The 144,179-nt window shown below is 46.4% G+C and overlaps 1 protein-coding gene across 1 annotated transcript; it reads right to left on the bottom strand.

The window, feature by feature from the left end:
• Positions 1-52,172: 52,172 nt before the first annotated feature.
• LOC116501274 lies at positions 52,173-98,659 on the bottom strand. Its single transcript, XM_032206793.1, has 4 exons — positions 98,380-98,659; positions 54,778-54,984; positions 54,136-54,229; positions 52,173-53,046 (listed from the first exon to the last, which is right to left on the bottom strand). The coding sequence occupies exons 1-4, from the start codon at positions 98,657-98,659 to the stop codon at positions 52,188-52,190; spliced, it is 1,440 nt and encodes a 479-aa protein (XP_032062684.1). The 3' UTR covers positions 52,173-52,187.
• Positions 98,660-144,179: the final 45,520 nt, after the last annotated feature.

The raw sequence follows: 144,179 nt of genomic DNA, 5'->3' as shown, positions 1-144,179 counted from the left end.
AGATTATTAGTAGTAGTGTCGTCGTTGTTGTCGTCATCGTTATTTTTCTGTCTTAATAAACTGTCTTTATCTCAACTCACAGGCTTCACTTTCCCGTTTCTCTCCCCCATCCCAGAGAGGGAGGGGGGAGGGTGAGCAAACGGCTGTGTGGTGTTTAGCTGCCAGCCGGGTTAAACCATGACAGTCCTTTTTGGCGCCCAACGTGGGTCACAAAGGGTTGAGATAATGACAGATCTGCCCAGAGTGTGTTAAACTAAAATTGGTATAAGTATTAGACCTGCTTAATAGTTACTTGTCATAATGCTGATTGCTTTAATCTCAAGTCTGCTGTACCTGATTACCAAATTGAGTTTTATAGCATGTTACTTTCTGTATGTGCTCCCTGTCATGCTGTTTATCCTTTCCGGGCCCTGGTTTAAGATCATTATGGTACTGTGCGGTGTAACACTGGCTTATGATCAAATTTCTGCTCATGACCCTAACCTGGTATCTGTACTTGGCACTGTTGTCAACTCTTTACTTTGGAAACCATATCTCGGAAACTATTAGCAATTATACCTGTTGCCTTTTTTCATGAGGGAGTCAATCTGTGGAGGGTAAAGGGGAAGATATTTTTTCCTACTTCTTCACTCTCCCTTTCTCCTTCACCACCCTCTTATCCTCCAAGCTTGTTATGATAGTCCTCCAAATGTTGAATATCCTTGGGATACTCAGACCAGCATGTTCTTGTTGTTATGCCTCCTGAATGCGCTTCAGGTTTCGATTAAGGTTAAACAACTACTTAGGAATATCTTTCAGAGATCTGTCCTGAGGCAGGATAGTTGTGAGTAGCAGGGAGTGTGGGAGGATATGGGCAGGTTTCTAGAGCAGTGGGCACCTCCAGTGTTTTGGAAATCCACCCCTGAATAACTGCACAATCCTCAAAAAAAAAAAAAAAAAAAAAAAGTTACAATGTTTGATAAAAGGTTGTCATGACTCTGACAGGTTCTAAAGTGACACAAATCACTGTAGCGTTCTGGGGCCTGGCCCATGCCTATTGAGCTGCAATTGATGCTACTATCAACCTAGCGACAGACCCTGCGGCCCCTCCAAGTCCTGTGACAGGACCAACGGCCGCTTCAACCCCTACAATGGCTCCCGCAGCTGCTTCAACCCCTGTGAGGGGCCCAGCATGTATTCCAACCCCTGTGGCAGGCCCTGTGGCTGAGTCAGAGAAATGAGCTGTAGCAGTGCGGTGCAAGTTGCCCATGTAGAGAAGGTGAAAAAATGGTATAGAGATTGAGGTCGTTTAGAATGCAGAGAGTATTCTGCTACGTCTTGGTATAGATAAGATGAGGCTGGGCCATCAGAGGAGCAAGAGGATGAGGATGCTGAAAAAGCAACAGTAACTACACGACACCTATACCAGCGTGAGCTATGGGATGTGCGAAAACATTTTGGTCACTGCATAGGTGAGCAGCTTGTCACCTGGCTGCTCCGGTGCTGGGACGCTGGAGCCAATTGTGTAGAGTCAGAGGGCAGGGAAGCCAGGGGGCTGGAATCCCTTGCTAGAGACGCAGGCATTGACAAAGCAATTGCAGATGGAGCACAATCTCACAGCCTCTGGAGGCGTCTCCTCTCAGCTGTGAGAGAAAGGTATCCCTTCAAGGAAGAACTTTTATGTCTACCAGGCAAGTGGACCACTATGGAGAAGGGAATCCAGTACCTGAGGGAATTGGCAGTACGGGAAGTGATTTAAGAAGACCTAGACAATGGACAAACATCCAAAGATCCAGATGAAGTCAGGTGTACACGACCCATGTGGCGGAAGTTTGTACGGAGTGCACCATCATCATATGCCAGCTCATTGGCAATAATGGCCTGGAAAGAGGATGAGGAACCCACAGTGGATTAAGGGGGTAAACAACTTCAGCAGTATGAAGAAAGTCTCTCCTCTTCCTTACAGGCCTGTGTCTCGGCTGTGGAGAAACTTTCTGAAGAGTTCAACCAACCTGAAGAGAGATTATTTTCCTCCCCACCTGTACAAAGCAGTGTCTCAGCTATCAGGGATAAGCGTTCATCCACACAAGGAAGATGATATGGTGGGTACACAACCTGTGCCACCCTGTGGTTTTATTTACGAGACCATGGAGAGGACATGAGAAAATGGGATGGAAAGTCTACCGCGACCCTAGAGGCACGGGTACGTGAGTTGCAAAAGAAAACAATCCGGAAAAAGGGGTTCTCTGAAAAGTTTGCTGCTCCAACTTCCAGCAGACAGTCCTTCAAACACAGAAACGAAGAAGACTCTGACCAGAATTAGGGGGGCCCTGCCTCCAGCCAGGGGGAGGAAAGGGACAATCGAGTTTATTGGACTGTGTGGATTCGATGGCCTGGCACGTCAGATGCTGTGTTGGGTCTGTCTGAGCTGGAGTCACCTTTTCCCTACAGCAGCCTACACAGTGCTGTACTCTGCACTCGTAGCTGGAACAGCACTGATATCACTCCAGTGTTGTGTCTATTGCTGCATAGTGCTGGCACAGCATCAGGACTCCTTCCAAGCCCCCAAGAGCCAGCAGGCTGGGGGTGGGCAAGTGATGGGGAGGGGACATTGCTGGGGCAGCTGACCTAAACCAACCAAAGGGATATTCCATAACACCTGATGTCACACTCAGCAATAAAAGGGGGGGCTCTCGTGGGGGAGGGGGCTGTTCCTCCTGAACAACCACTACGCGTTTGGGGCCCTGCTTCCCAGGACGTGGCCGAACACCGCTTGCTGATGGGAAGTAGAGAATAATTTTTCCTCTCTCTGTGCTTCCGCGCGGACTGATTGCTTCTTTTGTCTCTGTTTTTTTTTCCTCCCATTCCCTTTCCCTTTAATTAAACCTTTCTTATCTCAAACCTCGAGTTCTCTGTGTTGTATTTTCTCCCCCTTCCTCTTTGAGGAGAGGGGGAGTGAGAGAGCGGTTGTGGTGGAGCTCGGCTGCCCACCTGAGTAAAACCACCACAGTCCTTTTTGGCGCCCAACGTGGGGCTTGGAAGGAGTCCTGATGCTGTGCCAGCACTATGCAGCAATAGACACAACACTGGAGTGATATCAGTGCTGTTCCAGCTACGAGTGCAGAGTACAGCACTGTGTAGGCTGCTGTAGGGAAAAGGTGACTCCAGCTCAGACAGACCCAACACAGTATGAAATAGACTTGGGTATTATTCTATTAGGTGGGTTGAGAACTGGCTGACTGGTTGACTGGCTGAGCTCAGAGGGTGGCAATTGGCAGCACAGAGTCTAGTTGGAGACCTGTGACTAGCGGTGTTCCCCAGGGGTTGGTGCTGGGTTCGGTCTTGTTCAACATCTTCATCGGTGACCTGGATGAAGGAATAGCGTCTGCCCTCAGCAAGTACACCGATGACACAAAGCTGGGAGGAGTGGCTGACACGCCAGAAGGCTGCGCTGCCATTCAGTGAGACCTGGACAGGCTGGAGAGATGGGCAGGAAGAAACCAAATGAGGTTTAATAAGAGCAAGTGTAGAGTCCTGCACCTGGGAAGGAACAACCTGAAGTATCAGTACAGGCTGGGGGATGACCTGCTGGAGAGGAGCTCTGAGGAAAAGGACCTGGGGGTCCTGGTGGACGACAGGTTGACCATGAGCCAGCAGTGTGCCCTTGTGGCCAAGAGGGCCAATGGGATCCTGGCGTGCATTAAAAGGAGTGTGGCCAGCAGGTCAAGGGAGGTGATCCTCCCCCTCTACTCTGCCCTGGTCAGGCCTCACCTGGAGTACTGTGTCCAGTTCTGGGCTCCCCAGTACAAGAAAGACAGGGATCTCCTGGAAAGAGTCCAGTGGAGGACCACAAAGATGATACGGGGCTTGAAGCATCTTCCCTATGAAGAAAGGCTGAGAGACCTGGGTCTGTTCAGCCTGGAGAAAAGAAGACTGAGAAGACTAAGATGAAAAAACATTAATGTTTACAAATATCTTAAGTGTGGAAGACAAAGGGATTTGGCCAACCTCTTTTCAGTTGTTTGTGGGGACAGGACAAGGGGCAGTGAGTGGCCACAAGATGGATCACAGGAAGTTCTGCACCAACATGCGAAAGAACTTCTTCACGGTGAGGGTGATGGAGCACTGGAACAGGCTGCCCAGGGAGGTTGTAGAGTCTCCTTCTCTGGAGATATTGAAGGCCCATCTGGATGCCTACCCAGGCAGCCTGCTCTAGGGAACCTGCTTTGGCAGGGGGGTTGGACCCAATGATCTTTTGAGGTCCCTTCCAACCCCTACAATTCTGTGATTATGGTTAGCTCGTTAGTATCCAGGTTGTGTGCTGCTCTTCTCCTTCCCATCTCCCCTATCCTTAGACACACAGTCTATCAAGTACTTGATTCAGAGCTCTTGCTGCTCTTGCCAGTGTTTACATTTTTAATACTAAAAAAAATAAAAATTGTGGAAGTCAATTTTATTAGGTTAAGTTGTATACATTTGTCTATAACTCATTTAGCTTTTATTCTACCTATGCTCAGTTGCTTTGGGTAAATGGGAGATAATCCACTGCTGATAGAAATAATTGTTTATATAAGTTTGAGCCACTGTATTATTTAGTTTCATATAAATTTAAAACCATTTAGATGAAAACATGGACATCTATGACACTGGAGCTGTATTCCGTGATTCTTCTAATAGCAAGCTGCTATGAGGCGCTTGGTTCTTCTGGAATAAGAATCTGTCATACCCACAGCTGCTGGGTGAGAACTGGTTTCATTCTTTATAATTGACTTGTGGAAATCAGACTCTATAACCTTGGAATAGTTATAAAGCAGGTATGTTTATTTGGCACTGCACACACACATCAGGCACAAGGGGGATAGCTCCACCTAACTTACACACCAACAGTTACTGGCAGCATGCTTACGTGGGACAATAACATATTAGTGGGACAAATATATATTTATTTAGTGGGATGTTAATTTAGTGGGACAAATACGTATTCATTTCATTTCCCGTAAGTCTCTTGTATATTCATCAGGTCTCCAAAGAATCATTAAGGTAGGTTCCTGCCCCTATTCGCATGCATACTGGAGTCCTTGGGTGGTCCTGCGGTGTACTTTGATGGTCTTTTGTTGAAGGCCAGAAGTCTTCCTTGCTGCTTATCTTCTGGCCTTTTCTGTCTTTGACAGACTTCAGCAGTCAAGCCAGTTCTTGCTGGTTCCATTATCTATGCATACGGTCTTTTATTCCCTTATTTTTGGGGTCATTAACATACAATTGTGCTAGCTAAGACCTACAGGAATTACCATCCTTTGTCTTGTTCCCTGTCTCAAGTCCCTCCCTCTTCTTTATCCTAAGTAAATTCTTTTGCTTATAACACGCCTTGATTCAAAGTTTTCATAAAATTTTTATTGGTTTCTAATTGGAGGCATGTTCCTGTTTGGGGTGATAGGCGAGCCCTGTCCCTGCCCCCCTTACCTTCCCATCTACCCTTATATAATAGGTATGGAGCTCTAGAACATGACAGTCAAAACAACAATGTAGACGAAAGCCTGTCCCGGTTGGAGAGGGTGCCTAAGGCAAGGCAACCTACCCCTTTATCGCTACATCTTCTGTCGAGAAAGAAACAAGGGTTATCATCATGGGGGACTCCCTTCTGAAAGGGACAGAGGGCCCAATATGCCAACCAGAACCAATCCACAGGGAAGTCTCTCTCACTGGGGCTTGGGTGAGAGACAGTGCTAGGATAGTCACTCGCCTGGTATGGCCCACTGACTACTATCTGCTACTGGTCTTTCAGGCTGGTAATGACGAGGTAGCAAGAAGTCTGAGAGCAATCAAAAGGGACTTTAGGGCGACTAGTTAAAGGTTCAGGGGCACAGGTTGTGGTTTCCTCTGTCCTTCCGATAGGGGGGATCGGCGTTAACAAGCAGACTCGTCACATTAATACGTACCTTTGGGACTGGTGCAACCAGCAGAACTTTGGGTTTGTTGATCACAGGAAGGTCTACGTGACACTGGGCCTGCTGGCACCAGATGGGGTGCGCCTCTCTGAAGGTGAAAAGGATTTTTGCTCAGGAGTTAGTGGGGCTGATAGGGCTTTAAACTAGAGTCAAAGGGGGGAAAGGGATAAAACCAGGCACGCCAGTGGTAAGTGAAGGGATGGTACGCCAGAATCAGAGGGGATTGTGTGCTAGTGAGGTCCTTCGGTCAGCTCCACAAGGTGCTGCATGTAGGGAGGTGCATTTGAAGTGCTTCTACACAAACGCATGCAGTATGAGGAATAAAATGGATGAACTAGAAGTCTTGGCCCAGTCTCACAGCTACGACATCATTGGCATAAGCGAAACCTGGTGGGATGAGTCCTGTGGCTGGTGTGCTGCAATAGATGGTTACAGGCTCTTCAGGAGGGACAGGCAGGGTAGGTGAGGTGGGGGGGTGGCGATGTATGTGAAGCATGGGCTGGACTGCGTAGAACTTCAAGTTGGCGATGGCAAAGTTGAGAGCGTCTGGGTAAGGATTAAGGGATGAACAACTAAAGGGGATGTCGTTGTGGGAGTCTATTACAGACCACACGGCTGACACGAGCAAGTCTAGGAGGTTCATAAAGCACCTAGATGATAGCACCTGCACCAAGAAGTTAAGGGAGCCAACTAGGAAAGGTGCCCTCCTTGATCTGTTGCTGGAGAACAGAGAGGGTCCTGAGGGGGATGTGGCAATTGGTGGCCGTCTCAGTCATAGTGACCATGAAGTGATTGACTTCAAAATTTTTGGTGATAGAAGGAAAACTGCCACCAAAACTTCAGCCCTGGATATGGGGAGAGCAGAATTCAGGCTGCTCAGGGAACTAGTCAGCAAGGTCCCCTGGGAAGCTGCTTTTGAAGGCATTGGTGTCCATCAGTGCTGGTCAGTCTTTAAGCACTGCCTCCTAAAAGCACAGGATCAGGCAATTCCAAATTATCAGAAGTCAAGCAGGCAGGGCAGAAGGCCAGCCTGGCTAACCAGGGATCTTCTACTGGAGCGTAGGCGGTAAAAGACAGTGTGCGGCTGCTGGAAGTAAGATCAGGTGATGAGGAAGGAATACAGGGACGCTGTTCGTGTTTGTAGGGAGAAAATTCGTGTGGCCAAAGCCCAACTAGAGTTGAAGCTGGCTATGTCTGTGAGAGACAATAAAAAGATGTTTTTAGATATGTGAACAGAAAAAGGAGAACCAAAGAAAACATATGTTTGCTACTTGGTAGGGAAGGTCTCCTGTCCTGGTTTCAGTTAGCACAGAATTAATTTTCTTCCTAGTAGCTGGTGGAATGCTGTGTTTTGGCTTAGAATGAGAAGAGTGCTGATAACACCCCGATGCTTTAATTGTTGCAGAGCAGTGCTTATACTAAGCCAAGGACATCTCAGCCTTTGCTCTGTCCTGCCAACGGGCAGGCTGGGGGGTGCAGTAAGAGCTGGGAGGGGACAGACCCAGGACAGGTGACCCAAACTAGCCAAAGGGGTATTCCATACCATCTGACGTCATGCTAAACAATATATAGGGGTGGCTAGCCGGGGGGAGGGGGCCGGACTGCTCGGGGTTAGGCTGGGCATCGGTCAGCGGGTGGTGAGCAATTGCATTGTGCATCACTTGTTTGTACATACTATTATTACTTTCGTATTATCACCATTGTATCATCATTATTATTATTATTATTATTATTATTATTTTCCTGTCTTATTAAACTGTCTTTATCTCAACTCACGGGCTTCACTTTCCATTTCTCTCCCCCGTCCCAGAGAGGGAGGGGGGAGGGTGAGCGAACGGCTGCGTGGTGTTTAGCTGCCAGCCGGGTTAAACCACGACAGTCTTTTTGGCGCCCAACGTGGGGCACGAAAGGTTGAGATAACGGCAGATCTGACCAGAGTGTGTTAAACTAAAATTGGTATAAGTATTAGACCTGCTTAATAGTCACTTGTCATAATGCTGATTGCTTTAATCTCAACTGTGCTGCGCCTGTTTTCCAAATTGAGTATTATAGCACGTTATTTTCCGTATGTGCTCTCTGTCATGTTGTTTATACTCTCCGGGCCCTGGTTTCAGACCATTATGGTACTGTGTGTTGTATCAGTGGCTTATGAGATGATGAAATATCTGGCCATGACTCTAACCTGGTATTTGTACTCAGTAACATCTTCGATTCTATACTTTGGAAACTGTATTTTGGAAACTATTAGCAATTGTATCTGTTGCCTTTTTTCATTAGGGAGTCAATCTGTGGAGGGGAAAGGGGAAGATAATTTTTCTTACTTGATCACTCTCCCTTTCTCCTTCACCACCCCTGTACCCTCCTTGATCACTCTCCCTTCCTCCTTCACCACCCTCTTATCCTCCGAGTTTATTACAATAGCTCTCCAAGATATTGAATATCCTTGGGATACTCAGACCAGCATAGTCCTGTTGTTCTGCCTCCTGAATGCACTTCAGGTTCTGCTTAAAGTTAAACAACTACTTAGGAAGCTCATCCGGAGATCTGCCCGGAGGCAGTATAGTTGTGGGTGGCAGGGAGTATGGGAGGATATGGGCAGGCATCTAGACCAGTTGGCACCCCCAGTGTTTTGGAAATTCACCCCTGAACAAGTGCAAAATCCTCAAAAACTGGCAGAATGCTTGAATAAAAGGTGTCGCGATTCGGGAAGTTCCAAAGTAACACAAATCATTGTAACATGCTGGGGCCTGGCTTACGCCTATCGAGCTGCCATGGATACTGCTATCAACTTAGTGACAGACCCTGCGGCCACTCCAAGTCCCGTGACAGATCCAACGGCCACTGTGACCCCTACGGTGGACTCTGCAGATGCTCCAGTCCCAGCTTCTGCAGATGCTCCAGTCCCAGCTCCTGCAGCCACTCCAGTCCCAGCTCCTGCAGCCGCTCCAGTCCCAGCTCCTGCAGCCACTCCAGTCCCAGTTCCTGAAGCCGCCCCAGTCCCAGCTCCTGAAGCCGCCCCAGTCCCAGTTCCTGCAGTCGCTCCAGTTCCAGCTCCGGCCGCTACTCCAGTCCCAGTTCCTGCAACTGCTCCAGTCCCAGCTCCTGAAGCTGCTCCAGCTCCAGCTCCTGAAGCCGCTCCAGCTCCAGCTCCTGCAGCTGCTCCAGTCCCAGTTCCTGCAGTCGCTCCAGTTCCAGCTCCGGCCGCTACTCCAGTCCCAGTTCCTGCAACTGCTCCAGCTCCAGCTCCTGAAGTCGCTCCAGCTCCAGCTCCTGAAGTCGCTCCAGCTCCAGCTCCTGAAGCCGCTCCAGCTCCAGCTCCTACTGCTGCTCCAGTCCCAGCTCCTGCAACTGCTCCAGCTCCAACTCCAGCTCCTGTAGCCGCTACAGCTCCGGTTCCTGCAACTGCTCCAGCTCCTGTAGCCGCTCCAGCTCCTGTGGCCGTGTCAGAGAAACGAGCTGTAGCAGTGCAAGTTGACCCTGCAGAGGGCATTCCAACCCCTGTGGCAGACCCTGTAACAAAGTCAGAGAAACGAGCAGTAGCAGTGCAAGCTGCCCCTGTAGAGAAGGTGAAAATATGGTATAGAAATTCAAGTCGTTTAGAACGCAGAGAGTCTTCTGCCAATCCAGGTAAGGCTTCTGCCAAAACTAAGTATAGAGATGACGAAGATGATGACGACGCTGGGCCGTCAAGGATTCAGGAGGAGGAAGATGAGGATGCCGAAAGAGCAACAGTAACTACCCGAAGCCTAAACGAGCGCGAGCTACGAGATGTGCGAAAAGATTTTGGTCGCTGTATAGGTGAGCAGCTTGTCACCTGGCTGCTCCGGTGCTGGGACTCTGGAGCCAATTGTGTGGAATTAGACGGCAGGGAAGCCAAGCGGCTGGGATCCCTTGCTCGAGACGCCGGCATTGACAAAGCAATTGCAGATGGAGCACGACCCACCAGCCTCTGGAGGCGTCTCCTCTCAGCTGTGAGGGAAAGGTATCCCTTCAAGGAAGATATTTTATGTCTACCAGGCAAGTGGACCACTATGGAGAAGGGAATCCAGTACCTGAGGGAATTAGCCGTACGGGAAGTGATTTATGAGGATCCAGACCTCAAACAAACATCCACAGATCCAGATGAAGTCAAGTGTACACGACCCATGTGGCGGAAGTTTGTACGGAGTGCACCATCATCATATGCCAGCTCATTGGCAATAATGGCCTGGAAAGAGGATGAGGAACCCACAGTGGGTGAAGCGGCTAAACAACTCCGGCAGTACGAAGAAAGTCTCTCCTCTTCCTTACAGGCCTGCGTCTCAGCTGTGGAGAAACTTTCTGAAAAGGTTCACCAACTTGAAGAGAATCTATTGTCCTCCCCACCTGAACCAACCAGTGCCCACCGACCAAAGGAGAACACTTGGGAGAAACTTTCTGAAAAGGTTCACCAACTTGAAGAGAGATTATTCTCCTTCGCACCTGTACAAAGCAGTGTCTCAGCTGTCAGGGGTAGGCGTTCACCCACACAAGGAAGACGATATGGTGGGTACTCACCCCGTGCCACCCTGCGGTTTTACTTACGAGACCATGGAGAGGACATGAGAAAGTGGGATGGAAAATCTACCGCGACCCTAGAGGCACGGGTACGTGAGTTGCAAAAGAAAACAATCAGGAAAAAGGGATTCTCCGAAAAGTTTGCTGCTCCAACTTCCAGCAGACAGTCCTTCAAACACAGAAACGAGGAAGATTCTGACCAGGATTAGGGGGGCCCTGCCTCCAGCCAGGGGGAGGAAAGGGACAATCGAGTTTATTGGACTGTGTGGATTCGATGGCCTGGCACATCACGCGCACAGAAGTATAAGGCTTTAGTAGACACCGGTGCACAATGTACTCTAATGCCATCGAGCTATAAAGGACCAGAGCCCATCTATATTTGTGGAGTGACAGGGGGATCTCAGCAGTTGACTGTATTGGAGGCTGAAGTGAGTCTGACTGGGAATGAGTGGGAAAAGCACCGCATTGTGACTGGTCCGGATGCTCCATGTATCCTTGGCATAGACTATCTTAGAAGAGGATACTGCAAGGACCCAAAAGGGTTCCGGTGGGCTTTTGGTATTGCTGCCTTAGAGACAGAGGGCATTAAACAATTATCTACCTTGCCTGGTCTCTCAGAGGACCCCTCTGTTGTGGGGTTGCTGAGGGTCGAAGAACAGCAAGTGCCAATTGCTACCACAACTGTGCACCGGCGGCAATATCGCACCAACCGAGACTCCCTGATTCCCATCCATAAGCTAATTCGCCAATTGGAGAGCCAAGGAGTGATCAGCAAGACTCATTCACCTTTCAATAGTCCCATATGGCCAGTGCGAAAGTCTAATGGCGAGTGGAGACTAACAGTGGACTATCGCGGCCTGAACGAAGTCACGCCACCACTGAGTGCTGCAGTGCCGGACATGCTGGAACTTCAGTATGAACTTGAATCGAAGGCAGCCAAGTGGTACGCCACAATTGATATCGCTAATGCATTTTTCTCCATCCCTCTAGCAGCAGAGTGCAGGCCACAATTTGCCTTCACTTGGAGGGGAGTCCAATATACCTGGAATAGGCTGCCCCAGGGGTGGAAACACAGCCCTACCATTTGCCATGGGCTGATCCAGTCTGCACTAGAGCAGGGGGAAGCTCCTGAACACCTGCAGTACATCGATGACATTATTGTGTGGGGTGACACAGCAGAGGAAGTTTTCGAGAAAGGGAAGAAAATAGTCCAAATCCTTCTGAAAGCCGGTTTTGCCATAAAACAAAATAAAGTCAAAGGACCTGCACGGGAGATCCAGTTTTTAGGAATAAAATGGCAAGATGGACGTCGTCAAATCCCAATGGATGTGATCAACAAAATAACAGCTATGTCTCCACCAACTAACAAAAAAGAAACACAGACTTTCCTAGGTGTTGTGGGGTTTTGGAGAATGCACATCCCAAATTACAGTCTGATTGTAAACCCACTCTACCAAGTAACTCGTAAGAAGAATGAGTTTGAATGGGGCCCTGAACAACGACAAGCCTTTGAACAAATCAAGCAGGAAATAGTCCATGCAGTAGCCCTTGGGCCAGTTCGAACAGGACCAGATGTAAAGAATGTGCTCTACACTGCAGCCGGGGAGAACGGCCCCACCTGGAGCCTCTGGCAGAAAGAACCTGGGGAAACTCGAGGTCGGCCTCTGGGGTTTTGGAGTCGGGGATACAGAGGATCTGAGGCCCGCTATACTCCAACTGAAAAGGAGATATTGGCAGCATATGAAGGAGTTCGATCTGCTTCGGAGGTGGTCGGTACTGAAGCGCAGCTCCTCCTAGCACCCCGATTACCGGTACTAGGCTGGATGTTCAAGGGAAGGGTCCCCTCTACGCATCATGCAACTGATGCTACATGGAGCAAGTGGGTTGCACTGATTACTCAGCGGGCTCGAATAGGAAACCCCAGTCGCCCAGGAATATTGGAAGTGATCATGGACTGGCCAGAAGGCAAATACTTTGGGATATCATCAGAGGAGGAGGTGGGTCGTGCTGAAGAAGCCCCACTGTACAACCAGTTGCCAGAGAATGAAAAGAAATATGCCCTGTTCACTGATGGGTCCTGTCGTATTGTGGGGAAGCATCGGAGATGGAAGGCTGCTGTATGGAGTCCTACGCGACGAGTTGCAGAAGCTGCTGAGGGAGAAGGTGAATCGAGTCAGTTTGCAGAAGTGAAAGCCATTCAGCTGGCTTTAGACATTGCTGAACGAGAAAAATGGCCAGTTCTCTATCTCTACACCGATTCATGGATGGTAGCAAATGCCCTGTGGGGATGGTTACAGCAATGGAAGCAAAACAACTGGCAGCGTAGGGGCAAACCTATCTGGGCTGCTGCATTGTGGCAAGATATTGCTGCTCGGGTAGAGAACCTGGCTGTGAAAGTACGCCACGTAGATGCTCATGTGCCCAAGAATCGGGCTACTGAAGAACATCAAAACAACCAGCAGGTGGATCAGGCTGCTAAGATTGAAGTAGCTCAGGTGGACCTGGATTGGCAGCATAAAGGTGAATTATTTATAGCCCGATGGGCCCATGACACCTCAGGCCATCAAGGTAGAGATGCAACATACAGATGGGCTCGTGATCGAGGGGTGGACTTGACCATGGACGCTATAGCACAGGTTATTCATGACTGTGAAACATGTGCTGCAATCAAGCAAGCCAAACGGTCAAAGCCTCTTTGGTATGGAGGACGATGGCTGAAATATAAATATGGAGAGGCCTGGCAGATTGATTACATCACACTCCCTCAAACTCGCAATGGCAAGCGCCACGTACTTACAATGGTGGAAGCAACCACCGGATGGCTGGAAATATATCCTGTGCCTCATGCTACCGCCCGGAACACCATCCTGGGCCTTGAAAAGCAAGTCCTATGGCGACATGGCACCCCAGAAAGAATAGAATCAGACAATGGGACTCACTTCCGAAACAACCTTATAGACACTTGGGCCAAAGAACATGGTATTGAATGGGTGTATCACATCCCCTATCATGCACCAGCCTCCGGGAAAGTTGAACGATACAATGGCCTGTTAAAGACTACCTTGAAAGCAATGGGCGCTGGGACGTTCAAAAACTGGGATACGCATTTGGCAAAGGCCACCTGGTTAGTCAATACTAGGGGATCTACCAACCGAGCTGGACCTGCCCAATCAAACCTGTTACGTACTGTAGATGGGGATAAAGTTCCTGTAGTGCATGTAAAAAATATGCTGGGTAAAACAGTCTGGGCTACTCCTGCCTCAGGAAAAGGCAAACCTATTCGTGGAATTGTTTTCGCTCAGGGACCTGGATATACTTGGTGGGTAATGCAAAAGAACGGAGAGGTCCGGTGTGTACCTCAAGGAGATTTAATACTGGGTGAGAATAGCCCATGAACTGAATTGCACCATGTTAAATAGTATATTATACTGTATATTATCACTACCATGATTACTATAGGTGACTAATTAGAATGTATGGAAAAGAGTGTAACCTGAGCATGACATAAATGGTATGGAATAAGGGGTGGATAGATGTCCTGGTTTCAGTTAGCACAGAATTAATTTTCTTCCTAGTAGCTGGTGGAATGCTGTGTTTTGGCTTAGAATGAGAAGAGTGCTGATAACACCCCGATGCTTTAATTGTTGCAGAGCAGTGCTTATACTAAGCCAAGGACATCTCAGCCTTTGCTCTGTCCTGCCAACGGGCAGGCTGGGGGGTGCAGTAAGAGCTGGGAGGGGACAGACCCAGGACAGGTGACCCAAACTAGCCAAAGGGGTATTCCATACCATCTGACGTCATGCTAAACAATATATAGGGGTGGCTAGCCGGGGGGAGGGGGCCGGACTGCTCGGGGTTAGGCTGGGCATCGGTCAGCGGGTGGTGAGCAATTGCATTGTGCATCACTTGTTTGTACATACTATTATTACTTTCGTATTATCACCATTGTATCATCATTATTATTATTATTATTATTATTATTTTCCTGTCTTATTAAACTGTCTTTATCTCAACTCACGGGCTTCACTTTCCATTTCTCTCCCCCGTCCCAGAGAGGGAGGGGGGAGGGTGAGCGAACGGCTGCGTGGTGTTTAGCTGCCAGCCGGGTTAAACCACGACATCTCCTCACAGACAATGACATAGGCAAAGCAGAGATATTTAATGCCTTCTTTGTTTCCGTCTTCAACACTGATGATGGGCTTTGGGAGCCAGGGTGCCCTGATCTGGAGGACTGTGATGGTGGGAATGACGAACTCACAACTGACCCTGAACGTGTGCAGGATTTGTTGCTCCACCTGGATCCATACTAGTACATGGGTCCGGATGGGATTCATCCCAGGGTACTCAGAGAGCTGGCTGATGTCATTGTGGGACCTCTCTCAATTATTTCTCAACGATCTTGGGAATCTGGAGAGGTCCCAGTAGACTGGAAGCTGGCAAATGTTGTGCTAGTTTTCGAGAAGGGTAAGAAAGAAGACCCTAGCAATTACAGGCCTGTCAGTCTCATGTCAGTGCCTGGTAAAATCATGGAGAATGTAATCCTTGAAGTTATTGAAGCAGACCTTGGGGGACAATGCAGTCATTGTGTTATAAATGGCTCAGGATTCAAATTAGGATTAAATAAAAAAATAGGATTTATTGAAAGAATATAAAGGAATAGAGGTAAGCAAACAGCGCTGGGTGCACCGGGAGTCTCTGCTCCACCAGGACGCACACCAGTTACATCAAGCAGCTGATTTTTATGCTCCTAGACTAATACATATTTATTACTACTTCTAAAGAAATAGATTATTATAATTAGCTTCTGGGGTCCAGTCCCTCCTACTGGAGCATGCGCAGTCTCCTCTGGGGTCTCTTCTGGGGGTCTCTAGGGGTCTTTCATGCTGAAGGCTCGTAGTCTTCCTCTCCCCCTTTGTACTTACTGGGCACCATACCAAGTTTATAGAACATCCTCTTCAAGTCTTGTCTCCCAGCCGTCCTTCAGCTTCTTTCTCCTTCCTCTTTATCTCTCGGCCCCCCTAACCAGATACCAAAGATCCACATAGTATCCCATAACAGTCACTAGTTGTTATCAGTTGTTCTGAAACTCCCAGACACACGAGTAATTAAAACATTCTTCCCCAGCCATTCACAGACACATCTATAGCAGTGTTAGAAATAGAAGTCCGGAATAACAAAAGCAAACAGGTTCATAAATTTAAGAAGTGATAAATTGACTAGAATGAGGGGGAGACTGGGACACACTGCAGCTGTGGTTCAAGAATTGAATTGCCAGTGCAGGGCCCAGAGGCAGACAGGATTCAAACAGAATTGTTCTTTATGGACACGAATTGTTAAAACATTCCTCACAATTGGTCCCAGCCAACATGGGTTCATGAGGGGTAGGTCCTGCCTAACAAATTTGATTTCCTTTTATGATAAGATTACCTGTCTAGTTGATCAAGGGAAACCAGCTGATGTGATCTTTTTGGACTTAAGTGAAGCTTTTGATACTGTTTCCCATAGGATCTTCCTGGACAAAATGTCCAGCATACAGCTAAACAAAAACATACGATGTTTCGTCTTTACTGTAGGGGTGACTGATACCATAGATGGTTGGTCCTCTGGGGTGGTCACAGTGTGTGCTATCTCATCATCAAATTCAGGAACTTCCCTATCCCCTTGAGGGTGCTGGGCAGTGTTAATTGATATTTGATAGGCGTAAGCCAGACCCCAGCAGAGTGTAGCAAGCTGGTGGAGTTCTCTAGTATTGTCAGGGTCAGGGCATACATCTTTCAAACATTCTACCAGTTTTCTTGGATTTTGCACTTGTTCAGGGGTGAAGTTAAGAATCATCAGAGGAGAAAACCGTGACAGGTATCTGCCCATATCCCCCCCAACACCTTGCCCCTCACAACTACTTTGTCTCAGGGCAGGTCCTTGGATGATATTCTTAATAAATTGTTTTACCTTAGGGAGAAAGACAAACACTAGAACTAGTAACAGGAGGATAACATCTGACCAAGGACATCCAAAGTACTCAAAGGCTGCTGCAATTAGCCTATAGGGAGAGAAGAAGAAGGTACCACCCCCAGTATTATTCACAGATTGGCTGCTACGGGAAAAAAAGAAGGCAGTGTAATTCTTAATATTTCCAAAAAAATAATCTCCTGGAGACCAGAATGATAACAGTGCCGGGCCTGAGTACCAGATTAAACTGAAGGCCAGCATGTTACAGCACAACATAAAGAAACCAAACACAGACTTCAACACGTTCTCTGATCGGATGTAGAGGAAAAAAGAGAACAAAGAACGGACTACATGCAACATAGTCACACAGAAAAATATTAACAGAAAACCGAACATTGTGACTACCAGTATGTTAGTTGTAAATACTTTAATCAATTTTACTGTTATCTCAACCCTCGAGCCTCACGTTGGGAGCCAAAAAAAAAAAAAAAAAAAAGGCTGTGATGGTTTTACTTGGGTGGGCAGCCAAGCTCCACCACAACCGCTCTCTCATTCCCCCTCTCCTCAAAGAGGAAGGGTGAAAAAACAACGAGCTCGAGGTTTGAGATGAGAATGGTTTAATTAAAGGGAAAGGGGAGGAAAAAGAAACAATAAGTCCGTGCGGAAGCACAGAGAGAATGGGGAAAAAAAAAATTCTTCCCATCAATGAGCGATGTTTGGCCATGTCCTGGGAAGCAGGGCCTCAAAACGCGTAGTGGTTGTTCAGGAGGAACAGCCCCCTCCCCCATGAGAGCCCCCCTTTTTATTGCTGAGTTTGACATCAGGTGTTATGGAGTATCCCTTTGGTTGGTTTAGGTCAGCTGCCCTGGCGATGTCCCCTCCCCATCAGTTGCCCACCCCCAGTCTGCTGGCTCTTGGGGGCTTGGAAGGAGTCCTGATGCTGTGCCAGCACTATGCAGCAATAGACACAACACTGGAGTGATATCGGTGCTGTTCCAGCTATGAGTGTAGAGCACAGCACTGTGTGGGCTGCTGCAGGGAAAAGTGACTCCATCCCAAACAGACCCAACACACCATATCTTGGGGTGCATCAAGCATGGCATTGCTAGTCAGTTGAGGGAAGTGATTGTCCCGCTCTACTCTGTGCTGTTGCGGCCTCGCCTCGAGTACTGTGTGCAGTTCTGGGCACCACAGTACAAGAGGGACATTAAACTATTGGAGAGTGTCCAGAGGAGGGCGACGAAGATGGTGAAGGGCCTAGAGGGGAAGACGTATGACGAGCAGCTGAGGTCACTTGGCCTGTTTAGCCTGGAGAAGAGACTGAGGGGAGACCTCATCGCAGTCTACAGCTTCCTCGTGAGGGGGAGTGGAGGGGCAGGTGCTGATCTATTCTCCTTAGTCACCAGTAATAGGACCTGCGGGAATGATGTCAAGCTGAGGCAGGAGAGGTTCAGGCTAGGAAGACATCAGGAAGAGGCTCTTCACCGAGAGGGTGGTCGCACACTGGAACAGGCTCCCCAGTGAAGTAGTCACTGCACCAAGCCTGTCTGAATTTAAGAAGCATTTGGAGCGTGCACTTTCCCACATGGTCTAAAATTTTGGGTAGACCTGTGTGGTGCCAGGAGTTGGACTTGATGATCCTTATGGGTCCCTTCCAACTTGGGATATTCTATTATACTATGGTTCTATTTGGTGCTTGATTCGGTTATACTTACAGGTTTCATAATTGTCTAGTCCTTTCCTACAGCAACAAAATGTACACTGTACCAATATACAGGTTAAGAATACAAGTAAAAGCAAGATCAGTATTCCTATAAACAATTGCTTAAGGCAAGAAAAGTTGGGGAGCCAAGAGGTCATTTTTTTCCATAATTCTTAAAAACCACACGAGGTGTCACCTTGAACTACATTATGTAAGATCTTGGTCTTTTCTCAAATATTTTTGACATCTGTCTCAGTTTGTCCTGCCTTATTTACATACATACAGGAACTAATATTTATTAATGTGCATACTCCCTGTTGGGAGGCTAATAAAACGTTTAGTGCCTAGAACATTCTTATTGATTTGTTCTCGTTGCTTGCCCAAAACTATAATATGTTGTTGCAAATATTCAGACAGGGAACAAGATAAAGAATGTTGATTCATAGGTCTTAGCTAGCACAATTGTATGTTAACCACCCAAAGATAAAGGAGTAAAAGACTGTATGCATAGGTAATGTAGCCAGCAAGAACTGGCTTGACTGCTGAAGTCTGTCGAAGAGAGGAAAGGCCAGAAGATAAGCAGCAAGGAAGACTTCTGGCCTTAAACAAAAGACCACCAGAATATGCCAGATGACCAACCACCCAAGGTCAGTCCTTCACCTGTAGACCCTTCACCATCTTTGTCGCCCTCCTCTGGACACTCTCCAACAGTTTAATGTCCTTTTTGTACTGTAGTGCCCAGTACTGAGGCTGATAAGAGGCCTCTCCTTTCAAATTGCCCTATGTGCATGCACCGCAACAAAGGCATATTTCAAATCTGTCTGAATATTAATTCTTTTCCCTTTTGCCAGTTGAAAAGCTCTTACGAAGGCGATGATTTCAGCCTTTTGGGCTGATGTTTTTACCATGTTGCAGGAAGAAGGGCCAAAAACACGACAGAGTTCAAAAGAATTTTTTGCATCCATTTTTTCCAGCAAGTCCCTTCCTAATAAGGGCCTTGGCAAATTGGGCAAGTATAAAAATTGATGTATTCCAATCATTTTTCCCAATTTAATTTTCAAACATTGAAAAAACAAACAAACAAAAAACCCCACACTTTTCCTGTTGGTCAGTTGCTCCTATTACATTTACAGACTCAGCAGTTTCCCAGAATCAATTTTTAGATTAACACAGGGAAGCTCCCATATCCAACCTAAAATCCATGACAACTCTCTCGGGCTCATCATGATCCCTCTGTCCCAGAGGGCTCACACCCGTGATTTTGAGGTCTCTGCCTCAACCCTGGAACTACTAACATTCCTACATCCCTGCTCATTCAATTTCAAACAGCTCTGTCAGAAACTACATGCCACACCTTTAACACCTTCAACAACCCTTTTAACGCTTCCTTTATCTTTCTCCAGCCTGTACTTTAACTAAAGGCTCAGTCAGGGGCCAGCTTAATTTCATACCTTTTTCCCTCTAGGATGCTGAAACAACATATCAGTATACAACATTTAATTCCATTTTCCTTCTCTCCTCAAAAACAACAGTAATTGCAAGATAGTGTTATAGTCGATTGATCCATAAAGTGGCCATTTAGCTCCATCCTCAAGCTTATATAGTGGCCACCACTGATTGCAATACTTAATGAGAGTCCTCTTGCTTTCTATGCCCCCAGTTCCGACAGTACCCTTCCAATGTGCCAGTATGCACCTAAGGGGGCTTTTCTTTAAAACATCTTTTTTTCTGGGTATTACCCATTTCCTTGATTTCCTATCCTCCCTCTCCTTCTCAGTCTTCTTCTGAAACGTCCAAATTCTCTGAGATTATACTTGTCTTTCCACATACAAACTTCACTATTTCAGATTCTTGATGGGCCCTGTCCCAATCATAAATCCACGGGACTTTGGGAAAACATTTGGGACACTTAGCTTTCTGTCTTCTAGACAAGCAATATCACCTTTTTTCACAAGCTTTACATTTCAACAAGACCTAACCTGAGTGCCATTTTTTTCATGTCCTTTGTTAGTAAGCCCACACACAAAACAAGGAATCACTCCTCCATTTCCACCAATATTGGGGTTTAAAAGGTATTGGGGATAGGTTGTTCCCCATCTAAGGCCGCTTTCTGTCCGCCGGGTATTAAATATGCTCCTCCTAAATAAATTCGCTCTCCTCCTCTTCTTACCAAGTTCCCCCCCTCATTCAAATATTCCCAGGACTCGAGCCTGAACCACTGAAGGAGTTACTCTCTCCGTTCTGCCAATTTGATGATCAGGCAGTGTCATGTCCCATTCCCCCCCGCCCCAATACTTGGGAAACTGACCAAACACCACAGCAAATATACCAAAACTTCTAGACTGTTACTTAGATAATGCTCCTACCTTCCTCCTTGTCACACTCAAAACATTTAGAACAAAAATAGGATTACAAGATACATCGCCGGGCCCAAGTATTGGGCACCACCAGTCAACACTTGGATAAAACAGGACTTCTTTTTGGTCTGTCATGTGCTTTGTTCATCTCTGGACGTTCCCCTCACAGAGAATACGGAACCGCAGATCGAAACTCCGCAGTCGCTTTGCAGTGATGCTGCGTCTAACACACAGCACAATCACGCAATCGCACAAAGAGGCCCTTTGCACTTCTCATTCATACCACAAGAATATATCACTTGATACAAACAAGTCTGGTTATTGTTTTATCTCTGGCCATGTTCCTCCTGGAGTAACTCACTTCACAACAATACTTTGTCTCAAATACACACAAATGCTTTCAACACGAGTGTTGTGGTTTAACGCGGCCGGCAGCTAAATACCATGCAGCCGTTCGCTCACCCTCCCCCCTCCCTCTCTGGGACGGGGGAGAGAAATGGAAAGTGAAGCCCGTGAGTTGAGATAAAGACAGTTTAATAAAACAGGAAAATAATAATAACAAAATAATAATAACAATAATAATAATAATAATACAATGGTGATAATAGGAAAGTAATAATAATATGTACAAACAAGTGATGCACAATGCAATTGCTCACCACCCGCTGACCGATGCCCAGCCTAACCCCGAGCAGTCTGGCCCCCTCCCCCCGGCTAGCCACCCCTATATATTGTTTAGCATGACGTCAGATGGTATGGAATGCCCCTTTGGCTAGTTTGGGTCACCTGTCCTGGGTCTGTCCCCTCCCAGCTCTTACTGCACCCCCAGCCTGCCTGTTGGCAGGACAGAGCGAAAGGCTGAGATGTCCTTGGCTTGGTATAAGCACTGCTCTGCAACAATTAAAACATCGGGGTGTTATCAGCACTCTTCTCATCCTAAGCCAAAACACAGCATTCCACCAGCTACTAGGAAGAAAATTAACTCTGTCCTAACAGAAACCAGGACATCTATCCACCCCTTATTCCATACCATTTATGTCATGCTCAGGTTACACTCTTTTCTATACATTCTAATTAGTCACCTATAGTAGTCATGGTAGTGATAACATACAGTATTATATAGTAATTAACATGGTACAATTCAGTTCATGGGCTATTCTCACCCAGTATTAAATCTCCTTGAGGTACACACCGGACCTCTCCGTTCTTTTGCATCACCCACCAAGTGTATCCAGGTCCCTGAGCAAAAACAATTCCACGAATGGGTTTGCCTTTTCCTGAGGCAGGAGTAGCCCAGACTGTTTCACCCAGCATATTTCTTACATGCACTACAGGAACTTTATCCCCTTCTACAGTACGTGACAGGTTTGATTGGGCAGGCCCAGCTCGGTTGGCCGATCCCCTAGTATTGACTAACCAGGTGGCCTTTGCCAAATGCATATCCCAATTTTTGAATGTCCCAGCGCCCATTGCTTTCAATGTAGTCTTTAACAGTCCATTGTATCGTTCAACTTTCCCGGAGGCTGGTGCATGATAGGGGATGTGATACACCCACTCAATACCATGTTCTTTGGCCCAAGTGTCTATAAGGTTGTTTCGGAAGTGAGTCCCATTGTCTGACTCTATTCTTTCTGGGGTGCCATGTCGCCATAGGACTTGCTTTTGGAGGCCCAGGATAGTGTTCCGGGCGGTGGCATGAGGCACAGGATATGTTTCCAGCCATCCGGTGGTTGCTTCCACCATTGTAAGTACATGGCGCTTGCCATTGCGAGTTTGAGGGAGTGTGATGTAATCAATCTGCCAGGCCTCTCCATATTTATATTTCAGCCATCGTCCTCCATACCAAAGAGGCTTTGACCGTTTGGCTTGCTTGATTGCAGCACATGTTTCACAGTCATGAATAACCTGTGCTATAGCGTCCATGGTCAGGTCCACCCCTCGATCACGAGCCCATCTGTATGTTGCATCTCTACCTTGATGGCCTGAGGTGTCATGGGCCCATCGGGCTATAAATAATTCACCTTTATGCTGCCAATCCAGGTCCACCTGAGCTACTTCAATCTTAGCAGCCTGATCCACCTGCTGGTTGTTTTGATGTTCTTCAGTAGCCCGATTCTTGGGCACATGAGCATCTACGTGACGTACTTTCACAGCCAGGTTCTCTACCCGAGCAGCAATATCTTGCCACAATGGAGCAGCCCAGATAGGTTTGCCCCTATGCTGCCAGTTGTTTTGCTTCCATTGCTGTAACCATCCCCACAGGGCATTTGCTACCATGCATGAATCGGTGTAGAGATAGAGAACTGGCCATTTTTCTCGTTCAGCAATGTCTAAAGCCAGCTGAATGGCTTTCCCTTCTGCAAACTGACTCGATTCACCTTCTCCCTCAGCAGCTTCTGCAACTCGTCGTGTAGGACTCCATACAGCAGCCTTCCATCTCCGATGCTTCCCCACAATACGACAGGACCCATCAGTGAACAGGGCATATTTCTTTTCATTTTCTGGTAACTGGTTGTACAGTGGGGCTTCTTCAGCACGACCCACCTCCTCCTCTGATGATATCCCAAAGTATTTGCCTTCTGGCCAGTCCATAATCACTTCCAAGACTCCTGGGCGACTGGGGTTTCCTATTCGAGCCCGCTGAGTAATCAGTGCAACCCACTTGCTCCATGTAGCATCAGTTGCATGATGCGTACAGGGGACCCTTCCTTTGAACATCCAGCCTAGTACCGGCAATCGGGGTGCTAGGAGGAGCTGCGCTTCAGTACCGACCACCTCCGAAGCAGATCGAACTCCTTCATATGCTGCCAATATCTCCTTTTCATTTGGAGTATAGCGGGCCTCATATCCTCTGTATCCCCGGCTCCAAAACCCCAGGGGCCGACCTCGAGTTTCCCCAGGTTCTTTCTGCCAGAGGCTCCAGGTGGGGCCTTTCTCCCCGGCTGCAGTGTAGAGCACATTCTTTACATCTGGTCCTGTTCGAACTGGTCCAAGGGCTACTGCATGGACTATTTCCTGCTTGATTTGTTCAAAGGCTTGTCGTTTTTCAGGGCCCCATTCAAACTAATTCTTCTTACGGGTTACTTGGTAGAGCGGGTTTACAATCAGACTGTAATTTGGGATGTGCATTCTCCAAAACCCCATGACACCTAGGAAAGTCTGTGTTTCTTTTTTGTTAGTTGGTGGAGACATAGCTGTTATTTTGTTGATCACATCCATTGGGATTTGACGACGTCCATCTTGCCATTTTATTCCTAAAAACTGGATCTCTCGTGCAGGTCCTTTGACTTTATTTTGTTTTATGGCAAAACCGGCTTTCAGAAGGATTTGGACTATTTTCTTCCCTTTCTCGAAAACTTCCTCTGCTGTGTCACCCCACACAATGATGTCATCGATGTACTGCAGGTGTTCAGGAGCTTCCCCCTGCTCTAGCGCAGACTGGATCAGTCTATGGCAAATGGTAGGGCTGTGTTTCCACCCCTGGGGCAGCCGATTCCAAGTATATTGGACTCCCCTCCAAGTGAAGGCAAATTGTGGCCTGCACTCTGCTGCTAGAGGGATGGAGAAAAATGCATTAGTTATATCAATTGTGGCGTACCACTTGGCTGCCTTCGATTCCAGTTCGTACTGAAGTTCCATCATGTCCGGCACTGCAGCACTCAGTGGTGGCGTGACTTCGTTCAGGCCACGATAGTCCACTGTTAGTCTCCACTCGCCATTAGACTTTCGCACTGGTCATATGGGACTATTGAAAGGTGAATGAGTCTTGCTGATCACTCCTTGGCTCTCCAATTGACGAATTAGCTTATGGATGGGAATCAGGGAGTCTCGGTTAGTGCGATATTGCCGCCGGTGCACAGTTGTGGTAGCGATTGGCACTTGCTGTTCTTCGACCCTCAGCAACCCCACAACAGAGGGGTCCTCTGAGAGACCAGGCAAGGTAGACAACTGTTTAATGTCCTCTGTCTCTAAGGCAGCTATACCAAAAGCCCACCGGAACCCTTTTGGGTCCTTGCAATATCCTTTTCTAAGATAGTCTATGCCAAGGATACATGGAGCATCCGGGCCAGTCACAATGCGGTGCTTTTGCCACTCATTCCCAGTCAGACTCACTTCAGCCTCCAATACAGTCAACTGCTGAGATCCCCCTGTCAATCCACAAATACAGATGGGCTCTAGTCCTTTATAGCTCGATGGCATTATAGTACATTGTGCACCGGTGTCTACTAAAGCCTTATACTTCTGTGCGTCTGACGTGCCAGGCCATCGAATCCACACAGTCCAATAAACTCAATTGTCCCTTTCCTCCCCCTGGCTGGAGGCAGGGCCCCCCTAATCCTGGTCATAATCTTCTTCATTTCTGTGTTTGAAGGACTGTCTTCTGGAAGTTGGAGCAGCAAACTTTTCAGAGAATCCCTTTTTCCGGATTGTTTTCTTTTGCAACTCACGTACCCGTGCCTCTAGGGTCGCGGTAGACTTTCCATCCCATTTTCTCATGTCCTCTCCATGGTCTCGTAAGTAAAACCACAGGGTGGCACGGGGTGAGTACCCACCATATCGTCTTCCTTGTGTGGATGAACGCCTACCCCTGATAGCTGAGACACTGCTTTGTACAGGTGCGGAGGAGAATAATCTCTCTTCAAGTTGGTGAACCTTTTCAGAAAGATTCTCCCAAGTGTTCTCTTTTGGTCAGTGGACACTGGTTGGTTCAGGTGGGGAGGAAGATAGATTTTCTTCAAGTTGGTGAACCTTTTCAGAAAGTTTCTCCACAGCTGAGACGCATGCCTGTAAGGAAGAGGAGAGACTTTCTTTGTACTGCCGGAGTTGTTTAGCCACTTCATCCACTGTGGGTTCCTCATCCTCTTTCCAGGCCATTATTGCCAATGAGCTGGCATATGATGAAGGTGCACTCCGTACAAACTTCCACCACATGGGTCGTGTACACCTGACTTCATCTGGATCTTTGGATGTTTGTCTGAGGTCTGGATCCTCATAAATCACTTCCCGTACGGCTAATTCCCTCAGGTACTGGATTCCCTTCTCCATAGTGGTCCACTTGCCTGGTAGACATAAAAGTTCTTCCTTGAAGAGATACCTTTCCCTCACAGCTGACAGGAGACGCCTCCAGAGGCTGTGAGATTGTGTTCCATCTGCAATTGCTTCGTCAATGCCTGCGTCTCTAGCAAGGGATCCCAGTCACTTGGCTTCCCTGCCGTCTAATTCTACACAATTGGCTCCAGTGTCCCAGCATCGGAGCAGCCAGGTGACAAGCTGCTCACCTATACAACGACCAAAATCTTTTCGCCCATCTCGTAACTCACGCTCGTTTAGGCTTCGGGTAGTTACTGTTGATTTTTCGGCATCCTCATCTTCCTCCTCCTGAATCCTTGATGGCCCAGCTTCGTCGTCGTCTCCGTCGTCTCTATACCTAGATTTGGCAGAAGACTCTCTGCGTTCTAAACGACCTGAATCTCTATACCATTTTTTCACCTTCTCCACAGGGGCAGCTTGCACTACTATTGCTCATTTCTCTGACCTTGTTACAGGGTCTGCCACAGAGGTTGGAATACCTTCTGCAGGGTCAACTTGCACTGCTACTGCTCGTTTCTCTGACCCCGTTACAGGGTCTGCCACAGAGGTTGGAATACCCTCTGCAGGGTCAACTTGCACTGCTACAGCTCGTTTCTCTGACCCAGCCACAGGAGCTGGAGCGGCTGCAGGAGCTGGAGCGGCTGCAGGAGCTGGACCAGCTGCAGGAACCGGAGCTGGAGCGGCTGCAGGAACTGGAGCTGGAGCAGTTGCAGGAGCTGGGACTGGAGTAGCGACCGCAGGAGCTGGGACTGGAGCAGCTGCAGGAGCTGGGACTGGAGCGGCTGCAGGAGCTGGAACTGGAGCGGCTGCAGGAGCTGGGACTGCAGCGGCTGCAGGAGCTGGAACTGGAGCGGCTGCAGGAGCTGGGACTGGAGCGGCTGCAGGAGCTGGAACTGGAGCGGCTGCAGGAGCTGGGACTGGAGCGGCTGCAGAGTCCACCGTAGGGGTCACAGTGGCCGTTGGATCTGTCACAGGGCTTGGAGTGGCCGCAGGGTCTGTCACTAAGTTGATAGCAGTATCAATGGCAGCTCGATAGGCATGAGCCAGGCCCCAGCATGTTACAATGATTTGTGTTACTTTGGAACTGTCAGAATCATGACACCTTTTTTTCAAGCATTCTGCCAGTTTTTGAGTATTTTGCAGTTGTTCAGGGGTGAATTTCCAAAACATTGGGGGTGCCAACTGCTCTACATGCCTGCCCATATCCTCCCATACTCCCTGCCACCCACAACTATCCTGCCTCCGGGCAGATCTCCGGATGAGCTTCCTACATAGTTGTTTAACTTTAAGCAGAATCTGAAGTGCATTCAGGAGGCAGAACAACAAGACTATGCTGGTCTGAGTATCCCAAGGATATTCAATATCTTGGAGAGCTATTGTAACAAGCTCGGAGGATAAGAGGGTGGTGAAGGAGGAAGGCAGAGTGATCCAGGAGGATACAGGGGTGGTGAAGGAGAAAGGGAGAGTAATCAAGTAAGAAAAAATATCTTCCCCTTTCCCCTCCACAGATTGACTCCCTAATGGAAAAAAACAATTGGTATAATTGCTAGTAGTTTCCAAGATCCAGTTTCCAAAATACAGAGTCGACGATGTTACTGAGTACAAATACCAAGTTAGAGTCATGACCAGATATCTCATCGTCTCATAAGCCATTGCTAAAACACTCAGTACCATAATGATCTGAAACCAGGGCCCGGAGAGTATAAACAACATGACAGAGAGCAAATACGGAAAATAATGTACTATAATACTCAATTTAGAAAACAGGCGCAGCAGAGTTGAGATTAAAGCAATCAGCATTATGACAAGTGACTATTAAGCAGGTCTAATACTTATACCAATTTTAGTTTAACACACTCTGGTCAGATCTGCCGTTATCTCAACCATTCGAGCCCCACGTTGGGCGCCAAAAAGACTGTCGTGGTTTAACCCGGCTGGCAGCTAAATATCACGCAGCCGTTCGCTCACCCTCCCCCCTCCCTCTCTGGGACGGGGGAGAGAAATGGAAAGTGAAGCCCGTGAGTTGAGATAAAGACAGTTTAATAAGACAGGAAAATAATAATAACAAAATAATAATAACAATAATAACAATAATGTTACAATGGTGATAATAGGAAAGTAATAATAATATGTACAAACAAGTGATGCACAATGCAATTGCTCACCACCCGCTGACCGATGCCCAGCCTAACCCCGAGCAGTCCAGCCCCCTCCCCCCAGCTAGCCACCCCTATATATTGTTTAGCATGACGTCAGATGGTATGGAATATCCCTTTGGCTAGTTTGGGTCAGCTGTCCTGGGTCTGTCCCCTCCCAGCTCTTACTGCACCCCCAGCCTGCCTGTTGGCAGGACAGAGCGAAAGGCTGAGATGTCCTTGGCTTGGTATAAGCACTGCTCTGCAACAATTAAAACATCGGGGTGTTATCAGCACTCTTCTCATCCTAAGCCAAAACACAGCATTCCACCAGCTACTAGGAAGAAAAATAACTCTGTTCTAACAGAAACCAGTACAACGAGATACCCAGACAGTTACAAATAAGACACAATTATTACCACTCCAGTTAATATCCCTCCAGCAGCTGCAAATATTACCCAGGTAACCTTGTCACAATTGTGAGGGGCCTGCTTACCCTTCTTCTGCTCATAGTCATTCTCCTAGTCATTAGCAGTTCTGCAGATCTGTCCTGGCTCCCAATACTGGGATGCAGTGGTAACCTCGGATTTGCTCGATCTACTCCCTTGATTGCTAGCGGCCGCTCTCTTGGTCAGCAAATCCCCTTGACTGCTCTGTCGGTCAGCCTGTGAGGTACCTTCCCCCCATACGGAAACTATGCTGTACGTCAGACATCTCTGTGCGGTTTACCAACAGCCCCGGCCAAGCTTGGGTGTCCCCTACGAGTTCCTGGCCCCCTTTGTTAAACATACCGTTTGTCCATAGCTTCAGGAGGTCGTTGTCTACTCCCACAGTGAGTGGCTGGGAGTAGAGGCTCTTCCGAGGAAAATACTTGGGGAGCGCCTGGGGGCGTCCGCTCCACAGTCAATCCCCTAGCCAAGCAGAGTGTCTCCTGCCTGGCTTGCCAAATTGACTTGTGGAAATCAGACTCTATAACTTGGGAAGGGTTATAAATCAGCATTTATTCAGCGCTGCACACACGCACACATGCCGGGCGCAAGGGGGATAGCTCCAACTAACTTGAGCACCAACGGTTACTGGCAGCGTGCTTATATTAGCAGGACAAATACATATTCATTTCATTTCCTGTAAGTCTCTTGTATATTCATCAAGACTCCGAAGATTAATTAACGTATGTTCCCTCTGCTATTTGCATGCGTACTGGAGTCCTTGAGTGGTCCTGCAGCATACTATGATGGTCTTTTGTTGAAGGCCAGAAGTCTTCCTTGCTGCTTATCTTCTGGCCTTTTCTGTCTTTGACAGACTTCAGCAGTCAAGCCAGTTCTTGCAGGTTGCGTTATCTATGCATACGGTCTTTTATTCCCTTATTTTTGGGGTCATTAACATACAATTGTGCTAGCTAAGACCTACAGGAATCACCATCCTTTGTCTTGTTCCCTGTCTCATCATGAGTAAGTTCAATAATGCCAAAAAGATCATGTACAATGAAGATGAGGCTATCATGATGTTTATTAAGTAGGTCAGGCCTTATCATTTGTTTGGGTGAAACTCATTTCCTACTGATGTGGCAGGATTTACAATTCTAAAGGACATTTGCTTTGCTAAAAGCAAAACAAAAATTGTTATGAAGGATGCTTATGTGGCCAGTTACTGATTGATAAAGAGCATGCACACTGTCTTTGATACAATTATTTGTGCAGTAAAATATATTAATAGCATAAATTCCATGATAGTTGTTCTTCAGCAACTACTAATACCTCTGTTTAAATCTCATTTTTTGCTTTTTAATCATTTTTTATCTTCAGAAGTCTCAGAGCAAACCGTGCTGTGAAGGAAACACTCAGTATTCTCTCCAGAATCACAGAATCATCTAGGTTGGAAAAGATCTCCAGTATCACCTAGTCCAACCTCTGACATACTGACATACACTAACAAGTCCTCCACTGAACCATATCACTAAGCTCTACATCTAAACGTCTTTTAAAGACCTCCAGGGTTGGTGACTCAACTACTTCCCTGGGCAGCCCATTCCAATGCCTAACAACCCTTTTGGTAAAGAAGTTCTTCCTAATATCCAACCCTGTCTCTGCTGATCTGACCTTTGGAATCCTTCTGACTTTCTTCACAAAAGTGCAGTTTTCAAAGGGAGCAAATTCTGTGCCTTTACAAATGAGTCTGTGACTTGAAAGTATTTCTCATGTGCAGGTAGATATTGAAAAGTTTCCACATACTGGTACTTTCTATGTGTGGCTGAAAAATAAAATAATTTGTTGAAAAAAAAGCTAGCCTAGAAGTTTTTATAGGATTGCTTTTTTAAATCAATATCTGTGCATCTGAAAAGAAGAATGACATTTCTGAGCAATGTCTAATTAAGTATCCATCTGTATCTGTAAGCACCACAGCTTATTTTTCAGTGCTATGTTGTTCTCATTTAAGAAGGAAACTGTTCTTTTGCTTATGTTACCTTGAAATTGGCTTTTCTAATACCGTTGCAAGAAAAGAGAGTGACAAGAAAGGATGAGAGTTTTTCAGTACAGTCTATTTCTCTTTATGACCTATACATCTCTTGAATAGAGCTAAATCATGTTTTTTTTCTTCTTTGAGGTGTGACTTTCCTTGGCATAGATATTTTACCCCCCCAGTCTGCATTTTTCCCTACAGCAAAGTCTGTTTGAATCACGACAAACCTTCTTCCCCCGAGATAAATGTACAGTTTTTTATACATACAGTAACATTAGAATTATTGTAGATGAAGCTAGGAATATCACATAAGCCAGTAAGGCAGACTTGAGTCCGTGGCATCTGGAGGTGCTGAGAAGGCTGCTAGATATCCTTGATATCATCTCTACAATCTGTGAAAACTCATGGTGTTTGGGGGAGGTTGCCGAAGACTGGAGCAAGGCAAATGCTACTCCCTTGGTCAGGAAGGGCAAGGAGGAAGATCCGGGGAGCTCCAGGCTGGTTGGCCTCACCCTGCTGCCCAGCAGCATTGTGGTGCAATCCTCCTGGAGGCCATTTGCAGGCACGTGAGGGGTGCAGATGTGGTTGGAAACAACCGTTGTGCATTTATAAAGGGCAAGTCACATCTGAGTAGCAGGTATGGTATCCCTGGACCATTGACACCTCTGACAAAGGCATGTGTACCCTTCTGGTAGTCAGCTTGGTGGGAGATGGACTGGGTAGGCAGGTGGTGAGGTGGGTGGTGGCAGTCTGCTCAGCTGCTTCAGGTTATGCTCATAGTGTGGAGTCCAACTGGCACCTGGTCGCAAACACAGGAATGGGGGTGCTGAGGGGTTGTGGGATCTGTCTGCAGACATGCCAGAAGTCTGACAGGGCCAGGCTGTGGCCAGAGCGATCTTATGGTTCCTGCTCTGAGTGGACAGGAGCTGGGAGCAGAGACCATCGGACCAGACCCTTTGTACAGAAACTGTCCTGTGGTTCCATGACTATCAGAATTTGGGTTGCTGTAGCTTGGTATTTTTATAAAGTTACTGCACCTTGAGTGAAGAGAGGTCCGGCATGGTTTGCGTAGTCAAAGCAAGATCCTGCATAATAATAAAAGGCTTCCTTTTGGATTTAGACTCTCAGCAAGGTCACAACATGTGGATGAAATATAGCTTTTTTGTCTGATAGACCAGCGAAAAGGGGTGTCAAGTACTGACGTCCTTACATTCCCTTAGGGGGCTGTGAGTAGATGATGTTCCTGGGTAGGACACATGCGAGAAAAAAATCCCTAGTTCATTTGGGTCACCCTTTACCTCTGTGTTGGGCTCCCCTAACTAAAAGGGTGAAGGGTGCAGAAGCAGTTCTGTAGTTGCTAGCTTGAATTTTAAAATGCAGTTCTTTTGGCCAGGTTAATATTCTTTCTGTATGTATTTGAGCAACCAAATTTGTTCTTGCATGATCAGAAATCACATTTCAAAGTTCCTTGGTGTCGTAGTTTAACCCGGCTGGCAGCTAAACACCACACAGCTGTTCGCTCACCCTCCCCCCTCCCTCTCTGGGACAGGGGAGAGAAATGGGAAAGTGAAGCCCATGGGTTGAGATAAAGACAGTTTAATAAGAAAGGAAAATAATAATAACAATAATAATAATAACAATAAAAATAATAGTACAATAATGATAATAGTACTACTAATAATAATGTGTACAAACAAGTGATGCACAATGCAATTGCTCACCACCCGCTGACCGATGCCCAGTCCGGCCCCCTCCCCCGGCTAGCCACCCCTATATATTGTTTAGCATGACGTCAGATGGTATGGAATACCCCTTTGGCCAGTTTCGGTCACCTGTCCTGGGTCTGTCCCCTCCCAGCTCTTGCTGCACCCCCAGCCTGCCCGTTGGCAGGACAGAGCAAGAAGCTGAAACGTCCTTGGCTTAGTATAAGCACTGCTCTGCAACAATTAAAACATTGGGGTGTTATCAGCACTCTTCTCATCCTAAGCCAAAACACAGCATTCCACCAGCTACTAGGAAGAAAATTAACTCTGTCCTAACAGAAACCAGGACATCTATCCACCCCTTATTCCATACCATTTATGTCATGCTCAGGTTACACTCTTTCCCATACATTCTAATTAGTCACCATTTTCATCTAGGGTGTATAGTAGTCATGGTAGTGATAACATACAGTATTATATAGTAATTAACATGGTACAATTCAGTTCATGGGCTATTCTCACCCAGTATTAAATCTCCTTGAGGTACACACCGGACCTCTCCGTTCTTTTGCATCACCCACCAAGTGTATCCAGGTCCCTGAGCAAAAACAATTCCACGAATGGGTTTGCCTTTTCCTGAGGCAGGAGTAGCCCAGACTGTTTCACCCAGCATATTTCTTACATGCACTACAGGAACTTTATCCCCTTCTACAGTACGTGACAGGTTTGATTGGGCAGGCCCAGCTCGGTTGGCCGATCCCCTAGTATTGACTAACCAGGTGGCCTTTGCCAAATGCATATCCCAATTTTTGAATGTCCCAGCGCCCATTGCTTTCAATGTAGTCTTTAACAGTCCATTGTATCGTTCAACTTTCCCGGAGGCTGGTGCATGATAGGGGATGTGATACACCCATTCAATACCATGTTCTTTGGCCCAAGTGTCTATAAGGTTGTTTCGGAAGTGAGTCCCATTGTCTGACTCTATTCTTTCTGGGGTGCCATGTCGCCATAGGACTTGCTTTTGGAGGCCCAGGATAGTGTTCCGGGCGGTGGCATGAGGCACAGGATATGTTTCCAGCCATCCGGTGGTTGCTTCCACCATTGTAAGTACATGGCGCTTGCCATTGCGAGTTTGAGGGAGTGTGATGTAATCAATCTGCCAGGCCTCTCCATATTTATATTTCAGCCATCGTCCTCCATACCAAAGAGGCTTTGACCGTTTGGCTTGCTTGATTGCAGCACATGTTTCACAGTCATGAATAACCTGTGCTATAGCGTCCATGGTCAGGTCCACCCCTCGATCACGAGCCCATCTGTATGTTGCATCTCTACCTTGATGGCCTGAGGTGTCATGGGCCCATCGGGCTATAAATAATTCACCTTTATGCTGCCAATCCAGGTCCACCTGAGCTACTTCAGTCTTAGCAGCCTGATCCACCTGCTGGTTGTTTTGATGTTCTTCAGTAGCCCGATTCTTGGGCACATGAGCATCTACGTGGCGTACTTTCACAGCCAGGTTCTCTACCCAAGCAGCAATATCTTGCCACAATGGAGCAGCCCAGATGGGTTTGCCCCTACGCTGCCAGTTGTTTTGCTTCCATTGCTGTAACCATCCCCACAGGGCATTTGCTACCATGCATGAATCGGTGTAGAGATAGAGAACTGGCCATTTTTCTCGTTCAGCAATATCTAAAGCCAGCTGAATGGCCTTTGTTGCAGGATGCACCATTTGTTGCAGGAAGCACGGCCGAAAGCACGACAGACACCAGCAGAGTCAGATCATGCTCCATTTTATTGCCCAAATAGCCTAACTTTTATAGTGAACTTAACAGGGGCGGACAGTGTTTCACACAAGATTATTGGTCAAAAGCACTCAGACAAACAACTACAAGAAAACAACCCCACCTGCAAGAAAACAACCCCCTTGTGATTAGCAGTCACGTAGACCTTGTCCTTGAAGCCAGCTACTGGTAACAATATTTTTCTGAATTCCTCAGTTGGACGATGTGGGAACACTGTCGTGGGAACTTCTCATAGTTGCCCTGGTAGCTTGGTTTGCTCAGCTACAGCAGGCCATGAGATTTGCTAAGGCCTACTCCTGGTTGCTTAAAGCAAGCTCAGATCGAACAACTGTTCCACGGACTCATGTCCACGCCCTTTGTGCCAATTCCCAACAATTCCCCCTTTTTCTTTTTGTACGAGCAGTACTTGGCCGAAGGTTTTTTCCATCAGATGTCGAATACATGACATAACACAACTTAAACCTAATAACACTACAATTACTGTAATCACTTAATGGTAACACAACTTAAACCTACTCACTTAATATTAACACACCTTAAACCTAATCACTTAATGGTAACCCGACAAGGTATGTAACAGAAGGTGTGCTAAGGCTGGCTAGACTTGTACAGAAGGTCGTGGTATTCAGTTCCCTAGCCAGCGATACCCAGACATTCTCCTTAGGATCGAAGGCTGTCCTTGGCAGTCCTTGAGGTGTCGCAGCCCACATCATTGTGAGAATGAGTATCAGTAACCTCTTCATGGTCGTCTTCGGCATGTGCCGAGTCTATGGCTGCTTTAGTCCACTTTGCAGGGATCCACTGGGTACCTGTTTCCAGCACCGCTTCAAAATCCCTATAACATTTTTGCAAGTAACCCTTTAACCACATTTATCACAATACCACGTGCAATGATGATTGACACCACAGCAAACAGAATCCTTAATCCCTCTTTGACTAATCCCAGTAACCATCTATGCATTGTTTCAAACAAATCAGTGAACCATTGATTGAAAGGATTGATACCATATTGAATCTTTCTCCTGTGCTCTTTCAGGAAAGTAATGAATTTGTGAATTGACTCATTATGATCACAAAGGTTTAAACAGTGCATTCCCTTAAATTTCTCCAAGTGGCTACTTCAAACTATGACTCCGTACTTGTGAAACATGCAATGACTCCGTACTTGTGAAACATGATTTTGCTCGACCGATCGCAACTAGTCCCGCTAGTTGTTTGCAGTCTACTCCCCGTTTTTCTAAAAAGCGCTGTAATAAATCTAAGGCTACTTCGTTCTCCATTTTCCTATGATTCCTGCCGGCACTAATTTCCTATGATTTCAGCCTGCACTATGGCAATATCCTGCACTATGGCAATATCCTGGGAACCTTCCTTCCTGCACTATGGCAATATCCTGCACTATGGCAATATCCCGGGAACCTTCCTTCCTGCACTATGGCAATATCCTGCACTGTGGCAACCTTCCTTCCTGCACTATGGCAATAACCTGCACTATGGCAATAACCTGCACTATGGCAATATCCTGCACTATGGCAACCTTCCTTCCTGCACTATGGCAAAAGTGCGCTCTCACTCACACAGTACACAGCACAATCGCACACACAGAGGCCTCTGGCACATCTCAATCTCAATCATACCACAATGTCAATCATACCACAAGAATATAATTTAGAATGATAAGCAACACTTTGTTTTAAAACCTTACCCTTACACAAATACTTTCAACACAAAATACCTGGACATTTAAGAATAACACATACAATTATTAACACTCCAGTTAGTATCCCTCCAGCAGCCGAAAACATACTGTTTGTCTGCAGCTTCAGGAGATCTTTGTCTGCTCCTGCGGTGAGCAGCTGAGAGTGGAGTCCCCTCCGAGCAAGACGCTCAGGGTGCACCTAGGGGTGTCCACGCCGCAGCCGATCCCCGCAGCCAAGCAGAATGTCTCCTCAAGTATCTCTGCCGTGGCATAGGCTTGCTTCTCGGCCCAGCATACCAATTTTTCTAAGTTGTTATGTGCGGCCGGAGGTGCCACTCCAGGCACTAAAATTGCCAATGCCGCTCTAGCTGCAACCCCATACAATTCAACATTATCATTGCTATCCGGTGCAAGCAATGCCCATTTATGTCTGGTGATCTCATGCAACTGTAACAAGCTAGAAGCAAATACAATGAGTTTATCTAAGTATCATGGACATCTGATAGCATTTGCAGGGATACCTTGCCAGGCCCTATCCCCACAAATCAGAGAAACATCAGGAGGTAAGGCCAAAGCTGTACAATTGTTCCAAACACTGTAGTTGTTACCCCTTGTCTCCGTGCCATAAACCCCTAAACCCTGCTTAGCAGTGTCATTGTAATCACAGGTGTTATTTGTATTTTTGTACCCGATGCCAGGTCCAGAGCACTGAATAGCGTTACAGTTTGCTTCATCAGTGTCATCCAGACAGTCTCTCACACCACTGCACTGCCTACTCCTATGGACACAGTTCCCATCTTCACATCTGAACTGGTCTGGCCTGCAGGTCCGAGAAGGGCAGTTAATTTCATCACTTCCATCCTTGCAATCAGGATCTCTGTCACAGTCTTTTTCACCATCACATTTCCAGGACAGTGGGATACACTGGGTTGACTGAGGACCACAGCTGATTTTATTTACCTGGCATGTTCTCATATGACACAGCTCAGCAGTGCACAGGCAGGTGGGGGCGAACAGCAGGCAGAGTGTGTCACTTATACCACTCCTATTACCCATGCTGTTAGTGTCAGTGGCATCCTCCTGGTACCGTTTCTGTCTTTGTCGCCCCTTACTCTCCCCCTTTTCTTTTTGCCACTGACCATTCACCACAAATGGATGAGACACATGATTACTAGTTAGGAAAGAGAGTGTAACGTCTGCTATACGGCTGCAGGCAGTGCCGGATGCAACCTTAGACGCTATTTGTGAAAGAGCCTGCCGGTGGTCATTTGGCAGTGTAATCTGCGTCTCTGCACTCCTGCCCCGCCATAAAGGTAAATCGTCATTAGTAATCCGTAGAATGTGGCAACCCCATGGAATCTTGTCCAGAAACATAGTTATAACACCGATATGGGGACGAATAGTCTTTTTTGCATTGCAAGATAAACCTCTTATAAAAGGAATGTGAATGCTAGAGTGACACAGTACAGCCAGATTACAGAAAGAATGCTGGAGTGAAGCAGCACAGCCAGCGCTGCCTCCACCTGTCGTGCTCGACAGTTACGGCGAGTCCGCAGCGGGGCTAGAGCTGCAAAGGCTTGCTGGTGTCCCCGTATAAGATCTTTCCCTAAATCGCGTACTGCTTCGGCTGCCGTTGTCCACCAACGCCCCTGGTCTCCCGCAGAAACTTGATCTCGGATGTCCCGCACTGCACCGCGGTTTCCCTTCCCCGCGTCTCACCGCGGGTCCTTTGTCCGGGTCGGTGCTCGGAGTTTCTCAATGTCTCTCAGGTGTTCCGGCCTCTGCCAGGTCCGTCCTTGTCACTCGTAGTTGGCCGTAGCCCTGCAGCGTCAGTCAGTGCTCTCTCCGTGCGGTGGTAGGCATTCCGTGTGCCTCGGGTCTCCCGGTGCCGCTCTGATGTCCCGGCGCCGCTCCGATGTCTCGGGATCACAGAATCACAGAGTCACAGAATTTCCTAGGTTGGAAGAGACCTCAAGGTCATCGAGTCCAACCTCCAACCTAACGCTAACAGCCCTCCACTAAACCATATCCCTAAGCTCTACATCTAAACGTCTTTTGAAGACTTCCAGGGATGGTGACTCCACCACTTCCCTGGGCAGCCTGTTCCAGTGCCTCACAACCCTTTCAGTGAAGAAGTTCTTCCTAACATCTAACCTAAAACTCCCCTGGCTCAACTTAAACCCATTCCCCCTCGTCCTGTCACCAGGCACGTGGGAGAACAGGCCAACCCCCACCTCGCTACAGCCTCCCTTGAGGTACCTAAAAAGAGCGATAAGGTCACCCCTGAGCCTCCTCTTCTCCAGGCTGAACAAGCCCAGCTCCCTCAGCCGCTCCTCGTAGGACTTGTTCTCCAGGCCCCTCACCAGCTTCGTCACCCTTCTCTGCACCCGCTCAAGCACCTCGATGTCCTTCTTGTAGTGAGGGGCCCAAAACTGAACACAGTACTCGAGGTGCGGCCTCACCAGAGCTGAGTACAGGGGGACGATCACCTCCCTAGCCCTGCTGGCCACACTGTTCCTAATACAAGCCAGGATGCCGTTGGCCTTCTTGGCCACCTGAGCACACTGCTGGCTCATATTCAGCCGACTATCAACCATCACTCCCAGGTCCTTCTCTGCCTGGCAGCTTTCCAACCATTCCTCTCCCAGTCTGTAGCTCTGCTTGGGGTTATTGCGCCCCAGGTGCAGGACCCGGCACTTGGCCTTGTTGAACTTCATGCAGTTGACCTCAGCCCATCGGTGCAGCCTATCCAGATCCTCCTGCAGAGCTTTCCTACCCTCAAGCAGATCGACACACGCACCTAACTTGGTGTCATCTGCGAACTTACTGAGGGTGCACTCGATGCCCTCGTCCAGATCATCGATGAAGATATTAAAGAGGACCGGCCCCAGCACCGAGCCCTGGGGGACGCCACTAGTGACTGGCCTCCAACTGGACTTGGCTCCATTCACCACGACTCTTTGGGCCCGGCTATCCAGCCAGTTTCTAACCCAACGAAGCGTGCGCCAGTCCAAGCCAAGAGCAGCCAGTTTCTTGAGGAGAATGCTGCGGGAAACAGTGTCAAAAGCCTTGCTGAAGTCAAGGTAGACCACATCCACAGCCTTTCCCTCATCCACCCAGCGCGTCACTCTGTCATAGAAGGAGATCAGGTTCGTCAGGCATGACCTGCCTTTCATAAAGCCATGCTGACTGGGCCTGATCGCCTGCTTCCCCTTCAAGTGCTGCATGATGACTCTCAGGAGGATCTGCTCCATGAGCTTTCCTGGCACTGAGGTCAAACTGACAGGCCTGTAGTTTCCCGAGTCTGCCCTCCGGCCCTTCTTGTAGATGGGCGTCACGTTTGCTAGCCGCCAGTCGATTGGGACCTCCCCCGATAGCCAGGACTGTTGATAAATGATGGACAGTGGCTTGGCCAGCTCCTCTGCCAGTTCCCTCAGTACCCTTGGGTGGATCCCATCCGGCCCCATCGACTTGTGCACATCTAAGTGCCGTAGCAGGTCACCAACCAGTTCTTCATGGATAATGAGTGCCACATCCTGTTCGCCATCCCCTTCCACCAGCTCAGGGTACTGGGTATCCAGAGAACATCCGGTATTGCCGCTAAAGACTGAGGCAAAGAAGGCATTGAGCACCTCCGCCTTTTCCTCATCTCTTGTAACTAAGTTTCCCCCCGCATCCAGTAAAGGATGGAGATTCTCCTTAGTCCTCCTTTTTGTGTTGATGTATTTATAGAAACATTTTTTGTTATCTTTAACGGCAGTAGCCAGATTGAGCTCCAGATGAGCTTTGGCCTTCCTAATTTTGTCCCTGCACAGCCTCGCTACTTCTTTAAAGTCCTCCTTAGTGGCCTGCCCACTTTTCCAAAGCTTATAAACCCTCTTTTTCCTCCTAAGATCAAGCCACAATTCTCTGTTGAGCCAGGCCGGTCTTCTTCCCCGCCAGCTCGTCTTTGGGCACGTGGGGACAGACCGTTCCTGCGCCATGAAGACTTCCCTCTTGAAGAGCGCCCAGCCTTCCTGGACCCCTCTGCCCTTCAGAACCGCCTCCCAAGGGACTCCACCAACCAGTGTCCTGAGCAGCTCAAAGTCAGCCCTCCGAAAGTCCAATACAGCGGTTTTACTGGTCCCCTTCCTGGCCTCGCCAAGAATAGTGAACTCCACCATTGCGTGGTCACTCTGCCCGAGACAGCTCCCGACGATCACGTCCTCCACCAGTCCTTCTCTGTTTGTGAAGAGAAGGTCTAGCGGGGCACCTCCCCTGGTAGGCTCACTAACCAGCTGCGTCAGGAAGCTATCTTCCACGCTCTCCAGAAACCTCCTAGACTGCTTTCTCAGGGCTGTGTTGTGCTTCCAGGATATGTCAGGGAAGTTGAAGTCCCCCACGAGTACAAGAGCTGATGATTTTGCAACCTCTGTCAGCTGCCTGTAGAATTCCTCATCTGTCTCCTCATCCTGGTTCGGCGGTCTATAGCAGACCCCGACCAGGACACTAGCCTTGTTGTCCCTGCCGATCCTAACCCAAAGGGACTCGACCTTGTCATTCCCAACCTCGAGTTCTACAACCTCGAAAGACTCTCTAATATAGAGAGCCACACCACCACCCCTTCTATGCTGCCTGTCCCTTCTATAGAGCTTATAGCCAGGCATTGCAGCACTCCAGTCATGAGACTGGTCCCACCACGTCTCCGTGATGGCAACCAAGTCGTAGCCTGCCTGCCGCACGATGGCTTCCAGCTCCTCCTGTTTGTTACCCATGCTGCGTGCATTGGTGTAGATGCACTTCAGCTGGGCCATTGCCTTATCCTCCGGCCTTGCCATTGTTCCCCCTGGCACAGCCCCAACAATCCTAGCCTCAGCCCCATCCCCCTTCCTACCTAGTTTAAAGCCCTCTCAATGAGCCCTGCCAGTTCCTGGCCCAGGATCCTTTTTCCCCTAAAAGATAGGGACCCGTCTGCGGCCATCAGGCCAGGTGCTGAGTAAAGTGCCCCATGATCAAAAAACCCAAGATTTCTGCGTTGGCACCAGCCCCGGAGCCACGTGTTTAACAGGTGGGCTTTCCGTGTCCTCTCTGAACCCCTCCCTGCCACCATAGGGATGGACGAAAACACCACCTGCACTCCCGCTCCATCCACTAACCGACCCATTCCCCTAAAGTCCCTTTTGATAGCCTTGAGGCTTCTCTCTTCGATGTTATCACTGCCCGCCTGGACTATCAAAAGGGGGTAGTAGTCAGAGGGGCGTACCAGGTTAGGAAGCTTCCTGGCAACGTCCCTGACCCTGGCCCCAGGGAGACAGCAGACTTCCCTACGGGTAGGGTCAGGCCGACAAATAGGGCCCTCTGTTCCCCTAAGAATCGAGTCACCAACAACAATAACCCTCCTGTCTTTCTTGGTGGAGGCAGTCCTGAGGCGCGGAGTCGACCTCCTCGCCCCAGGCATCCTCCTGGGAACATTTGCTACCTCTTCCTCACACACCGGCCTCTCAATCTCTAGGGCCTCAAACCTGTTGTGTAAGGGCACCTGGGAAGGTGGGGCCGGAAGGGGAGAGCATCGCCTGCGATGTCGAGCAGGGACCTGTTTCCATTCCTCCTCAGCTCCCAGATCCCCTCCCTCTGCCCGACGGGGACAGGGCAGGGGGTCCGCCCCCATTTGGGGAGTCTCACCTCGGCACCTCCCCTTGAGGCCCTGCAGGGAGTTACTCCAGAAGTCTATCTCCCGCTCACACTCCCTGATGGCCCTCAACCTCTCCACCTCCTCCTTGAGCTCCGCCACCATGCGGACCAGATCATCCACCTGCTCGCACCTCACGCACGCAGTTTCTCTGCCTCCCGCCGATGGCAGCAACAGGCTCAGACACTCCATGCATCCGGTGACCTGAACTGCGGCATTTTTTAACGGGTAGTCGGTCTGCGTGTGTACCGACTTTCTGGAGAGCGCGCCGTGCCTGGTGGCGACCATTATCGCCTAGTTACGGCTGTTGTTAACGAGGTGTTGTTTGTATGTAGGGGGAGCGCTCTGCCCTTCCTGCGCGAACTGCCGCGCCACTCCCTTCTGACGCGCCACGCCCTGTTTGCCCGCCCTGGTCGCCGCGCTCCTGGTCGCTCGCGCTCCCTAAGGGCTGCTTTTGAATGGCTGGGGAGGGGGCGCTGCTGGCTCCGCCTTCGCCTCGTCAGCCTCCCTCACGAGGGCTGCCGGGTCCTGGCGGCTCCCTCAAGTAGGCTCGATGCCGGAAAAAATTAGCCCTGCCTGGCCCGATCCCCCGCTCCGCTGCAGAACGCGTCTGCCCCGGAGCCGATCGCCTCGGCAAATGGCGGATGTCATTCGGCGGATGTCCCGGATGTCCCGGTGCCGCTGGTGTCAGCCTGTTCGGGTCTCTCCTGTTCAGGTCTCAGCCTGTTCGGGCGCCATTTGTTGCAGAACGAACCATTTGTTGCAGGAAGCACAGCCAAAAGCACGACAGACACCAGCAGAGTCAGATCATGCTCCATTTTATTGCCCAAATAGCCTAACTTTTATAGTGAACTTAACAGGGGCGGACAGTGTTTCACACAAGATTATTGGTCAAAAGCACTCAGACAAACAACTACAAGAAAACAACCCCACCTGCAAGAAAACAACCCCCTTGTGATTAGCAGTCACGTAGACCTTGTCCTTGAAGCCAGCTACTGGTAACAATATTTTTCTGAATTCCTCAGTTGGACGATGTGGGAACACTGTCGTGGGAACTTCTCATAGTTGCCCTGGTAGCTTGGTTTGCTCAGCTACAGCAGGCCATGAGATTTGCTAAGGCCTACTCCTGGTTGCTTAAAGCAAGCTCAGATCGAACAACTGTTCCACGGACTCATGTCCACGCCCTTTGTGCCAATTCCCAACAGGCCTTCACTTCTACAAACTGACTCGAGTCACCTTCTCCCTCAGCAGCTTCTGCAACTCGTCGTGTAGGACTCCATACAGCAGCCTTCCATCTCCGATGCTTCCCCACAATACGACAGGACCCATCAGTGAACAGGGCATATTTCTTCTCATTCTCTGGTAACTGGTTGTACAGTGGGGCTTCTTCAGCACGACCCACCTCCTCCTCTGATGATATCCCAAAGTATTTGCCTTCTGGCCAGTCCATAATCACTTCCAAGATTGCTGGGCGACTGGGGTTTCCTATTCGAGCCCGCTGAGTAATCAGTGCAACCCACTTGCTCCAGGTAGCATCAGTTGCATGATGCGTACAGGGGACCCTTCCTTTGAACATCCAGCCTAGTACCGGCAATCGGGGTGCTAGGAGGAGCTGTGCTTCAGTACCGACCACCTCTGAAGCAGATCGATGTTGTCGACGGAAGGAAGACACAGACGCTCAATATGAGTGAACAATGAACTTCAACTTTAATGGATAGCTCAGTCGCCTTTTATCTAGTTCGAACATAATCAACTCATACATATTGCAAAAACTAAGCTCAGGATTGGCTAACATTTCCCTGTCTTTTCAGTTTGTTCCTCCTTTTAGCTACCATCCCGCCTTAGGGACTTTCCCAATCGCTCAAGGGCATCGTGTCCTTGAGCCTGATTGGCTCTCAGCCAGCTGCGTACCTGCCAGACTCATGTGAGTTGAGTACGGTACTTCACTAGCCCATTGCCTCTTAACTGCCCAACATTCACGTGTCCTATTTCACTTAACCATTCCTCCACAATTCCCCCGTTTTTATTTTGCCCTACAAACACCCTCTCTGTGAGTTGCTCTAGTCTCTCAGCTAGGCAGCCAAAGACCACACGTGCAGCAACCACAATCAATACAATTATAAGTAGAAAGCGAAGTCCCTCTTTAACTAACAAAACCCATCCACCCATGTTCCCAAAAACAGATTTAAGCCAACCTTCAAACCAACTATTTTGTACTACAATTTTTTGCGTTTGATCCCTTAACCATTTCTACTGGTCGTGGATTGCCCAAGTGACCCACATATTGGTTTGAGGATCGATTTTGCTTAGGATGGCACTATTACATCCAATCGTCATTGTCAAAGATAACGCAACCAGAATCCCTTGCGCTGTTAGATCAGCCATGGTTGCTGTTATCCGTACTTGATGACTTTTCTTCAATGGCTGGTTTAACACATCGACTAGGCACCCAGGTTGGCCCTGTAGGGAAAGAGATACACACATAACCTCGCCCCATATAAATCACGTCAGCAGGCCCCAACCATTGTCCCGTTTTCATATCTCGGTACAGTACTCTCATAATACATTTATTATCATTTTCAGACTTAATGTAATGACGTGCCGCGGGTGGTTCCTCATCATCTCCAAATACACACAAATGATTGAGAACAAATAAAGTTTTATCCACCCTCTCTCTAACATCTGTAATGTCTTTAAACTTTTCCAAGTACTGCTTAACTGTTCCATTAGCCCTTTCTACTATAGCTTGACCAGTTGGTGAATGTGGAATACCAGTTATATGCTTAATGTCCCACAGTTCCATAAATCGCTTAAGTGGCCCACTAACATAGGCTGGACCATTATCTGTCTTTATAGTTTGTGGTACTCCCATTACTGCAAAACAACTGGCAAGATGACGTCATACATCCCGAACTTTTTCCCCAGGCTGCGGTGTAGCCCAAATCATGTGACTATAAGTGTCTATCGTTACATGCAGATATCTCAATCTGCCAAATGCTGTGACATGAGTGATGTCCATTTGCCACACTTTGTTGGTTTTAATCCCTCTCGGGTTTGTTCCGATTCCGATTCCCACTCCCGAATTGTAATGACTACACATTGGGCAAGCTTTTACTATCGCCTGCGCATCAGCTCTAGACAGTTTGTAAGCCCGCGCAAGTCCCTTAGCGTTCTGGTGAAAAATAGCATGAGCCTCTCGAGCTCTGCAAAAGGGTGACAGTGGTGCTTCAGTAGCTGTTGCGGCGACTAGTCGGTCCGCTCGAGCGTTGCCTTCTCCCAGGCCTTCTTCCCACTGATGACTCCTTATGTGTATTACTGCGTACGGTTCACTTCTTTGAGCTATGGCGATCTGTAGACTGATTATTAATTCTGACAGCTGTTCATTTTTTAAGTCTCTCAAGCCTGAGTCTTCTATACGATTTGCTATGCCTACTACATATAAGGAATCAGATACCACATTTAACAGAATATCTTTCCATTTTATAAATGCCCATACTACTGCAAGAAGTTCTAGTGTCTGTAATGAGTCTTTATCTTGGGCTTGTAAAATTTGATGTTTCCAACCATGCTCATCCTTCCAAGTCACTGCAGCAGTTCGAGAACGTTTTCCTGCGTCAGTGAAAACTGTCACTGCATTCTTAAGTGGGATAGATGATCGTTTTGGCTTAGTTATCCATCCCTGGTTTTCCATCCATGTCAGAGCAGTTGATTGTAACGTTTTTGCTACTATAGTAGCGCCATCCTGTAGTAGTGCAGCTTGTAACTCTTCAGAGTTTTGTATATACCATTCCAAATCGCCTGGCTTCATGGGTAACCAGATCATATTTGGAGGAACCCCATCCACCTGCAATATTCGATTCCTCCCCTTCTTTACTAATTCTGCTAATGTTGCAATTTTTTCTTGAATTGTTCGTCGAGGTTGTAACGGAGGAGCTATCCACTCTAATACCACAGTTTCTCCTCCCTTCTCCCCCGTTTTTATTTTTTGCTGTGTTATGGCACCCATCAGGTATTGTGAGCCACATAGAATGGTAAGATCGAGTGGCCTGTCAGATATATGTCGATGCGTGACACTCGTTGTGATCAATGATGCGATTTGTTGTAATATTTCTTGTTGTTTTTCCGATAGTGTCACTTTTGAAGCAGGATCAGTTCCTTTTAATAACGGCCGAAGGGGATTTAATAGTTCATTCGGAATCCCGACTACTGGCCTGATCCATTGTAAATCTCCCAGCAGTTTTTGAACATCATTAAGAGTTTTGATGTCTGATTGGATTGTAAGTTTTTGAGGCTGAATGGTGGAATCTGTAATTTTCCAACCCAAAAACTTCCAGGGACTTGTCTCCTGAACCTTTTCCGGTGCAAGTACGAGTCCCATTTGTTTTAAGGTCAGTGTTAAGTCATTTTTCTGTTGTAGAGAAAACGGTTCCTTCTGGGCTAACAAAATATCATCCATGTAATGATAGATTATTGTCTCTGGCCATTTTCGTCGAATCGGTTGCAGAGCTGCGTCAACATAAAACTGACATAACATAGGTGAATTACGCATTCCCTGGGGTAATACAGTCCATTCAAATCTTTGATCCGGACCTTCACGATTTATTGCCGGGAGAGTAAAGGCAAACCTCTGTTTGTCATTTTCATGGAGGGCTATTGTGAAAAAACAGTCTTTCAGATCCACAATCAATAAATGCCAACCCTCTGGTATCATAGCAGGATTAGGTAGACAAGGTTGCAGTGCTCCCATGGCACACATTTGATTATTAACCGCTCGCAGGTCGTGAAGTAAACGATATTTCCCCGATTTCTTGGGAATCACAAAAATTGGAGTGTTCCAAGGGCTTGTTGACAGTCTTAGGTGCCCTTGTTGACACTGCTCTTGTACTAGTCCGTGAGCATGTATTAGACTTTCCCGTTTTAGCGGCCACTGCTCAACCCACACAGGTTCATCAGTTTTCCATTTTAGTGGGATTGGGAAAGTCCAAGCAATGGCCATACCTATAAATGGTGGTCTGACGTAAGAACCATTCCCATCTGAGCAAGAATGTCTCTCCCTATCAGTGCTTGTACTCCATCTGGCAACGGTAAGACAGATACACTGCATTTTACAACTTTGTCACCTATTGTCCATTGCAGTACTGGTGATCGACGAGCAATAGTCATACCTCCTACTCCTGCTACAGTGGTACTGGATTCGAATGTAGGCCAATGCGGTGGCCAAGTTTGCGCACTGATTATTGTCACATCTGCGCCAGTGTCCAACAATGCCTCAATTTGCAGTTTCTCATCCTTTAAACATACTGTGATTTTCTGTCGTGGTCTCTGCTGCATGCCAAGCGTTAATAACGCTACTTTTCCTGTGGAGCCAAATGCTCTGAGTCCTCGGTCCTTATTGACCATCGGTGGTAGAGATGCCGCCAAGTGTGGCAACGGAATTAATTGAGCTATCTTTGTATCCTTTGGTACATGCATTGGAGGAAACATTGCAGAAACCATAATCTGTATTTCCCCAAAATAGTCTTTATCTATAAGTCCAACCAATATTTGTAATCCATTCAGGGTAGCAGACGATCTTCCGATCAATAAAGCTCCCACAGGATCACCATTAATAGTAACTGGTCCCATAACTCCTGTCTTTACCCTGGTGGGTTTAGAGTCCAATAGCATTACATCTACTGCTGTTGCCAAATCCAAGCCGAGGCTCCCTCTGGTGGCTGGTCGGAGGTAAAGGGATTCTTTGCAGACATTGGTGACAGAGCCGTTCCGGCTACTGTCGTAAATGCCGCTTTTTGTGTCGTCGCGGGGCGGTCCTTCCCGCTGCTCCAGCCGTTTCCCGACGCACCATGTCGACAGGTCGCTGTGTTATGCATATTGGATTGGCAGTTCTGACACCACACTGATTTCGTTTTGCACTCTCGTCTCATATGTCCCATGATCCCACAGCGAAAACAACGCGGTCGCGGTGAATACCCTCGGCCTCCAGGCATTTGCAAAGGAGCAAGGGCAGCGAGTGCTTGATTCTGCGTTTGCTGCGCAGTCTCTCTTAATACCTGTGCCTGTTCTTTCATACTATCCCCTAGCTGTTTTATTACTTCTACCAACATAGCCTGCGGACCCACGGGTACCTGAGCCATCCTTTCTAAACCCTCCTCAATTGTCCAAGTTCCCGGTAATGTAGCTAATATACTACGAGTTGAAGGGTTGCTGTTTTGAATTGCACACTGCTTTAGAATAGTGCCCTTTAGATAATCAGGTACTCCAGCCGCTTGTATTGCGTTTGCTACTCGATCAATAAACAACCCAAATGGTTCCTCCCTTCCTTGCTTGATGCCCATATAGGATGGTATCCCCCCTGGCTCTCTAATTTGGTCCAAGGCTCTCCGAGCCAATCTCATTGATTCTTTAGCTTTGTCTGGACCCAGCAACGCTTGTGCTTCTAATCTATAATATGGTCCGAGTCCCATCAATTCCTCCAACGTGACACCATGTAACGGATCTCCAGGTGCCCTTATCATAGCTACTGCCTCTTGACAAACACTTTGCCAATGTGCATTAAAAAGAAGCTGTTGATGTTGTGTTAGGATCAGCTTCATTATACTACGTATGTCCCCGGGGAGCAATATATTAGTTCCCCAAATATAATCTAATATTTGCCGAGTAGGTTCCCCCTTTAAACCAGAATCATTTACAGTAGATCGTAATTGAGTTAATAGTTTCCAGTCTAAATTTGTCATATTAACCGTCACATTCCCCTGTGCATCTGGTGGCGAGTATACTACCGGAAAAGCTTGTGTTAACTGTGTTGCCGTTTCATAATTCCCTTCACGCAGTGCCTCATTTGCTATTTGCCTCCATAGACCTTCTCTCCCCTGCTCCCCCATTGTGAAGGGATTTGTATTCGATAGAAATAGGCTAGCACTGGTCCTTCCACTTGCTCCTTCCTCACTTTCTATTGGAGCGGTTGGAGCTGCTGGTAGTGAAAGCTTCTCCTCTGCTACAGAGGACATTGTCACAGGCACCTCTGAATTTCCCGAGACTCCCTGTGTAATAGTAAAAGTTCTAACGGAAGGTGGCAACGGGCAATCTGTTCCTTCCATATTTATTTGCTGTGGATTAACCTTATTAACCCTTCCTGGTGGTCCTAACCGCTCTGTTGCAGCAGCGGCAATTCTTTGTTCAGCTTTATGTATGGCTAATGCATTAGCCACTGCTCTCCATGGCTTCATTAATTTTTTTAGCAGACTTACTATCATTAATAACATCATCAAACGATTTGTCCCCAAATTTACACCACTCTGTTTGTTCAAAAAACTGTATCGGGATTTGTAAAACAACCCTGCGCTACTGCATATGCTAATAACCCTGGTAATTCTTTTTTACAATCTATATCTAAAATGCTCCGCTTTTCTAAAAAGCATTTGAGCAAATCATACGCCGCTTGTCTTTCATACCTTTATATATACAGTTGCAGCCTTTGCAAAGACCTCGGCGGCGCTTTTCCGGCGGGACCCTTTATAGGCTCATTCCGAGTGCGGGGACTCCCTTCCACCTTCCGAGCTGCGGGTGCGGGGACTCCTGTCCCTTTCACCTTTCAGACCTTGGCGACGCGTGACCGGCGGGATCCTCTCCCGGGTGCGGGGACTCCACGTCCCTTTCACCTTCCCGACGCGGGTGCGGGGATTCTTGTCCCTTCCACCTCCTGGGCTGCGTTGCAGGACCGGATCCTCCCTTATTCCGTCGAACACGTGGCCCAGGATCACTGCCAGCAGTGTCCAAATCCCGTTCAGACCGGTCCCTGTTCGGGAGCCAATTTGTTGTCGACGGAAGGAAGACACAGACGCTCAATATGAGTGAACAATGAACTTCAATTTTAATGGATAGTTCAGTCGCCTTTTATCTAGTTCGAACATAATCAACTCATACATATTGCAAAAACTAAGCTCAGGATTGGCTAACATTTCCCTGTCTTTTCAGTTTGTTCCTCCTTTTAGCTACCATCCCGCCTTAGGGACTTTCCCAATCGCTCAAGGGCATCGTGTCCTTGAGCCTGATTGGCTCTCAGCCAGCTGCGTACCTGCCAGACTCATGTGAGTTGAGTACGGTACTTCACTAGCCCATTGCCTCTTAACTGCCCAACATTCACGTGTCCTATTTCACTTAACCATTCCTCCACAATTCCCCCGTTTTTATTTTGCCCTACAAACACCCTCTCTGTGAGTTGCTCTAGTCTCTCAGCTAGGCAGCCAAAGACCACACGTGCAGCAACCACAATCAATACAATTATAAGTAGAAAGCGAAGTCCCTCTTTAACTAACAAAACCCATCCACCCATGTTCCCAAAAACAGATTTAAGCCAACCTTCAAACCAACTATTTTGTACTACAATTTTTTGCGTTTGATCCCTTAACCATTTCTACTGGTCGTGGATTGCCCAAGTGACCCACATATTGGTTTGAGGATCGATTTTGCTTAGGATGGCACTATTACATCCAATCGTCATTGTCAAAGATAACGCAACCAGAATCCCTTGCGCTGTTAGATCAGCCATGGTTGCTGTTATCCGTACTTGATGACTTTTCTTCAATGGCTGGTTTAACACATCGACTAGGCACCCAGGTTGGCCCTGTAGGGAAAGAGATACACACATAACCTCGCCCCATATAAATCACGTCAGCAGGCCCCAACCATTGTCCCGTTTTCATATCTCGGTACAGTACTCTCATAATACATTTATTATCATTTTCAGACTTAATGTAATGACGTGCCGCGGGTGGTTCCTCATCATCTCCAAATACACACAAATGATTGAGAACAAATAAAGTTTTATCCACCCTCTCTCTAACATCTGTAATGTCTTTAAACTTTTCCAAGTACTGCTTAACTGTTCCATTAGCCCTTTCTACTATAGCTTGACCAGTTGGTGAATGTGGAATACCAGTTATATGCTTAATGTCCCACAGTTCCATAAATCGCTTAAGTGGCCCACTAACATAGGCTGGACCATTATCTGTCTTTATAGTTTGTGGTACTCCCATTACTGCAAAACAACTGGCAAGATGACGTCATACATCCCGAACTTTTTCCCCAGGCTGCGGTGTAGCCCAAATCATGTGACTATAAGTGTCTATCGTTACATGCAGATATCTCAATCTGCCAAATGCTGTGACATGAGTGATGTCCATTTGCCACACTTTGTTGGTTTTAATCCCTCTCGGGTTTGTTCCGATTCCGATTCCCACTCCCGAATTGTAATGACTACACATTGGGCAAGCTTTTACTATCGCCTGCGCATCAGCTCTAGACAGTTTGTAAGCCCGCGCAAGTCCCTTAGCGTTCTGGTGAAAAATAGCATGAGCCTCTCGAGCTCTGCAAAAGGGTGACAGTGGTGCTTCAGTAGCTGTTGCGGCGACTAGTCGGTCCGCTCGAGCGTTGCCTTCTCCCAGGCCTTCTTCCCACTGATGACTCCTTATGTGTATTACTGCGTACGGTTCACTTCTTTGAGCTATGGCGATCTGTAGACTGATTATTAATTCTGACAGCTGTTCATTTTTTAAGTCTCTCAAGCCTGAGTCTTCTATACGATTTGCTATGCCTACTACATATAAGGAATCAGATACCACATTTAACAGAATATCTTTCCATTTTATAAATGCCCATACTACTGCAAGAAGTTCTAGTGTCTGTAATGAGTCTTTATCTTGGGCTTGTAAAATTTGATGTTTCCAACCATGCTCATCCTTCCAAGTCACTGCAGCAGTTCGAGAACGTTTTCCTGCATCAGTGAAAACTGTCACTGCATTCTTAAGTGGGATAGATGATCGTTTTGGCTTAGTTATCCATCCCTGGTTTTCCATCCATGTCAGAGCAGTTGATTGTAACGTTTTTGCTACTATAGTAGCGCCATCCTGTAGTAGTGCAGCTTGTAACTCTTCAGAGTTTTGTATATACCATTCCAAATCGCCTGGCTTCATGGGTAACCAGATCATATTTGGAGGAACCCCATCCACCTGCAATATTCGATTCCTCCCCTTCTTTACTAATTCTGCTAATGTTGCAATTTTTTCTTGAATTGTTCGTCGAGGTTGTAACGGAGGAGCTATCCACTCTAATACCACAGTTTCTCCTCCCTTCTCCCCCGTTTTTATTTTTTGCTGTGTTATGGCACCCATCAGGTATTGTGAGCCACATAGAATGGTAAGATCGAGTGGCCTGTCAGATATATGTCGATGCGTGACACTCGTTGTGATCAATGATGCGATTTGTTGTAATATTTCTTGTTGTTTTTCCGATAGTGTCACTTTTGAAGCAGGATCAGTTCCTTTTAATAACGGCCGAAGGGGATTTAATAGTTCATTCGGAATCCCGACTACTGGCCTGATCCATTGTAAATCTCCCAGCAGTTTTTGAACATCATTAAGAGTTTTGATGTCTGATTGGATTGTAAGTTTTTGAGGCTGAATGGTGGAATCTGTAATTTTCCAACCCAAAAACTTCCAGGGACTTGTCTCCTGAACCTTTTCCGGTGCAAGTACGAGTCCCATTTGTTTTAAGGTCAGTGTTAAGTCATTTTTCTGTTGTAGAGAAAACGGTTCCTTCTGGGCTAACAAAATATCATCCATGTAATGATAGATTATTGTCTCTGGCCATTTTCGTCGAATCGGTTGCAGAGCTGCGTCAACATAAAACTGACATAACATAGGTGAATTACGCATTCCCTGGGGTAATACAGTCCATTCAAATCTTTGATCCGGACCTTCACGATTTATTGCCGGGAGAGTAAAGGCAAACCTCTGTTTGTCATTTTCATGGAGGGCTATTGTGAAAAAACAGTCTTTCAGATCCACAATCAATAAATGCCAACCCTCTGGTATCATAGCAGGATTAGGTAGACAAGGTTGCAGTGCTCCCATGGCACACATTTGATTATTAACCGCTCGCAGGTCGTGAAGTAAACGATATTTCCCCGATTTCTTGGGAATCACAAAAATTGGAGTGTTCCAAGGGCTTGTTGACAGTCTTAGGTGCCCTTGTTGACACTGCTCTTGTACTAGTCCGTGAGCATGTATTAGACTTTCCCGTTTTAGCGGCCACTGCTCAACCCACACAGGTTCATCAGTTTTCCATTTTAGTGGGATTGGGAAAGTCCAAGCAATGGCCATACCTATAAATGGTGGTCTGACGTAAGAACCATTCCCATCTGAGCAAGAATGTCTCTCCCTATCAGTGCTTGTACTCCATCTGGCAACGGTAAGACAGATACACTGCATTTTACAACTTTGTCACCTATTGTCCATTGCAGTACTGGTGATCGACGAGCAATAGTCATACCTCCTACTCCTGCTACAGTGGTACTGGATTCGAATGTAGGCCAATGCGGTGGCCAAGTTTGCGCACTGATTATTGTCACATCTGCGCCAGTGTCCAACAATGCCTCAATTTGCAGTTTCTCATCCTTTAAACATACTGTGATTTTCTGTCGTGGTCTCTGCTGCATGCCAAGCGTTAATAACGCTACTTTTCCTGTGGAGCCAAATGCTCTGAGTCCTCGGTCCTTATTGACCATCGGTGGTAGAGATGCCGCCAAGTGTGGCAACGGAATTAATTGAGCTATCTTTGTATCCTTTGGTACATGCATTGGAGGAAACATTGCAGAAACCATAATCTGTATTTCCCCAAAATAGTCTTTATCTATAAGTCCAACCAATATTTGTAATCCATTCAGGGTAGCAGACGATCTTCCGATCAATAAAGCTCCCACAGGATCACCATTAATAGTAACTGGTCCCATAACTCCTGTCTTTACCCTGGTGGGTTTAGAGTCCAATAGCATTACATCTACTGCTGTTGCCAAATCCAAGCCGAGGCTCCCTCTGGTGGCTGGTCGGAGGTAAAGGGATTCTTTGCAGACATTGGTGACAGAGCCGTTCCGGCTACTGTCGTAAATGCCGCTTTTTGTGTCGTCGCGGGGCGGTCCTTCCCGCTGCTCCAGCCGTTTCCCGACGCACCATGTCGACAGGTCGCTGTGTTATGCATATTGGATTGGCAGTTCTGACACCACACTGATTTCGTTTTGCACTCTCGTCTCATATGTCCCATGATCCCACAGCGAAAACAACGCGGTCGCGGTGAATACCCTCGGCCTCCGGGCATTTGCAAAGGAGCAAGGGCAGCGAGTGCTTGATTCTGCGTTTGCTGCGCAGTCTCTCTTAATACCTGTGCCTGTTCTTTCATACTATCCCCTAGCTGTTTTATTACTTCTACCAACATAGCCTGCGGACCCACGGGTACCTGAGCCATCCTTTCTAAACCCTCCTCAATTGTCCAAGTTCCCGGTAATGTAGCTAATATACTACGAGTTGAAGGGTTGCTGTTTTGAATTGCACACTGCTTTAGAATAGTGCCCTTTAGATAATCAGGTACTCCAGCCGCTTGTATTGCGTTTGCTACTCGATCAATAAACAACCCAAATGGTTCCTCCCTTCCTTGCTTGATGCCCATATAGGATGGTATCCCCCCTGGCTCTCTAATTTGGTCCAAGGCTCTCCGAGCCAATCTCATTGATTCTTTAGCTTTGTCTGGACCCAGCAACGCTTGTGCTTCTAATCTATAATATGGTCCGAGTCCCATCAATTCCTCCAACGTGACACCATGTAACGGATCTCCAGGTGCCCTTATCATAGCTACTGCCTCTTGACAAACACTTTGCCAATGTGCATTAAAAAGAAGCTGTTGATGTTGTGTTAGGATCAGCTTCATTATACTACGTATGTCCCCGGGGAGCAATATATTAGTTCCCCAAATATAATCTAATATTTGCCGAGTAGGTTCCCCCTTTAAACCAGAATCATTTACAGTAGATCGTAATTGAGTTAATAGTTTCCAGTCTAAATTTGTCATATTAACCGTCACATTCCCCTGTGCATCTGGTGGCGAGTATACTACCGGAAAAGCTTGTGTTAACTGTGTTGCCGTTTCATAATTCCCTTCACGCAGTGCCTCATTTGCTATTTGCCTCCATAGACCTTCTCTCCCCTGCTCCCCCATTGTGAAGGGATTTGTATTCGATAGAAATAGGCTAGCACTGGTCCTTCCACTTGCTCCTTCCTCACTTTCTATTGGAGCGGTTGGAGCTGCTGGTAGTGAAAGCTTCTCCTCTGCTACAGAGGACATTGTCACAGGCACCTCTGAATTTCCCGAGACTCCCTGTGTAATAGTAAAAGTTCTAACGGAAGGTGGCAACGGGCAATCTGTTCCTTCCATATTTATTTGCTGTGGATTAACCTTATTAACCCTTCCTGGTGGTCCTAACCGCTCTGTTGCAGCAGCGGCAATTCTTTGTTCAGCTTTATGTATGGCTAATGCATTAGCCACTGCTCTCCATGGCTTCATTAATTTTTTTAGCAGACTTACTATCATTAATAACATCATCAAACGATTTGTCCCCAAATTTACACCACTCTGTTTGTTCAAAAAACTGTATCGGGATTTGTAAAACAACCCTGCGCTACTGCATATGCTAATAACCCTGGTAATTCTTTTTTACAATCTATATCTAAAATGCTCCGCTTTTCTAAAAAGCATCTGAGCAAATTATATGCCACTTATCTTTCATACCTTTATATATACAGTTGCAGCCTTTGCAAAGACCTCAGCGGCGCTTTTCCGGCGGGACCCTTTATAGGCTCATCCCGAGTGTGGGAACTCCCTTCCACCTTCCGAGCTGCGGGTGCGGGGACTCCTGTCCCTTTCACCTTTCAGACGTCGACGACGCGTGACCGGCGGGATCCTCTCCCGGGTGCGGGGACTCCACGTCCCTTTCACCTTCCCGACGCGGGTGCGGGGATTCTTGTCCCTTCCACCTCCTGGGCTGCGTTGCAGGACCGGATCCTCCCTTATTCCGTCCAACACGTGGCCCAGGATCACTGCCAGCAGTGTCCAAATCCCGTTCAGACCGGTCCCTGTTCGGGAGCCAATTTGTTGTCGACGGAAGGAAGACACAGACGCTCAATATGAGTGAACAATGAACTTCAATTTTAATGGATAGTTCAGTCGCCTTTTATCTAGTTCGAACATAATCAACTCATACATATTGCAAAAACTAAGCTCAGGATTGGCTAACATTTCCCTGTCTTTTCAGTTTGTTCCTCCTTCTTTTAGCTACCATCCCGCCTTAGGGACTTTCCCAATCGCTCAAGGGCATCGTGTCCTTGAGCCTGATTGGCTCTCAGCCAGCTGTGTACCTGCCAGACTCATGTGAGTTGAGTACGGTACTTCACTAGCCCATTGCCTCTTAACTGCCCAACATTCACGTGTCCTATTTCACTTAACCATTCCTCCACAGATCGAACTCCTTCATATGCTGCCAATATCTCCTTTTCAGTTGGAGTATAGCGGGCCTCATATCCTCTGTATCCCCGACTCCAAAACCCCAGGGGCCGACCTCGAGTTTCCCCAGGTTCTTTCTGCCAGAGGCTCCAGGTGGGGCCGTTCTCCCCGGCTGCGGTGTAGAGCACATTCTTTACATCTGGTCCTGTTCGAACTGGCCCAAGGGCTACTGCATGGACTATGTCCTGCTTGATTTGTTCAAAGGCTTGTCGTTGTTCAGGGCCCCATTCAAACTCATTCTTCTTACGGGTTACTTGGTAGAGCGGGTTTACAATCAGACTGTAATTTGGGATGTGCGTTCTCCAAAACCCCACAACACCTAGGAAAGTCTGTGTTTCTTTTTTGTTAGTTGGTGGAGACATAGCTGTTATTTTGTTGATCACATCCATTGGGATTTGACGACGTCCATCTTGCCATTTTATTCCTAAAAACTGGATCTCTCATGCAGGTCCTTTGACTTTATTTTGTTTTATGGCAAAACCGGCTTTCAGAAGGATTTGGACTATTTTCTTCCCTTTCTCGAAAACTTCCTCTGCTGTGTCACCCCACACAATGATGTCATCGATGTACTGCAGGTGTTCAGGAGCTTCCCCCTGCTCTAGCGCAGACTGGATCAGTCTATGGCAAATGGTAGGGCTGTGTTTCCACCCCTGGGGCAGCCGATTCCAAGTATATTGGACTCCCCTCCAAGTGAAGGCAAATTGTGGCCTGCACTCTGCTGCTAGAGGGATGGAGAAAAATGCATTAGCGATATCAATTGTGGCGTACCACTTGGCTGCCTTCGATTCAAGTTTGTACAGGAGTTCTAGCATGTCCGGCACTGCAGCACTCAGTGGTGGCGTGACTTCGTTCAGGCCACGATAGTCCACTGTTAGTCTCCACTCACCATTAGACTTTCGCACTGGCCATATGGGACTATTGAAAGGTGAATGAGTCTTGCTGATCACTCCTTGGCTCTCCAATTGACGAATTAGCTTATGGATGGGAATCAGGGAGTCCCGGTTTGTGCGATATTGCCGCCGGTGCACAGTTGTGGTAGCGATTGGCACTTGCTGTTCTTCGACCCTCAGCAACCCCACAACAGAGGGGTCCTCTGAGAGACCAGGCAAGGTAGACAACTGTTTAATGTCCTCTGTCTCTAAGGCAGCTATACCAAAAGCCCACCGGAACCCTTTTGGGTCCTTGAAGTATCCTCTTCTAAGATGGTCTATGCCAAGGATGCACGGAGCATCCGGGCCAGTCACAATACGGTGCTTTTGCCACTCATTCCCAGTCAGACTCACTTCAGACTCCAATACAGTCAACTGCTGAGATCCCCCTGTCACTCCATAAATACTGATGGGCTCTGGCCCTTTATAGCTCGATGGCATTACAGTACATTGTGCACCGGTGTCTACTAAAGCCTTATACTTCTGTGCGTCTCACGTGCCAGGCCATCGAATCCACACGGTCCAATAAACTCAATTGTCCCTTTCCTCCCCCTGGCTGGAGGCAGGGCCCCCCTAATCCTGGTCAGAATCTTCTTCGTTTCTGTGTTTGAAGGACTGTCTGCTGGAAGTTGGAGCAGCAAACTTTTCAGAGAATCCCTTTTTCCCGATTGTTTTCTTTTGCAACTCACGTACTCGTGCCTCTAGGGTCGCGGTAGATTTTCCATCCCATTTTCTCATGTCCTCTCCACGGTCTCGTAAGTAAAATCACAGGGTGGTATGGGGTGAGTACCCACCATATTGTCTTCCTTGTGCAGATGAACGCTTACCCCTGATAGCTGATACCCTGCTTTGTGCAGGTGGGGAGGAAAATAAACTCTCTTCAAGTTGGTGAACCTTTTCAGAAAGTTTCTCCCAAGTGTTCTCTTTTGGTTGGTGGACACTAGTTTGTACAGGTGGGGAGGAAGATAGATTCTCTCTTCAGGTTGGTTGAACTCTTCAGAAAGTTTCTCCACAGCTGAGACGCAGGCCTGTAAGGAAGAGGAGAGACTTTCTTCGTACTGCCGGAGTTGTTTAGCCACTTCATCCACTGTGGGTTCCTCATCCTCTTTCCAGGCCATTATTGCCAATGAGCTGGCATATGATGAAGGTGCACTCCGTACAAACTTCCGCCACATGGGTCGTGTACACCTGACTTCATCTGGATCTTTGGATGTTTGTCTGAGGTCTGGATTCTCATAAATCACTTCCCGTACGGCTAATTCCCTCAGGTACTGGATTCCCTTCTCCATAGTGGTCCACTTGCCTGGTAGACATACAAGTTCTTCCTTGAAGGGATACCTTTCCCTCACAGCTGAGAGGAGATGCCTCCAGAGGCTGTGAGATTGTGCTCCATCTGCAATTACTTTGTCAATGCCTGCATCCCTTGCAAGGGATCCCAGCCGCCTGGCTTCCCTGCCATCTAATTCCACACACTTGGCTCCAGTGTCCCAGCACCGGAGCAGCCAGGTGACAAGCTACTCACCTATACAACGACCAAAATCTTTTCGCCCATCTAGTAGCTCACACTCGTATAGGTTTCGGGTAGTTACTGTTGATTTTTCAGCATCCTCATCTTCCTCCTCCTGAATCCCTGATGGCCCAGCATCGTCATCTCTATACCTAGATTTGGCAGAAGACTCTCTGCGTTCTATACGACCTGAATCTCTATACCATTTTTTCACCTTCTCTACAGGGACGACTTGCACTGCTACAGCTCGTTTCTCTGACCCAGCTACAGGGTCTGCCACAGGGGTTGGAATACCCTCTGCAGGGTCAACTTGCAATGCTACAGCTCATTTCCGTGACCCAGCTACAGGAGCTGGAGCGGCTGCAGGAGCTGAAGCAGCTGCAGGAGCTGGAACTGGAAACGCTGCAGAGTCCACCATTGGGGTCACAGTGGCCGTTGTATCTGTCACAGGGCTTGGAGTGGCCGCAGGGTCTGTCACTAAGTTGGTAGCAGTATCCATGGCAGCTCGATAGGCATGAGCCAGGCCCCAGCATGTTACAATGATTTGTGTTACTTTGGAACTGCCAGAGTCATGACACCTTTTTTTCAAGCATTCTGCCAGTTTTTGAGGATTTTGTAGTTGTTCAGGGGTGAATTTCCAAAACACTGGGGGTGCCAACTGCTCTAGATGCCTGCCCATATCCTCCCATACTCCCTGCCACCCACAACTATCCTGCCTCCGGGCAGATCTCTGGATGAGATTCCTAAGTAGTTGTTTAACTTTAAGCAGAATCTGAAGTGCATTCAGGAGGCATAACAACAAGACTATGCTGGTCTGAGTATCCCAAGGATATTCAGTATATTGGAGAACTATTGTAACAAGCTTGGAGGATAAGAGGGTGGTGAAGGAGAAAGGGAGAGTGATCAAGGAGGATAAGGGGGTGGTGAAGGAGAAAGGGAGAGTGAACGAGGAAGGAAAAATATCTTCCCCTTTCCCCTCCACACATTGACTCCCTGATGAAAAATGGCAACAGGTATAATTGCTAATAGTTTCTGAGATACAGTTTCCAAAGTATAGAGTCATCGATGTTACTGAGTACAAATACCAAGTTAGAGTCATGATCTCACCGTCTCATAAGCCATTGCTAAAACACTCAGTACCATAATGATCTGAAACCAGGGCCCGGAGAGTATAAACAACATGACAGAGAGCAAATACGGAAAATAATGTACTATAATACTTAATTTGGAAAACAGGCGCAGCAGAGTTGAGATTAAAGCAATCAGCATTATGACAAGTGACTATTAAGCAGGTCTAATACTTACACCAATTTTAGTTTAACACACTCTGGTCAGATCTGTCATTATCTCAACCTTTCGGGCCCCACGTTGGCCGCCAAAAGGACTGTCGTGGTTTAACCCGGCTGGCAGCTAAACACCACACAGCTGTTCGCTCACCCTCCCCCCTCCCTCTCTGGGACGGGGGAGAGAAATGGAAAGTGAAGCCTGTGGGTTGAGATAAAGACAGTTTAATAAGACAGGAAAATAATAATAACAATAATAATAATAACAATAAAAATAATAGTACAATGATGATAATAGTACTACTACTAATAATATGTACAAACAAGTGATGCACAATGCAATTGCTCACCACCCGCTGACCGATGCCCAGCCTAACCCCGAGCAGTCCGGCCCCCTCCCCCGGCTAGCCACCCCTATATATTGTTCAACATGACGTCAGATGGTATGGAATACCCCTTTGGCCAGTTTGGGTCAGCTGTCCTGGGTCTGTCCCCTCCCAGCTCTTGCTGCACCCCCAGCCTGCCCGTTGGCAGGACAGAGCAAGAAGCTGAGACGTCCCTGGCTTAGTATAAGCATTGCTCTGCAACAATTAAAACATCGGGGTGTTATCAGCACTCTTCTCATCCTAAGCCAAAACACAGCATTCCACCAGCTACTAGGAAGAAAATTAACTCTGTTCTAACTGAAACCAGTACACTTGGAAGGGTATTTTTCTGTTCTAAGTGTATTACCACAGAAAAAGCTGGGAGTTGCACTAGCAGATATAGTACAAACCCCACTGTGAATAGCTTGCCAAGAGTTATATATTCATCAAATCTCTGTTTCACTTTCATGTTTCCTAGGAAAAAAACAGTGCAGGTTCCTGGTTGCAAGCCAAGCCTCTTTTACAGGGAAGGAGTGTCTATCAGCAAAGCCTGCAATACAGCAGTACAGCACTGCTTTTGCCCTTGCTCCCCCTTTTTTGGGCTGAAGTCCTGCAGGAAAAAACATGAGACAACGAATGGAAAAAGGCAGGAAATTATAAAAAGCAAGTCGCTTGCTGTTTTTCTCCTGTTTCTCAAGCACAGAGATGCTTCACAAGGAGGTGTGGGAACTGCTTATTCATAGCATCCCTCTTTTGAGGGCTTGAGGCTGCCTAGGTCCCTTTTGAGATTTTTGGTCACACATCCTAATGTGAACTCTCTTTGCTTTTAAATATGAATATTCGCAGTCAATTTTCCCACTGACCAGAACTGAATGTTGGCCTTAAAACACTAGCAGACAGATCAGTGTAGGATTGCCTGGGGTCTTGGAAGGGGGATGCCTCTGATACTGGGACACACTGGTAGCCTAGGTGTGAGGTCTCTGTGGTGGGGAGCAGAGCCCAGAGCTCCGGCTGCCTGTGTGACTCAGCCAAGCTTCTCACTAAGATTTTTCCAGCAGCAGCACCTCTGCTACATTTCTCTCAGAGCAAACAGGGCTGCTGCTTGTTACCAACTAAATACACAAAGGATTCAAGCCTAGCTGAACATGCTTGCCCAGACACCCACTCTGCTGTGACAGCATCAAGTAAAACATCCCCTCAGCAAACACCTCTACGCAGGGAGCCTTGTCTTCAATTACCCAGCCCACACGTGGTACCCAAAACTGCAGCAGAGGAACTGCATCACCCGTGTTGAGGGATTTTTGAAACATTTTTGAAACAGATTGGAGGCGTTCGTGGAAACGGCAGAAGACCGCCACCGTGTGGCGAGTTGGTACACAGTGATTAATGCGCTGTGTGGTATGAAAACCAAACTGCAGCTGTCTATGGCAGCGGCACAAGCTTTCTCAGTGCTGTCTTAAATTCCTAAATTCTTAAATTCCTTTAAGTGGTATATTCTTTATTGCAGCGCTGTGTTGCAGGAAGCACGGCCGAAAGCACGACAGACACCAGTAGAGTCAGATCATGCTCCATTTTATTGCCCGAATAGCCTAACTTTTATAGTGAACTTAACAGGGGCGGACAGTGTTTCACACAAGATTATTGGTCAAAAGCACTCAGACAAACAACTACAAGAAAACAACCCCACCTGCAAGAAGACAACCCCCTTGTGATTAGCAGTCACATAGACCTTGTCCTTGAAGCCAGCTACTGGCAACAATATTTTGCTGAATTCCTCAATTGGGCGATGTGGGAACACTGTCATGGGAACTTCTCATAGTTGCCCTGGTAGCTTGGTTTGCTCAGCTACAGCAAGCCATGGGATTCTTGCTGTTTCAAAAATCCCTCAACAGCGCTGGATGCACGGGGGATCTCTCCACCTATCGTGCATACCCAAAGCAGAAAGTAGTCTTGAATTTATACAATCAATCTATCAATATTCTACAAGCACCTATACATATGCATTACCTATCCCCGCCTTCCCTCGCTTCTCATGCTAATTAGCCTTTTGGCACCTTGCGCCTGCGTAGAGCCTTCCAAGAATTGTGGGCAGGGGTCTTTGGGATGTGGGCAGGGGTCTTTGGGAGGAAGACCCCGAGTCTTCCTCACAGTGTACTTTTCACCTTTGGTCAGGAATCTGCTGAATTGGCATGTTTCTTAATTGCAAGAGCTGGTTGTTGCTAATTCTTCCGTTTGTTGTATCATTATAATGAATTCCAGTGTCCAGTTTTGAGATTTATAGTCCTTACATTTGTTTCTCTGTCCGTCTGCCGCTTCCTTATCATGAGTTCCAGTGTCTTGTTTCGAGATATACAGTCCATGTCTGGGGATTGTCCTTGCCTCCCCAATGCCTCCCCAATGCCTCCTTAATCAAGATTGATTGATTGATACAGAGAACACAGTGAGACGCGGAGATCGATTGACTGATAAAGATCGTGGTGAGACGCAGAGATTGATTGATTGATTGATACGGATTGCGGTGAGACGCGAGAACAAAGGAATTGCGGTGAGACGCGGAGAAGTGAAGTAATCGCGGTGAGACGCGGGACATCCGGGATCGAGTTGCTACGGGAGATCGGAGGCGTCAGTTCACAACGGCAGACGACCGCCACCGTGTGGCGAGTTGGCACATAGCAGAGGGGTGGAGATCACGACCCTGCAGCCCGTCTGACGTAACCATGGAGGAAGCGGCTGTGCAGCTTCTCTCTAGCATTCTCTCTATGAGGGGCGTATCTTACAATGTAAAAAAGATCAAATCCTTGGTACACTGGGCCCAGAAGGAGGGTTTTCTAAAGGAAATCCTTCTAATTTTTAGCCCAGATGAGTGGCGGCTCGTAGGAGATCATTTACGGGATGCAACCATCACAAGCGGAAAGTTTGATAAAGATTTATGTATGACCTGGCTTGCAGTGCTTAACACACTGTGCAGTATGAAAACCGAATGGCAGCTGGCTATGGCAGCGGCACAAGCTTTCTCAGTACTGTCTGGGACTGACAGACCGCCGAGTATGAAACCTGAGACCTCAGGAATGTGGGTGTCACGATCTTTATCATCGGTTCCTCCACCCACCCCGGTTCGGGGTATGGCCTCTCCAATAAATCAATCAGCGGCAGAAATAACTGAGGGACTATCTGAGCAGAGTGCTGATGGGGAGTGGGGGCTGCCCTCCCCACCCCCCGCACTGGAAAATCTTGATAAAGCTGTGCTGCCAGCATCTGTGCTGCTGCCAGGCAGCAATAAATCCACTCGGGATGCTTCACCAATGAGAGGTGCAGCAGCAGCTTGCGAAAATCGACCTTCACTGAAGGAGCTGATGGGTACAGTGCAAGGAAAACAAGACCTGATTAACAGACTGCAGACTCAGCTAGCAAAAAAGAAACAGCTGAGGACTGAGGAACTCAAAATTGCTCAAGAGAAAGCTGCTAAGATCAAAGAGTGGGTAACATTTAAGTTGAGAGAGCTTGAGCTAGAAAACTACCACCTGAAAAACTGTAATCAGAGGCTGACAGAGCAAATTGAAGCCCTTCAGGATACATTGCAAGGTATGACCAGCATTTCTCCCTTTAAATCTCTTTGGAGCTGTAATTCTCTGAAGTCCAGAGCACCACAGACTTCTTTACCTGAGAAGATAGACCAGAAATCTATGCTTCTTGCACCTGGTTTCAGGCAGCTATGTCAAACAAGACCTACCAAACGTGTCTTCTCTACAACAAGCATCGTCCTTGCCAATGACACCTTCACTGAGGATGGAGAGGACAAATCTCTGCTTTCTCAGAACACACTGAAGCTCATGTCTGACCCATCAAGCTGGAATCTCTCTGCAGAAAAAGACCTATTTTCAACCATAAGCTCTGAACACATCTTAGGGTGCTCTGATCCTGTGTCTCTGCACCCTCCAGCTGAGCCCACAAAAACCCTTGAGGCTTTGACTTTCCGGTCTTCACTAGAGGGAAACCATTGCACTGTGAGCGCCTTGCAACAAATGTCTTTGGACGGAGCCGGCTCCTCTGATGATCTGAGTGCCATGTTCCGTTCCCACCACCTGTATTCCACTTCCTCAGGAGAAATAATGAGCATGCTTGAGCGCACCCTCCAGACTGCTGGGCCACCCCTGGCTGTATCAATATCGACTGTTACAGCAGGTTCCATCTGTCCAAGAAGGGACAGGTGCTCCGACGTCATACGTGATGCTTTCATAGAGGGGCATAGGCATGCTACATCCTTGGCCTGCCCTATTATTATCGACCCTGTGCAAGGCACCAGGTTGTGGCAGCCGCATGACTGCAAGCTTCTACAACAATCTTGAAAAATGGTTTTGGACTATGGATTACAATCCCAGGCAGCTCAACAGATAATTCAATGGATTTTTCAGGCAAAACCAATGTTTCCACTTGACTGTCGAAACCTGGCGCGCTTATTGTTAACTCCTTCCCCATTGTTATTGTTTGAAAGGGAATGGTTGCAGTTACCACAGGGGGAAGCGGGTCGACTGCGTCAACCGGGGGACCCTCTGTATGGGATTACTGCAGAGATGTTAAAGGCAACAGGTCCTTATCTCAATACCCAGATTCAGTTGCAGTTCCCTGCGATTACTCACCAAACAGCTGTGCAGCTCGCACTGAGGGTTCTTCTTAGTCTACCAGGGGAAAAGAAAGCACCTCCATTTGCATCTGTAGAACAGGCCCCTGGGGAACCATATGCTAAATTTATCGATCAGTCCAGGCAACCAGATGTGGTGGCACAGGACTGCCAGAGATTTGCTTTTACGGTACCCTCCATTAACAAAAAAAAAAAAAAAAAAAAAAAAAAGCGCTATGAATGGCTAGTGCTTCCGCAGGGGATGAGGGATTCCCCTACATTATGTCAATTGTATGTGGCCTGGGCACTACAACCAATTCGGACAGCATGGTGTGACGTAATTATTTACCATTATATGGATAACATTCGGTTTGGTAGGCCAGAATGCTTCCAGGATTCGGATTTAAAGTTTATTTGGGATACTTTGGAAGCAAAAGGGTCGAAGATAGCCCCAGAGAAGGTTCAACAGAAACAGCCATGGCTATACTTGGGATGGAAAATATCAGACTCTACTATTCGTCCCCAGATAGGTGATATAACTATGGTGTTACATAATTTGATAAATGTACAAATGTTCCTGGATAATATTCAGTGGGGTTGCCACATTGTACGGATTACTAATGACGGCTTAGCTATATTACTACCTTTATTGCGGTGCAGGACTGCAGAGCCGCAGATTACACTACCAAATGACCACCGGCAGGCTCTTTCACAAATAGCTTCTAAGGTTGCAGCCGGCACTGCCTGCAGCCGTATAGCAGACGTTGCACTCTCTTTCCTAATTAGCAATCATGTGTCTCATCCGTTTGCGGTGATTGGTCAGTGGCAAAAAGAAAAGGGGGAGAGTAAGGGGCGACAAAGACAGAAACGGTATCAGGAGGATGCCACTGACACTAACAGCACGGGTAATAGGAGTATTATAAGTGACACAGGTGATGGCAAGGGTGGAATGATAGGGCAGCATTTTCGAGTTCTGGAATGGATTTTCCTACTGATTCAGCCAAAAATGAGTGCTCCATATTCTCCCACGGGCCAAGTGATGGTTGAACGATCACATCAGGTTTTAAAGGAACAATTAGTGAGACTAAAAGGGATCAAGAACATCGATGAACAATTGTCCGAGGCATTGGTTGTCTTGAATCACTCATATTTGACTAGTGACCGAGAAGACCCTCCTGCGAGTATTCATTTTCAGACAATAAATATAGCAGCACCAAATGTGTTACCACAAATAAGAATGAATTACCGAGATCCTGCTACAGGAACTTGGAAAGGGCCATATGGGTACAGAAATACAAGTAACACCTGTGATTACAATGACACTGCTAGGCAGGGTTTAGGGGCTTATGGCATGGAGACAAGGGGTAACAACTATAGCATTTGGAACAATCGTACAGCTATGGCCTTACCTCCTGATGTTTTTCTGATTTGTGGGGATAGGGCCTGGCAAGGTATCCCTGCAAATGCTATCGGAAGTCCATGTTACTTAGATAAACTCTCTATATTTGCTCCTAGCTTGTCGCAGTTGCATGAGATCACCAGACATAAATGGGCATTGCTTGCACCGGATTCCAATGATAATGTTGAATTGCTTGGTGTTGCAGCTAGAGCGGCTGTTGCAGGAAGAACGGCCGAAAGCACGACAGACACTAGTATGGTCAGATCATGCTCCATTTTGTTACCCAAATAATATAATACTATAAAAGCTAGGCTATCCGGGTAATAAAATGGAGCATGATCTGACCATACTAGTGTCTGTCATGCTTTCGGCCGTTCTTCCTGCAACATAGAAGTATTTTAGGGCAAAACGGTCCAGTCCTGCAGCTGTATGGCTTGCTCTGAGTCATCACATTGCTGCCTTTTGGCCCTAGAAGTTGATGCTGTCAGCATTTTGCTGTGCAGAACTGAAGCTATTCAGAGCAACAGCACTTGGGGACTCAGTTTGATGAAGTGTTTACCTTGTGGAAGCATAACAGGGAGATGAGCTTTGCTTTTCTCACAGCCCCTATGATTTTTATTTTTCTGAAGGCTTACTTTTATTCTGATTGTTATTCATTTTTCTTGGCAGAAAGGCTGGTCTTTTCTGCAACCCCTTTTTCTGCAAACTATACTCGGCTTCCAGCTGAAATGTTTGTGCCTGATTCTTTCTGCTGTGGGTTCTCCCCAAGGGGGAAAGGTAGTGTTTGTGAATACACTGCTGCAAAACAATTGGGAAAATGTTCTGGGTCATCGTCCACCCCGCTGGACCCTGAGACCTGCAGGACTGGCAGCAGCCACGTACACCTGAGTGGCCCTCGGGAGCAGCACCCCCTCTGTCCCTGCCATGCCACCCATCACATGCTTATAAGAGGTGCCATGCAGAGGGGTTCCATATGCCTTTCTTCTGCTTTCCAGAAAATAGAGACCTGGAAATAAAGCAGCAGATTTCAGCCATGTCCCAGGATTTCAGCAAGAGAAAGCAGTATCATTAGGAAGGACTGCTTTTTTTTGCTTTTTTTTTTTTGCTTTTTTTTTTTTTTTGGGGGGGGGGGGAAGGGGTATGATTTTGAGACATTGGAAAAGCCGTGCTTCTGTTTCATCTCAAACTTCTGCTTTAACCTACTTGGAAGCTGTTTCTAAATAATTTGCTTTATGATATTTAATAGAAAGATTTCCCTTTCCAACAGAGGCCATAAAATATATATGGTGCACTTCTTACTATTCATTTCAAATTATTGCAAACTGGTACCTGCTGAATGCTGCTGGGGAGGGTGGGCTACTGAAAACCCCAAAATGTATCTAAGAAGACTCTTAAAAGACTTACCTAAAAGAAACTTCTGATGTATCGCACAGTACTTCCCATATCCTTGATCTGGGCAGCAAACCATCCAGCACATCACACTTCATTCATCATTTGAGGAGCACGTGGCTGAGTTATCCTACAGGTAGGGTGAGTGGTGGCAGGAGGCTCTGTATCATCATTCCATGGCCCTGCCATAAATTCAGCTCTGGCTCCTTCCATTAGTGTGATTTAGTGCCAGGCTGCCCGCCTTGCTTGGTGTATGCTTGAGCTATGCTGGAGAAACTGAGTACGGTTTTCCATGTCAGTTCTTAATTAAGCTTAATTATCTACTGAAATAAAAAAAAAAATAAGTTTGGATAAGGAGAGATTATTTTTGTTTCTTTCTTCCAACTTGTGGTTTAACCCTTTCGGCAGCCAAGCACCACACAGCCGTTCGCTCACCCTCCCTGCTCCCTCTCTGGGATGGGGGAGAGAATCAGAAAGAAATTAAAGCCTGTGGGTTGAGATAGAGACTCAGCAGCTTCTGCAACTTGTCGTGTAGGACTCCATACAGCAGCCTTCCATCTCCGATGCTTTCCCACAATACGACAGGACCCATCAGTGAACAGGGCATATTTCTTCTCATTCTCTGGTAACTTGTTGTACAGTGGGGCTTCTTCAGCACGGACCACCTCCTCCTCTGATGATATCCCAAAGTATTTGCCTTCTGGCCAGTCCATAATCACTTCCAAGATTCCTGGGTGACTGGGGTTTCCTATTCGAGCCTGCTGAGTGCAACCCACTTGTTCCATGTAGCATCAGTTGCATGATGTGTAGAGGGGACACTTCCTTTGAACATCCAGCCTAGTACCGGCAGTCAGGGTGCTAGGAGGAGCTGTGCTTCAGTACCGACCACCTCCAAAGTAGATCAAACTCCTTCATATGCTGCCAATATCTCCTTTTCGGTTGGAGTGTAGCGGGCCTCAGATCCTCTGTATCCCCGACTCCAAAACCCCAGGGGCCGACCTCGAGTTTCCCCAGGTTCTTTCTGCCAGAGGCTCCAGGTGGGGCCGTTCTCCCCGGCTGCGGTGTAGAGCACATTCTTTACATCTGGTCCTGTTCGGACTGGCCCAAGGGCTACTGCATGAACTATTTCCTGCTTGATTTGTTCAAAGGCTTGTCGTTGTTCAGGGCCCAATTTGAAATCATTCTTCTTACGGGTTGCTTGGTAGAGCGGGTTTACAATCAGACTGTAATTTGGAATGTGCATTCTCCAAAACCCATGACACCTAGGAAAGTCTGTGTTTCTTTTTTGCTAGCTGGTGGAGACATAGCTGTTATTTTGTTGATCACATCCATTGGGATTTGACAGCGTCCATCTTGCCATTTTATTCCTAAAAACTGGATCTCTCGTGCAGATCCTTTGACTTTATTTTGTTTTATGGCAAAACCGGCCTTCAGAAGGATTTGGACTATTTTCTTCCCTTTCTCGAAAACTCCCCCTGCTGTGTCACCCCACACAATAATGTCATCGATGTACTGCAGGTGTTCAGGAGCTTCCCCCTGCTCCAGCGCAGACTGGATCAGTCCATGGCAAATGGTAGGGCTGTGTTTCCACCCCTGGGGCAGCCGATTCCAGGTGTATTGGACACTCCTCCAAGTGAAAGCAAACTGTGGCCTGCACTCTGCTGCTAGAGGGATGGAGAAAAGTGCATTAGTGATATCAGTTGTGGTGTACCACTTGGCTGCCTTTGATTCCAGTTCATACTTATGGTGTAATTGCCTGAAGTAACTAGGAAAATAAAACTGATATTCACATTTTAAATAAAATATACAGCACTGAAGAGGCTTTCAGGGTAGGGCATAGCTGCATTACCTGAGCGTTCCCTAGGCTTCCAACCTTAGATGCTATCGCGCTGGGGGAACCTGGTGTACTGACTCTGAGGAACAGTACGGAGTGCAGAGTGGAGTGGAGACACCATGGATAGGCTATGTGACTAGGTGGGGACTCGATTGTTCTTGTGCACACCGAGACCAATAAGCCGCGCTTTTTGCTACCGAGCCAACGACCTGTTATGTTTTGACAAATGCTGTACCCTAGTGTACTTTTATTCATTATAATATCATTATAATATCAAAGCATACCTCCATCCCAAAAGCTACCCGCCTCCAAGGTGCGACCACCCCTCACTGAGCATGCGCTCTGAATTTCTCAGAGTCTATTCCTTTAAACAGAGATGGGAAAACTTTTCACCAATAATAACTAAGATATGCTTGACTAGAGTCACTCAAGATCCACCTAAAAGATAGAAAATAATATAAATTGCCCTAAGAGAGAGGGGATGTGAGAGAAGATACCACCATCAGGGGAGATACCATCACGAGGGAATATACCATCCCAAGGACCCCCTGACTCCTGGGATCAGTCGACAGGCTGAGCCTCTCTTCCCCCCCCCTCATTGGGACACCTTTGATTGATATTTGAACACTTGATTATACTATGTGTCTCTGCAGAAACTTAGAAATCTCTACAGAGTCTTTGTGCCTTTTAATGAGTTAATTTCCAGGCTGCGCACCTGTGTATTTAATGCATGCTAGCATGCATTTGCAGACAGTAAATTATCGCTGGCAATTCAAAGAACCTGTGTACCTGTTGCTGTAATAAATTGCACTTGATTGCATTGTTCCTAGCTGTGATAGTTCTCATTGAACACAACTAGAGTAAAGGTGGTTATATGTTACTGGTGAATCCGTGACCATGAAAGTTCAGTGCTAAGGGCGGTTATGCATTGCTGGTGAATCTGTGATTGTGATAGTTCAGTGTCCTGAATCCGACTGGACCCATAACGGTTAATCGGCTACCCTGAATCCGACGGGACTCGTAATGGTTAATCGGCTACACCCCTTAACGCGACAGTACTGGAGTTCTAGCATGTCCAGCACTGCAGCACTCAGTGGTGGCGTGACTTCGTTCAGGCCACGATAGTCCGCTGTTAGCCTCCACTCACCATTAGACTTTCGCACTGGCCATATGGGACTACTGAAAGGTGAATGAGTCTTGCTGATCACTCCTTGGCTCTCCAATTTGATGAATTAGCTTATGGATGAGAATCAGGGAGTCTCAGTTGGTGCAATATTGCTGCCAGTGCACAGTTGTGCTAGCGATTGGCACTTGCTGTTCTTTGACCCTCAGCAACCCCACAACAGAAGGGTCCTCTGAGAGACCGGGCAAAGTAGAAAACTGTTTAGTGTCCTCTGTCTCTAAGGCAGCTATGCCAAAAGCCCACCGGAACCCTTTTGGGTCCTTGAAATATCTTCTAAGATTGTCTATGCCAAGGATGCACGGAGCATCCAGGCCAGTCACAATACGGTGCTTTTCCCACTCATTCCCAGTCAGACTCACTTCAGCCTCCAATACAGTCAACTGCTGGGATCCCCCCTGTCACTCCATAAATACAGATGGGCTCTGGCCCTTTATAGCTCGATGGCATTAGAATACACTGCACCGGTGTCTACTAAAGCCTTATATTTCTGCGTCTGACGTGCCAGGCCATCGAATCGACACAGTCCAATAAACTCGATTGTCCTTTTCCTCCCCCTGCCTGGAGGCCGGGCCCCTCTAGCCCTGGTCATAATATTCATCATTGTGTCTGGGGGACTGTCTGCTGGAAGTTGGAGCAGCAATTTTCTCAGAGAACCCCGTTTTTGTGATTGTTTTTCCTTGTCACTCACGTACCCGTGCTTCTAGGGTCACGGTAGATTTTCCATCCCATTTTCTCATGTCCTCTCCATGGTCTTGTAGGTAAAACCACAGGGTGGCATGGGATATGTACCCACTATATTGTCTTCCTTGCACAGAAGGACGCTTGCCCCTGATAGCTGAGACACTGCTTTGTACAGGTGCGGAAGAGAATAATCTCTCTTCAAGTTGGTGGAACTTTTCAGACATTTTCTCCAAAGTATTCTCATTTAGTTGGTGGACACTGGTTTGTTCAGGTGGGGAGGAAGATAGATTCTCTTTAAGTTGGTGGAACTCTTCAGAAAGTTTCTCCACAGCTGAGACGCAGGCCTGTAAGGAAGAGGAGAGACTTTCTTCGTACTGCCGGAGTTGTTTAGCCACTTCATCCACTGTGGGTTCCTCATCCTCTTTCCAGGCCATTATTGCCAATGAGCTGGCATATGATGATGGTGCACTCCGTACAAACTTCCGCCACATGGGTCGTGTACACTTGACTTCATCTGGATCTTTGGATGTTTGTCTGAGGTCTGGATCATCATAAATCACCTCCCGTACAGCTAATTCCCTCAGGTACTGGATTCCCTTCTCCATAGTGGAGAACTTTTATAGACATAAAAGTTCTTCCTTGAAGGGATACCTTTCCCTCACAGCTGAGAGGAGATGCTTCCAGAGGCTGTGAGATCATGCTCCATCTCCACTTGCTTTGTCAATGCCTGCGTCTCTAGCAAGGGATCCCAGCCGCCTGGCTTCCCTGCCTTCTAATTCCACACAATTGGCTCCAGTGTCCCAGCACCGGAGCAGCCAGGTGACAAGCTGCTCACCTATGCAGCGACTCTCTGCGTTCTAAATGACCTGAATCTCTATACAATTTTTCACCTTGTCTACAGGGGCAACTTGCACTGCTACAGCTTGTTTCTCTGACCCAGCCACAGGATCTGGAGCGGCTTCAGGAGCTGGAACTGGAACGGCTGCAGGAACTGGAGCGGCTGCAGGAGCAGAACTGGCTGCAGGAGCTGGAGCTGGAGCGGCTGCAGGGTCCATCGTAGGGGTTGGAGTGGCTGTTGGGTCTGTCACAGGACTTGGAGTGGCTGCAGGGTCTGTCACTAAGTTGATAGTAGTATCAATTGCAGCTCGATAGGCATGAGCCAGACCCCAGCACGTTACAATGATTTGTGTCACTTTGGAACTGCCAGAATCATGACACCTTTTTTTCAAGCATTCTACCAGTTTTTTAGGATTTTGTAGTTGTTCAGGGGTGAATTTCCAAAACACTGGGGGTGCCCACTGCTCTAGAAACCTGCCCATATCCTCCCACAGTCCCTGCCACTCACAACTCTCCTGCCTCAGGACAGATCTCTGGATGATTTTCCTAAATAGTTGTTTAAAGAAAACCTGAAGTGCATTCAGGAGGCAGAACAACAAGACTATGCTGGTCTGAGTATCCCAAGAATATTCAATATCTTGAAGAGCTATTGTAAAAAGCTCGGAGGATAAGAGGGTGGTGAAGGAGAAAGGGAGAGTGAACGAGTAAGAAAAAATATCTTCCCCTTTCCCCTCCACAGATTGGTTCCCTCATGAAAAAAGGCAATAGGTGTAATTGCTAATGGTTTCCGAGATATGGTTTCCAAAGTACAGAGTCGACAAAAGTGCCGAGTACAAATACTAAGTTAGAGTCATGACCAGAAATTTCATCGTCACATAAGCCACTGTTACAATTCACAGTACCATAATGATCTTAAACCAGGGCCCGGAGAGGATAAACAACAGAGAGCACATATGGAATGTAACGTGCTATAATACTCAATTTGGAAAACAGGCACAGCAGACTTGAGAATAAAGCAATCAGCATTATGACTAGCAACTATTAAGCAGGTCTAATACTTATACCAATTTTAGTTTAACACGCTCTGGTCAGATCTGTCATTATTTCAACCCTTCAGGCCCCATGTTGGGCGCCAAAAAGGACTGTTGTGGTTTAACTGGGCCAGTAGCTAAACACCACACAGCCGTTCGCTCACCCTCCCCCCTCCCTCTCTGGGATGGGAGAGAGAAACGGGAAAGTGAAGCCTGTGAGTTGAAGTGAAGACAGTTTATTAAGACAGGAAAATAATAATAACAATAATAATAACAATGATGATGATAATAGTACTACTACTAATAATAATGTGTACAAAACAAGTGATGCACAATACAATTGCTCACCACCTGCTGACCGATGCCCAGCCTAATCCCAAGCAGCCAGCCCCCCCACCCCGGCTAGCCACCCCTATATATTGTTTAGCATGACGTCAGATGGTATGGAATACCCTTTTGGCTATTTTGGGTCAGCTGTCCTGGGTCTGTCCCCTCCCAGCTCTTGCTGCACCCCTAGCCTGCCCGTTGGCAGGACAGAGTGAGAAGCTGAAACGTCGTTGGCTTGGTGTAAGCACTGCTCTGCAACAATTAAAACATCGGGGTGTTATCAGCACTCTTCTCATCTTAAGCTAAAACATAGCATTCTACCAGCTACTAGGAAGAAAATTAACTCTGTCCTAACTGAAACCAGGATAGACAGAAATCAAGGGTGCACGGGGATGATTTTAAGTTGTGACAGCAGCAGTCTGAGCCTGTCCAGACCTGGGTTAGCATTTTGGGCTTGGTCCCTGTTGCTGCAGAGAGAAGATGGATGAGGTGTTGGTAATCAAGGATGAAAGGCATGGGAAGCCAACCTTCAGCAGGTCAGGGCTCTAGAAACCAGCCCTGAAGGAGGTGCCTGTTAGAACTACAACTATAATTTACCACTGGGGGGTCTCCCAAACATCAGCAACATTTCTGCATCTGTATTTATATCCTTGTGGGTCACAGTGATCAAGAGAAAGGTTCTCTGAACATAGAAATTCCTGCAGATCTGTTTAGCTGTCTTCTAAATATTGAAGCGAAGTGAGAAATAGTCCATTTGCTCCCAAGTTTATTATACAGCTTTGTGAATATGGCAAAAGGATGGAATCTCATGCATCTTTCAACTATGCAACGTTTGCATGATTTCACTTATGACATGACTGCAAATGCATGACATTTTATAAGTGTTTCCATTTCCCAGTGTATGATAGAAAGACAACATAATCGTGCATTGCCTAAAGATGGTACTACCCTTTCAGCTTCTGGTTAGAATAGGTTTTTCTTATTTCTTTTTTGATTGTGCGCTGGTAGTGAAATGCATGACATTTCAGCTCTTTTTGTCATGTACAGTAAAAGGAAGACATGGCAAGCTGTTGAAATATCGTGTTTTTAACATTTGCCAACAATAAAGTAACTGTGAAAAACAGACACAAACTTCATCATGATCTGCTGAAGGAACATCACCTCTGGAAGCAGCAGCACCCAAATTCTGTCCAACAAGATGTATTTATTTAGGCCAGGAGGTTTATCCATGTAATGTTTGGTTCTGGGGGAGATAGAATAAATCCTTGTATTTACTCTTTCTGAGTTGGGGATGGCAGCATCTCTGTGGGTGGTCCCCATTAGTGTCAGAGGTGGTGGCTGGGTGCTGGCCCCAGCTACACTCAGCAAAACACCCAGCTCACAAAGTTCTCCAGATTCCTACCTGCCATCCTGCACCAGCTACAGCTCAGCCAGAGGCTAAAAGCATTGTCAAATACAGGATTTTTTTCACGAGCTCCATCACCAGCATGAGTGGACACCAAGGCAGCTGTACTTGCATTGTTTGGTGGTGTTTCAGCAGCCTCTGTGGCCATTCCTACAGGCGTGAGCTGCTTCTCTGTGGTCCAACACCAACCAGAAGTGCTGATACTCCCCAGCATTTTATTTCTTCTTGCTCGTCTGCTCTCTACCACATTGGGGCTAAGGAGGGATAGGACTGATCACAAAACTCAGTCAGTCACAGTGTTCAGCAGCAAATTTATTTGTGTTTTTTTGTAAAGGAATCCAATTTTCAGTGGCAGGTTTACCCTTTTTGCATGTTGTGACCATAATAAATACTCATGTTCCCCTGCCACCTTAAAAAAAAAAAAAAAAAAAAAAAAAAAAAAAAAAAAAAAAGATTTAGCAGCTATGGCACTCTGAAAGAAAGATGAAATAAATGCTAAGTGACAGCTGGCTTCTTGCAGTGCTACTGAATTTGAGAACTGTGCAGTATATATTATATATTTTTATTTCCCATGCTGAATACCTTAAACTGACCATCCCTTCTACCAAATCTTTAGTTATTGTATAGAGCTTTTCCAGGTCCCGCCACCAGCAAGAAGATGAATTGTAGAGTATCTATGTGGTGGTCTTAAGAGCATGTTCATCTTTGTAGCCCTACTGCAATTGAGCTGTACCAAGTTGCAGAAGATCTGATTTAGTTGTTTAACAGTTCTGGAATAAATGAACAAATACTCTAAATAATAAAAACAGTAAGTTGGAAAGTATTAGAAAGTTGGCATAGAAAGGGCTGTTCAGCTAGAAAGCAAAAGAACTGGTTTTCTATTGTTATATATGGAGTGGTAATTCGAGAAAATGGTTGATATTAATAAAGAAGGGGGAGATTTGAGAATGTGGCCATGGGGGTTGGAAAACCACATGATTGAGATAACATTAGACTCTTAACGACGAGGCCATCAGGAATATAAAAGAGTTTAGAGGGAACAAAGAAGGGTGATTCAGGAGACTCCATGCAGTCTGGGGTTTCTTGTTCTGCAGCTGGTTCTCTTGTTCTCCAGCTGTTAAGGCATGGATGTTTCTGGGTGTTTGCTGTTGCTGTTACATTCAAAGTTGTTTGACCAATGAAAAGTTGTTTTGAAAAGAACTGCTGTGGAGAGAAGGGTATAAGAGGGGAGCCTGCCCTCAAGATAAAAAGAAGGCAACATGAAGTTACATCAATAAAGAAGCAGGAAAAAGAAGTGAAGAGGAACAGGGTGGCAGAATGGACACCAGGACGGGAGCAGGAACATTGATTGCCTCACAAAGACAGGTTCGGCCAAACTCAGCGAACCGCTCAGAGAAGCTAGTACAGAAAGTCGCTGGAAATAGGCGCACTGGAGCTGGAGGGAAGCTCGAGCTGAGAGAAGCGGACCTGCGCACACAACTGCCTCTCGCTGGTAAGCATCTGCGCATTATGGGGAATCATACACCCTTAGGAACAAATACTGTTCTGGTAACCTTACAGCTTATTCTCCTTATTAACAATCAGACAGTTTATGAGCCTGAAATATGGGACCAAACTGAGGTGAAGGTGTGGGACTCTGCAACTAAAAATGACAAGGTTGCAGTGGGATTGCTCGGCACCTGGCGAGCAATCTCTGAGGCCTTAAAGAGCCATGTGGGACCACAGTCACAAACGTGTGGTTTGCCAGACAGTGAGGGAGCTGCAGGCTCCTTTACTGATCCGACTGCTATGCCATGGGCCCCTCTGCTGCTACAGCCATTGAAGGCTTTTGCTGTTACGCCCCCTGCTGACCTGAACGTGCCTTTTGACCCAGGCCTATTGGCCTTGAAAAGGAGATGGATATGTTTTTTTTCAATCTGGGAAGAACGGGATACATAAAGCCTGAAGACCGAGTTGCTTGACAACTTAAAGCGAGACATATTGTTCAAAAGGAATGGAAAATGGAGACAGTTAAGTCATGGAACTTAAAGGATTGTTTGTTACCTTTCCTGATTGTACGTATGTATAGGCATACTTGGGTTTAGTATGTAAAAGCAATGTTCTATATGTTTAGAATGTTTGATGTTTGTGTGTACATGTTGGTGGAGCGTAGTCTCCCCGCACACCCAGCGCTGTTTACTTGCCTTTTATACCTTTTATAGCTTTTATAACCTTTTATAAATATTCTTTTATAAATATTTCTAAATTCAGATTGATTTGAGACTTCATTTATAACACTAGTAAGAGCTCTGCTTTTTCTTCCAGCCACAGTTGACTACTCACCGTTTTTTTTCTTCTTAATAATAACAAAAACTGCATCTGCATTGCAATCCCATCAGCCCAACAGATCACCAAGAGGTGGTTTGGGATGCCAGGTTACTGAATCTAACTTAAAGCAAGACATATTGTTCAAAAGGAATGGAAAATGGAGACAGTTAAGTCATGGAACTTAAAGGATTGTTTGTTACCTTTCCTGATTGTACGTATGTATAGGCATACTTGGGTTTAGTATGTAAAAGCAATGTTCTGTATATTTAGAAAGTTCGATGTTCGTGTGTGCGTGTTTGTAGAGCATAGACTCCCTGCGCACCCAGCGCTGTTTACTTGTCTTTTATAAATATTACTAAATTCAGATTGAGTTGAGACTTAATTTATAACAGGTGGAAATCTGCAAGATATGGCAGCCACCTTGTGTGGCTTGCATGGCTGGAAACGTCACTCATGCATCTGTTTTTTGTACATCAATCTCACTTCATATATCTGTTATCACATCAGCGTGAAGACAAGAGATAGCCCAGGTGCCAGCTCAGACTCCAAAGTTTTCATCAAACTCTATGTTGTAAAAGCAGACACCAGCAAGGAGTCTCTGTTAGTCTCTGATAATGATCTAGGCAATTATGTTGAACATGGTTGAGTGGATGAGTTTACTATTGATTCGATGGATATCGGGAAGGTAAGAATTAATTGCAGGTGGCTCTGTGCTTCATGCAAGTGGCTGAATTCAGGATCAATATATAGCTAAGGACTGAATGTGATGTAAAAACTTCTGACCTTTGCGTCAGAAATTGAGAAATACTTGTGGTACAGACTATTAAATTGTCAGTCTAGGGTATATGCTGGCATGTGAAATGACTGTTTTGAGTTTATTTTCAAATACAAATAGAAATTATTTATGTGTACATAATGGAAGAGCAGGGTGCCTGGGGAAGTAGATTTTTAATGTATTAAGTAAATTCTTTTTTTGTTGTTGTTTTTGTTTGTTTTTCCTGCCCTCTTGGTTTTTATTTGCTTTTTTTAAAGGTCAGCTGAATACTGATTGGACATGATAACGTGGGTCTCTGGTCTGGCTGGTTCCTGGCCAGTGTCCAGATCATGGTTCCAGTCCAGGGAAGGCAGTACATGTTCCCCTGCAACCAATGGCTTGACAAAAATGAGGCTGATGGCAGAGTGGAGGTGGGGGGTCTACCCAAGTGAGATTGTGCCCATTGAGAAATGTGAGAAAAGATATGTTGAGAAGAGTGTGCTTTTTTAAATAGATAGCATTAAGTTTGTATTATTAGTGTTCTTAAGGACCAGGACATCCCTGTGTTAGACATCAAAAAGTCCCCATCCCAATTAGCTTATGCTGGTGAGGAAAGTAAATTATTCTGTTTTTTAAATTTTATTTATTATTTGTTTGTTTGCTTGTTTCTTTGTTTTGTTTCTTTCTTTTTTTTTTTTTCTAAAACATTTGGAAAAACACTACCAAGTGCTTCTTCCCCAGTTCCCATGATTCATCATTACAATATCAGTGGGCTTTGCCTTTTTCACACTTGTGTCTTGCTGGACAAACCCTGGACAAGCACACATTCTGTCCTGTCTGTATTACCCAATAATTTGAAATATGTAGACCAAATCCATACTGCTCATTTGACTTATATCAGCAGATTTGTTCTGTTTTAAGGCTAAGATTAAAATTTGCCTTGGAATCATGAGAAAATACGTGTTTTTCCTTGTTAGAGGAAGCACGGCCGAAAGCACGACAGATACCAGTAGAGTCAGATCATGCTCCATTTTATTGCCCGAATAGCCTAACTTTTATAGTGAACTTAACAGGGGCGGATAGTGTTTCACACAAGATTATTGGTCAAAAGCACTCAGACAAACTGCAAGAAAACAACCCCACCTGCAAGAAAACAACCCCCTTGTGATTAGCAGTCACGTAGACCTTGTCCTTGAAGCCAGCTGCTGGTAACAATATTTTTCTGAATTCCTCAATTGGGCGATGTGGGAATCATTGTCGTGGGAGCTTCTCATAGTTATTCTGGTAGCTTGGTTTGCTCAGCTACAGTAGGCCATGAGATTTTCTAAGGCCTACTCCTGGTTGCTTAAGGCAAGCTCAGATCGAACAATTGTTCCACGGACTCATGTCCACGCCCTGTATGCCAATTCCCAACATTTCCTCACCCCCTAGTATTGCATTTTGAACATCATTTAACCACCCTATATTTAATACTGAAATGAAAATCCATTTTAATGCTCTATTTTGCAGCCTGTTGACACTGGCTTAATAGTTGTAGAAGGGAAAACCTTAGGTTAGTCCTAAGGTTTAAGAAGGGAACTCCTTAGGTTAGACTAGTGATAAAAACTACAAGGTGTCTGTAGTTACTGGAGATCTGCGGGCTGCAGGCACCAATGCCAAAGCCTTTATGCAGATTTATGGCTAGACTGGCAAAACTGAATTGATCATCTTAGAAAACAGATCGAACAACTTGAGCGAGGAGCCACAGGTAACTTCAAGGTATGATGAAGACAGTCTTTGCTGCTTCTATGAGGGGAAAGAAATTATGAGCCCAAACTGAAATATTGTAAGAATAATTGGTCTAATCATCAAAATAATTGACTTCACAAAAATTGCCAGGTCTGTTGGGATCTGCTGACTTCTACATCTTTTTGAGGAGTTTTGTATTTCATGGATTGACTTTTATATTCTCAGGGACTGATAGCAAAGGTTTCATAGGAAAAAGTAGTTCAGTAGCTGCTTTTGTTTACCTTTACTTTCAAAAGGAGATACTTATGTTAGACTTCAAAAGATTGTAAACTTATATTTTGTGCCTGACCACATGTTATTGTCCCTTTTCTTTATCCAGTCGGGAAAAATGAAAAAAAAAAAAAAAAGGAATTCTACCTTTGCCTCTAATCACACATGCCATTTATAACAGGTACATTTTGTTGGCCCAATCCTGCATAGATTTGCTGCTGTAATTTCTGCAAGCGTATGACTGTCCCATGGATTTTACTACCTATAGCGCTAGACCAACATGCACTAAACAGTCATGGCATGCTGCTCCAACGATCAGTTTGGCTAGCATTTCAGTCTATACATTTGTGTCCATAACTCCTTTTGAGGAACTCGGCAGTAAGCACTTTGTGAGCCAGGACCTGGCTAATCCAGCAAGAGATTTTGGGCTGACAAAGCTGACCACCACAGTGTGGTTGGGCATCTTCTGCTGAGTTGGGCCTGGTTATGTTGGGCCACCATCCTCTTCTTGCTTGCTTGCTTGGGTTCTCTTTCCAGAGAAACTGAGATTTTAGGCAAAGGAATGGTCTTGGTTCTTGCCCTGATGTGGAGTCAGAGGGGGGACAGGATGTGCTGTCAGGGCGTGACAGAGCCACATCCTTCTCTAGTGATGTAACCTCATGATGCACCAACATCTGGAGAGTAAAGACCAAAGTCCAGATGGAAGCGGAATTCCAGATGGAATTACCTGCTGTAATTGCTAACAGCACGAGGCTCAGCAGTGAGGTGCCTTGAGGTCTCTGTGAATTTGCAGTCACACAGAACTAGGATCCACCTCAGCACAAAGTTACACACCTACTTGCAATCTAGCTGTGTAACCTGCCCTGAACCATCAAGACTGAGATATCCTTCCCATTGCCAAAGGTCAACAGGGGTGCCTTTCTCGCAAGCTTTTCCATATTTTTTTACTGTGTATTTTGGAGTTTATTTAATCTCTTCCTGCCTCAGTTTGTTGCTTTATAGAATGGAATTAGTGATATTTATCAATTTTTATTGAGTTCTTTGGGACCTAAGATGACTAACGCCTTATAAATGCTTGCTTATTTAATATTCTATCATTTTAAGATTAGATTTCTCTGATTTTAAAGGAAACAATGAGTAATAAAGCCAATATCAGATTTATAATGAAGCCATATGTACAGTCTTCTCTTTATATAGCTATGTTTATTATCCTCTTGTGTTGGGTCTGTCTGGGATGGAGTCACCTTTCCCTGCAGCAGCCCACACAGTGCTGTGCACTCATAGCTGGAACAGCACTGATATCACTCCAGTGTTGTGTCTATTGCTGCACAGTGCTGGCACAGCATCAGGAGTCCTTCCAAGCCCCCACGAGCCAGCAGGCTGGGGGTGGGCAAGTGATGGGGAGGGGATATCGCCAGGGCAGCTGACCTAACCCAACCAAAGGGATGTTCCATAACACCTGATGTCACACTCAGCAATAAAAAGGGGGGCTCTCGTGGGGGAGGGGGCTGTCCTCCTGAACAACCACTATGCGTTTTGAGGCCCTGCTTCCCAGGATGTGGCCAAACATCGCTCATTGATGGGAAGTAGAGAATAACTTTTTTTTTCCCCTTTCTCTCTGTGCTTCCGTGCGGCCTTGATTTTTTTCCCCCTTTCCCTTTAATTAAATCATTCTGATCTCAAACCTTGAGCTTTTTGTGTTGTATTTTCTCCCCTTCCTCTTTGAGGAGAGGGGGAGTGAGAGCGCAGTTGTGGTGGAGCTCGGCCACCCACTCGATTAAAACCACCACACCTCTCTAGGATGTTTATTGCTGGACTTTAAAGTTCTGCCCATTTTCTGTGTTGGCGTTTTTGCTGTTGTGGTTGGTTGGTTGGTTTGGTTCTTTTTTTTTTTTTTTTCCTGTGTATGTGCAAGGCAGAAGCTGTGAAGCATTAATAGACATACCCCTTCTACCTCTTTCACAATATGAATATTTACAGAAAGATATAGACAAGAATAAGATTGTGTGAGCTAAATGTTAATACGAAATGTCATCAGTTATATACAGAGCATGCAGGATGATTACAGCAAATCTAAGGGTAAATAAATGTAAAGAAAAATACATTCTTTATGCCAGGACAGCTGTATCAATTTTAGTTTTCTGATAAGCATCTTGTGTGCAATTGACTTTGTTTTAATCTACTACAGAAAAAAATGTTTATAGACTGAAACCTTTTTGCCAAGTTGCCAAATTTCATCCTGAAACAAATGTTTGCAAGTTTTATAACATATGCACTTCCTATCAGCATAAGCAATCATCAGAAACAAGTGATTGGTTGTTGAAGGATTAAATGGCATAAAAACCTTTGATCCAACTTCATTAGGTAATAATACAAACAAATAATCTAAACCAACAAGGTTTTGTATCTGTTGTATTGACTAGACAGATGGAAATCTTCCTTCTTATTCAGCCTTCTGTCATTGGTGTACTGTAATTGTGAATGGGTTGTATCCTCTCTGCAACACTAGCAAAGTGAGAAGATAATGGTCTTACATCTAATTTTCCAGATGAGATGTAAGGAAGACAGTCCAAACCCAAGATCCACATCAGAGTTTAGGTTATCTGAATCCAGATGTACTGCCTTTTTACTATGCTATTATTGCTCCTTGCTTAGTTCACATCTCATGCTAGACATTAAATATATCTTATTATTCATTTCAAAAAGAACTTAGGCACCATGAACGTCTTGAAATAGTATGATATTTGGCATATTCACTTTTAATGACGATATGGAGATGATGTTGGGGAAGAGAGAAATGAAGAAGTAGGGAGCCCAATAAATAAGAATTCAGCTCCTATCCTATCCACAGTTGTTCTGGATATCTTCAGATCAGTCTGTTCAGATGTGATTTGTTAATGAAAGCATAAAACAGGAAGGAGAAAGTAAAGGTAAACTTGTTTTTTAAAAAATGGCCTTATTCTCACTTCTCCAGTCAGGTAGCTGCTCTGGTTAATAGAGGTGATGCTCTTCATTTTTAAGAATGCATTTTCTGAAATGAAGATGTCTTATATCCTGTTGGGTGTTGACTTTCCTTTGGTGGCAGATAGAGGCTGAAGATGTTGGCAAGAATTATAAGATCCAGATAGGCACAATAGGAAAGGCATTGGGGATGTCTGGTTTCTGGAAAGTGTCACGCTGAAGTGGCTTGCCATGAAGATGAATGAGTCTGATAAAAAGAAGAAAAACAAAAAGTCTGAGGAGGTGGAAGAGGAAGAGACCAAGGTGGAGGAAGTAATGGATGTCTATATGTTTGTGGCACACCGCTGGCTGGCTAAAGATGAAGGTTGTAATAAATGACTGAGTCCCAAATAGGATTTCAATTAAAGTTTACAATTTATTAAACAGAGTGAAGCAAACAGCGCTGGGTGAGCCGGGAGTCTCTGCTCCACCAAGATGCACACAAGTTACATCAGGCAGTTGGTTTTTATGGTCCTAGGCTAATACGTATTCATTACTACTTAGAAAAGGCAGGGTTATTATAATTAGTTCCCAGAGTCCGAACCCTCCCACTGGCGCATGTGTATCAGTCTCTGGTGGTCCCTCTGGGGGTCTCTCGTGCTAAAGGCTCATAGTCTTCCTCCCAGGTTTGTTCTTCAGTTGTCCTTCAGCTTCTCTTTCCTCATTTGGTAGTCTCTGGACCAGATGTCAGAGACTTGTGCAGTGTCTTGTGCAATAATTAGCAGTTATCTCAAAACCCTTCTTTCTTTTATCTCCTAGACCCAGACCTGGGCCTTGTTATAAATGAAGTCTCAACTCAATCTGAATTTTGTAATATTTATAAAACAAATATTTCTAAAAGGTATAAAAGGCAAGTAAACAGCGCTGGGTGTGCGGGGAGTCTACGCTCCATCAACAGGCACACATGAACATTAAACATTCTAAATACATTCTAAACATTGCTTTACATAATAAGCCCGAGTATGCCTATACAATCAGAAAAGGTAACAAACAATCCTTTAAGTTCCATGACTTAACAGTCTCCATTTTCCATTCCTTTTCTTGATTACAATCAAATATCCATTTTCCATTCCTTTTGAACAATATGTCTTGCTTTAAGCTGTCAAGCAACTCGGTCTTCAGGCCTTATGTATCCCGTTCTTGCCAGATCTAAGAAAAGCATATCCATCTCCTTTTCAAGGCCAATAAGCCTGGGTCAAAAGGCATGTTCAGGTCAACAGGGGGCGTAACAGCAAAAGCCTTCAATGGCTGTAGCAGCAGAGGGGCCCATGGCATAGCATTTAACTATTTGTATGGTAAATGCCAAGGGCTAGAGAAAGATGGTGCCCCTCATGTTTTAAGATAGATGCAAGTGTTTTAATGTACTCTAGACATAACCTTTCTTAAAGCCAATTTCCCTGGTGTTCTGGGGCCACACACTTCTATGGGGAGCCACAGATCTGATGATATATGGCTATTTCTGGGGTCCTTTTGTGGGAGCATGGCCATGGGGGTCGACAAGCACCATGGTTGGTGATAACATCAGACTCTTAACGATGAGGCCATCAGGAATCGTTTAGAGGGAACAAAGAAGGGTGATTCAGGAGACACCATGCCCCTCTCGGGTTGCTTGTTCTCCAGCTGTCATGGTTTAACCCGACCGGCAGCTAAACACCACACAGCCGTTCGCTCACCCTTCCCCCTCCCTCTCTGGGATGGGGGAGAGAAACGGGAAAGTGAAGCCTGTGAGTTGAGATAAAGAGAGTTTATTAATGTGAGAAACACTCCGTAGCCAATAACTTAGGCTCAGGCGAGGATCTCAGTGAAGTAGTAATTTATTCGCGATTGCAATGGCGGGCGCCCCACAAGCAGGAGAGAGCGCATCTACTAGTTCCAAAACACAGTTTATATACCTTTTGATGGCAGGACCCTCCCCTGTTTCCCCACTGAGTGGGTAATCCAGGTTCACAATCTATCTGATGCTTCACAAACAATGCATGGCCTTCAGTCGCCAGCCTGTTAAATTTCAAATTTCTTTTAACATTTTTACTGCTTGAAGTGGTAATGTTTCTTCACTTATCTGACTTGACTTGACACCATGATTTTCACCTAATTGTCCTAAGGAGTCTGGTTGTCTGCATTTTACAAGGTCGCCTGCTAAACTTTCTTATCACTGTAAGCATATCTCAGTACCACATTCCCTCCTTCTAAACAATGTAACTCTGCAAAAACAACATTTCTATTCCCACATTAAGACAGGAAAATAATAATAACAATAATAATAATAACAATGATGATAATAGTACTACTACTAATAATGTGTACAAACAAGTGATGCACAATGCAATTGCTCACCACCCGCTGACCGATGCCCAGCCTAACCCTGAGCAGCCAGCCCCCCCACCCTGGCTAGCCACCCCTATATATTGTTTAGCATGACGTCTGATGGTACGGAATACCCCTTTGGCTAGTTTGGGTCAGCTGTCCTGGGTCTGTCCCCTCCCAGCTCTTGCTGCACCCCCAGCCTGCCCGTTGGCAGGACAGAGCGAGAAGCCTTAAGGCATGGAAGTTGCTGGGTGTTTGCAGTTGTGTGGTGGTTTTACCGTGCTGGGCAGCTAAACCCCACAACCGCTCTCTCACTCCCCCTCCTTTAGATGAGGAGGGGGAGAAGTAAAGCAAAGAACAACTCACGGGTTGAGATAAGGATAATTTAATTAAAGGGAAAAAACAATAATAATTAAATAAAAACTACCATGAACTAAACAATTTAACTAAGGGGAAATAAAAAGGGAAAGGGGAAAAGGGAGGGGAAAAGGAAAAAAATAAAAAGAAGGGAGGAAAACAAACAAACAAAATAAATGAAGGCTATATGGAAGTGCAGAGGAAAGAAATTACTCTCTACTTCCCACAAATGAGCGATGATTGACCACGTCCTTGAAGCAAGGCCTCAACGCACACAGCCGGTGTTTTGAGAGGAGGACCGACGTCTTCTCAACGAGAGCCCACCCCTCCCCTCTTCTTCCTGTTTCCACCTTTTATTGCTGAGTGTGACATCATATGGTATGGAATATCCCTTTGATTGGTTTAGGTCAGCTGCCCTAGTGATGTTTCTCTCCTCACTTTTTTGCCCACCCCCTAGGAGGGTTAGAGAAAGGCCCAATGCTGTGCCACTGCTGCTCAGCAGTAGACACAACACTGGTGTGATAACACTGCTGTTCCAGCTACAAGTACAGAGTACGGCACTGTATGGGCTGCTGCCGGGAAAGTTAACATTCCAGCCAGACCCAGTACAAGTTGCCGGGCAAAATTGTTGACCAATGAATAGTTAGTGGAAAAGTACTGCTGTTGGGCAAATAGTATAAGAGGGAAGCCTGTCCTCAAGATGGGGAGGCAACACAGATATAATGAAGCTATGTCATCAATAATGAAGTAGCAGTTACTTATCCTAAAAGAACCCTGGTGTCTGTGTGGTCATTACGCCACATCTTTGATCTCTCTTTGCAATTTCACTTGCAGAGAATACATATGAAGTCCACGTTCTCACTGGAAATGTGTGGGGGGCTGAGACAGACTCTAATATCTTCTTGAGCATCTATGGCGTAGGAAGAGGAGATGTGGGTGAGTGCCAGCTGAAAAGGTCCAATAACCTCAACAAGTTTGAAAAGGGGCAGATAATGCATGAACTCAATTCACTAGAGCAAGCAGAAAGGTGGCAAAGCTCTCTTAGTTATCATGCTGGTCATTCATCACCGTCTCTTCTCTGTGAGGCTATGTTTCTTCTTCTAGCTTAAAGCTCAGACATGCTTTATTTCTGAAATTTATGACTTAAAGTAAAACACCTCAAAATATTTTCCAGAGGAAATTCATTTGAATAATAAGCTGAATACTCTTCTGTGTTGGAGCCACCTTTTGCATCTGCTTCCTGTAAGCATTCTGGTAACCAGATTTCTTCCCAGGAATACTTGAAAACCACAAACTGTAAATTAATATTGGAGAGCATTTGTGAGGCAGTTCAAGCCATGTTAGTATTTAGATTGAAAATATGATTCTAAATGCTCACCTCAACCAGTCAGGGAATAAAAGCAGTATTGCATGGTGTGCTATAATTAGGTTATAATCCAATCCAATTAAACATCATCTCTTGTAGACTGAATATTTTCCATAAAAATGCTTATGAACAAATAACAAACAACTATTATAGCCAGACATTATTAAAGGAATTATTTTGAATAACGAAAAAATATTGAGACGGTAAGCAGTTGTGGAAAACTTGCAATAAGAAAAAGAGAGCCTAAGGTTGTTAAATAAGCCGTTAGCTGTGATTTATGAGCTTGGCACTGGTGAATCTGCAACTCGCACATGGTTCTTCATTCAATGGGAAGAGCTCCAAGCTGCAAATATATTGCCCTCTGATCTTGGGAGTAGAAACCCAAAGTCTACCAACAACTTAATCACATTAAGATGTTTAAATTGTTATCATAACAAGGCCCATCCTGTCACACTAATACTGTTAATAAATGAACCTCATGGTTGTAGTAAATGACAAAAGTGTTATAAATGAAGTCTTGTTATAAGTTAGACCACACAATTTACTGGTCTACTGAAATTATTTTATTAATCAAGTAAGCAGACACAAGCAAAACAGCGCTGGGCGGCTGGGGAGTCTCCGCTCCGCAACAGCACGCAACTTCCCCTTTCCAGTGTAGCTGTTTTATAGCATTGAAGTTCCGGCTTGTCGAGACTTGTCGACTTGTCGAGACCTGTCGACTTGTCGACTTGTCGAGACCTGTTGAGACCTGTCGACTTGTCGAGACCTGTCCTGAGACTGCGCAGTCTGTTGTTGGGGGTCGTTATTCTTCCTCCAGTGATCATGCGTTGTGCTTGTGTTCAGGTGGGGGCAAAACAGGATGTCTTGCGGTGTGTGGGTGGTATCTTACAAAATCTTTGTTTTAACAAGGATGTTCACCCAACCCCCTTCCCCATTTGTCCCCATGTTACAATGCCGTGAGTTGTAAAACCTTATCTCCTCAGTAGATTCTTTAAATTCTCAAGGACAATGAACAAACCCCTACTAATTTATCACAGTCTCAACTCTGAATTTAGTAACATAAAAGAATATTTATAAAAGGCAAGTAAACAGAGCTGGGTGTGCGGTGAGTCTATGCTCTACCAACATGCACACCCAACCATCGAACTTTCCAAATATATATAGGACATTGCTGTTACATATTTACAAGAAACCCGAGTACGCCTATACATATGGATATCCTATCCCCACTTCATATTATAATTCTCTTTGTGGTGGTCCTTGTGGGTGAAAGGCTCACGGTTTCCCCATCACCATTAGCAACCTTTTGTTCCAGACTGCAGGAGCGTCTTCGACTGTCTCCCTCTTCTTCTGCACATGCTCTGCCCACCACAAGGTTCCCGAAAACAACAAAACGTGATTGCTTTTCCCGCGTTTCGTTAACCCTTGAAATCACACTAATAATATTATTATAATATAACATTAAACAATAAATGTTAACAGTTCTAACCAGCAACCCCCCCAGCAACTTCCGTGCCTTAACAGAGGGGAAAACAAGCAACCCCAGACGGCAGGGCGTCGCCTCAATCACCCTTCTTTGTTTCCTGTAAACTCTTTACATTCCTGATGACCTCATCGTTAAGAGTCTGATGTTATCACCAACCACAAGGCTTTCCGACCCCCTGTGGTGGTTTTACCGTGCTGGGCAGCTAAACCCCACAACCGCTCTCTCACTCCCCCTCCTTTAGATGAGGAGGGGGAGAAGTAAAGCAAAGAACAACTCACGGGTTGAGATAAGGATAATTTAATTAAAGGGAAATAATTATAATAATTAAATAAAGACTACCATGAACTAAACAATTTAACTAAGGGGAAATAAAAGGGAAAGGGGAAAAAGGGAGGAAAACAAACAAACAAAATAAATGAAAGCTATATGGAAGTGCAGAGGAAAGAAATTACTCTCTACTTCCCACAAATGAGCGATGATTGACCACGTCCTTGAAGCAAGGCCTCAACGCACGCAGCCGGTGTTTTGAGAGGAGGACCGACGTCTTCTCAACGAGAGCCCACCCCTCCCCTCTTCTTCCTGTTTCCACCTTTTATTGCTGAGTGTGACATCACACGGTATGGAATATCCCTTTGATTGGTTTAGGTCAGCTGCCCTAGTGATGTTTCTCTCCTCACTTTTTTGCCCACCCCCTAGGAGGGTTAGAGAAAGGCCCAATGCAGTGCCACTGCTGCTCAGCAGTAGACACAACACTGGTGTGATAACACTGCTGTTCCAGCTATAAGTACAGAGTACAGCACTGTATGGGCTGCTGCCGGGAAAGTTAACATTCCAGCCAGACCCAGTACACCCCCATTGCCACATTCCCAAATCTCTCCCTTCTTTATTAATATCAACCATTTTTCTGACACGAATTACCACTCCATATATAACAAAAGGAAAAAAAAAAATCTGTAGTTTGAAGTAAAACACATGGAAGCAAAGATAAGAGTTTCCTTGGAGTTAATGTTTGTGTCCAGTTCCAGACTGAAACTGAGGGAAAATGCTAATCCTGAAAGGAATGAGATTTAGGAGAGATGAGTTAAACCTACAGGAGGCTCAAATTGAGATGAAGTAAAGAAAGGAATGAAGGGCTGTGTATCTCCAAGGCTGTTACTGTGTTGTAGGAGCCAAGCATGAGTGCAAATGGCACAGCTCACAGCTCTGGAGTTATTTACGTAGTTATATATCCACCCTAGGAATACAAGGGAGACTTACAAACACCTTTAATTTTAGTGGGGAAAAAAATACCCTGGCTACTGCCTCTCTTTCCCCCTTTCTGTCAATTGCCTCACTTGCCTCTTGCCTCCTGTGCAGATGGACTTGTTCACCATCAAAGCCATCAACCTGGGCAAGCTGAAGAAGCTGCGGATCTGAGGATTGGACTACTCTGGTGGTAGCCCAAGCTGGTTCCTGGAGAGGGTAGAGATTGTTGACCTCAAGGACAGCACCATGTGAGCAGCCTGTAGCACCTTTTCTGTATGGTCAAAGACGGGGACACTTTCTCAGGAGACTGCAGAACTGTGGGAAGGCAGAGGAGATGCAGAAGGTCATCACCATAGCTCCTCACCAAATCACAGGGAGCAGGCATCCTATGGGAGTCTCGTGTCGTTGTGCAGTTACAGGGAGCATAGGGCCTTTCTGGGGAATCTCTGTGTGGTGTTTTGCTGTCCCAGAATCTCTGCAGTTTGGGAACCAGCTGTGTTCTGAAGAAAACCTCACTTTTTCTCTTTTTTCCTGGGAGGGATTCTCCCTTCTGAAGAGGCTCCCTCACAGAGCCTGCAGCTGCATTACTCCTTCCAAGGATCTGCTCCGGAAATTTCTCACCTCACATTTCATTTCTATTTTGTACCTAATTGTCCTGGTTTCATTTAGGACAGAGTTAATTTTCCTCCTAGTAGCTGGTAGAATGCTATGTTTTGGCTTAGGATGAGAAGAGCGCTGATAACATGCTGATGTTTTAATTGTTGCAGAGCAGTGCTTACACCAAGCCAAGGACTTTTCAGCTTCTCGCTCTGTCCTGCCAATGGGCAGGCTAGGGGTGCAGCAGGAGCTGGGAGGGGACAGCTGACCCAAACTGGCCAAAGGGGTATTCCATACCATCTGACGTCATGCTAAACAATATATAGGGGTGGCTAGCCGGGGTGGGGGGGCCAGCTGCTCGGGGTTAGGCTGGGTATCAGTCAGCAGGTGGTCAGCAATTGCATTGTGCATCACTTATTTCGTGCACATTATTATTATTATTAGTACTATTATCATCATTATTGTTATTATTATTATTGTTATTATTATTTTTCTGTCTTAATAAACTGTCTTTATCTCAATTGACAGGCTTCACTTTCCCTTTCCCCCACCAACCCAAAGAGGGAGTGGGGAGGGTGAGCGAACGGCCGTGTGGTGTTTAGCTGACAGCTGTATTAAACCGCAACAGTCCTTTTTGGCGCCCAACATGGGGCCTGAAGGGTTGAGATAATGACAGATCTGACCAGAGTGTGTTAAACTAAAATTGGTATAAGTATTAGACCGGCTTATTAGGTGCTAGTCACAATGCTGATTGCTTTAATCTCAAGACTGCTATGCCTGTTTTCCAAATTGAGTATTATAGCATGTTACTTTCTGTATGTGCTCCCTGTCATGCTGTTTATCCTCTCCGGGCCCTGGTTTAAGATCATTATGGTACTGTGAATTGTAACAGTGGCTTATGATAGGATGAAATTGCTGGTCATGACTCTAACCTGGTATTTGTACTCGGCACTTTTGTCGACTCTATACTTTGGAAACCATATCTCGGAAACTATTAACAATTAAACATACTACCATTTTTCATCAGGGAGCCAATCTAAGGAGGGGACAAGGGAAAATATTTTTTCCTACTTGTTCACTGTCCCTTTCTCCTTCACCGTCTCTTATCCTCCGAGCTTTATCATTCTCCAAGATATTGAATATCCTTAGGATACTCAGACCAGTTATTAGGAATAAAATGGCAAGATGGACGTCGTCAAATCCCAATGGATGTGATCAACAAAATAACAGCTACGTCTCCACCAGCTAGCAAAAAAGAAACACAGACTTTCCTAGGTGTCATGGGGTTTTGGAGAATGCACATTCCAAATTACAGTCTGATTGTAAACCCGCTCTACCAAGCAACCCGTAAGAAGAATGATTTCAAATTGGGCCCTGAGCAACGACAAGCTTTTGAACAAATTAAGCAGGACATAGTTCATGCAGTAGTCGTTGGGCCAGTCCGAACAGGACCAGATGTAAAGAATGTGCTCTACACCGCAGCCGGAACATATCCTGTGCCCAATGCCACCTCCAAGAACACTATCCTGGGCATTAAAAAGCAAGTCCTATGGCGACATGGAACCCCAGAAAGAATTGAGTCAGACAATGGGACTCATTTCCAAAATAACCTTATAGACACTTGGGCAAAAGAACATGGTATTGAGTGGGTGTATAATGTTTCAGGAAGAATGGCCGAAAGCACGACAGACACCAGTATGGTCAGATCATGCTCTCTCCTTTATTACCCGAATAGCCTGACTTTTACAGTGAACTTAACAGGGACGAATAGTGTCTCACACAAGATTATTGGTCAAAAGCACTCAGACAAACAGTTACAAGAAAACAACCCCACCTGCAAGAAAACAACCCCCTTGCGATTAGCAGTCACGTAGATCCCGTCTTTGAAGCCAGCTGCTGGCAACAATATTTTTCTAAATTCCTCAATTGGGCGATGTGGGAACACTGTCATGGGAACTTCTCATAGTCGTCCTGGTAGCTTGGTTTGCTCACCTGCAGCAATCCATGGGATCTTTGCTGTTTCAAAAATCCCTCAACAATAACCCCTTTTTCTTTTTGAGCAAACCAAGCCCAATGTAACAGTCTTGCAAGTAACCCTTTAACCACATTTATTACAATACAACACGTAATGATGATTAACACCACAACAAACAGAATCCTTAATCCCTCTTTGATTAATCCCAGTAACCATCTAGGCATCCTTTCAAACAAATCAGTGAGCCATTGACTGAAAGGATTGATATCACATTGAATCTTTCTCATGTGCTCTTTCTGGAAAGTAATGGATTTGTGAATTGACTCATTATGATCAGAAAGGTTTAAACAGTACATTCCCTTAAAGTCCTCACACCCATGCCTTTGAGCCAAGAGCAAGAAGTCAATAGCAGCTCGATGCTGTAAGAGTGCACATCGCAGACTATTTGGATCTGGTAACATCTCCTCAAGTATCTCTGTTGTGGCATGGGCTTGCTTCTTGGCCCAGCATACCAATTTTTCTAAGTTGTTAAGTGCGGCTGCAGATGCCACTCCTGGCACTACACTTCCCAATGCCGCTCTAGCTGTAACATCAAGCAACTCAACATTATCATTGGAATCCGGTGCAAGCAATGCCCATTTATGTCTGGTGATCTCATGCAACTGCGACAAGCTAGGAGCAAATATAGAGAGTTTATCTAAGTAACATGGACTTCCGATAGCATTTGCAGGGATACCTTGCCAGGCCCTATCCCCACAAATCAGAAAAACATCAGGAGGTAAGGCCATAGCTGTACGATTGTTCCAAATGCTATAGTTGTTACCCCTTGTCTCCGTGCCATAAGCCCCTAAACCCTGCCTAGCAGTGTCATTGTAATCACAGGTGTTACTTGTATTTCTGTACCCATATGGCCCTTTCCAAGTTCCTGTAGCAGGATCTCGGTAATTCATTCTTATTTGTGGTAACACATTTGGTGCTGCTATATTTATTGTCTGAAAATGAATACTCGCAGGAGGGTCTTCTCGGTCACTAGTCAAATATGAGTGATTCAAGACAACCAATGCCTCGGACAATCGTTCATCGATGTTCCTGATCTTTTAGTCTCACTAATTGTTCCTTTAAAACCTGGTGTGATCGTTCTACCATCACTTGGCCCGTGGGAGAGTATGGAGTATGGAATATCAGTTTTATTTTCCTAGTTACTTCAGGCAATTACACCATAAGTATGAACTGGAATCAAAGGCAGCCAAGTGGTACACCACAACTGATATCACTAATGCACTTTTCTCCATCCCTCTAGCAGCAGAGTGCAGGCCACAGTTTGCTTTCACTTGGAGGAGTGTCCAATACACCTGGAATCGGCTGCCCCAGGGGTGGAAACACAGCCCTACCATTTGCCATGGACTGATCCAGTCTGCGCTGGAGCAGGGGGAAGCTCCTGAACACCTGCAGTACATCGATGACATTATTGTGTGGGGTGACACAGCAGGGGGAGTTTTCGAGAAAGGGAAGAAAATAGTCCAAATCCTTCTGAAGGCCGGTTTTGCCATAAAACAAAATAAAGTCAAAGGATCTGCACGAGAGATCCAGTTTTTAGGAATAAAATGGCAAGATGGACGCTGTCAAATCCCAATGGATGTGATCAACAAAATAACAGCTATGTCTCCACCAGCTAGCAAAAAAGAAACACAGACTTTCCTAGGTGTCATGGGGTTTTGGAGAATGCACATTCCAAATTACAGTCTGATTGTAAACCCGCTCTACCAAGCAACCCGTAAGAAGAATGATTTCAAATTGGGCCCTGAACAACGACAAGCCTTTGAACAAATCAAGCAGGAAATAGTTCATGCAGTAGCCCTTGGGCCAGTCCGAACAGGACCAGATGTAAAGAATGTGCTCTACACCGCAGCCGGGGAGAACGGCCCCACCTGGAGCCTCTGGCAGAAAGAACCTGGGGAAACTCGAGGTCGGCCCCTGGGGTTTTGGAGTCGGGGATACAGAGGATCTGAGGCCCGCTACACTCCAACCGAAAAGGAGATATTGGCAGCATATGAAGGAGTTTGATCTACTTTGGAGGTGGTCGGTACTGAAGCACAGCTCCTCCTAGCACCCTGACTGCCGGTACTAGGCTGGATGTTCAAAGGAAGTGTCCCCTCTACACATCATGCAACTGATGCTACATGGAACAAGTGGGTTGCACTCAGCAGGCTCGAATAGGAAACCCCAGTCACCCAGGAATCTTGGAAGTGATTATGGACTGGCCAGAAGGCAAATACTTTGGGATATCATCAGAGGAGGAGGTGGTCCGTGCTGAAGAAGCCCCACTGTACAACAAGTTACCAGAAAATGAGAAGAAATATGCCCTGTTCACTGATGGGTCCTGTCGTATTGTGGGAAAGCATCGGAGATGGAAGGCTGCTGTATGGAGTCCTACACGACAAGTTGCAGAAGCTGCTGAGTCTCTATCTCAACCCACAGGCTTTAATTTCTTTCTGATTCTCTCCCCCATCCCAGAGAGGGAGCAGGGAGGGTGAGCGAACGGCTGTGTGGTGCTTGGCTGCCGAAAGGGTTAAACCACAAGTTGGAAGAAAGAAACAAAAATAATCTCTCCTTATCCAAACTTATTTTTTTTTTATTTCAGTAGATAATTAAGCTTAATTAAGAACTGACATGGAAAACCGTACTCAGTTTCTCCAGCATAGCTCAAGCATACACCAAGCAAGGCGGGCAGCCTGGCACTAAATCACACTAATGGAAGGAGCCAGAGCTGAATTTATGGCAGGGCCATGGAATGATGATACAGAGCCTCCTGCCACCACTCACCCTACCTGTAGGATAACTCAGCCACGTGCTCCTCAAATGATGAATGAAGTGTGATGTGCTGGATGGTTTGCTGCCCAGATCAAGGATATGGGAAGTACTGTGCGATACATCAGAAGTTTCTTTTAGGTAAGTCTTTTAAGAGTCTTCTTAGATACATTTTGGGGTTTTCAGTAGCCCACCCTCCCCAGCAGCATTCAGCAGGTACCAGTTTGCAATAATTTGAAATGAATAGTAAGAAGTGCACCATATATATTTTATGGCCTCTGTTGGAAAGGGAAATCTTTCTATTAAATATCATAAAGCAAATTATTTAGAAACAGCTTCCAAGTAGGTTAAAGCAGAAGTTTGAGATGAAACAGAAGCACGGCTTTTCCAATGTCTCAAAATCATACCCCTTCCCCCCCCCCCCAAAAAAAAAAAAAAAAGCAAAAAAAAAAAAAGCAAAAAAAAGCAGTCCTTCCTAATGATACTGCTTTCTCTTGCTGAAATCCTGGGACATGGCTGAAATCTGCTGCTTTATTTCCAGGTCTCTATTTTCTGGAAAGCAGAAGAAAGGCATATGGAACCCCTCTGCATGGCACCTCTTATAAGCATGTGATGGGTGGCATGGCAGGGACAGAGGGGGTGCTGCTCCCGAGGGCCACTCAGGTGTACGTGGCTGCTGCCAGTCCTGCAGGTCTCAGGGTCCAGCGGGGTGGACGATGACCCAGAACATTTTCCCAATTGTTTTGCAGCAGTGTATTCACAAACACTACCTTTCCCCCTTGGGGAGAACCCACAGCAGAAAGAATCAGGCACAAACATTTCAGCTGGAAGCCGAGTATAGTTTGCAGAAAAAGGGGTTGCAGAAAAGACCAGCCTTTCTGCCAAGAAAAATGAATAACAATCAGAATAAAAGTAAGCCTTCAGAAAAATAAAAATCATAGGGGCTGTGAGAAAAGCAAAGCTCATCTCCCTGTTATGCTTCCACAAGGTAAACACTTCATCAAACTGAGTCCCCAAGTGCTGTTGCTCTGAATAGCTTCAGTTCTGCACAGCAAAATGCTGACAGCATCAACTTCTAGGGCCAAAAGGCAGCAATGTGATGACTCAGAGCAAGCCATACAGCTGCAGGACTGGACCGTTTTGCCCTAAAATACTTCTATGTTGCAGGAAGAACGGCCGAAAGCATGACAGACACTAGTATGGTCAGATCATGCTCCATTTTATTACCCGGATAGCCTAGCTTTTATAGTATTATATTATTTGGGTAACAAAATGGAGCATGATCTGACCATACTAGTGTCTGTCGTGCTTTCGGCCGTTCTTCCTGCAACAGCCGCTCTAGCTGCAACACCAAGCAATTCAACATTATCATTGGAATCCGGTGCAAGCAATGCCCATTTATGTCTGGTGATCTCATGCAACTGCGACAAGCTAGGAGCAAATATAGAGAGTTTATCTAAGTAACATGGACTTCCGATAGCATTTGCAGGGATACCTTGCCAGGCCCTATCCCCACAAATCAGAAAAACATCAGGAGGTAAGGCCATAGCTGTACGATTGTTCCAAATGCTATAGTTGTTACCCCTTGTCTCCATGCCATAAGCCCCTAAACCCTGCCTAGCAGTGTCATTGTAATCACAGGTGTTACTTGTATTTCTGTACCCATATGGCCCTTTCCAAGTTCCTGTAGCAGGATCTCGGTAATTCATTCTTATTTGTGGTAACACATTTGGTGCTGCTATATTTATTGTCTGAAAATGAATACTCGCAGGAGGGTCTTCTCGGTCACTAGTCAAATATGAGTGATTCAAGACAACCAATGCCTCGGACAATTGTTCATCGATGTTCTTGATCCCTTTTAGTCTCACTAATTGTTCCTTTAAAACCTGATGTGATCGTTCAACCATCACTTGGCCCGTGGGAGAATATGGAGCACTCATTTTTGGCTGAATCAGTAGGAAAATCCATTCCAGAACTCGAAAATGCTGCCCTATCATTCCACCCTTGCCATCACCTGTGTCACTTATAATACTCCTATTACCCGTGCTGTTAGTGTCAGTGGCATCCTCCTGATACCGTTTCTGTCTTTGTCGCCCCTTACTCTCCCCCTTTTCTTTTTGCCACTGACCAATCACCGCAAACGGATGAGACACATGATTGCTAATTAGGAAAGAGAGTGCAACGTCTGCTATACGGCTGCAGGCAGTGCCGGCTGCAACCTTAGAAGCTATTTGTGAAAGAGCCTGCCGGTGGTCATTTGGTAGTGTAATCTGCGGCTCTGCAGTCCTGCACCGCAATAAAGGTAGTAATATAGCTAAGCCGTCATTAGTAATCCGTACAATGTGGCAACCCCACTGAATATTATCCAGGAACATTTGTACATTTATCAAATTATGTAACACCATAGTTATATCACCTATCTGGGGACGAATAGTAGAGTCTGATATTTTCCATCCCAAGTATAGCCATGGCTGTTTCTGTTGAACCTTCTCTGGGGCTATCTTCGACCCTTTTGCTTCCAAAGTATCCCAAATAAACTTTAAATCCGAATCCTGGAAGCATTCTGGCCTACCAAACCGAATGTTATCCATATAATGGTAAATAATTACGTCACACCATGCTGTCCGAATTGGTTGTAGTGCCCAGGCCACATACAATTGACATAATGTAGGGGAATCCCTCATCCCTGCGGAAGCAATAGCCATTCATAGCGCTTTTTTTTTTTTTTTTTTTTTTTTTTTTGTTAATGGAGGGTACCGTAAAAGCAAATCTCTGGCAGTCCTGTGCCACCACATCTGGTTGCCTGGACTGATCGATAAATTTAGCATATGGTTCCCCAGGGGCCTGTTCTACAGATGCAAATGGAGGTGCTTTCTTTTCCCCTGGTAGACTAAGAAGAACCCTCAGTGCGAGCTGCACAGCTGTTTGGTGAGTAATCGCAGGGAACTGCAACTGAATCTGGGTATTGAGATAAGGACCTGTTGCCTTTAACATCTCTGCAGTAATCCCATACAGAGGGTCCCCCGGTTGACGCAGTCGACCCGCTTCCCCCTGTGGTAACTGCAACCATTCCCTTTCAAACAATAACAATGGGGAAGGAGTTAACAATAAGCGCGCCAGGTTTCGACAGTCAAGTGGAAACATTGGTTTTGCCTGAAAAATCCATTGAATTATCTGTTGAGCTGCCTGGGATTGTAATCCATAGTCCAAAACCATTTTTCAAGATTGTTGTAGAAGCTTGCAGTCATGCGGCTGCCACAACCTGGTGCCTTGCACAGGGTCGATAATAATAGGGCAGGCCAAGGATGTAGCATGCCTATGCCCCTCTATGAAAGCATCACGTATGACGTCGGAGCACCTGTCCCTTCTTGGACAGATGGAACCTGCTGTAACAGTCGATATTGATACAGCCAGGGGTGGCCCAGCAGTCTGGAGGGTGCGCTCAAGCATGCTCATTATTTCTCCTGAGGAAGTGGAATACAGGTGGTGGGAACGGAACATGGCACTCAGATCATCAGAGGAGCCGGCTCCGTCCAAAGACATTTGTTGCAAGGCGCTCACAGTGCAATGGTTTCCCTCTAGTGAAGACCGGAAAGTCAAAGCCTCAAGGGTTTTTGTGGGCTCAGCTGGAGGGTGCAGAGACACAGGATCAGAGCACCCTAAGATGTGTTCAGAGCTTATGGTTGAAAATAGGTCTTTTTCTGCAGAGAGATTCCAGCTTGATGGGTCAGACATGAGCTTCAGTGTGTTCTGAGAAAGCAGAGATTTGTCCTCTCCATCCTCAGTGAAGGTGTCATTGGCAAGGACGATGCTTGTTGTAGAGAAGACACGTTTGGTAGGTCTTGTTTGACATAGCTGCCTGAAACCAGGTGCAAGAAGCATAGATTTCTGGTCTATCTTCTCAGGTAAAGAAGTCTGTGGTGCTCTGGACTTCAGAGAATTACAGCTCCAAAGAGATTTAAAGGGAGAAATGCTGGTCATACCTTGCAATGTATCCTGAAGGGCTTCAATTTGCTCTGTCAGCCTCTGATTACAGTTTTTCAGGTGGTAGTTTTCTAGCTCAAGCTCTCTCAACTTAAATGTTACCCACTCTTTGATCTTAGCAGCTTTCTCTTGAGCAATTTTGAGTTCCTCAGTCCTCAGCTGTTTCTTTTTTGCTAGCTGAGTCTGCAGTCTGTTAATCAGGTCTTGTTTTCCTTGCACTGTACCCATCAGCTCCTTCAGTGAAGGTCGATTTTCGCAAGCTGCTGCTGCACCTCTCATTGGTGAAGCATCCCGAGTGGATTTATTGCTGCCTGGCAGCAGCACAGATGCTGGCAGCACAGCTTTATCAAGATTTTCCAGTGCGGGGGGTGGGGAGGGCAGCCCCCACTCCCCATCAGCACTCTGCTCAGATAGTCCCTCAGTTATTTCTGCCGCTGATTGATTTATTGGAGAGGCCATACCCCGAACCGGGGTGGGTGGAGGAACCGATGATAAAGATCGTGACACCCACATTCCTGAGGTCTCAGGTTTCATACTCGGCGGTCTGTCAGTCCCAGACAGTACTGAGAAAGCTTGTGCCGCTGCCATAGCCAGCTGCCATTCGGTTTTCATACTGCACAGTGTGTTAAGCACTGCAAGCCAGGTCATACATAAATCTTTATCAAACTTTCCGCTTGTGATGGTTGCATCCCGTAAATGATCTCCTACGAGCCGCCACTCATCTGGGCTAAAAATTAGAAGGATTTCCTTTAGAAAACCCTCCTTCTGGGCCCAGTGTACCAAGGATTTGATCTTTTTTACATTGTAAGATACGCCCCTCATAGAGAGAATGCTAGAGAGAAGCTGCACAGCCGCTTCCTCCATGGTTACGTCAGACGGGCTGCAGGGTCGTGATCTCCACCCCTCTGCTATGTGCCAACTCGCCACACGGTGGCGGTCGTCTGCCGTTGTGAACTGACGCCTCCGATCTCCCGTAGCAACTCGATCCCGGATGTCCCGCGTCTCACCGCGATTACTTCACTTCTCCGCGTCTCACCGCAATTCCTTTGTTCTCGCGTCTCACCGCAATCCGTATCAATCAATCAATCAATCTCTGCGTCTCACCACGATCTTTATCAGTCAATCGATCTCCGCGTCTCACTGTGTTCTCTGTATCAATCAATCAATCTTGATTAAGGAGGCATTGGGGAGGCATTGGGGAGGCAAGGACAATCCCCAGACATGGACTGTATATCTCGAAACAAGACACTGGAACTCATGATAAGGAAGCGGCAGACGGACAGAGAAACAAATGTAAGGACTATAAATCTCAAAACTGGACACTGGAATTCATTATAATGATACAACAAACGGAAGAATTAGCAACAACCAGCTCTTGCAATTAAGAAACATGCCAATTCAGCAGATTCCTGACCAAAGGTGAAAAGTACACTGTGAGGAAGACTCGGGGTCTTCCTCCCAAAGACCCCTGCCCACATCCCAAAGACCCCTGCCCACAATTCTTGGAAGGCTCTACGCAGGCGCAAGGTGCCAAAAGGCTAATTAGCATGAGAAGCGAGGGAAGGCGGGGATAGGTAATGCATATGTATAGGTGCTTGTAGAATATTGATAGATTGATTGTATAAATTCAAGACTACTTTCTGCTTTGGGTATGCACGATAGGTGGAGAGATCCCCCGTGCATCCAGCGCTGTTGAGGGATTTTTGAAACAGCAAGAATCCCATGGCTTGCTGTAGCTGAGCAAACCAAGCTACCAGGGCAACTATGAGAAGTTCCCATGACAGTGTTCCCACATCGCCCAATTGAGGAATTCAGCAAAATATTGTTGCCAGTAGCTGGCTTCAAGGACAAGGTCTATGTGACTGCTAATCACAAGGGGGTTGTCTTCTTGCAGGTGGGGTTGTTTTCTTGTAGTTGTTTGTCTGAGTGCTTTTGACCAATAATCTTGTGTGAAACACTGTCCGCCCCTGTTAAGTTCACTATAAAAGTTAGGCTATTCGGGCAATAAAATGGAGCATGATCTGACTCTACTGGTGTCTGTCGTGCTTTCGGCCGTGCTTCCTGCAACACAGCGCTGCAATAAAGAATATACCACTTAAAGGAATTTCGGCTTTGATCTTTGAATCAATCTGGCGACCCAGATGGGACAACCTCTCTGCCGGACTGCAGGACCCGCTGGGAACAGGACTCCCTAGGGTACCCCTGATATAGTATAAACTCACTTTAGGATAGAATAAAGCTTGTGGTTTGATATTGTATAAACTTACTTTAGGATAGAATAAAACTTGTGGAATGATATTGTATAAACTTACTTTAGGATAGAATAGAACTTGTGATTAAAAGTTAGCAAGGACAAAGTAAACAACATCTTGTTATCTGTAGACCTTCTGTTACGTTTAAGCATTTTGTTATTTGAAAACACCCCATTATCCGTTAACACTCAGTCAGGCTGAGACTTGAGATAACTTGAGTCAACTGTCTGTTATGTCTTGTTAACTGAGACATCCTGTTATCCGCCGACCCCCAGTTAAACCGAAAGACAACTCAGCATTTTTACAGCCTGGAAAACAACTGATTAATAAAGTGCATTACGAGGAAGACCTACAGCCTTCCTCCCAAAGACCACTGCCCACATCCTGGAGACCCTGGCCCACAATTCTTGGAAGGCTTTGCACAAGTGCAAGGACTGATAAGCTAATTAGCATACGAAGCGAGGGTAGGCGGGGTTAGGTAATGAATATGTATAGGCACTAATAGAATATTCATTGTTTCGCTGTATAAATATGAGATAGTGTCCTGGTTTCAGTTAGCACAGAATTAATTTTCTTCCTAGTAGCTGGTGGAATGCTGTGTTTTGGCTTAGGATGAGAAGAGTGCTGATAACACCCCGATGTTTTAATTGTTGCAGAGCAGTGCTTATACCAAGCCAAGGACACCTCAGACTTTTGCTCTGTCCTGCCAACAGGCAGGCTGGGGGTACAGTAAGAGCTGGGAGGGGACAGACCCAGGACAGGTGACCCGAACTAGCCAAAGGGGTATTCCATACCATCTGACGTCATGCTAAACAATATATGGGGGTGGCTAGCCGGGGGGAGGGGGCCGGACTGCTCGGGGTTAGGCTGGGCATCGGTCAGCGGGTGGTGAGCAATTGCATTGTGCATCACTTGTTTGTACATACTATTATTACTTTCGTATTATCACCATTGTATCATCATTATTATTATTGTTATTATTATTTTTGTTATTTTTTTTTCCTGTCTTATTAAACTGTCTTTATCTCAACTCACGGGCTTCACTTTCCATTTCTCTCCCCCGTCCCAGAGAGGGAGGGGGGAGGGTGAGCGAACGGCTGCGTGGTGTTTAGCTGCCGGTCGGGTTAAACCACGACAGTCTTTTTGGCGCCCAACGTGGGGCTCGAAAGGTTGAGATAACGGCAGATCTGATCAGAGTGTGTTAAACTAAAATTGGTGTAAGGATTAGACCTGCTTAATAGTCACTTGTCATGATGCTGATTGCTTTAATCACAACTCTGCTGCGCCTGTTTTCCAAATTGAGTATTATAGTACATTATTTTCCGTATTTGCTCTCTGTAGTGTTGTTTCTCCTCTCCGGGCCCTGGTTTCAGACCATTATGGTACTAAGTGTTATAGCAATGGCTTATGAGACGATAAGATATCTGGTCATGACTCTAACTTGGTATTTATACTCAGTAACATCGTGGACTCTGTACTTTGGAAACAGCATCTTGGGAACTATTAGCAATTATACCTATTGTTTTTCTCCATTAGAGAGTCAATCTGTGGAGGGGAAAGGGGAGGATATTTTTCCTTACTTGCTTACTCTCCCTTTCTCCTTCACCACCCCTGTATCCTCCTGGGTCACTCTGCCTTCCTCCTTCACCACCCTCTTATCCCCTGAGCTTGTCACAATAGCTCTCCAAGATATTGAATATTTCTGGAATACTCAGAATACCATAGTCTTGTTGTTCTGCCTCATGAATGCACTTCAGATTCTGCTTAAAGTTAAACAACTACTTATGAAGCTCATCCGGAGATCTGCCCGGAGGCAGTATAGTTGTGGGTGGCAGGGAGTATGGGTGGATATGGGCAGGCATCTAGAGCAGTTGGCACCCCCAGTGTGTTGGAAATTCACCCCTGAACAATGGCAAAATCCTCAAAAACTGGCAGAATGCTTGAAAAAAAGGTGTAATGATTCTGGCAGTTCCAAAGTAACACAAATCATTGTAACGTGCTGGGGCCTGGCTCATGCCTATCGAGCTGCCATTGATACTGCTGTCAACTTAGTGACAGACCCTGCGGCCACTCCAAACCCTGTGACAGATCCAACGGCCACTGTGACCCCTACGGTGGATTCTGCAGACGCTCCAGTCCCAGCTCCTGCAGCTGCTCCAGTCCCAGTTCCTGCAGTCGCTCCAGTTCCAGCTCCGGCCGCTACTCCAGTCCCAGTTCCTGCAACTGCTCCAGTCCCAGCTCCTGAAGCTGCTCCAGCTCCAGCTCCTGAAGCCGCTCCAGCTCCAGCTCCTGCAGCTGCTCCAGTCCCAGTTCCTGCAGTCGCTCCAGTTCCAGCTCCGGCCGCTACTCCAGTCCCAGTTCCTGCAACTGCTCCAGTCCCAGCTCCTGAAGCCGCTCCAGCTCCAGCTCCTGAAGCCGCTCCAGCTCCAGCTCCTACTGCTGCTCCAGTCCCAGCTCCTGCAACTGCTCCAGCTCCAGCTCCAGCTCCTGTAGCCGCTACAGCTCCGGTTCCTGCAACTGCTCCAGCTCCTGTAGCCGCTCCAGCTCCTGTGGCCGTGTCAGAGAAACGAGCTGTAGCAGTGCAAGTTGACCCTGCAGAGGGCATTCCAACCCCTGTGGCAGACCCTGTAACAAAGTCAGAGAAACGAGCAGTAGCAGTGCAAGCTGCCCCTGTAGAGAAGGTGAAAATATGGTATAGAAATTCAAGTCGTTTAGAACGCAGAGAGTCTTCTGCCAATCCAGGTAAGGCTTCTGCCAAAACTAAGTATAGAGATGACGAAGATGATGACGACGCTGGGCCGTCAAGGATTCAGGAGGAGGAAGATGAGGATGCCGAAAGAGCAACAGTAACTACCCGAAGCCTAAACGAGCGCGAGCTACGAGATGTGCGAAAAGATTTGGTCGCTGTATAGGTGAGCAGCTTGTCACCTGGCTGCTCCGGTGCTGGGACTCTGGAGCCAATTGTGTGGAATTAGACGGCAGGGAAGCCAAGCGGCTGGGATCCCTTGCTCGAGACGCCGGCATTGACAAAGCAATTGCAGATGGAGCACGACCCACCAGCCTCTGGAGGCGTCTCCTCTCAGCTGTGAGGGAAAGGTATCCCTTCAAGGAAGATATTTTATGTCTACCAGGCAAGTGGACCACTATGGAGAAGGGAATCCAGTACCTGAGGGAATTAGCCGTACGGGAAGTGATTTATGAGGATCCAGACCTCAAACAAACATCCACAGATCCAGATGAAGTCAAGTGTACACGACCCATGTGGCGGAAGTTTGTACGGAGTGCACCATCATCATATGCCAGCTCATTGGCAATAATGGCCTGGAAAGAGGATGAGGAACCCACAGTGGGTGAAGCGGCTAAACAACTCCGGCAGTACGAAGAAAGTCTCTCCTCTTCCTTACAGGCCTGCGTCTCAGCTGTGGAGAAACTTTCTGAAAAGGTTCACCAACTTGAAGAGAATCTATTGTCCTCCCCACCTGAACCAACCAGTGCCCACCGACCAAAGGAGAACACTTGGGAGAAACTTTCTGAAAAGGTTCACCAACTTGAAGAGAGATTATTCTCCTTCGCACCTGTACAAAGCAGTGTCTCAGCTGTCAGGGGTAGGCGTTCACCCACACAAGGGAAGACGATATGGTGGGTACTCACCCCGTGCCACCCTGTGGTTTTACTTACGAGACCATGGAGAGGACATGAGAAAGTGGGATGGAAAATCTACCGCGACCCTAGAGGCACGGGTACGTGAGTTGCAAAAGAAAACAATCAGGAAAAAGGGATTCTCCGAAAAGTTTGCTGCTCCAACTTCCAGCAGACAGTCCTTCAAACACAGAAACGAGGAAGATTCTGACCAGGATTAGGGGGGCCCTGCCTCCAGCCAGGGGGAGGAAAGGGACAATCGAGTTTATTGGACTGTGTGGATTCGATGGCCTGGCACATCACGCGCACAGAAGTATAAGGCTTTAGTAGACACCGGTGCACAATGTACTATAATGCCATCGAGCTATAAAGGACCAGAGCCCATCTATATTTGTGGAGTGACAGGGGGATCTCAGCAGTTGACTGTATTGGAGGCTGAAGTGAGTCTGACTGGGAATGAGTGGGAAAAGCACCGCATTGTGACTGGTCCGGATGCTCCATGTATCCTTGGCATAGACTATCTTAGAAGAGGATACTGCAAGGACCCAAAAGGGTTCCGGTGGGCTTTTGGTATTGCTGCCTTAGAGACAGAGGGCATTAAACAATTATCTACCTTGCCTGGTCTCTCAGAGGACCCCTCTGTTGTGGGGTTGCTGAGGGTCGAAGAACAGCAAGTGCCAATTGCTACCACAACTGTGCACCGGCGGCAATATCGCACCAACCGAGACTCCCTGATTCCCATCCATAAGCTAATTCGTCAATTGGAGAGCCAAGGAGTGATCAGCAAGACTCATTCACCTTTCAATAGTCCCATATGGCCAGTGCGAAAGTCTAATGGCGAGTGGAGACTAACAGTGGACTATCGCGGCCTGAACGAAGTCACGCCACCACTGAGTGCTGCAGTGCCGGACATGCTGGAACTTCAGTATGAACTTGAATCGAAGGCAGCCAAGTGGTACGCCACAATTGATATCGCTAATGCATTTTTCTCCATCCCTCTAGCAGCAGAGTGCAGGCCACAATTTGCCTTCACTTGGAGGGGAGTCCAATATACTTGGAATAGGCTGCCCCAGGGGTGGAAACACAGCCCTACCATTTGCCATGGGCTGATCCAGTCTGCACTAGAGCAGGGGGAAGCTCCTGAACACCTGCAGTACATCGATGACATTATTGTGTGGGGTGACACAGCAGAGGAAGTTTTCGAGAAAGGGAAGAAAATAGTCCAAATCCTTCTGAAAGCCGGTTTTGCCATAAAACAAAATAAAGTCAAAGGACCTGCACGAGAGATCCAGTTTTTAGGAATAAAATGGCAAGATGGACGTCGTCAAATCCCAATGGATGTGATCAACAAAATAACAGCTATGTCTCCACCAACTAACAAAAAAGAAACACAGACTTTCCTAGGTGTTGTGGGGTTTTGGAGAATGCACATCCCAAATTACAGTCTGATTGTAAACCCACTCTACCAAGTAACTCGTAAGAAGAATGAGTTTGAATGGGGCCCTGAACAACGACAAGCCTTTGAACAAATCAAGCAGGAAATAGTCCATGCAGTAGCCCTTGGGCCAGTTCGAACAGGACCAGATGTAAAGAATGTGCTCTACACTGCAGCCGGGGAGAACGGCCCCACCTGGAGCCTCTGGCAGAAAGAACCTGGGGAAACTCGAGGTCGGCCTCTGGGGTTTTGGAGTCGGGGATACAGAGGATCTGAGGCCCGCTATACTCCAACTGAAAAGGAGATATTGGCAGCATATGAAGGAGTTCGATCTGCTTCGGAGGTGGTCGGTACTGAAGCGCAGCTCCTCCTAGCACCCCGATTACCGGTACTAGGCTGGATGTTCAAGGGAAGGGTCCCCTCTACGCATCATGCAACTGATGCTACATGGAGCAAGTGGGTTGCACTGATTACTCAGCGGGCTCGAATAGGAAACCCCAGTCGCCCAGGAATATTGGAAGTGATCATGGACTGGCCAGAAGGCAAATACTTTGGGATATCATCAGAGGAGGAGGTGGGTCGTGCTGAAGAAGCCCCACTGTACAACCAGTTGCCAGAGAATGAAAAGAAATATGCCCTGTTCACTGATGGGTCCTGTCGTATTGTGGGGAAGCATCGGAGATGGAAGGCTGCTGTATGGAGTCCTACGCGACGAGTTGCAGAAGCTGCTGAGGGAGAAGGTGAATCGAGTCAGTTTGCAGAAGTGAAAGCCATTCAGCTGGCTTTAGACATTGCTGAACGAGAAAAATGGCCAGTTCTCTATCTCTACACCGATTCATGGATGGTAGCAAATGCCCTGTGGGGATGGTTACAGCAATGGAAGCAAAACAACTGGCAGCGTAGGGGCAAACCTATCTGGGCTGCTGCATTGTGGCAAGATATTGCTGCTCGGGTAGAGAACCTGGCTGTGAAAGTACGCCACGTAGATGCTCATGTGCCCAAGAATCGGGCTACTGAAGAACATCAAAACAACCAGCAGGTGGATCAGGCTGCTAAGATTGAAGTAGCTCAGGTGGACCTGGATTGGCAGCATAAAGGTGAATTATTTATAGCCCGATGGGCCCATGACACCTCAGGCCATCAAGGTAGAGATGCAACATACAGATGGGCTCGTGATCGAGGGGTGGACTTGACCATGGACGCTATAGCACAGGTTATTCATGACTGTGAAACATGTGCTGCAATCAAGCAAGCCAAACGGTCAAAGCCTCTTTGGTATGGAGGACGATGGCTGAAATATAAATATGGAGAGGCCTGGCAGATTGATTACATCACACTCCCTCAAACTCGCAATGGCAAGCGCCACGTACTTACAATGGTGGAAGCAACCACCGGATGGCTGGAAACATATCCTGTGCCTCATGCTACCGCCCGGAACACCATCCTGGGCCTTGAAAAGCAAGTCCTATGGCGACATGGCACCCCAGAAAGAATAGAATCAGACAATGGGACTCACTTCCGAAACAACCTTATAGACACTTGGGCCAAAGAACATGGTATTGAATGGGTGTATCACATCCCCTATCATGCACCAGCCTCCGGGAAAGTTGAACGATACAATGGCCTGTTAAAGACTACCTTGAAAGCAATGGGCGCTGGGACATTCAAAAACTGGGATACGCATTTGGCAAAGGCCACCTGGTTAGTCAATACTAGGGGATCTACCAACCGAGCTGGACCTGCCCAATCAAACCTGTTACGTACTGTAGATGGGGATAAAGTTCCTGTAGTGCATGTAAAAAATATGCTGGGTAAAACAGTCTGGGCTACTCCTGCCTCAGGAAAAGGCAAACCTATTCGTGGAATTGTTTTCGCTCAGGGACCTGGATATACTTGGTGGGTGATGCAAAAGAACGGAGAGGTCCGGTGTGTACCTCAAGGAGATTTAATACTGGGTGAGAATAGCCCATGAACTGAATTGCACCATGTTAAATAGTATATTATACTGTATGTTATCACTACCATGATTACTATAGGTGACTAATTAGAATGTATGGGAAAGAGTGTAACCTGAGCATGACATAAATGGTATGGAATAAGGGGTGGATAGATGTCCTGGTTTCAGTTAGCACAGAATTAATTTTCTTCCTAGTAGCTGGTGGAATGCTGTGTTTTGGCTTAGGATGAGAAGAGTGCTGATAACACCCCGATGTTTTAATTGTTGCAGAGCAGTGCTTATACCAAGCCAAGGACACCTCAGACTTTTGCTCTGTCCTGCCAACAGGCAGGCTGGGGGTACAGTAAGAGCTGGGAGGGGACAGACCCAGGACAGGTGACCCGAACTAGCCAAAGGGGTATTCCATACCATCTGACGTCATGCTAAACAATATATAGGGGTGGCTAGCCGGGGGGAGGGGGCCGGACTGCTCGGGGTTAGGCTGGGCATCGGTCAGCGGGTGGTGAGCAATTGCATTGTGCATCACTTGTTTGTACATACTATTATTACTTTCGTATTATCACCATTGTATCATCATTATTATTATTGTTATTATTATTTTTGTTATTTTTTTTTCCTGTCTTATTAAACTGTCTTTATCTCAACTCACGGGCTTCACTTTCCATTTCTCTCCCCCGTCCCAGAGAGGGAGGGGGGAGGGTGAGCGAACGGCTGCGTGGTGTTTAGCTGCCGGTCGGGTTAAACCACGACAGATAGTTTGTCACTTCAAACATGCACGATAGGCGGAAGGATCCCCCGTGCATCGAGCGCTGCAATAAAGAATATACCACTTAAAGAAATTTCGGCTTTGATCTTTAAATCACCCCCGGGATTTCCCGGAGGGACTCCTCGACTCACTGGATCACTGCGGAGGCAGACAAGGACCCCATCATTGTAATTGAGTATATTCTTTATTCTGGTTTGTTTTTCTGGTAGACTGGTCATCTGGAACTGTCTGTAAGTCAGAAGGTGATCTTCTGCGAGGCAGTGTTTGGTATATACTTTGTGGTTAGCACCATAAGTATATGTTTGGGGACCTTAAGGAAGGAGCTCGCTTTAAGGTCCATCTGGAATTGTGTTGCCTATTTCGGTTTTCTGACTTATGGAATGTGGTATTTAACTCTGGTTATTGTTACTGTGATTTTGGCTATATTCTTGGTGATAATAGTAGGTTCGTGGCGTTATAAGAAAGATATCGTTACGGTGTTACATATTTTGGTTTTCTGACTTATCGCATGTGGAATTTGACTCTGATTATTGTTATTGTGATTTTGGCAATATTCCTGGTAACAGTAATAGTTTCGTGACATCGCTATTGAAAGATACCTGCGTGCCCACATTTTTGTAAGTGATACGTGTATTCTGAAAGTGTGAACTGGAAAATGGGGGGGCAAACAAGCAGTGAAATTTTAAAGAAAAGTGCGTTAGGATGTGTTTTGAGTCACTGGAAGGATATTGGAGGATCTGCCGGTGGAAGTGTGAACAGGAAAACATTGATAAAATATTGTAATCAATGGTGGCCGCTTTATAAGCTGGAATGTGGAGAAAAGTGGCCCCTAAATGGAACTTTAAACTATAATATTTTGCTACAGTTAATGTTGTTTTTTTTTTGGTTTTTTTTGAATCTTTGATTGATCTTTGAATCAATCTCCGCATCTCACCGCAATCTCTGTATCAATCAATCAATCTCCTCATCTCACCGCGATTCCTTTGTTCCCGTGTCTCACCGCGATCATCTGTGTCCAGGTCGGTGCTTGGAGTTTCTCAGCGTCTCTCAGGGCTTCTCCGGGTCTCTGAAGTCTCTGAGCTTCTCTCAGCATCTGTCAGGTCTCTCAGCATCTCTCAGTGTCTGCAGGTCTCAGCCTGTTCGGGTCTCAGCCTGTTCAGGCGCCATATGTTGCAGGAAGAATGGCCAAAAACACAACAGACACTAGTATGGTCAGATCATGCTCTCCCATTATTACCCGAATAGCCTAGCGTTTATAGTGAACTTAATAGGGGTGGATAGTGTCTCACACAAGATTATTGGTCAAAAGCACTCAGACAAACAACTGCACGAAAACAACCCCACCTGCAAGAAAACAACCCCCTTGTGATTAGCAGTCACATAGACCTTGTCCTTGAAGCCAGCTGCTGGCAACAATATTTTTCTAAATTCCTCAATCGGGCAATGTGGGAACACTGTCATGGGAACTTCTCATAGTTGCCCTGGTAGCTTGGTTTGCTCAGCTACAGCAAACCGTGGGATCTTTGCTGTTTCAAAAATCCCTCAACACTTCTAATGTTATTTCCTAGCCATTCCATAGTAAGTTACCCACCCTTGATGGCAAGGCTGTTGGGGAAGGAAGAAATGCCACTTCCCCCACACACACTGGGAGACTTAACTGTAGCATGCTTAACTGTAGCATGAGGATGCTCAAGGCATCTTTGGGAGCAAACAGAGAACCAGCCCAGGCTGCATGTTCAGGACACCCTATTTAACGAGTGGTGTGCTGGGAAGAAGCACATTCGAGGTGCTAAAGTCACCTTTCAGACAAAACGGGACCTACATAGAAGCTGCCCCAGTTGGATCCACCTCTAAGCTTTCCCGAGCATCGCACTTTGCTTTCTCCTGGTGCAGCAGAGAAGGACGCCAGGTACAAGGCAGAAAAACAAACAAACAAACAAAAAAACACTAAAAACCTCTTACCAAATGAGCTAAAATGATGGGGGCCAGGGGTGAGAAAAGATATTTACTATGTCTCATTCAAACTTTGCTCCATATGCTCCATATGCTTCCTTTTTCTGTTGTTTTACTTAAAGAAATGTACTAAGAAAGCTCCAGCTCACTTTTGTTCTTTTGGTGAATAACAGCTGGGAGAAGAACAATGGGTTTTATTGGTGCATAAAGAACTACCGGGAAAGCAACCAAGCACCAGGAAAGCAACCAAGCTATTGGTGAGGACCATTAGTTACAACTGTCAACAGAATTTATACTGGTTTAGATTCTTCAAGCATTCAGCAGAAGTTTACTCCAAAGCATTCAGCAGGAGCTTCTGAGAGAAGGAGTTTGGAGAATCTTATCAAGTAGAGATAGAGCGCTGACAGTATTAAACTAGTGGATGCTGCTTAGTGTCTTTGCTAACTATGGTGCAAATTAACTAAAGCAAAAAGCCTTGGGCCCCTTACCAAGGTCAGTCTCCTAATAAGAGTGTGAGCTTGTCTTAAGAAACTGGTAGAAACTGGTCCTGCGGATGGGCAAGAGCCAAGGAGCAACTGAGTCTGCGCAAAGACAAGAGGTCAACTAGTGGTGACGAGGAAGGGTCACCAACCTTCATCCCCACGACCCCCGACAACCACAACCAGAATACACTGCACAAGCCACAAGCGCAGATGAGAGGAGCTTATGGAAATGACTCCTTGGAACTAATTTTAATATGAAGCAGGGACAGGTCATGAATATGTATAGGAGCATTGTGAAGCTTCATGCATATGTAACTCGTTACTGCATATAACCAAGGCAAGTTGCCGTGTTGGGTGCACACACGACTTTGGCGGGACTACCCCCCCCCCCCCCCCCCCCCCCCCGTGCTGCCCAGTGCTGAATAAACATACCTACTTTACAATCTTACTGATTGTGGAGTCTGTTTTCTGCAAGTCACTTCCCCCAAAGCATTCAGTAGGAGCTTCCCCCTAAGCAGGAGGTTCTCTCCAAAAGGCTGAGGCCAGAAGCCACCAGAGCACCAAGAGCAACTTGCTGCAGACCAAGAAGTTGGAACTGGGCTCTTTGAGCTTTGATCTTTTTTCATAGGCTGCTAAAACCTATATTATCAACAACTGATAATGGGAATTATCCCATCACTTAAGGATACCTTTTCCTTAGTTCATTCTTAATGTCTTTCCTATTTTGCACTTATCACCATAAAATACAGATACCCTGTAACCAGGTATAATGCAAAGAAATCCCACGTCCCAAAGAAATATTTGATCTAGCCTCCTTCCCAAGGCAGACACAGTGATGCCTCTTGCTCCAGGAAAGGTTATTTTTCAATATATGCAGGTCTACACGGTCTACACTGTTATAAGTGAGACCACGCAAATTTTCTGGTCTATCAAAAGTGTTTTATTAATTAATTAAGTAAGTAAGCAGGCACAAGCAAAACAGCGTTGGGCGGCTGGGGAGTCTCCGCTCCACCACGGCACGCAACTTCCCTTTCCAGTGTCGCTGTTTTATAGCATTCAAGTTCCAGCTTGTCGAGACTTGTTCTGAGGCTGCGCAGTCAGTTGTTGGGGGTCGTTATTCTTCCTCTGGTGATGCGTTGTGCTCGTGTTCAGGTGGGGGAAGTGAAGTGGCAAAACAGGATATCTTGCAGTGGGTGGTTGGTATCTCACAGAATCTTTGTTTTAACAAGGATGTTTACCCAACCCCCCTTCCCCATTTGTCTACTTGCTTAATCCCCATGTCACAATGCCGTGAGTTGTGAAACCTTATCTCCTCAGTAGATTCTTCAAATTCTCAGGGACAATGAACAAACCCCCTACTAATTTATCACAATCCCTCCTTTTTCTTTTTCTAACATATTTTGTTCATTGAATTTCTGAAGCATTTGCTTGCTTAGCACTAAAGTCTCAGAGTCATCTTCCTCCTGCTCCAGAGATTCGTATTTCGCACGCACAAGCATAAGATGAGCTGCCTCTAATCGGCTTTTCACAATTGCGATTACTCGATTGAATATACATGGTCCAAAAGTCAGTGCTAATATAAGTAACAACAAGGGCCCCGCTATGGTTGATAGCAGGGTAGTAAGCCAAGGTGAGTAATTAAACCAGGATTCGTACCAATTCTGGCGGGCTTCATTTTCCCTTTTTCGTTTTTCTAACCCTTCCCGTAATTTGGTCATTGTGTCTCTCACTACTCCAGTGTGATCAGCATATACACAACATTCCTCTTTCAGGGCTGCACACAGCCCACCCTGTTGTAAAAAATACCAAATCTAATCCCCTACGATTTTGTAACACTACCTCTGAAAGCGACCTGATAGATTTTCCAGGGCCGAGATGGATTGTTCAATTTGGGTCAGGTCCTCGTCCACAGCAATGCGTAAGGAAGTAAATTCTTGATTTTGTTTAACCAATGAGGCTACCCTGGTCCCCACTCCAGCTCCTCCCAGGATTAGGGTGGCCAAAGTTAGAGCCGTGAACGGTTCCCGTCTTTCCAGATGATGACTTGCCACTGTGTGCTGGGTGTACATGTGTGGTGGTTTTACCGTGCTGGGCAGCTAAACCCCACAACCGCTCTCTCACTCCCCCTCCTTTAGATAAGGAGGGGGAGAAGTAAAGCAAAGAACAACTCACGGGTTGAGATAAGGATAATTTAATTAAAGGGAAATAATTATAATAATTAAATAAAGACTACCATGAACTAAACAACTTAACTAAGGGGAAAATAAAAGGGAAAGGGGAAAAAGGGAGGAAAACAAACAAACAAAATAAATGAAAGCTATATGGAAGTGCAGAGGAAAGAAATTACTCTCTACTTCCCACAAATGAGCGATGATTGACCACGTCCTTGAAGCAAGGCCTCAACGCACGCAGCCGGTGTTCGAGAGGAGGACCGACGTCTTCTCAACGAGAGCCCATCCCTCCCCTCTTCTTCCTGTTTCCACCTTTTATTGCTGAGTGTGACACCACATGGTATGGAATATCCCTTTGATTGGTTTAGGTCAGCTGCCCTAGTGATGTTTCTCTCCTCACTTTTTGCCCACCCCCTAGGAGGGTTAGAGAAAGGCCCAATGCTGTGCCACTGCTGCTCAGCAGTAGACACAACACTGGTGTGATAACACTGCTGTTCCAGCTACAAGTACAGAGTACGGCACTGAATGGGCTGCTGCCGGGAAAGTTAACATTCCAGCCAGACCCAGTACAACCTCCACCCCTTATTCCATAACATTTGTGTCACACTCAGATCCCCATACTTTAGCATACAAGCATTCTCATCATTATCCCTTGTCCTTTAACAGGACAAGGATTTAACAGGATTAATAGGCAGGTGTATCTTTTCATTCCATAGGTCTTTCTTGGAAAATGTCCATAAGAACTGTTGATGATTAGGTCTTCATCTGCCAAAGTGGCCACTCAAGGCAGGCGGAGTTGGATGTCTGGACACCAGCACCAGCTTAGCTCAAGTCCTTGTTGCACTGCCCGGCTCCTTGCAAAGTTGACCTGTCGTTGATCCTACAGCATCTTCCTACAACATATAACTTAGATTATAGATTAGTTTTCTCTCAATGTCAAATCTCCTTGAAAGGTACCATTCCTGATATTATTAATAAACTGGTGTCCAGATGAGAAAAGGAAGGCAGTGTAATTCTGAATATTCTCTGAAAGATAGTTTCCATGGGACCCAAATGATAACAGCGCAGAGCCTGAATTCCAGAGTAAAACCAAGGTCAGTGCTTGGCAGCACAACGAATTAAAAAAAGTGAACACAGATTGTAGCACTTGGTCGGATCGGATATATAGGAGAAAGGAGAATATGACACGAATTGCATGACATATGAACAAAGCCATTATTATTAACAGGGCAAGGAACATGGTTACTAGCAAGCAAGTGTGTTAGTTGTATGCGTTTAATCAATTCTATTGTTATCTCAACCCTTCGAGCCCCACGTTGGGCGCCAAAAAGGACTGTGGTGGTTTTACCGTGCTGGGCAGCTAAACCCCACAACCGCTCTCTCACTCCCCCTCCTTTAGATAAGGAGGGGGAGAAGTAAAGCAAAGAACAACTCACGGGTTGAGATAAGGATAATTTAATTAAAGGGAAATAATTATAATAATTAAATAAAGACTACCATGAACTAAACAACTTAACTAAGGGGAAAATAAAAGGGAAAGGGGAAAAAGGGAGGAAAACAAACAAACAAAATAAATGAAAGCTATATGGAAGTGCAGAGGAAAGAAATTACTCTCTACTTCCCACAAATGAGCGATGATTGACCACGTCCTTGAAGCAAGGCCTCAACGCACGCAGCCGGTGTTCGAGAGGAGGACCGACGTCTTCTCAACGAGAGCCCATCCCTCCCCTCTTCTTCCTGTTTCCACCTTTTATTGCTGAGTGTGACACCACATGGTATGGAATATCCCTTTGATTGGTTTAGGTCAGCTGCCCTAGTGATGTTTCTCTCCTCACTTTTTGCCCACCCCCTAGGAGGGTTAGAGAAAGGCCCAATGCTGTGCCACTGCTGCTCAGCAGTAGACACAACACTGGTGTGATAACACTGCTGTTCCAGCTACAAGTACAGAGTACGGCACTGAATGGGCTGCTGCCGGGAAAGTTAACATTCCAGCCAGACCCAGTACAACATGTAATCCTCAAGGTGGTATAGAATCCTTGGTATAATTATCACCTGTTATACAAAAATCACGAGATGCATTAAAGAGTTTTAGTGATAGACAAGGAGTTATGCCCACTGATGAACAAACCCACCTAGCGTTGTTGGCTGGGATTAACCACTCAGCTGATTGTTTTCTATTCTCCGTGATATTACATAGGTGACACTTCCCACTAGGACCTGTACACACCTACCACCTCCAGTGACTTGTGTTAGTGTTACCCTTATGTCTTTTCCCCAACTGCAATGTAGAGGGTTGTTCTCGTTTGCGCGGGTGGGCTCCCCAGGATCCCCGATAGCATCATAATATGAAGGCCTTATACTAAAGCATAATCAACAGTGTTTTGTTACATTTGGGTTTGTTTTGTTTAATAATTGGTAGCTGGCATTCATGCCCCCCCCCCCATATGTTATTATCAGCTATGTTATCATTCTCGGCTTTACCTGAGCTTGTAGGGCTGCTGAGGGTTGGCACTGTAGTATTTTCCGCAGGCTGGATTCCCTGGACATTTTCTGACAATACCTCATTTGGTCCTACTGCCTGGGGCCTATCAGCATCCTCCTTTTTTATTAGTATGAGTCCTCCCCTATCTGTTCCGTGTTCGTAAAATCTGACATTTTTCCTAATACCCAGCACTGACACCAGGTCACATAATGTGATGCAGAAACTGGGAACACCCGCTGTCGTTGTTTGCTGGATGACGAATTGATCCTTCCATCTGATCAAGCTCCATTTAAAAGGCTGGTGGGGATGCGCAGACCCATAGCTGACCAAAACAATGATACTGACTCCCATGTATCGTAGGAGGTGGTCGGAGCCCATCTCTCCAGGGTGTTTTTAAATTGTCGGTCCCTCAGTCCCCCACCGTTTTCACTTCTCTGCCTCGCTTGTCAGTTCGGTTGCAGCGAACTACAAGGTATCGGTTCTTCTTGGCAGTAGCAGTGTTCTTCAGGGGAACCTACTAGGGAGCCTTCGAAACAGGGCCTCCTCCCCTTCCCACGATACACAGATGATACACAATACTTATCGAGTCCGTCTTAGTGTCAGCTTCAAGTCGTCAGGGCCTGGAGCTGCCTCCCATTTACCTTCCCGGATTGGTCCTTTCACATGGCTGGCATGCGTCCATCCTTTCTCTGCAGTTCAAATAGCCATTTCTGTGGTAAGCAAAACAACATAGGGGCCTTCCCCATCGTGGTGTTAAAATAAGTCTCTTTCCAAGTCTTAATTAGAATTGAGGGTGATCAAGTGGCAATTCCAAGTCATAGGGCATACCATATAGCATTTCAAAAGGAGAAATTCCTACATCAGTTCTGGGCTGCGTCCATATGTTTAACAGTGCAAGGGGTAAGCATTTTACCCAAGAAGCCTTAGTTTCCAGCATAAGTTTTGTTAGTTGTTTCTTAATTTCACCATTCATTCGCTCTACCTTTCCAGAAGAGGAGGGGTGCCAGGGGCTGTGAAAATCCCACTCAATCTCTAAGGTCTGCTTTAATCCTTGCAGTAAAGCTTTACACCCATTCAGTCACGTGGTCAATTAGGACAAACAAGTAACTCAGTAAAGTCTACCTGTATACTTTGGAAAGGTCAAAGCCCTGGCTCCCGTCCCCCTCTAGATGGGTCACAGAAGACCTTTTTATTTACCTTTTGACATCTAGTACATCCTCTGCATGTGTGCTTCCCTAAAGTGTATATTCCTACACAGACATGCTTTCTTAGAACAACATCACACATTGCTTGCACCTCCCAATGACTCTTTTGATGTAAAACAGTTAATATTTGCCTCGTTATCACTTTATTCAGCATTTCTCTCCCATCAGGGAGTATCCATTTTCCTTCAGACTTCATGGCTCCTGATTCCTTAAAAAAAAATCTTTCTTTTAAAACTTTTTAGTTCTTTCTTAATTTTCAACAATTCCCTGGATGCACATACACTACTGACTGCTTCTCATTGCACAGCTGTGGGTTAACTTAAAGGAAAAGTTGATGTCTGCATGCATGGCCCATATTTAGAAATTCTTTTGGTTACCATCATGCCTCATGAGGATGAAGGTAAAAAGATGCTGAGCCCAGGGCTCCAGCCAGCCCTAAGGGCTCAGCAGTGCAGACAGAGTGGCAAGTCACTGCTTCAGCTTTAGCACTGCAGGATTTTCTTTTTTGTGTGTATGTGCTTGGCAGTAGAGTAGGATCTTCCCCCATCCTCTGGATAGTTTCTTGAAAACGTTCCCTGCAGTCCAGTATGCCATATGCATACAATAAATATATACACACAACACATCTCCTTTGGAAAATTAATGTATTCTGTGTTGGGTCTGTCTGGGATGGTGTCCTGGTTTCAGTTAGGACGGAGTTAATATTCCTCCTAGTAGCTGGTAGGGTGCTATGTTTTGGCTTAGGTGCTGGTAATATGCTGATGGTTTAATTGTTGCAGAACAGTGTTTACACCAAGCCAAAGATGTTTCAACTTCTTGCTCTGTCCTGACAACAGGCAGGCTGGGGTGCAGCAAGAGCTGGGAGGGGACAGACCCAGGACAGCTGACCCAAACTAGCCAAAGGGGTATTCCATACCATCTGATGTCATGCTAAACAATATATAGGGGTGGCTAGCCGGGGTGGGGGGGCTGGACTGCTCGGGGTTAGGCTGGGCATCGGTCAGCGGGTGGTGAGCAATTGCATTGTGCATCACTTGTTTCGTACACATTATTATTGTTACTATTATCATCATTATTAATTTTATTATTATTGTTATTATTATTTTCCTGTCTTAATAAACTGTCTTTATCTCAACTCACGGGCTTCACTTTCCCGTTTCTCTCTCCCATCCCAGAGAGGAAGGGGGAGGGTGAGGCTGTGTGGTGTTTAGCTGCCGACGGGGTTAAACCTCAACAGATGGAGTCACGTTTCCATGCAGCAGCCCACACAGTGCTGTGCTCTGCACTCGTAGCTGGAACAGCACTGGTATCACTCCAGTGTTGTGTCTATTGCTGCACAGTGCTGGCACAGCATCAGGACTCCTTCCAAGCCCCCAAGAGCCAGCAGGCTGGGGGTGGGCAAGTGATGGGGAGGGGATATCGCCAGGGCAGCTGACCTAACCCAACCAAAGGGATGTTCCATAACACCTGATGTCACACTCAGCAAAAAAAAGGGGGGGCTCTCATGGGGGAGGGGGCTGTCCTCCTGAACAACCACTATGCGTTTTGAGGCCCTGCTTCCCAGGATGTGGCCAAACATCGCTCATTGACGGGAAGTAGAGATTTTTTTTTTTTTTTTCCCTTCTCTCTGTGCTTCCATACGACCTTATTGTTTCTTTTGCTTCTTTTTCTCCCTGTTATAAATGAGGTCTCAACTCAATCTGAATTTTGTAATATTTATAAAACAAATATTTCTATTAGGTATAAAAAGCAAGTAAACAGCGCTGGGTGTGCGGGGAGTCTACGCTCCACCAACACGCACACACAAACATCAAACATTCTAAATATACAGAACATTGCTTTGCATACTAAATGCAAGTATGCCTATACATATTCACGATCAGGAAAGGTAACAAACAATCCTTTAAGTTCCATAACTTAACAGTCTCCATTTTCCATTCCTTTTCTTGATTACATACAAGCCTGGGTCAAAAGGCACATCCAGGTCAACAGAGGGCGTAACAGCAAAGACCTTCGATGGCTGTAGCAGCAGAGGAGCCGATGGGTTAGCAGTTGGATCAGTAAAGGAGCCTGCAGCTCCCTCCCTATCTGGCAAACCACACGTTTCTGATTGTGGTCCCAAATGGCTCTTTAAGGCCTCAGAGATTGCTCGCCAGGTGCCGAGCAATCCCACTGCAACCTTGTCATTTTTAGTTGCAGAGTCCCACACCTTCACCTCAATTTGTTCCCATATTTCAGGCTCATAAACTGTCTGATTGTTAATAAGGACAATAAGCTGTAAGGTTACCAGGACACTCTTTGTTCCTAAGGGTGTATGATTCCCCATAATGCGCAGATGCTTACCAGTGAGAGGCAGTTGTCTGCGCAGGTCCGCTTCTCTCAGCTCGAGCTTCTCTCCAGCTCCAGTTTGGGTCACCTGTCGTGGGTCTGTCCCCTCCCAGCTCTTACTGCACCCCCAGCCTGCCTGTTGGCAGGACAGAGCAAAAGGCTGAGATGTCCTTGGCTTGGTATAAGCACTGCTCTACAACAATTAAAACATCGGGGTGTTATCAGCACTCTTCTCATCCTAAGCCAAAACACAGCATTCCACCAGCTACTAGGAAGAAAATTAATTCTGTGCTAACTGAAACCAGGACATCTATCCACCCCTTATTCCATACCATTTATGTCATGCTCAGGTTACACTCTTTCCCATACATTCTAATTAGTCACCTATAGTAGTCATGGTAGTGATAACATACAGTATTATATAGTAATTAACATGGTACAATTCAGTTCATGGGCTATTCTCACCCAGTATTAAATCTCCTTGAGGTACACACCGGACCTCTCCGTTCTTTTGCATCACCCACCAAGTGTATCCAGGTCCCTGAGCGAAAACAATTCCACGAATAGGTTTGCCTTTTCCTGAGGCAGGAGTAGCCCAGACTGTTTTACCCAGCATATTTCTTACATGCACTACAGGAACTTTATCCCCTTCTACAGTACGTAACAGGTTTGATTGGGCAGGTCCAGCTCGGTTGGCAGATCCCCTAGTATTGACTAACCAGGTGGCCTTTGCCAAATGCGTATCCCAGTTTTTGAATGTCCCAGCGCCCATTGCTTTCAATGTAGTCTTTAACAGTCCATTGTATCGTTCAACTTTTCCGGAGGCTGGTGCATGATAGGGGATGTGATACACCCACTCAATACCATGTTCTTTGGCCCAAGTGTCTATAAGGTTATTTCGGAAATGAGTCCCATTGTCTGACTCTATTCTTTCTGGGGTGCCATGTCGCCATAGGACTTGCTTTTCAAGGCCCAGGATAGTGTTCCGGGCGGTGGCATGAGGCACAGGATATGTTTCCAGCCATCCGGTGGTTGCTTCCACCATTGTAAGTACGTGGCGCTTGCCATTGCGAGTTTGAGGGAGTGTGATGTGATCAATATGCCAGGCCTCTCCATATTTATATTTCAGCCATCGTCCTCCATACCAAAGAGGCTTTGACCGTTTGGCTTGCTTGATTGCAGCACATGTTTCACAGTCATGAATAACCTGTGCTATAGCGTCCATGGTCAGGTCCACCCCTCGATCACGAGCCCATCTGTATGTTGCATCTCTACCTTGATGGCCTGAGGTGTCATGGGCCCATCGGGCTATAAATAATTCACCTTTATGCTGCCAGTCCAGGTCCACCTGAGCCACTTCAATCTTAGCAGCCTGATCCACCTGCTGGTTGTTTTGATGTTCTTCAGTAGCCCGATTCTTGGGCACATGAGCATCTACGTGACGTACTTTCACAGCCAGGTTCTCTACCCGAGCAGCAATATCTTGCCACAATGCAGCAGCCCAGATGGGTTTGCCCCTACGCCGCCAGTTGTTTTGCTTCCATTGCTGTAACCATCCCCACAGGGCATTTGCTACCATCCATGAATCGGTGTAGAGATAGAGAACTGGCCATTTTTCTCATTCAGCAATGTCTAAAGCCAGCTGAATGGCTTTCACTTCTGCAAACTGACTTGAGTCACCTTCTCCCTCAGCAGCTTCTGCAACTCGTCGTGTAGGACTCCATACAGCAGCCTTCCATCTCCGATGCTTCCCCACAACACGACAGGACCCATCAGTGAACAAGGCATATTTCTTCTCATTCTCTGGTAACTGGTTGTACAGTGGGGATTCTTCAGCACGACCCACCTCCTCCTCTGATGATATCCCAAAGTATTTGCCTTCTGGCCAGTCCATAATCACTTCCAAGATTCCTGGGCGACTGGGGTTTCCTATTCGAGCCTGCTGAGTAATCAGTGCAACCCACTTGCTCCATGTAGCATCAGTTGCATGATGCGTAGAAGAGACCCTTCCCTTGAACATCCAGCCTAGTACCGGCAATCGGGGTGCTAAGAGGAGTTGCGCTTCAGTACCGACCACCTCCGAAGCAGATCAAACTCCTTCATATACTGCCAAAATCTCGTTTTCGGTTGGAGTATAGCGGGCCTCAGATCCTCTGTATCCCCGACTCCAAAACCCCAGGGGCCGACCTCGAGTTTCCCCAGGTTCTTTCTGCCAGAGGCTCCAGGTGGGGCTGTTCTCCCCGGCTGCGGTGTAGAGCACATTCTTTACATCTGGTCCTGTTCGAACTGGCCCAAGGGCTACTGCATGGACTATTTCCTGCTTGATTTGTTCAAAGGCTTGTCGTTGCTCAGGGCCCCATTCAAATTCATTCTTCTTACGGGTTACTTGGTAGAGCGGGTTTACAATCAGACTGTAATTTGGGATGTGCATTCTCCAAAACCCCATGACACCTAGGAAAGTCTGTGTTTCTTTTTTGTTAGTTGGTGGAGACATAGCTGTTATTTTGTTGATCACATCCATTGGGATTTGACGACGTCCATCTTGCCATTTTATTCCTAAAAACTGGATCTCTCGTGCAGGTCCTTTAACTTTATTTTGTTTTATGGCAAAACCGGCTTTCAGAAGGATTTGGACTATTTTCTTCCCTTTCTCGAAAACTCCCCCTGCTGTGTCACCCCACACAATAATGTCATCGATGTACTGCAGGTGTTCAGGAGCTTCCCCCTGCTCCAGCGCAGACTGGATCAGTCCATGGGAAATGGTAGGGCTGTGTTTCCACCCCTGGGGCAGCCGATTCCAAGTATATTGGACTCCCCTCCAAGTGAAAGCAAATTGTGGCCTGCACTCTGCTGCTAGAGGGATGGAGAAAAATGCATTAGCGATATCAGTTGTGGTGTACCACTTGGCTGCCTTCGATTCCAGTTCGTACTGAAGTTCCAGCATGTCCGGCACTGCAGCACTCAGTGGTGGCGTCACTTCGTTCAGGCCACGATAGTCCAATGTTAGTCTCCACTCACCATTAGACTTTCGCACTGGCCATATGGGACTATTGAAAGGTGAATGAGTCTTGCTGATCACTCCTTGGCTCTCCAGTTGACGAATTAGCTTATGGATGGGAATCAGGGAGTCTCGGTTAGTGCGATATTGCCGCCAGTGCACAGTTGTGGTAGTGATTGGCACTTGCTGTTCGTTGACCCTCAGCAACCCCACAACAGAGGGGTCCTCTGAGAGACCAGGCAAGGTAGATAATCGTTTAATGCCCTCTGTCTCTAAGGCAGCTATATCAAAAGCCCACCGGAACCCTTTTGGGTCCTTGCAATATCCTCTTCTAAGATAGTCTATGCCAAGGATACATGGAGCATCTGGGCCAGTCACAATGCGGTGCTTTTCCCACTCGTTCCCAGTCAGACTCACTTCAGCCTCCAATACAGTCAACTGCTGAGATCCCCCTGTCACTCCATAAATACAGATGGGCTCTGGCCCTTTATAGCTCGATGGCATTAGAGTACATTGTGCACCGGTGTCTACTAAAGCCTTATACTTCTGTGCGTCTGACGTGCCAGGCCATCGAATCCACACAGTCCAATAAACTCGATTGTCCCTTTCCTCCCCCTGGCTGGAGGCAGGGCCTCCCTAATCCTGGTCAGAATCTTCTTCGTTTCTGTGTTTGAAGGACTGTCTGCTGGAAGTTGGAGCAGCAAACTTTTCAGAGAAGCCCTTTTTCTTGATTGTTTTCTTTTGCAACTCATGTACCCGTGCCTCTACGGTCGCGGTAGATTTTCCATCCCATTTTCTCATGTCCTCTCCATGGTCTCGTAAGTAAAACCACAGGGTGGCATGGGGTGAGTACCCACCATATCGTCTTCCTTGTGTAGATAAACGCCTACCCCTGATAGCTGAGACACTGCTTTGTACAGGTGCAGGAGAATAATCTCTCTTCAAGTTGGTGAAACTTTTCAGAAAGTTTCTCCCAAGTGTTCTCTTTTGGTCGGCGGACACTGGTTGGTTCAGGCGGGGAAGAAGATAGATTCTCTTTGAGTTGGTGGACCATGTCAGAAAGTTTCTCCACAGCTGAGACGCAGGCCTGTAAGGAAGAGGAGAGACTTTCTTCGTACTGCCGGAGTTGTTTAGCCACTTCATCCACTGTGGGTTCCTCATCCTCTTTCCAGGCCATTATTGCCAATGAGCTGGCATATGATGAAGGTGCACTCCGTACAAACTTCCGCCACATGGGTCGTGTACACCTGATTTCATCTGGATCTTTGGATGTTTGTCTGAGGTCTGGATCCTCATAAATCACTTCCCGTATGGCTAATTCCCTCAGGTACTGGATTCCCTTCTCCATAGTGGTCCACTTGCCTGGTAGACATAAAAGTTCTTCCTTGAAGGGATACCTTTCCCTCACAGCTGACAGGAGACGCCTCCAGAGGCTGTGAGATTGTGCTCCATCTGCAATTGCTTTGTCAATGCCTGCGTCTCTAGCAAGGGATCCCAGTCGCTTGGCTTCCCTGCCGTCTAATTCCACACAATTGGCTCCAGTGTCCCAGCATCGGAGCAGCCAGGTGACAAGCTGCTCACCTATACATCGACCAAAATCTTTTCGCACATCTCATAACTCACGCTCGTTTAGGCTTCGGGTAGTTACTGTTGATTTTTCGGCATCCTCATCTTCCTCCTCCTGAACCCTTGATGGCCCAGCGTCGTCGTCGTCTCCATTGTCTCTATACCTAGATTTGGCAGAAGACTCTCTGCGTTCTAAACGACCTGAATCTCTATACCATTTTTTCACCTTCTCTGCAGGGGCAGCTTGCACTGCTACTGCTCGTTTCTCTGACTTTGTTACAGGGTCTGCCACAGAGGTTGGAATACCCTCTGCAGGGTCAACTTGCACTGCTACAGCTCTTTTCTCTGACCCAGCCACAGGAGCTGGAGCGGCTGCAGGAACTGGAGTTGGAGCAGTTGCAGGAGCTGGGACTGGAGTAGCGGCAGGAGCTGGAACTGGAGCAGCTGCAGGAGCTGGAACTGGAGCGGCTGCAGGAGCTGGAACTGGAGCGGCTGCAGGAGCTGGAACTGGAGCGGCTGCAGAGTCCACCGTAGGGGTCACAGTGGCCGTTGGATCTGTCACAGGGCTTGGAGTGGCCGCAGGGTCTGTCACTAAGTTGATAGCAGTATCAATGGCAGCTCGATAAGCATGAGCCAGGCCCCAGCATGTTACAATGATTTGTGTAACTTTGGAACTGCCAGAATCATGACACCTTTTTTTCAAGCATTCTGCCAGTTTTTTAGGATTTTGCAGTTGTTCAGGGGTGAATTTCCAAAACACTGGAGGTGCCAACTGCTCTTGGTGCCTGCCCATATCCTCCCATACTCCCTGCCACCCACAACTATACTGCCTCCAGGCAGATCTCCGGATGAGCTTCCTACATAGTTGTTTAACTTTAAGCAGAATCTGAAGTGCATTCAGGAGGCAGAACAACAAGACTATGCTGGTCTGAGTATCCCAAGAATATTCAATATCTTGGAGAGCTATTGTAACAAGCTCGGAGGATAAGAGGGTGGTGAAGGAGGAAGGCAGAGTGATCCAGGAGGATACAGGGGTGGTGAAGGAGAAAGGGAGAGTAATCAAGTAAGAAAAAATATCTTCCCCTTTCCCCTCCACAGATTGACTCCCTAATGGAGAAAAACAATAGGTATAATTGCTAATAGTTTCCAAGATACTGTTTCCAAAATACAGAGTCGACGATGTTACTGAGTACAAATACCAAGTTAGAGTCATGACCAGATATCTCATCGTCTCATAAGCCATTGCTACAACACTCAGTACCATAATGATCTGAAACCAGGGCCCGGAGAGGATAAACAACATGACAGAGAGCAAATACGGAAAATAATGTACTATAATACTCAATTTGGAAAACAGGCGCAGCAGAGTTGAGATTAAAGCAATCAGCATTATGACAAGTGACTATTAAGCAGGTCTAATACGTACACCAATTTTAGTTTAACACACTCTGGTCAGATCTGCCGTTATCTCAACCTTTCGAGCCCCACGTTGGGCGCCAAAAAGACTGTCGTGGTTTAACCCGGCCGGCAGCTAAACACCACACAGCCGTTCGCTCACCCTCCCCCTCCCTCTCTGGGACGGGGGAGAGAAATGGAAAGTGAAGCCCATGAGTTGAGATAAAGACAGTTTAATAAGACAGGAAAATAATAATAACAAAATAATAATAACAACAATAATAATAATAATACAATGGTGATAATAGGAAAATAATAATAATATATACAAACAAGTGATGCACAATGCAATTGCTCACCACCCGCTGACCGATGCCCAGCCTAACCGAGCAGTCCGGCCCCCTCCCCCCGGCTAGCCACCCCTATATATTGTTTAGCATGACGTCAGATGGGATGGAATACCCCTTTGGCTAGTTTGGGTCACCTGTCCTGGGTCTGTCCCCTCCCAGCTCTTACTGCACCCCCAGCCTGCCTGTTGGCAGGACAGAGCAAAAGGCTGAGATGTCCTTGGCTTGGTATAAGCACTGCTCTACAACAATTAAAACATCGGGGTGTTATCAGCACTCTTCTCATCCTAAGCCAAAACATAGCATTCCACCAGCTACTAGGAAGAAAATTAATTCTGTTCTAACTGAAACCAGGACAATGAGGCGATCAAAGTGCCTGTTCCCGTCCTGGTCTCCATTCTGCCACCCTGTTCATCATCACTTCTTTTTCCTGCTTCTTTATTGATGTAACTTCATCGTGCTGCCCTTTTTTTTTTTTTTATCTTTTTCTTCTTTTTTGAGGGCAGGCTCCCCTCTTATACACTTCTCTCCACAGCAGTTCTTTTCAAAACAACTTTTCATTGGTCAAACAACTTTGAATGTAACAACAACAGCAAACACACAGAAACATCCATGCCTTATCGGCTGGAGAACAAGAGAACCAGCTGCAGAACAAGAAACCCCAGACTGCATGGAGTCTCCTGAATCACCCTTCTTTGTTCCCTCTAAACTCTTTTATATTCCTGATGGCCTCGTCGTTAAGAGTCTAATGTTATCTCAACCACGGGGCTTTCCAACCCCCATGGCCACATTCCCAAATCTCCCCCTTCTTTATTATTATCAACCATTTTCTCAACACGAATTACCACTCCATATATAACAATCCCTCCTCTTCTCTTGAATATCATTAATTCGTGTCTTGTTATCAAATTTGGCAAAGGCCAATTGAACCACAAGAGAATGCTTTCACAATATTCTCTGCAAGATTTATAAACAAGTTTTTAGCAATGGTTGGAATCCCGTATCTAGAATATTTCACCCAACTCATTGTTCCACAAGATGTACAATAATCATCACCAGCAGCATCACATACATCAAATTCGATTGATTAAAGTAGATAACCAATCCTCTAGGTATATTTCCCACCTATTATTTTGATTGCTACAATTAGCATCCAACAGGGGTAGCTATGTCCTGATATACTTCAAGTTCCTGTTATGGGTCCCTTTTCACCTGACCCATCCTGGAAGCTTCAAATAAGTTTCAAATCCCTGGAGCCCTCAAAGAGGTTCAGAATCCCTGGAATCCTCCCTCCGAGAGGTTCCGAATCCCTGGCCGTATCCCTGGAAGCTTCAAATAAGTTTCGAATCCCTGGAACCCTTAAAGAGGTTCTGAATCCCTGGCTATGCCTGTGTCTAGAGATGTCTTGCAAGTGGTTAAACCACCCACGAATTCTTAGCTTCGGAACTAAATTCCGTCTCAGCCACACCCCCACACAGTCACAAAACCGAATCCACCCAACCGAACGGTATCTTTGTTCGGGTCTTCGTGCAGAATTACGGGTCACAAAATAAGAGGCAAGTAAAGAACCAAGAGCTCTTATGTTCGATGAGGCCATCAGGAATATAAAAGAGCTTAGAGGGAACAAAGAAGGGTGATTCAGGAGACTCCATGCAGTCTCCAGGTTTCTTGTTCTCCAGCCACTAAGGCATGGAAGTTGTTGGGTGTTTGCTGTTGTTGTTATATTCAGAGTTGTTTGACCAATGAAAAGTTGTTTTGAAAAGAACTGCTGTGGGGAGAAGGGTATAAGAGGGGAAACTGCCCTCAAGATAAAATAAGGCAACACGATGAAGTTACATCAATAAAGAAGCAGGAAAAAGAAGTGAAGAGGAACAGGGTGGCAGAACGGAGACCAGGACGGGAACAGGCACTTTGATCGCCTCATGAAGACAGGTTCGGCCAAACTCAGCAAACTGCTCAGAGAAGCTCGTACAGAAAGTCGCTGGAAATGGGTGCACTGGAGCTGCAAAGAAGCTCAAGCTGAGAGAAGCAGACCTGTGCACACAGCTGCCTCTCGCTGGTAAGCAGCTGTGCATTATGGGGAATCATACACCCTTAGGAACAAAGACTGTCCTGGTAACCTTACAGCTTATTCTCCTTATTAACAATCAGACAGTTTATAAGCCTCAAGACCTCTTATTATTTATGACACTCAAGACCTCTTATTCTTCTATCCTTTTTGAAGATGGTACACATTAACGTGGCCACAGAAATTGGGGAGAGGGCTTCTAACCACTTCTATATGAAGTGGGACGATTAGTAGATGGAGCGGGAGTACAGGTGGTGTTTTCCTCCATCCCTACAGTGACAGGGAAGGGTACTGAGAGGACACGGAAAACCCACCTGATAAACACATGGCTCAGAGGCTGGTGCCAACACAGAAATTTTGTGTTTTTTTGACAATGGGGCACTTTACTCAGCACCTGGCCTGCTAACTGCAGATGGGTCCCACCTGTCTCTAAGGGGAAAACAGAAAGTAGCACATGAGCTGGTGGGCCTCATTGAGAGGGCTTTAAACTAGATAAGAAGGGGGATGGGAGTGAAATAAAGCTTGTTGGAGGTGTGCCAGGGGGAACAATGGCAAGACTGGGAAAGAAGGCAATGACCCAGCTGAAGTGCATCTACACTAATGCATGCAGCATGGGTAACAAATAGGAGGAGCTGGAAGCCATTGTGCAGCAGGCAGGCTATGATTTGGTTGCCATCATGGAGATGTGGTGGGACCACTCCCATGACTGGAGTGCTGCAAAATCTGGCTATAGGCTCTTCAGAAGGGACAGGCAGCACAGAAGGGGTGGTGGTGTGGCTCTCTATATTAGAGAGTGTTTTGATGTTGTGGAACTTGAGGCTGGGAATGATAAGGTTGAGTCCCTATGGGTTAGGATCGGTGGGAAGGCCAACAAGGCAAGCATCCTGGTGGGGGTCTGTTACAGACTGCTGAACCAGGATGAAGAGACAGATGAGGCGTTCTACAAGCAGCTGGCAGAAGTTGTGCAATTGTCAGTGCTTGTTCTCATGGGAGACTTCAACTTCCCAGACATATCCTGGAAATGCAACACAGCTCAAAGGAAGCAGTCTAGGAGGTTTCTGGAGAGCATGGAAGATAGCTTCCTGATGCAGCTGGTTAGTGAGCCTACCAGGGGAGGTGCCCTGCTAGACCTTCTCTTCACAGAGAACTGGTGGGAGATGTGGTGGTTGGGAGCTGTCTTGGGCAGAGTGACCACAAAATGGTAGAGTTCTCTATTCTTGGTGAAGTCAGGAGGGTGATCAGTAAAACTGCTGTCTTGGACTTCCGGAGGGCAGGCTTTGAGCTGTTCAGGACACTGGCTGGCAGAGTCCCTTGGGAGGCAGTCCTGAAGGGCAGAGGAGTTCAGGAAGGTTGGGAACCTTTGGGAACCAACCTTTGGGAAGGTTGTTGAAGGGATCAGGGATGCAGGTAGTGTTCTCCTCTGTCCTCCCGCTGGGTGACTGGGATCCAGAAAGAAGGAGAACAGGACAGGTAAATGACTGGGTGAGGTGGTGGTGTCTGGACCAAGGATTTGGGTATTTTGATCTTGGGCAGCCCTTTGAGAAGCCGGGTATGTGGGCTGCTGACCAACTTCAACTGAGCAAGTGGGGCACAAGTGTGTTGGGGAGCAAGCTCTCTGGGCTAATTACCAGGGCTTTAAACTAGGTTTGACAGGGGAAAGGAGGGGAGCTAAAAGTGACAGAGAAGGTCTCGGTGAAGTTGTCACTGCTGTTGCTGATGAAGATAGTAGGGATAAACTTCTGAGTTATCCCATAGGATCGTCTGAGGGCTCCTCAGAGAAGGTAATGATCCCAATACCCTGTCTGGAATTTTTTTCTTCTTGCATCCCTCCAGGGGTAACTGTGCCTGCAGTTTCCCTAAAATGCCTGCATACCAATGCACGGATCATGGGAAATAAACAGGATGAGCTCAAGATCTGTGTACAATTGTGGGGTCACTATCTCATTGCAATCACAGAGATGTGGTGGGACAGTTTGCATGACTGGAACATTGTCATGGAGGGCTATGTCCTTTTTAGGAAAGACAGGCTGAGGAAGTGAGGGGGTGGGGTTGCCCTTTATGTGAGGGAGCAATTAGAGTGTACCCAGCTCCACCTGGGGGAAGGTGAAGGACAAGTGGAGAGCTTGTGGGTGAGAATTAAGGGGTGGGCAGGTAGGGGGGACACTGTTGTGGGGGTGTACTACAGGTCACCAGATCTAGAGGAGGAGGTTGACGAGGCCTTCTACAAGCAGCTGGAAGTAGCCTCATGATCCCAGGTGCTGGTTCTCATGGGGGACTTGAATTATCCAGACATCTGTTGGGTAAGCAACTCGGCCAGGCATGTGGGCACACACAGTCCAAACAGTTCCTACAATGTGTTGAAGACAATTTTCTGATACAGGTGGTGGAGGAGCTGATGAGGCAGGGGGTACTTCTGGACCTTGTCCTTACCAACAGGGGCTTGTTAGGGATGTGAAGGTTGGGGGCAGCTTGGGATGCAGCAACCATGAGATGGTGGAGTTCAAGATGAAACTAGGCAAAGGAAGTAAGGCTAAAAGCAGGATTGCTACCCTGGACTTTCAAAGAGTTAACTTCGACCTCTTACAGGACCTACTTGGGAGTACCTCATGGGCTAGGTTGCTAGAAGGCAAGGGTGCATGTGAGAGCTGGGCTACATTTAAACAGCACTTCTTCCATGCTCAGGATTGGTGCATCCCAAAGAGTAGGAAGTCGGGGAAGGGGGGCAGGAAACCTGTGCGGATGAGCAAGGAGCTCATCAATAAGATCAAAAGGAAGAGGAAGGTCTATGAAATGTGGAAGAAGGGCTTGTCCTCTTGGGAGGAGTATAGGAGTGTTGTCAGGGCCTGCAGGGACGTGACAAGGAAGGCTAAAGCCCACCTCGAGATTAGGCTTACAAAAGAGATAAAAGATTATAAGAAGGGGTTTTTAAGTATGTAAACAGTAAAAGGAAGACTAGGGATAATGTGGGTCCCTTGCTGAACAAGGGGGGTGTCCTGGTAACGGGAGATGCTGAGAAGGCGGAGATACTGAATGCTTTCTTTGCTTCAAAGAGTACCCTCCGGGACTCCTACACCCTGGAGGGAGGGGAGAGTCTGGGAAGTGAAGATCTCCCCCCTTGTTGACAAGGGAGTAGTCTGTGAGCGTCTGAGTGGGATCAACACACGCAAATCCATGGGTCCTGATGGGATGCATCCACGTGTGCTAAGGGAGTTGTCAGAGGTGGATGTCATCTACCTTGACTTCAGTAAGGCTTTTGATACTGTCTCCAATGATATTCTGCTAGCAAAGCTGAGAAAGTGTGGGATAGAGGAGTGGACAGTAAGGTGGGTTAAAAACCAGCTGACTGACCGAGCTCAGAGGGTGGTGATCGGCGGTGCGGAGTCTGGATGGAGACCTGTGACTAGCAGTGTTCCCCAGGGGTCGGTGCTGGGTCCGGTCTTGTTTAACATCTTCATCAATGACCTTGATGAGGGAATAGTGTCTGCCCTCAGCAAGTACACTGATGACACAAAGCTGGGAGGAGTGGCTGACATGCCAGAAGGCTGCGCTGTCATTCAGCGAGACCTGGACCGGCTGGAGAGATGGGCAGGAAGAAACCAAATGAGATTTAATAAGAGGAAGTGTAGAGTCCTGCACCTGGGAAGGAACAACCGCATGTATCAGTACAGGCTGGGGGATGACCTGCTGGAGAGGAGCTCCGAGGAGAAGGACGTCCTGGTGGATGACAGGTTGACCATGAGCCAGCAGTGTGCCCTTGTGGCCAAGAGGGCTAATGGGATCCTGGCGTGCATTAAAAGGAGTGTGGCCAGCAGGTCAAAGGAGGTGATCCTCCCCCTCTACTCTGCCCTGGTCAGGCCTCACCTGGAGTACTGTGTCCAGTTCTGGGCTCCCCGGTACAAGAAAGATGGGGATCTCCTGGAAAGAGTCCAGCGGAGGGCCACAAGGATGATACGGGGCCTGGAGCATCTTCCCTATGAAGAAAGGCTTGAGAGATCTTGGTCTGTTCAGCCTGGAGAAGAGAAGACTGAGAGGGGATCTCATCAATGTGTATAAATACCTGAGGTGTGGGGGACAGAGGGATTTGGTCAACCTCTTTTCAGTGGTTTGTGGAGACAAGACAAGGAGTAGTGGTCACAAGATGGAGCATAGGAAGTTCCGCACTGACATGTGAAAGAACCTCTTCACAGTGAGGGTGACGGAGCATTGGAACAGGCTGTCCAGGGAGGTTGTGGAGTCTCCTTCTCTGGAGATATTCAAGGCCTGTCTGGATGCCTACCTGGGCATCCTGCTCTGAGGAACCTGCTTTGGCAGGTGGGCTGGACCCGATGATCTTTCGAGGTCCTTTCCAACCCCTTCAGTTCTGTGATTCTGTGAAGGCTGGGCACTCTCCATGAAGGAAATCTTAATGGCTCAGGAGCAGTGTGTCCCCACATGCCCAATGACAAGCCCGTGCGGAAGAAGACCGGCCTGGCTGAACAGAGTTGTGGCTAGAGCTTAGGAAAAAAAAGAGGGTTTATGACCTTTGGAAAAGGGGGGGGGGGGGGGGGGGGGGGGCAGGGAACGGGGCATGGACACTCTGAAGGATTATAAGGATGTTGTGAGGCTGTGCAGGAGCAAAATTAGAAAGGCCAAAACTCATCTGGAGCTCAGTTTGGCCACTGCTGTTAAAGGTAACAAAAAATGCTTTTATAAACACAAATACATAAACACACAAAGGAGGACTAAGGAGAATCTCCATCCTTTACTGGATGCGGGGGGAAACTTAATGATGAGAGATGAGGAAAAGGCTGAGGTGTTTAATGGCTTCTTTGCCTCAGTCTTTAGCGGCAAGACCAGTTGTTCTCTGGATACTCAGTATCCTGAGCTGGTGGAAGGGGACAGGGAGCAGAATGTGGCCCTCATGATAAACAAGGAAATGTTTGGCGACCTGCTACAGTGTTTTGGTGATTTTTGAAAACCTTCACACGTTTTTGAAAATTTAAGGCTGTGGGATTGACTGTGGAGTGGATGCCCCTAGGTGCACCCCGAGCATTTTCCTCAGAGGGGTCTCCACTCTCAGCCACTCACCGTGGGAGTAGACAAGGATCTCCTGAAGCTGTGGACAAATTATGTTAAGTGGTATTTTCTTGTTGTATGAGTGAGAAGTGCAAGAGGCCTCTTTGTGTGACTGTGTGATTGTGCTACACGGAACAGAGATGCGGAGTGATGCAGTGAGACGCGGAACAGAGATATGGTGGGACGCAGAGAGACGCGGGACACAATATGGTATCAGACTCGCAGTATGCTGAGCAGTACCAGTTTGGGTGCCAAGCTGATTTGTGAAGGCTGCCCAAGATGTCTCAAGGGACAGGGAAGTTGCTGCTGGTGATTCTAATACTGCCAGCAGGGCTTGCACTTGTGATTAAGATCGAGCCGCGACAAAATCTGTGGGTGACATGGGCAAATCAGAGTGGTATATCAGAATTTTGTCTGTCCATGGCATCATCCACGGATCTGTTCAGGACTTGCCTCATAGGTATACCTGTGTATGACCCTTCTGAGTTTGGCCAGTATGCTACCAACAATTGCCGCAGTGCCTCATCTGTAGCTGTGTGCTCAGTGAAAGTGATAAAATCGCTTACTGTCCTGCTGCCCTGGGATCCACGAGAGTTACAGTTACTTGGGTTTCAGAGGATCGGGAACACATCACAGAATTGGACTCAAGTATGTTTTGTGTTCGGTAATTTACAGCAAAGATCAAGTCCTGTCAAAAAACAATCCAACAGGGTGGACAAATGTGACTTCAGAAGGGCCATATGGGTACAGAAATACAAATAACACCTGTGGTTATAATGACAGTGCTAGGCAGGGTTTGGGGGCCTATGGCGTGGAGACAAGGGGTAACAACAGTAGCATTTGGAACAATCGTACAGCTATGGCCCTATCTCCTGATGTTTTTCTGATTTGTGGGGATAGGGCCTGTCAAGGTATCCCTGCAAATGCTATTGGAGCTCCACGTTACTCAGGTAAACTTACTATATTTGCTCCTAGCTTGTCGCAGTTGCCTAAGATCACCAGACATAAATGGGCATTGCTCACACCGGATTGCAAGCTGAAATGGAGTGCAAGCCAATCCATCAGCTGACACTGTTTTATTTTTCCTCTGAAGGAAGCTGATTTATGTAGCCACCAGTTTTGACTGCTCAGTGAATGCATTTTGTTTGCTTTTCCTGTTAGTTTTTAGTATAAAAATAAAAGTCAAAAGGCTAACAAATGAAAAAAAAAAAATGTTAGGGTGTAGGTTAATTAATCCCCAGAAATTGTCTTGCTCATGCAGCTACAAAGTTTGCTAATCATAGAAGTACATTTTTCAAGCTAAAGCTTAGCAATATTTACCTAAAAACTTCAGTAATGAAGGTCAAAATCACTGAGCACAGGAGATGGAAACAAGCTGTGCCACAAAGACACCTCACAGGGCATGTTCAGCATCTGATGTGCAGGCTGAAAACTCACCCAAAAAACTTAACTTATAAAGATGCAAATGATTACTACTTTTCCAACCGAACTAACATAAGGCAGAGGTTGCTACAAAGCCCCCGAGTTGTTTTTGTGGGTGTTTTACCAATCTGCTCTCTGTGGCAGGCAGATTAGCATCAGCCTGGCATGGAGTCTGTGAACTCACTGCAATAAAAAGATGTCAAGATAACAGGGCACATACTGGGGAGAAAGCATTCAGGGGGCAGTGGTGCTGGTTGGCATCATTTCTTGTGGAAGGCCTTGTGTCTGTCTGTCAGTCCGTCCCTTCTGCTCCTGATGCCCATACTGAATTTCAGTCACGGCTGACAGCAAGTCAATGCTCTCGAGGACAGCCTCTCACTGGAAAATTTTAGGGAAATACAGAGGTCTTGTGGATAGCACATGTATGCTTCTGCCTTCATTATTCCAGAGAGCTTGACAAGGGGAGAAATACCAACCACAGAGTGGGTTGTCTGGTGTCTAACATGGCAGAAAACCTCATTTAAACTCTTCTGCTTATCTGAGCATTTGCAACATTTCTCTGCTGGGTGAGTCCTCCAGGATGCAACATGGGAATATGGGTACAGTTCACTGCTGCACTTGTTTAAAAAAATAAATTAAAAAATCTGTCCACCACAATCCACAAATCCAGAGGAAGATAATTTTCCTCAGCTCTGCTGCTCAGAAAACTATTTTGAATGTTTTGTGAATGTTTATAGATTGGCGACACGCATGGTTCCTCCTGCAGCCATGTGTGAACATTTAATTCTGCTAGCATCCTAAATACAGCGATACTAGCAAGTTTATTTTATATAATAAGAGGCCTGTGCTGACATACAGTCAAGATCTGCTCTCCAATTATTTTTACTAATTACTTCTTATGCAAATGAGTGAGGCAATATACTGATCAGATAAAATGATATAAACAAATCCAGATAGTGTGACCGTAACAGGAAATAAAGAAATACTGAAAGTCAAAAGGCGCCAGTGTAAAGTGCTTGTGATTTGAGAGGAAACAATTCCAGACCTTAAACAACAGAAGCAGTTGTTAGACATGAGCTGGTCATTACTGCTGCCCTCTGTAATCCCTAAGAGTTTATAAAAAACAAGAATGACAAATGGCTCTGGGAGAGCTAGGGTTTTGGGGTAAGCTGGTAAGGTGCAGGTGGGTTGTGCCCCTGCAGCCTGCATGTCACCAGTGTGCAAGTGGATGACCCTCATGAGAAAAAGAGATGCATTAGAAAAATGCATCTTCGTTAGAAAAGAAGGTAGCCTGAGCGAGAGCAGGAGCCTCCTGGGGAAGGTGGAGAGGTGCCAGGTGAGATAGGATTCTCAGCTTTGCCAGCTGCAGGCAGCACGGCTGAAGGACAGTCTGGTCCGTACAGCCTCCTCCTGCATCCCTTAAGCTGCAGGGAAGAAAGAACCAGGGAGATCCCCCCAGCCATACATAGCAACCAAAACGTTGCTGTGGAATGAAGTTTTTCTATTTGTATCAGTTTAGAAATAAAAAGACTGTTTTCAGCTTAGGAGTTACAGAGTTGCAGGGTATGGTTGCAGGGATAGTGGCAGTCCTGCATAACTGGTACTCCACGAGGGTGAAAAATAAATCATTGATGGTGATCCATTTATTCTCACCATCATTCAAAGAAGCTACTCAATCAATTTTCCAAACAGTGTGATACTGAAATCCATCACTGCGACACAATCTTTCCAGAACGTTGCCAGGTGAAACAAAGCTTCCAAGAGATTTATTAAGGATGTGATTGAAAAGACGCTTCTGAAATACAAAAACATTTGCAGTACAGGCTACTTCATGAAACACCTACATGGGAACTCAAAAATAAGATCTAATCTTTTCAAATGCAAGGGATGCATATTCCATAGTTATCATCGTGAGCTGCACGTCCACAGAAACATCTGAGTAGCACGGGATTAGGGAAGCAAGTATTTTGTTTTATCACCTGATTGCATTTGCAGTGAGCAGCAAAGAAAGCAAATTATTTGCAAAATTATCAGGGTCCCTCAGTGCCTCAGCATTTCTCAAGGGAAATAACGTGCTCAGAAACACGAATGTTCCCAAGATTAACTTCCACTGCCTAAAAGGCTTTTGCCTGCCTGACCTGACTGCAGCCCATGGTTTTATCAAGTGCTGCTGAGCCAGCAGGCAGGGAGATGGAAATGCTGCCATGAAGTGCACCTGCCTCACCTGGGGAAAGGGTGACTTCTTTTTCCAAATACTTACCTAAAGCCTGGGAAGGCGGAAAGATTGCTAAAACTGGCCATGTGACAGTGCTGGCTGTTAGTACATCTGACAAGTTGGAAAAAATGATGCTGTATTCTCTCTTTCTTGCAAAAATAAATAAAAAAGATGTCCTGTGAATGGATAACAGTGGATTTGAGCAGGACAATCACTTCTCTTGACCAGCTAGCAATGCTGTACCTGATGTACCCCAGGTTGGCCCTCCTGGCTGCCAGGGCATGCTGCTGGCTCGTGTTCAGGTTGCTGTTGACCAAAACTCCCAGATCCCTTTCTGCAGGGCTGCTCTCCAGCCTCTCATCCCCCAGTCTGTACATACAGCTGGGGTTGCTGAATCCGGCACTTGCTCTTTTTAAAATTCATATTGTTGGTGTCCACTGCAGTAGTTATAGGCATTTGATGTAAGATTTTCCCTCTCTGTGATGGACAATAGCTCCTTTGTGGATATAAATGGTTTACTTCTCTATCCAGACCACTGGGAGATGACTGAAACATAGCATGCTGCCAGCACCTCACCAACCAGCAATAGATCCTGGTCATCATAGCTGTAGAGCTGGTGGGAAAACCCAACCAACCAACCAACCAAAAAAGATAAAAAAAGATTCATGAAAAGATTTTATTTCAAGAGGTGCTGCCTGTGGTGCAAGAAGGGAGGTCGGGATCTGTGCTGGCTCCTTCCAGCAAGTCCCACAATGAGGAAGCAGCAGCTCCCAAAAGCAAAAGGACTCATTTGTCACACAAGCACAGAGCTAAAATCTGGCACTTGGTACCACACAGTGCTGCCGAAGCCAAAAATACAAACTGGCAATTGCAGTTTGAGGGAATACCCACAGAAGGGCTGTTTTTTGCTTTTCCTTATTTCTTCTTTCCTCAAGTATCCACTGCTGGGCACCATCAGAGACTGGCTGTGGTGAAACATCTCTTTAATTCACTGCGGCCTTTTATTTATCCCCTCTCAGAGGAAAGGCTGCAAATGCCACTATGGAAAATGACAGATGCTGTGATCTTGAGGAAATAAACCATTCCTTGATTGCTTGCTTAGCTGAGCAATTTGCAGTGTGATAGATGCCAATTATATCATACAGTGTCAATTTGTCTATTCATTTTTCCCTCTCCATGTTTCCTCTTCTTGATTAAATAATCACTAACAACAATCACAAGCAGCTGTGGGAAGGAAGTGCATCCATCGGGTTTAATGTCAGCAGGAATGAGAACTGATTTCTCCAATATTCACCACAGCTCTGCCTCTTCCAAGGAATTTACATTTTCCTTAGCAGAGTGCTATTATCAAGCTCAGCTTATTTCTATCACCCACTTCTATTTCAGTTTATAATCTGAAACAATAAAGATCCACAGGAAAATATCCAATTTCAAAAAAAAAAAAAAAAGGTTGTTCCGTCTACTATTCTGTATTCCCACAAATGTTTTTACAACTGTATTTTAATTCTCCTGATGCTTAGTGTCACTGGAAGTAGAAGCTTGTAAGACTGTGGCTGCATAAGGTTGCTCAGAGCCAAAGGAGATGGGTTTACTCTTCATGTGAAGGTGAGGATGGTAAAGGACAGAGCTGTCAGGAAGGTGTTAAGTAGGCAAACCCAATGGGTTGCAGAGACTTTTCACAGCTTGTTTGTGTACGGATCACTACTCCTAGTAATAAATCACCTTCCTGTGTCCCTATGTATTGTAGGCTACAATCCAGTATCTAATATTGATTTTAAAGTGATCAAAATAACAAATTCTCAACTCATCATATAACCCTGCATTTACTTTTATGTGTCTGTATACTTACATGATGTTATATCAACATACCACTCTGCAGTGGTATTCCCCAGTTATACAAACCAAATTCTCCCAGATGAGCTTCCAGCTGTCCCTGTTCAAAGACATAGAACAGCAGGAAATAGGAGTCTGAAGGCACAAAAAGTGACTCAAAGATTGCCTTTCCCATAAAACTGTTAAAGTGTTTTATTCAATAGAATTAAATCATCTTTCAAATACAGTGACACAGAAAAAAAAAAAAAAAAAAAAAAAAAGATAAAAAAAAAAGATTACTGCTTCAGTTACGGCTTACATCAATTGATAGGCTTTCTATTATAACCATAATAGAATCATAGAATATCCCAAGTTGGAAGGTACCCATAAGGATCATCGAGTCCAATTCTTGGCACCACACAGGTCTACCCAATATTTTAGACCATGTGGCTAAGTGCACAGTCCAGTTGCTTCTTAAATTCAGACAGGCTTGGTGCAGTGACTACATCCCTGGGGAGCCTGTTCCAGTGTGCAACCAAGGTGAAGAACCTCTTCCTGATGTCCAGCCTAAACTTCCCCTGCCTCAGCTTAACACCGTTCCCATGGGTCCTATCACTGGTGATTACGGAGAATAGGTCACCTGCCTCTCCACTCCCCCTCACGAGGAAGTTGTAGACCGCGATGAGGTCCTCCCTCAGCCTCCTCTTCTCCAGGCTGAACAGGCCCAAGGCCCTCAGCCGCTCCTCATATGTCTTCCCCTCTAGGCCCTTCACCATCTTCGTCGCCCTCTTCTGGACACTCTCCAACAGGTTAATGTCCTTTTTGTACTGTGGTGCCCAGAACTGCACACAGTACTTGAGGTGAGGCCACACCAGCGCAGAGTAGAGCAGGACAATCACCTCCCTCGACCAGCTAGTGATGCTGTGCTTGATGCATCCCAGGATACGGTTGGCCCTCCTGGCTGCCAGGGCACATTGCTGGCTCATATTCAACTTGCTGTCAACCACAACCCCCAGTTCCCTCTCTGTGGGGCTGCTCTCGTCGCCCAGTCTGTACGTATAGCCAGGGTTGCCCCGTCCTAGGTGCAGGACCCGGCACTTGCTTTTGTTAAACTTCAAGTTGGTTCGTGATCGCCCAGCTCTCCAATCTGTCCAGATCCCTCTGCAAGGCCTTTCCACCCTCATCCGAGTCCACAACTCCTCCAAGTTTAGTGTCATCGGCAAATTTGCTCAAAACACCTTCTAGTCCTATGTTGTCGACGGAAGGAAGACACAGACGCTCAATATGAGTGAACAATGAACTTCAACTTTAATGGATAGCTCAGTCGCCTTTTATCTAGTTCGAACATAATCAACTCACACATATTGCAAAAACTAAGCTCAGGATTGGCTAACACTTCCCGCTCTTTTCAGGTAGTTCCTCCTTCTTTTAGCCACCGTCCCGCCTTAGGGACTTTCCCAATCGCTCAAGGGCATCGTGTCCTTGAACCTGATTGGCTCTCAGCCAGCTGCGTACGTGCCAGACTCATGTGAGTTGAGTACGGTACTTCACTAGCCCATTGCCTCCTAACTGCCCAACATCCACATGTCCTATTTCACTTAACCATTCCTCCACAGTCCTACATCCAAATCATTTATAAAAAACATTGAAGAGGACTGGCCCTAAAATGGAGCCTTGAGGGACCCCACTAGTGACCATCCACCAGCCTGATGTGGCCCCATTTACCACAACACTTTGAGCCCTGCCCATCAGCCAATTGCTCACCCATTGTATGATGTTTTTGTTAAGTTGTATGCTGGACATTTTGTCCAGTAGGATCCCATGGGAAACCGTGTCAAAAGCCAAGTCCAAAAAGATCACATCAGCTGGTTTCCCTTGATCGACTAGATGGGTGATCTTATCATAAAAGGAAATCAAATTTGTTAGGCAGGACCTACCCTTTGTGAACCCATGTTGGCTGAGACCAATGACTGCATTATCCACCAGGTGTGCCTCAGTAACTTCAAGGATTATGTTCTCCATGATTTTACCAGGCACTGCTGTGAGACTGACAGGCCTGTAATTGCCAGGGTCTTCTTTCTTACCCTTCTTGGAAACTGGCACAACATATGCCAGCTTCCAGTCTACTGGGACCTCTCCAGATTCCCAAGATTGTTGAAAAATAATTGAGAGAGGTCCCGCAATGACGTCAGCCAGCTCTCTAAGCACCCTGGAATGAATCCCACCCAGACCCATGGACTTGTATGGATCCAGGTGGAGCAGCAAATCCTGCACATGTTCAGGGTCAGTTGTGAGTTTATCATTCCCACTGTCACGGTCCTCCAGCTCAGGGCACCCTGGATCCCGAAGCCCATCATCAGTGTTGAAGACAGAGGCGAAGAAGGCATTAAACGTCTCTGTTTTACCTATGTCATTGTCTGTGAGAAGACCTTCCCCATCAAGTAGCGGACCTATGTTGTCTTTGGTTCTCCTTTTTCTGTTCATATATCTAAAAAAATAATTTTTATTGTCTCCCACAGACATGGCCAGCTTCAACTCTAATTGGGCTTTGGCCCCACGAATTTTCTCCCTACAAACATGAACAGCATCCCTGTATTCCTTCCTCGTCACCTGACCCTGCTTCCAGCAGCCGTACACTTTCTTTTTCCATCCAGTAGAAGATCCCTGGTCAGCCAGGCCAGCCTTCTGCCCCACCTGCTTGACTTCTGATATTTTGGAATCACCAGATCTTGTGCTTTTAGGAGGCAGTGCTTAAAGACTGACCAGCACTGATGGACGCCAATGCCATCAAAAGCAGCTTCCCAGTGGACCTTGCTGACTAGTTCCCTAAGCAGCCTGAAGTCTGCTCTCAGAATCACAGAATCACAGAATCATCTAGGTTGGAAGAGACCTCCAAGATCACCTAGTCTAACCTGTGACCTAACACTAACCAGTCCTTCACTAAACCATATCGCTAATCTCTACATCTAAACATCTTTTAAAGACCTCCAGGGATGGTGACTCCACCACTTCCCTGGGCAGCCCATTCCAATGCCTAGCAACCCTCTCAGTAAAGAAGTTCTTCCTAATATCCAACTTAAACCTCCCCTGACGCAACTTTAACCCATTCCCCCTCATCCTATCACCGGGCACGTGGGAGAATAGACCAACCCCCACCTCGCTACAGCCTCCCTTGAGGTACCTATAGAGAGCGATAAGGTCGCCCCTGAGCCTCCTCTTCTCCAGGCTGAACAAACCCAGCTCCCTCAGCTGCTCCTCGTAAGACTTGTTCTCCAGACCCCTCACCAGCTTCGTTGCCCTTCTCTGGACGCTTTCGAGCACCTCCATGTCCTTCTTGTAGTGAGGGGCCCAAAACTGAACACAGTACTCGAGGTGCAGCCTCACCAGAGCCGAGTACAGGGGAACAATCATTTCCCTAGCCCTGCTGGCCACACTTCTTATACAAGCCGGGATGCTGTTGGCCTTCTTGGCCACCTGAGCTCACTGCTGACTCATATTCAGCCGACTATCAACCAATACTCCCAGGTCCTTCTTTGCCAGGCAGCTTTCTAACCACTCATCTCCCAGCCTGTAGTTCTGCTTGGGGTTGTTGTGCCCCAAGTGCAGGACCCAGCACTTGGCCTTGTTGAACTTCATACAGCTGGCCTCAGCCCATCGGTGCAGCCTATCCAGATCCTCCTGCAGAGCCTTCCTACCCTCAAGCAGATTGACACACGTGCATAGCTTGGTGTCATCTGCAAACTTACTGAGGGTGCACTTGATCCCCTCATCCAGTTCATTAGTAAAGATATTAAAGAGGACTGGCCCCAGTACTGAGCCCTGGGGGACGCCACTAGTGACCGGCCTCCAGCCGGATTTAACTTCATTCACCATAGCAATTTGGGCTCAGCTATCCAGCCAGTTTCTAACCCAATGAAGCGTACACCAGTCCAAGCCACGAGCAGGCAGTTACTTGAGGAGAATGCTGTGGGAAACGGTGTCAAAAGCCTTGCTGAAGTCAAGGTAGACCACATCCACAGCCTTTCCCTCATCCACTAAGCGTGTCACTTTGTCATAGAAGGAGATCAGGTTCATCAAGCAGGACCTGCCTTTCATAAACCCATGCTGACTGGGCCTGATCACCTGGTTGCCCTGTAAGTGCCATGTGATGACACTCAAGATAATCTGCTCCATGAGTTTCCCTGGCACTGAGGTCAAACTGACAGGCCTATAGTTGCACTTCAGTTGGGCCATTGCCTTCTCTCCCAGCCTTGCCATTGTTCCCCCCTGGCACAGCTCTAACAAGCCTTATTTCAGCCCCGTCCCCCTTCTTACCTAGTCTAAAGCCCTCTCAATGAGCCCCGCCAGCTCCTGGCCTAGGATCCGTTTTCTCCTTAGAGACAGGGACCCGTCTGCAGCCATCAGGCCGGGTGCCGAGTAAAGCGCCCCATGGTCAAGAAAAACAAAATTTCTGTGTTAGCACCAGCCTCTGAGACATGTGTTTATCAGGTGGGCTTTCCGTGTCCTCTCTGTACCCCTCCCTGCCACCGTAGGGATGGACGAAAACACCACCTGTACTCCTGCTCCATCCACTAACTGTGGGTTTGCCTTTTCCCGAGGCAGGAGCAACCCACACTGCCTTCCCCATCCACCTTCCTACATGTACTATAGGGACTTTAGCTCCTTTCTCTCTGTGTAGGGGTTTTGTTTCGGCAGGACCAGCATGGCTGTCAGACCCCCTATTGTTAACTAGCCAAGTGGCTTCTGGTAGATTTATGTCCCATTGTTTCCATGTTCCAGCACCCAATGCTCGTAACATAGTTTTTAACAGTCCATTGGACCTCTCAACCTTCCCAGAGGCTTGTGGGTGATAAGGGATGTGGTACACCCACTCAGTACCATGCCTCTTGGCCCAGGAGGTGACAAGATTGTTTCGGAAATGACTCCCATTGTCAGACTCAATTCTTTCTGGTGTACCATGACACCACAATACTTGTCTTTCCAGGCCCAATATAGTGTTTCAGACTGTGGCATGGTTTACAAGGTATATTTCCAGTCACCCAGTAGTTGCTTCTACCATGGTGAGTATGTACCGTTTGCCTTGGCATGTTTGTGGGAGTGGTCCGATATAGTCAATTTTCCAGGCCTCACCATATTGAAACCCTAACCATCTCCCCCTGTTCCAGGGAGATTTTACCTTCATGGCTTTCTTGATTGCAGCACAGGTCTCACATTCATGGGTAACCTGTGTGATGGCCTCAATGGTCAAGTCCACCCCTCGATCACGAGCGTATCTGTATGTGGCATCCCTCCCCAGATGTCCTGATGTTTCATAGGCCCATCGAGCTACAAACAGCTCACCCTTACATTCTCAGTCTAGGTCCACCTGAGCCACTTCAATTTTCGAAGCTCGATCCACTTCTTTGTTGTTCTGATGTTCTTCAGTAGCGCGACTCTTGGGCATGTGGGCATCTACATGACGTACTTTTAGATCCAGGTTTTCTACCCGAGCAGCAATATCTTGCCACAGGGTAGCAGCCCTGATAGGTTTACCTCTGCACTGCCAGTTGCTCTGTTTCCATTGCTGCAGCCACCCCCACAGAGTCAGGTCTCAATCCAGGTCAGTCTCAATCTGTTTTTGTTATCATATACACAGCAAGTTTGGTTTATGACTGTACACAATCCTCCCTCCTTGGCTAAAGGCATATCTAATCCCATCCTATTCTGAAGCACTACTTTGTGTAGGGAGGAAATTTCTTCCTGTAATGCATCGGCTGTGGCATTTTCAATTATTTCTAATGTGGCTGAGATATTTATGATAGCTTTTTCTAATTCACTTATTCCCAGGGATGGAATCAACCACCTTACAAAACTATGGAATCCTGTGGGTCTCATCATGAGGGGGTTATTCGAAACAGTACATGTTTGTCTCCATAAGGTGGTTCAGTGAATATACCCCCTCGAGGGCTAAGATAGCTTCCGATACAATGACCCTTCCCATTTAAGAGTAAGCTTTTTCTACCACGCCCATCTCTACATAGCCAATAGAATTGGTTTTGTAGCTTGCAAATTTGCGTGAGAGAATTGAGGCTGTGAGATCCTGAGTTCGTATCCTTTTTATCAGCACATATTGTGACTCCTACACCATAATCTCTAAGATTAATCAAGTAAGATTAAAAGTTCCTACATATTCTTCCATACTACAGTTGTTAGGTTCCTGGGCTAAATAACTAAGTGGACCTGTACCTACACATGGGGTTTTATTGTTTACA

Source organism: Aythya fuligula, chromosome W (genome assembly GCF_009819795.1).
Source record: "Aythya fuligula isolate bAytFul2 chromosome W, bAytFul2.pri, whole genome shotgun sequence".
Lineage (NCBI taxonomy): Eukaryota > Metazoa > Chordata > Aves > Anseriformes > Anatidae > Aythya > Aythya fuligula.
Note: the sequence above shows the minus strand (reverse complement) of the source record. Positions and strands in the feature narration are given on the sequence as shown.

What these genes read in the sequence shown, in the direction of transcription:
- LOC116501274 (XM_032206793.1), bottom strand. Translation starts at nt 98,659, where the DNA reads ATGAGAGGTGCAGCAGCAGCTTGCGAAAATCGACCTTCACTGAAGGAG. An exon ending in CCTTCAGGATACATTGCAAG is followed by an intron (nt 54,985 to 98,379) that starts GTATGACCAGCA and finishes GCTCCCGAACAG; the next exon opens with GGACCGGTCTGAACGGGATT. An exon ending in TCCAACCGCTCCAATAGAAA is followed by an intron (nt 53,047 to 54,135) that starts GTGAGGAAGGAG and finishes TGCATAACACAG; the next exon opens with CGACCTGTCGACATGGTGCG.